Genomic DNA, 112,889 nt, shown 5'->3' with positions numbered 1-112,889 from the left:
TTAACCACCCTTCCAACCTTTGTATCATCTACAAACTTATACATTAATCCTCATATACCTTTATCAATATCATCGATAAATTTAGTAAATAATAACGGGCCCAACACTGAACCCTGGGACTCACTAATAACACTAGTCCACGAAGAGTAATGTCCATTAACAACAACTCTCTGACTTTGCCTACTCGAAAATCCTTTAATCTCTAAGCAATAAGTTGCCTTACTGCCACATTGCTCCAGTTTGTGGAGCAGTCTTTTATGTGCAACAGTATCAAAATCTTTCATGAACGCCAAGTATATGATCTCAAAATTATTTTTTTGAATCTAATTCCATTTCAAAACATCATAGTAACCAATCAGATTGATCATTATCCATTCTTGTACAATGCCCTACATTACTTCTTTAATCAGTGACTCCATTATTTTCCCTCGAACAGACATTAAGCTAACAGGTCTGTAATTACTCATGTCACCCTTTGATTTCCCTTTGTGAATTGGGGATCCATTCACACATCCCCAGTCCATAGGGATCTCTCCTGAATCCAAAGCTGCTCTCATAATTATGGCTAAAGATTTGTTCACCTCCTTACATCCTTAATATAATTGGATAGATCCCAATCACCCTTCCGCGTTTTTTATATTTAACTTCAACAATTCCTCTTCCACTTTCTTCTCAGTTATCACAAAATCATTCAGCTCGCTCACTGTTAGATTTTGATAAACTTCTGACATCCATTTTCCTAAAGAATTTCTCATAAGTAAATGTAGATGCAAAATACCAATTAAGTTTGTCAACAACCTGAACGGGAGAATCGGTAATGAATCCAGCGACATCAAGTGGAACCAGTGTAATTCAAACCCTTTCTTGTACTGTTAATATAAGTAAAGAATTCTTTGCCTGAGACTTCTTCTAATATGCCTTAGCTTGGCTAATCCCCTTTGTGACTTGTTAACAGCCTAATTTATATCTACCATAGCCACCTGTATCACCTAATAATTTATATGCATCCCCATGCATTTTTCTTCTCTGCGACAAGTCCCATGCCCTCGTGGGTAGCACAGTTGGTAGAATTGCAGTAGTACTACCAAAAGGTTTTTTCCGCAGGTGGCTATGGTTAGCCCAAAACCACCTAAGTGGTATGCTCCAGGACTTTATACCACATTTCTGTTGACAGGTCATGGATTCCTTAAAGTTAAATTGCACTTTTTTGGGACTGACCGATGACCCTCACTGTACCTGTGGCGAAAAAAAGCGAGGATTGGGCACACGTTCTATATGACTGTGTAATCTATGAAAATCAACGTAGACAGTTAATCACAAAAATTAGACCCCTTCCTAGGAGCCAAGAACACAAATTCATCCTGGAGGTCTTTTATAAGGCTTTCACCAAGTATGCTCAAAACATTTTTTGAAATCCGCCGAAACTTTCAGAGAAAGGTTCTTCAACTAGTCCCTGTAGCAAATCAATAGACCAAATTTATAAACAGCCGTTTTACCTCCCCATGCCCAGTGAATGACAAAATCTCTACATGACTGAACCTACCTGAACTGACTCAGAAATTACCGGGACTTTACCAGAGCTGACCTTCCACTGGAAACTCCTTTGGCTCATTGCCAGGGGACATAGAGGTGGGGAATTAACCAAATGTGACTGATAGGAATAAAGGAGGCTGGTACTGCCCTCATCATATCATACGTCCAACCGAAACAGACTGAGTTCCCAAACATGACAACATTCACAGAAAGGACTTTAAAGAGATCGGTTTTAAATTGTTGCTTTGTCTTTAAAGCAATGGTTAAACAAGCATTAAATTATTTAAAAGACACTAATTGGACAGGCGGGATTGACTGCTTGGTGTCCCTTTTGCTTCTTTAATAAAACACCCCTCCCTCGTGTAAATGAAAATATTGGATGAATGGGGGGAAAAAATGTAAAAGAAAAAAAAAAGTTTTGTCTGTGAGCAAGTGATATAATTGCATGTTTTATTCCAGCTTCTCCACCAGATGGACGGATGGCCATGAGAACCTTAAGGACCACAAGGTCATCCATGCTGTTGGTTGTTCCTAGCTAGCATGCTGTGGAATGCTGTCCCAGGAGGAAAACAACCGCCATAGCAGCTCAGCTGTTGCCATTAGGCGTTCTTAGCCACGTTCCCTTGCATGTTCCTTTGCCTCCACTCCCTGGACGGGAGGGAGATTGGGGCATGGGCCTGCTCCGCTGATTTGGGGGTCATCTTCTCTATGGACTCCATATCTCTGTCTTTTCCCTCCAGCTTCAGTCTACCCTCCAACTCTAACTTACAACTACTACCGTTCGAATCATTGTTAAATTTCTTGAGCCCTACTCCCAAAAACTTAATGGCATCAAATTGCATAAATAGTACTCCTTTTGGCTGACTCTTATCTATAGCGTTTTTGTTAGGTCCTAGCCACTGAAATCTCAGGAAATTAGATGGCATAACCTGCAGGAGTAAATAACTATAATGCTCGTTACTTGGTCTGCCTCCGTGGGGTGAAGTAGAAGCAAATTGGGTCCCATTAGGGGCCCAGCGGCCAAATTACCAGAGGAACAACGGTACACGACACTACACATATACAAGATCCATACACCATTAAACCTCTGGCATTGACAGTGTTCTGATTCACACCTACAATGTATACTACCGGAGATGGGGGAACCCCTGGTGCCGTTGTACGCTAAACACACATTCTCTCTCTCTCTCTGGAACTATAGGTGGCTCATCACCGTGTTGGTGGATGATTTTTTGCTCTTCAAAAGTTGTTTAAATTTGTGGTATTCTTTGTGCATTATTGGATATAATTTGGTGTCCTGGATTCTTCCTGAGTTGGTGAGTTCGTACATACAATTTTTATTCCAGATTTTTAGGGAACCGCAATGTTATTAACGATTTTCGAAATTTTGCTTTGCTGCTCCAGCTACCACATTGTTCCTAACGAATATGGCTGCTCCTTAGTAGTCTGGTTGTTGTTGTTGTTTACTGATGAACTGCTGTTTGTTTCACTTGGAATTAGTAGTAATTGGCTGATTGTTAGCTATTAAGTTGCATTTTGGAACACTGGGAAGACTTACTGTATACTCAACACATTATTTGCATACTACCATGGTGAGTTACGGACTTTTTGCATAGGGGTACTAGTGCTAACGATAAATTACGAAGCTAGATGGTGGCCATTGCTTCTCCTTAGAAACAAAGGGCTTTGTTCGTAGAGCAGGAGTCATGTGACTGTCGTGGTGGATTTGATTTGATATGGAAATTGGCAGTTCCTCTAGTGGAAACGCTACGAATCAATACTCTGATTAATAACTAAACCACTTGGACAGACCAATCCTGTGTCACCCTGCCTTTCATCCACGCTTTTATTCCCTGACCAGTTGCATACCTACACTCATATACTTCAGTGCATACTTTTCATTCGGAAGTACGGACTGAAATTTCTACCACGAGTATATGCGAGAGCTCCAGTTCTGTCACCAAGGAGGGGCCTGACTCCGGTAGCTCGCCTCAAACCACTGTCCAAACTAAGACTCCACTAAAGAGTGTCTACCTTGAATTGAAGAAGAAAAAGGACAGGAAGAAGATCAAAGAACCCGGCTGGCATTTCCCATGCAGAATACCCCTCCCAAAGTGAGGGTCGTCCACTGTCAGTGGATTCTGGCCATGACCCTGATGAACTGCCATGCTCTCTACCTTGCCAGCCAGCTCAACTGCTACTCACCAACTGGCCACTAAGACTCCTGCACTAATAAGTGCTCCTTCTGCTCTGGCCCTTACCATTGCATTTGGCCTGAAATCCTCTCAAACGCTAGGAGTCCCTCCTACTCCTAGTGCTGCTGCTGTTATTCAGCAGCCACTTCTGATTCAGCCTCTTTGCACTAGAACATATACAAACTCCACCGGATCCTAGTGTAATTCCTGAATAATGACACCAACCATTTCACTAAGACAGCAGGTAATTATGTCCAGGAGCTTTGGTCAATCCTGAAGACCATTACTACTGAGTTGTTAAATGACAACGAAAAGTTGAGAGCTACGATCGAGCACCCTGTGCTGGAGAAGATGACAGACGCGTTTTCCAAGCTCCATGTTGTTGTTGGTCCTGAAAGCAGTTCCTCTGAGAACCACAGATTCTCTGGCCCCTTGACCGGAGTCATCTCCTACGCAAGCATCGTTCGAATAAGACACACGCTGACCGCTATTCAAGAAAAAGGCAAATTACAAAAGACACAGCATGGGTTTGTTAAAGGGAGGGCTTGTCTGACCAATTTGATTGGATACTATGATGTGGTCACAAAGGAACTGAATGCCAAAAATAATTTTAATATAATATGCTTGGATTTCAGGAAAGCTTTTGACAGTGTTGTGCATGGAAGACTACTGGACAAATTGGTGCAGAATAGTATTAAGAAGTATTAGTATTAGTAAGTTGCTACAATGGATAAAGGAATGGTTGGGTGGGAGACGACAGAGGGTGGTAATCAATGGACACTGCTCTTCGCGAACAAATGTTATTAGTGGAGTTTTCCAGGGTTCAGTGTCGGGCCCATTGTTATTTTGCATATTTGTCAATGATATTGATGCGGGTATATCGGATTTAATGTCCAGGTTTGCAAATGATACAAAGGTTGGCAGGGTTGCTAACGACAGTAAAGACAGTATGCTACTCCAGCTGGATCTAGATAAGTTGGGCGAATGGGCTGAGAAGTGTGAACTGGAGTTTAACATTGACAAATACAAAGTGCATATGCATATTAAACTGCATATGGGTAGCAATAACCGAAGAGAAACGCACCAACTGTATGGTACTACACTCAGGGAAGTGGAAAGTGAAAAAGACTTCTGGGTAATTGTGCAGTCAAATATGAAGTTCGCTGATCAGTGCAGACGGACTGCCAGGGCAGGTCATAGAGTATTGTCAGTGATATAGAGGAATGTTGGTAGAGGGGACAGGGAGGCGATTGTCCCATTATACAAGTCAATGGCCAGAACGCATCTAGAGTACTGTGTACAGGTCTGGAGGTCTCATTTTAGGAAGGATGTACAGTTGCTAGAACGAATGCAAAGAACGGCAACGAGATTGGTGAGGGGAACAAAGTGGTGCTCTTACCAAGAAAGGCTAAATTTCTGCAAATTGCAGCTCCTGGGGAGCAGGCACCTGCAAGGTGATCTGATTGGGGTGTATAAGGCCTTGAATGGGTTGAACAAGCTGAATGCTGATGGGATTCTTCCTCTTGCTCAGATTAATAACCTTAGGCGGCACATATTTAAATTGAGAAAAGCCACTTGTAGAATAGATGTGCGGAAATTTGCCTTTAGCCAGCGGGTAGTTGATTGGTGGAACAGACTTCCATCTTTTGTTGTGGAAGTTGATAGCCGAAATATATTTAAGGCTGAGCTGGACAGGCATTTGGAACGAATGGAGGGGTGAAATGGGAGTATTTTTTTTTATTTTGGATGATGCTGTATAAGCTTGCTTTCTTGCATCGTATGCCTGTTAATACTAATGATACTGGAGATCCCAGCACAAAAGGAAACCACAGTCGTTGCCCTTCTTTAGGGCCAACGCGTCTTCAGAGCTCAAAACAAGCAATGATATAAAATAATTATTCACCAAAACACACTCAAGACCGACTACAGAAATATCAAAGTAAGATCCCTGAAATATAACAGAAACCGGGTGTCCTCCTGAAAACAGCTTCACAAAAAAAACTATTATTTTAAAGACCCCCGAATAATTAAATTCATGTGCAGGGCATTGTCTATTATGGCTGTAAATTGCGTGTGTTCTCTATTCGATTTGCCTGTTTTGTTGGACGAAAAACCCGAGTTGCCGGGGTAAAAAACCTTGCTGTCTGTCCCTGAGACCGACTAACTCAGCCATGGTGTGAAAAAAGCATATTAAAGTTCCTCGCGTCATCACCGGGATTCGAATCCGGGACTTTTCCACCCAGTGTGGGGACGACGATGATGATATCACTGTGCTACCCACGCAGAGCTTAACAAGAGGATTTGTCTAGTATCCCCACCTTCAACTCCCTGGCCACTCCAGGTATTGTCATTTCCCCACCCAGGAAATCGAATCCCTCGTTAGTGATTTATAGCACCTCTAAAGACCTATTCAATGAGGCCCTTATTGAAGACCATTTTCACAAGAACATAATTGACTTTGGGTTATCTTGGGAGGAAGTGAAAGCTGAAACCACCGTAAGATTTCCCACTAAGGCTGAATCCAGTTTAACAGAACACCGTGTTGTTAGTCTCTCTCTCTCTCTCTCTCTCTCTCTCTCTCTCTCTCTCTCTCTCTCTCTCTCTCTTTCTCTCTCTCTCTCTCTCTCTCTCCACGCCTCTACAAGTACATACTATCAACTGATAGAATCTTCCTTGGCTGCAATGCACACCCCTCTTGCAGACACTGTGCTCGCAGTGGACACGTCCACACCGAATGTCCCCACCAAAATGAAGAGTCTACTGCGTAAACTGCAAAAGGCGAAGTCGGGAACTGTTCCCGTAATCATCGCACAAGTTGCACACATTGTAAGGCCGCGATTCGTGGGAGAACCTACCCTTCAGTTCTCCATGATCAACAGCACTCCTCTCATTTTGAGCCTGTTGCTCTGCTGCTCTAGTCTGAGGAATAATTTTCGTTAAATTTCTATTTAATTTGAGATTACACTAAAATGATAGATACCTAAATGCAATAAATCAAAAAGGGCCAAAATGTCCAAAAAACTTGGGGTTACCAAGACCTCAAAATTATTCGTCTGCACAATTCATAGGCTTGAACCAAAAAATAAATTATGAAATTCTATCTCCCCATTATAAATAAGAACCTCGAGCTTGGGGACTCTGACTCTGTTACAACATTATCCACTCCATTATTACCCAAACTCATCCCATTTACGTAGTTGTGTATAGCACCTAAATAATCAATGCACATTATTATTTGTGGTACAAGTACATTGTTTATTTATATTCCTCCTAAATAATCGATGTTGTTATATATGGTGATTATAAACCGGTTGTCGATGCTAAAAGTCAACGGTGGCTGACCTGAGTTTTACAAAGTAACAAAAAGGCTGCAGTCGAGCAAATAATGGTGCCTAGCATCCATGTTAACCTTTTATATTTTAAAAATTACAAAATATAATAATAATTATTAAATAATTTAACTAATCCTTTAAAGGCAGAATTAGTTAAATTATTTATTGGCTATAGTAAGTAAATAAATAATCCCAAGTGAATTTCGAATAGTGCAGTACTGAGGCAGCTCGTGGTGAGATACCTCTACGATATGAGATAGGTGCAAGCAGTAAAGTAGTTTTGTTCTCTTTCTGAATACAATGTCCTAATTGTCCTAGCGGACATATTTATGATAATTACTAAACTTAGTCGTCAAGAAATACTACTATTAGTTAATTAATTAATTAAATATTAATTAATTAACGCAAACGTATAAATTAACAAATAAATTGTTCAATAAATATTAATTTTTGATTTATTTTTCAAATCCAAATAAAAGTTTGGCGTTAAGCTTATCTCCCGGTAGATGGCGCCAATTCTTTGTTGATGTTATTCTGTTCACAGAACAAGCAGACGTAATCTTCAGCCTAGCGGACATATTTATGATAATTTAATAATGCAAATTAATGAATATTCATTATAATTTATTATTAAGATACTGTACCATGTAATATATAGATACATAGCATTATTTAATATAAATAAAAAGTACACAAAATGGCAATATGTTTATCATTTATCACGTGACAATCGCGGTGTAACTAAAAGAGTTGGCAAGTTGCCAAGCATAAACAAACTAACACGTATTATGGTAATTTGGAAAGTTGCTTTTACTTGCTTTGGAATTCTAATTATTTGTGCAATTTAATGTATGGGTTATTGCATTCTTTTATTGCATAATAAGTTGCAATTATAAAACTACCAACTAACAGACACAAAAAAGCCAAATGTAGATGTATAATGAAACACGTAGGATTTGAATGGAGCACGTGATCAGATCATGAACACGAAAATATAAATAATTAATCATATTTCTGTTCTAATAATTATATATGTCCAAGATATGCATTTATTTATTTAATTAAAAACATAAGTACAATTTAATTAAATACATAATTTTATGTATTTAATTAAATACATAATTTTATGTATTTAATTAAATACATAAAATTATGGATTTATGTATTCAAGGGAACCCATTAGGGTTCTTTACAGAACCCTGACCCTTGAGAAACTTCCATGTAGAGACCCTGTATTACATTTTTAATAATTGCTTCCATGGTTTTTCCCCTACCATTGAACTCTTACTAACCTGTTTGCAGTTACTCAAATCGTTCTGGGAATTACCTTGATGGACTGGAGATTTTAGCGCTTTTCCAAACCAAGAGAACCTGGGTCTATAGAAGTCCTCATATTCCACAGTTGTTTGCGCAATGGAGTCTTTGATTTTTAAGCAATGGTCAATATTCTAAAAAAAATCGTCTTTAAATTATATTTTCTGTATAACGATATAACGTGGTTCATGGTTAATGATCAGGTCTATGATATTCTTAACTCCAGTATTTTTTCCATCACCCATAAGACCTTCATAAAGTTTCTAAGGTTCTTACCACTGAGGACATTAGACGAACAGGGTAAATGCAGTATTAAGAAATTTGATGGGTGGGGGGGAATATATCTTCAAAGAGATCGATATAGTATTTCTTATAAATTTTCTTTTGCAAGGTCGAAAAGAATCCTGAAATGAGCTGAAAGGGGACACTTAAGTTGTTTAAGTACAAAACACTGATATTTGAAGAGATTTGTTGAAGCCAGCAAATGAAATAAGAAAACACACAAAATGCAACAAAAATCGAAAACTTGTGAACAATAAACCAAAAAAAAAAGGGGGGGGGGGTTAAAGCATTTCTATTAAATTAAAGTGGTAAGTAATCGATATTCAATATTCGTTTATTTCTGGCATTTTCCTTTAAAGACACGAAAACATTGACAACTTCCCACAGCAAGAGTGAGATGTACAATTCGGTTGCTATAGGCAACCAGAAAGGATGGATCTGAAATTCTCACATTTAGCGTTAGCTAGTGGTAAAAGTGATCAATCCGCTTAAAAATATGCAGTGTCGTGTTTTAAAAGAAAAATGAAATTTGATGCTTCGATGACTTCCATTTGAGCGTATACAGTCAAGCTCTTGCCAATGCCTCATCTTTCTGTGTCCTTGGAATGGGTCGCTAAATGTCAAATTCCGATAAAGTTTCCAAAAACTTTTCGGAGTGTTATTTGATGAGCAGTATCTTCTAAATTGTTGAAGAACATTTGATCCACGCTGTAACTCCCAAAGATTGTGCGCGGGGGGGGGATTAACGATAATTATTGTTTGTTCATATTTATAATTAAAAAATTAATGATACTAATTAACTTTGGATGTATTCTTCTGAAATACACTACTCATCCACTTTATTAAGACCACCTACCTAAGTACGCCTCACTGTGGTCTTTAGAACAGCCTGGATTCATTGTGGCAGTGACTCAACAAGATGTGAAAACCGTGCTTCAGCAATGCTAGTCCATTTTAACTCCTTAATTCCCAAACTTGATACAATTTGGACAGTTGAGTATCTTAACTCTGAACAACTCGTTCCACTGGTTCCAGGAACGTGAATTCCATCCGCTCTCATGTTCTTGGAACCAGTTCTGTAAAATTCCTGTTAAAAGATCTCAATCGCAGATGGACACATTGAGGACTCCTGGATGATATCCATAGAGGGCGAAATGATCATTTGGATTTTATCAACGAAATTTTGATTTCTTCCATCGGATAAATATTTTCCATTGTGTCCAGTTTAATAAAAGATAAAATTCTAATCTTTTGAACTAACCTTTTAAATAAATTGAACATTTATGATTGCCTTTGCCTTTTGTGATTTGTGATGTGCGCAAGTTAGCTGTTTCTCTCTCTCTCTCTCTCTCTCTCTCTCTCTCTCTCTCTCTCTCTTTCTTTCTCTGGGGTGTTGAGTGTCATCGTAAACTTTGCCACTTGAATGATGAGTCTAACAGTCCAGCAAACCCGCTCTTCCTCTATTAAGAATTGCTCCAAGCAATTTATGTTGTGTGTGGTCTTCTGTAGTTCTTGTTTCCCCAAGAAAGATCAATTACCTTAGGGAATGCCTCCCGGGTTCGAACCGAATCATGCACTTCTGAAAGCGTGCAGTTCACTTAAACTATGAACGCCTCAGTTGGCTCAAATTTGTTGGTAATAAGAGTTTCAAAACTCTACTTTCTTCAAAATAAACAGACTATTTCATGGTGCAATGAAGCGAATTAATTATAAAAGTCTTTCAAGTGCAACAGACGTTTAGAATAAATAGGATTGGATTAAATGTGTCCGCAGACCCGATAATGACGCCCTCTAGGACCTGTATAAAAATATAGGCATAAGAGGTGGAACAGGGGATATAGTTTGCTGTGAACAACGTGGATATACTTCCAAATATTACTTACTATAACTAGTAATATTAGTTACTATAGCAAAACAGTTGAGCAGTTACAGCAGATAAAGTCAGGACCGGGCAGCTTAATATGTTTCATAGTCTACACGACAACGCAAACGTCCAACCGTTCTTGAACGACACTTTCAGCGAGAGCGGTACAAGTGGAGAGTGCTACAACATTCATCCAACAGCCCTGATCTGTCTTTGTCACTATCTTCACTGTTCATTACAACGAACTTTTCACAAAAACATATGGGTTAACGTATTATTGCAGAGTATTATGAATAAGGAAGCTCAGCGAGACCTAGAAATTATATTGAAATACTGGTTAAATCGGCTTTGTTTCTATTTCACTTAACAGTCAACTTGATTTTCTATATGTTAACAATTTGCACTGATAAAGACTGCAGAATTGAGACTCGAAACGTTTGTGGATATTCGGAGCTCTTATGAATAAATATTTTTTGTTGATTAATTTCCCTGATATATGTGTTAACAATTCGCACTGATAAAGACTGCAGAATTAAGACTCGAAACGTTTGTGGATATTCTTGTTGATTAATTCTCCCGTTGTCCTCTCTGTATATCTGTCCTCTCAACCCAAGAATCCCATAAATCTTAAAGAGTTTGTCGTAATTTTCAGGAAAAGTTGCATTTGTGCTCTTAAAGTGTCAACTTGCCTAATTAATGTGTCCTCGGTCTTCTACGATGCTGCCACTTTGGGATGTTTTCTTGTAAATTTTCTCGACAGCTTTCAGTGACGTGGCATAATCATGTTTTGTTGTTTGCTGAAGGAAATAATGCATTGAAACTCATACTGTTGTCTTAAAGGCTTTTAAGATGCTGGCCAGTGAGGTTCGTGTTAGGAAACCATTGGAACATTCACGACCCCCATTGGCGAATTGGAGAGGGAGGGAAATTGGCCATATCAGCTTGTCTTCGTTAGAGAATATTTTCATAATCTTTCTCTAATTAAAGAGGTAATCTAAGAAAGAGAAAGAAAGTCGTGTTTTTTCGGAGGGGGTGGTGTAGTAATGGGATTTTACTTATATGTTTTGTGTTTTGTTGCTGTTATATGTGCGTTCTTTGCAATTTTTTTTTCTTTTCGTTTAAAATGGGTACCTCAACATCCTGTACGATGCACCTCAAATAATGATGGCATTTTATGGACAGTAATCTCAGAGGATGGACTATATCCTCGTGTAAGCGAAATGACAACGCTGACAAGATAATTCCCTCTTTGTGACATACGCATGCGTGCAGAAATGTTGTCATCTGAAAAACGCAAAGGGGTTATACGCTGACTCGGGGGCAACGCCAGTAAAAATCGAGTTGGAGGAAAGAGAACAGAAGTTTACCTTAAATACACTAAGCACAAGGGGGAGGAAAGAGTGAAAAAATGAGGGGGGGGGAAGAGATAGAGAGAATGAAAACATGAGAAAGACAAAAAATAAGGAGATAGAAAAAAAAAACACGATGTATATATGTACAGAGAGAAACAGAGAATGAAAACATGCGTGTCAGAGTGAGAAAGAGAGAGAGAGAATGACAAAATGAGAGAGGGAAAAATGGAAAAAGAGAGAGAGAGAATAGAATAAAACAATAATTAGGAGAAAGAGAATAAAAGGATGAATTCTATTTTTTGGCCAAAAGGAAAAAAAGAGAGAATTTTAAAAATGACGAAGAGAAAGAAAGAAAAAAGTGAGAATAAAAACATGACCAAAGAGAGAGAGAGAGAGAGAAAGATAATTAAAAAGAAAGAGAAAGAAAAAAAAAGGGAGAAATAAAGAGAGAGAGAAAGTGTGCGAAAAAATTAGAGGGGACAGATGTGTATGAGAGTGAGAAGAGATAGATAAAGGGAGAAAGAATTAGAAAATGAATATAGAGAAAGAAAGAAAGAATGAAAATATGAATATAGATAGAGAGAAATAACGAAAAAATGAATGTATAGAGAGAAAGTGAAAAAAATTAATATATAAGAGAAAGAGAGAATAAAATATGATAAATAATGAAATAGAGAAAGACAATAAAAATGTTTTTTCTCTCTTTCTTTGTCTTTCTTACCTAAAATCTTATTTATAATTTCCAGGATGTCAGTTACCTTTGGTTTTTGCATTGGCTTCTTCTCCTTCAAGACTTTCACTCTCTTTAACTGTGCCTCTTTAAACGTCAATAATTTTTCTCTTTGAAGAGCTTTTATTCCCAAAGTGACTTTATCAGAGGCGTGAATTATCTTCAGACGATTTTTTAGATTTTCGACTGTCATTGAGTTCGTTTGTCTCGAACCTCTCGTGCAAATTGCTGGCTCAATGACACGACGCATTATCGTTTTGGAAGATCCTGTTTCGGTCCGAGAGAAATGCAACACGGCAAGGTGCACATGGGGTCCTAAGAGCTGCGTTAAACCTCATCAGTGAAACCTTGGTCCGTACGCACCAGGGTCCGAGTTCTTGCCAGCAAAACATGCCCACATAAATCAACGACCAACTGGATAGTGGACTCAATGCACGATGGATCCATTGACTCGTTTTGTTTGCAACACGCACACGAAGACATCCGTCGGCGTGTTGCACTAGGTATTTGGACATCCAATCCGCACACTCGTTTCCGGTCCAGTGTTCAACCAGCTTGCCAATCTGATTGGAGTTTTCCGTGGGCTCCCCGGTTGTCCTCGATGAACACCCATGAAAAACGGGCTCACGACCCATGGTGACCTTCCTTTCCTTTTAGCGCCGGGAGTGAGATTGGGCACACCATTCCTAAAGGCCTTGCTTAACTCAATTGTTGCCCTGCAGGACTCAAACTAAACTCAATTGGTCTTCAGGAACAATTGAGTTGGTTTGGATCAAAATTAGTCAGCTGATCACATATAGATTGGCTTGATAATGGTTGTTGGATTGTATGCTGGCTTGATTTGTTACTAGAGATGCCATTGGCTGCACTGCAATATATCCTTGAGAGTAGCTGTAACCAGGATTAGCGTGTTGTTGGGTTGGTTGTTGTGGGACCTAGCATCCAACAACATTGTGCTCATTCATTTGCATTATCATTAAATTAAGTTCAAATATGCCTTGTAACAAGGAAAAAAGTTTCCCAATGGCGAGAGATTAATCCCTGGGGATGGGTGATATCAGATATCACCCAACCCCAATCAGAAAAAACCCTTGCACCACCTTTGTTTAAATGTATCCCGTCGCTACAAAACAGATTCCTTCTATCTACAAGTGCAGGCCAAGCTCATAAAACTTTCTCCCCAAAAGCGTTGCAGATTCCTTCAGGTCTTGAGTTAATCCACAAGGTTTTCAGCATATAATCATTCCTATCATGTCTGACCAGAATTGCAGACAGACATTCTGATCTAACTCGCTGCATTTCTTCAGCATGGTTCTCTAATTGTCTAACAAATCGTCAGATCGTGTGTGCTTAATATCATTAGTCCCCACATGAATAATAATATTCTCTCCACCCTCAACACATACCTAATAGTAATTACGCCTCATTGTAGTCCTCAGAACAGCCTGGATTCGTCGTCATAGGGACTCATCAAAATGTTGAAAGCATGCTTCAGCAATACTAGTTCATTTTAACTCCTTTACTTCCAGCACTTGCTGCAATTTGGACATTTGATTAGCTCAACTCTGAACACCTTTCTCTGGTTCCAGGAACGCGAATTCGCTCTCCTGTTCCTGGAAGCAGTTCTGCTGTGTATCCTGGATGAGATCCATATGGGGTGTATAGATTGTTTTGATTTTATCCGTGAAATTTGATTTGTTAGGCCGCAGAACAGATAATGAAGTCCTCTAGGACCTTTATTCAAATATCAGAGGTGGAACAGCAGTTAGAGTTTTATTGCTGTGCACAACTTGGATACGTCCAAATATGACTTACTACAACAGCCTGTGCTTGATTTGGCACGTCCAGATCAAGAACAGACCATTAATGAAATGCAAGTGACAAATTATTGGACTACCACTACGACTCAGAGATAAAATGCGTTTTTTGTTTGACACAGATCAGTACTAATAACTTGTGCAACAAAACAATTGAACAGTTACAGCAGATAAAGGCAAGGTCGGGCAGCTTAATGTGTTTCATAGTCTCCACGATAACGCTAAACGTCCAACTGCTCTTGAGCGACACTTTCAGCTACAGCAATGCAAGTCGGAAGTGCTGCAACATTCGTCCAACACTCCTGATCTGTTTTTGTCACTACTACTTTTTTTTTTGTTTCCCACTTAATATTGTAGTCAACTTAATATTAACAATTCACACTGAGAAAGACTGCAGAATTAAGACTCTAAACGTTTGTGGATATTCGGAGCTCTTTGAATAAATATTGATTTTGTTCATTAAATTTCGTGATATACAGTATAAATATGATTGCCAGTGGGATTTGCGTTAGGAAACTATTTAAGAACATTTACGACCCCCACAGGCGAATGGGGAAGGGTGGGAAATAGTCTTGAGCTTGTCTTGGTTAGAGAATATTTTTATAATCTTTCTCTGACTAAAGAGGTAATCTAAGAAAGACAAAGAAAGAAACTAGTGTTTGGGGGGGGGGGGGTAATGGCCGGATTTTACTTATTTTTTGGTCTTGTTGCTGTTATATGTGCGTCCGTTTGCTGTTTTTTTTTTCTTCTTTCGTTTAAAATAGGTACCTCAACATCCAGCTGTAATGCATCTCAAATAATGATGACATTTTATGGAGAGGAATCTCAGACATCCTCGTGTAAGCGAAATGACAACGCTGACAAGATAATTCCCTCCTTACAATATACGCATGCGTGCAGAAGTGTTGTCGTCTGAAAAACGCATAGGGAGTTATACGCTCACTCGGGGGCAACGCCAGTAAAAATCGAGTTGGATGAAAGAGAAGAGAAGTTCATCTTAAATACACTAAGCACAAGGGGGAGGAAAGAGTGAAAAAAATGAAGACGGAAGAGTCTATGTGTGTGTATCAGAGAAAGAAAGAAAGAAAGAAAGAGAGAGAATGACAAAAGAGAGGGAAAATGGAAAAAGTAAGGAGAAAGAGATTGAGAGAGAAAGAGAGGTAGAATGAGAATAAAAATGAGAAGGAAAGAGTGCATACGTGCGTGTGAGAGAGCGAGACAGAAAGAAAATGGAAAAATAGGAGAAAGAGAACAAAAAATAACTTCTATGTACTCTTGGCCGAAGAGATAGATGGAAAGTGTGAGAGAGCGAATAAAATAATGAGGAGAGAGAGAGAGAGAGAGAGAAAGGGAAATAAAAGATGACCAAAAAAAGAGAGAACGAGAGGCAGAAGAGAAAAAAAATGCGGAGGAAAAATAGGAGAAACAGAATGAAAAAATGAATTCTGTCTTTTGGCCAAAAAAGAAGACGAGAGAATATTAAAAAGTGGAGAGAAAGAAAGAAAGAGTAAAAGTGAGAATAAAAACATGTCCAGAGAGAGAGAGAGAGAGAGAGAGAGAGAACGAAAAAGTGAGTGGGCAGGAGAGCATGTATGTGTGTGCGTATGTGTTAGGGAGAGAGAGAGAGAGAGAGAGAGAGAAAGAAAAAATGAGATATGGAAGACTAATTAGTAAGAGAAAGAGATAGATAAAGGGAGAAAGAATAAAAATGATGAATGCAGAGAAAGAAAGAAAGAATGAAAAAATGAATACATAGAGAGAAAGAATGAAAAAAAAATGACGACAAAGAGAGAAAGAGAGAACCCAAAAATGATAAATGATATAATAGAGAAAAAGACAAAAATGTTCTTTTCTTTCTTTAAGCCTTTCTTACCTAAAATCTTAATAGAAAACCATTATTTATAATTTCCCGGATGTGTGTTAACTTCCGTTACTCCGACCCCGGAAGTTTCCTGCTTAACTTCCGTAACTTAACATAATATGCGCCGATGTTCGTTTGGTTTTGCCATTAGCTTCTTCTCATTCAAGTGATACTTTCACTCTCTTTAACTGCGCCTTTTTAAACGTCAATATTTTTTTCTCTTTGAAGAGTTTTTATTCCCAAGATACTTTATCAGTGGCGTGAATTATCTTCAGACGATTTTTTAGGTTTTCGACTGTCATTGAGTTCGTTTGTCTCGCTCCTCTAACGAAGCAAAGAGATAAACTTCTTAAAATACAAATGTCTTTAAGCCGAAGAAAAAGCCATAAATTGATGAGGGCAAAATATCTCAATGCCAAGAATTATCTAAGAAACCTTAATGGCAAGCGTGTCATTTCCCATTAATTTTTCTGAATCTGTCGTGTCTTTTTTTCTGCAACAGCAAAAGGAAAAATTATTGTCTACTCTTCCTTTCTTTATTTGTCCTTTACAAATTCTATTTTTATTTTAATATTACATTGTAATGTCGACAAGTCCTTAGTGATATTCCCTAATTAATCCCACAAAGATAAAATCTCTTCACATCTTGGCCGACTTCTTATGTCCTCATCAAGTCTGTTTCCTTGATCATCAGTCAGATGGCGTTTCCAATCCCCAACTTCTCCTTTGCGGAAAAAATTGTGTCCAGCAGCGGTCGCGTGACCTTCTCCAGGAGGATGCATCGGAATATTCTTCATAGAATCGAACGTTGTCATGGCAACGATCTTATCCAACAATGACGGATCCATCTCCAGCGTCTTTCGATGCTGTTCGCCCAGAAAGGACGCTATTTTCATAATCGAAGCACGATGTTCAGTCTTCATCTGCTCGTAGGTAAGAAAGAGGACATTAGCGTCGTTTCTGTGGTCGTACCAGGACAGCACGTGATCATACCAGTGGCCATAAGGAACCATACCTTTGATGAAATACTCGAAGAAGTCACTGAGGGTTCCATCTTCAAATTCCATCTCTGCGGCTCTTCGTTTCATCTGGTAGAAATAAGACACGCAAGTATCTTTGACATTCCGAGCTACGTAGATGTACTTAGCTTCCGGATGATAAGGTACAAGGTCAAAGGGCAGGTGTGTCTTCATGTATCTCGGATGAGGCTGTTTCTCCACAACTTCAGCTTTCATGTCCAGAAAAAGAATGCATTTGGAGTTCATATCGGCGATGGCCTCAATAGCAGGCGATTTATTTACGATGCTCCAGACGATGTATTGAGTCCAGGTGGTCCCACTCTTCGGATAAGTTACGATAACAGTGTCTTTGGCATCACATTTGAAAGACAAAATTCTTTGCCATGATTCAGGGGTGGCAAGGTGCCTTGGAATAGGGATGCCATTGCATAAAGTTATACGCAGCTTGTTTCGTAATTCTTTGGTCATTATCTGAAATAAGAAAGAGGAAATGTGATTTTCAACATCTTTTATAATCCGAAGTTCAGAAGTTGAATATTATAATCAAAAATTCAATGTCTAACCAGGATTCAGTCTTTACATAACCATTTCCCCTTTGCAGAGCATATTTCATTTACTGTATGGAGTTTCCAAGTTTACCATCTCCTGGGTGTTAAATCCTTATTTTTGTTAAGAACTTGTCTACCACCAGAGGCCATAATTCTTAGTAGAAAGGATGAATGCGCTTTAAAAATTACAAATAATTGAACCAACACATCAATTGTTCAATAGCCGAAGTTCAAACTAATTGAGGCAATGTCCAAAGATCAGTGTCCTTAAATAGATGACATGAAGAACAACAAAATCTCAAATTTTCTTTTTATTTATTAAAAATAAAGTTTATTTTCAGAATTGAGTATTGATGACATAACTGCAATCATATACAGTCATTACCAAAAAAATAGTTGTACAATTATACAGAATATATTAATAATATTATTGTAGAAGGGGAGGTACACAATATTTTCCCGCTTGAACAATGCTGAACAAATCTAAAATAAAAATTGATTTTCCTGCTAGACAATTTGGTATTAATGAAAATACTTGTTCCAAAGCCTCAAAACGTCTTTAGAACGGGGTTTGGTCTTTAAGACTTCATCAAGTCGCCTTATTTGTTCTTTGGTGAGATGGTTTTTCCAGTCTCCAACCTGACCTTTCCGAAAAAAATTAATCTTTTTGAAATTATTATCATCACCATCTGGCTGAGTTGCTGGAAATCGCCCATCTTGTTCCGTATCCTGATTGCCTTTTTGTGGCATGAAGAGTACCATCTTTTTCATGTTATCAAAAGATATTGCTTCCAAGATTTTCTTCATAAGATCTGGATTCGTCTCCAGCCTTTCTTTGTAGCTGTCACCAATGAAACCAGCCACTTCCAACACAGCTTTTGCTGGATCGGCTTTGATGTCTTCATAGGTCAAGAACAGTACGTTTTCATCGTTGCGATGGCGGTACCAGGAGAGAACGTGTTCAAACCAGTCACCATAAGGCACTTCTCCAGTAATATAGCACTCAAAGAAGTCCTTGAAAGTACCGTTGGCAAAGTCGTACATGCTATCTATTTGTTGGATGTGTTTATAGTAGGAAACACAAACATCTCTAGGATTGCGGGCAACGTACAGATATTTAGCTTTTGGGTGGTAGGGTTGTAGGTTGTACGGCAAATGGGTCTTTATTGTTCTTGGCCTTGGCAGTTCTTCTAAAACTTCTGGACCACTGTACTCTAAGAAGGGGAAGAATTTATCCATCATCTCATTGACTTCTGGTGCTGGAATCCCTGGATTCATGATGGCCCATATTATGTACTGGCTCCAAGTAGTGCCACTCTTCGGATACGAAACCAGGAAAATGTCATCAGGGCTTGGGCGGTAGGCAATCCCTTTCAGAAACTTCTCACGAGTAAACAGCAAACCAGGAATGATGAATCCATTAACAGTCATTGAAGCTGGTTTTAATCGGGGCATTTTGTCACCTACAGTATCTGCCAAATGAGAAACCTGGAAGACAAATGCAAAAAGAAATTTGCTATTTCAAATTAAACTTCACAATGACAAGGTAGGTTGGGTTGGAGATGACGTATTAAGAAACAAAGCTGGATTTAAGACGGTGCTGGTTTGCTCTGTGTATTTGAAAGGGAAACGGATATAATTGTATCTATAGTCCTCTTGGATAGCACAGTTGGTAGAATCGCCGTCGTCCCCTGGTTGAAAAGACCTCAGTTCGAATCCCGTGAAGGAGTCGAAGAATTTTTATGGTTCTTTTTCACAACGTAGCTGAGAAATGGTTTTTTCTCCCAGAAACTCGAGCTTTTAGGCGCGAGAAAATAGCAAATCGACCACGGAATACTCCCAATTTACAGATATACGCTCAATATTCAATAGGTCCTTAGTTGCTGATGTGCTTAAACCCAAGAAGAGCCGACCAACTTGTATCTTGCGTTCGTTTTATTAAGGCAACTTCAGAATCGATAATATAATTTTTGTCATTTATTCATTGATGATTGAGTTCCGTTGGGTATTGGTACCACTACGAAACTGGTCCCAATGTCCTTTTCTTGGGCTATGAGCAGTTGAAAGCTAGATAATATGCTAAGGAATTCATCCAAATGTTTCAGAAAGGTTAAATATAACAGTGGAGAAACCATTTAATCAAAGACCACGGAATATTTCAGGTTGCAGAGATCGATGTTGCTTAAATAAATTTCCAGAGAGTGCGGTATCCATGGTATTATGCAATATTTTGAAGTACTCGCGATCATAGAAACGTACTCTACTAGAGTTTTTCTATCACTATAGCAACATGAAGTGATTCCGGTTTCTCAGTGAAGTATATTCCAATTGAGTCTTCATAAACAAGAGAAGTTCTGCAAAGTCCAAGTCCATAAAATTAAAATTTATTTACATTATTTATGGTTGGTTACATATTCATGCAATTGGATACAATCCTTGAAGAAATATGACTCATTTGATCCTTAACTTATCTTATAACGTTTCTATCTCTTTGCCTCAAATTTAATATGATATCAGAGACAGCAATTTTTATCCACAGGATATAATTTCCTCCAGAGAATGACGTGAGGTTCAAAGTTGATACTTATGTATACAATGTTCAAATTAAAATCTTCAAATAATTTGCTTGTTGAATCAACTGATTTTAGTAAGGCTCCTCAGAAATTTTGCATTACTGAAGGTAATTTTTCCATAGGGCCAAAACCTCTCCAGATTGAGCTTTGGCCATTAAAGATTCGTCAAGTCTTTTCACTTGTTCTTCGGTGAGATGGTTTTTCCAGTCGCCAACCTGGCCTTTTCGAAAGAAAGTAATTTTTTTGAAACCCCCCTGATCGTCTTCTGTCTTCGGTGTTAGAAACCGGCCATCTTTTTCAGAATCCTGATTGGCTTTTTGGGGCATGAAGAGTACCATCTTTTTCATATTATCGAATGATATTTCTTCCAAGGTTTTCTTCATAAGATCGGGATTCGTTTCCAGTTTTTCCTTATAACTGTCACCGATAAAACCAGCTATTTTCAAAACAGCTTTTGCTGGGGCGGATTTGATTTCTTCGTAGGTCAAGAACAGAACGTTTTCATCATTGCGATGGTCGTACCACGAGAGAACGTGATCGAACCAGTGGCCATAAGGCAGGTCACCCGTAACGTAGCACTCAAAGAAGTCCTCCAAAGTACCGTCTGCAAAGTCGTACATACTGTCGATCTGTTGGGTGTGTTTGAAGTAGGATATGCAGACATCTCTAGGATTCCGCGCTATGTAGATGTATTTAGCCTGTGGGTGGTACGGTTGTAGGTTGAAAGGCAAATGGGTCTTAATTGTTCGTGGTTTAGGCAGTTCTTCTATACCGTCTGGACCACTGAATTCTAACCACGGGAAGCTTTTGTCCATCATCTCGTTGACTTTTGGTGCTGGAGTATCTGGATTCATGATGGCCCACAGGATATACTGGCCCCAGGTAGTTCCGCTTTTGGGATACGAAACCAGGAAAATATCATCAGGAGTAGGAGTGTATTCAATTCCCTTTAGAAACTTCTCTCGGGTGAGTAGCAAACCAGGAACTATCAATCCACTGACAGTCATCGAAGCTGGTTTCAAGTGAGACATTTCTGCAAGAGGGTGGGGTGCCTTAGGAGAAATCTGGAAGACAAACAAAATGAAATTCTTTTTCTTCTTCAAATGAAATTACGGCTTAGAAGCCTAGGGAAGGGGTAATTAGCCAGAGAAACCGATCTTGTACAATATAATACAACTGATCGTATACACCGATGAGCTAAAACATTATGACCAGTGAGTCATTATGCAAATTGAAGCAACTGCAGGCGAACTAAGGCGCATGCGCGGATCGGGACACGATATAAAAAACACCTGATACTGAGCTCCGTTAATCAGCGTTACTCTTGTTCTTCAGATGGGAAAGCAGCAGACTTAAGCGAGTTTCACAAAGGCCGAATTGTAATGGCCAGACAACTAGGACAGAGCATATCCGAAACGGCATGGCTGGTGGGATGCTCAAGGTCAACCGTGGTTAGTACCTACCGAAAATAGTCCGAGGAGGGAAAACCCACGAACTGCCAGCGAGGTGTTGGGCAACCACGGCTCATCGATGCTCAAGGTGAGCGAAGGCTCTCCCGGATGATACGTGGCAACAGAAGGGCGACTGTGGCACAACTCGCCAGTAATTGGAATGCTGGTGACGGGAATAATGCGTCACAACACACAATACACGGAATCCTGCTGATAATGAGGCTACGTAGCCGCAGGCCACTCCGAGTGCGCATGCTAACCACGGTTCACCGGCGACAGCGCCTACAATGCGCACGCGAGCATCGAAACAGGACCTTGAGTGATTGGAAGAAAGTCGTCTGGTATGATGAATCACGTTTCCTGTTGCACCATGTGGACGGCCGGGTACGTGTGCGTCGTTTAACTGGGGAAGTGATGGCACTTGGATGCACCGTGAGACGAAAACAAGCCGGTGGTGGGGGTGTCATACTTTGAGCGATGTTCTGCTTGGATACCCTGCAACCAGTCATCCATATGCCGGGCACTCTGACGTCTACCATCTACCTAAACCTCATTGCTGACCAGGTACACCCTTTCATGGCAACAGTCTTCCCCTCTGGCGGTGCTGTCTTTCAGAAGGATAATGCGCCATGCCACACCGCCCGGATTGTTTGAGACCTGCTCGCAAAAAACATGAGAAAGACTTCCAGGTATTGCCCTGGCCTCCAAATTCCCAAGGCATCAATCCCATTGAGCATCTGTGGTTTGTGTTGGAACAGCAACTCCGATCTGCGCCTTCTCAACCTTACAGGAGTTAAAGGATCTGCTGGTTACGTGTTGGTACCAGATACCATCAGACACATTTAGAAATCTTGTAGTGTCCATGCCTCGCCGGGTACGAGCTCTTTTGGCTGCACGTGAAGGACCAACATCATATTAGGTAGGTGGTCATAATGTTTTGGCTCATCGGTGTAGAAGATGCTAATTAAAATTCAAACAAAATTTGATATGTAAGAATGATAAAACCCTATTGATTCCAATACGTATACGTTGCCCTACTATTAATATCGAATACTTATCTTGATAACTTCCTTCACAAATACGACAGGTAGGACTTAACTATAAATACACTCAGTGACCACTGAATTATGACCACCTACCTAATACCGTGTTGGGCCACCTTTCGCATGGATAACAGCCGTTATTAGGTTAGGCATTTACTCCACTAGGTGTGTGAAGACATCCGAGAGCAATGCAGCCATGCTTCTTGCAAGGCGTTCCAATTGTTTGAAAAGATGATGGATGTGTTCGCATATGCCTCACTACCCGTTACAAAACATTCCAGAGGTTGTTGTTTTATCTGTAGGTTTTTTGGAGCATCAACGACTAAGGCCATATTGCTTCATGTACACTGTCTGTAAATTGCATGTGTTCTTTGGTCGGTTTTCTGTTGACTGGGCGAAAAACTCAGTTTCCTGGGAAGAAAGGCCATGATACCATCGCCTGAGACTGACTAACTCAGTCACGTTGAGAAAAAGGGCCATGAAATTTCCTCACATCATCGACGGGACCCAAACTCAGTTATTTTCCAAGCGTGTGGGGAGGTGGTCATTCTATGAAATGTGCTACCCTCGAGGGCATCCCACAGATGTTCAAATGGATTGCGGTCAGACGAATTTGGAGGCCTATTAAGGTGGATGATGGGTGCAGAAGACCTGACTTCGAGTCCCATAGATGACTGAAATTTTATGGGCCTTTTTCACAACGTAGCTGATTTAATTGGTCTCAGGAGAGAGTATCATGGGTTTTTTGGCCCGCGCAAAGTGGAGTTTTTTGTTCAGCAAATAAGTGTCCTACCAGGAGCACATGAAGGTCCTTTGCCGGTTCCATCCATAGAGAAATCAAAGAAACTGCGCATATCTACATATAATAGTTTTCAAGGGAATGTTTGGAGTTTTATAAGTGACCCATCGTAGAGAGAGTAATAAGTGTTAAGTTTAAGGTCATCAATTCCATAAGAACAGTTAACTTCCTTATCTTTCATATCAATTGAAATTGAAATCAATCAGTTAGGTTTTAAACTAAATAATATTGTTCAAGGTTTAATCCTAAATGGATGTCAGAAGAACTAATGAGACTCGTGGCAGAGAAGAAAAATGAATGGGATGCATATAAATTTATGGGTGACATGGAAGTCCATGATAGATATAAGGTGGTCTGTAACCAAGTCAAAAAGGAGGTTAGGCAATCAATGGCAGATTACGAAAAATCTTTGGCATTTGATGCAAAGAAAAACAGCAAAGAGGTCTTTACTTATATACACTTTAAAAGAAAGAGAATGAATCCGATTGGTCCACTTGATATCAATGGTTCAACTGTTGATGATCCTGCTCAGGTAGCTAACAAACTAAATGAATATATTGCATCTACATTTACACACGAGGCAGAGCACTGGTATTTCTTCACATACATTACACAATCAGAATCTTAGAACTTGCAAGATGAGTCCATTTTAAGTCAGGTAACGGATGAGGTTAGCAATTTCAGTTGCCTCTTGAAATGTCCGGGGGTGTCAAATATCTCAATATTTGCTTTGTTCATTGATCTTGCAGTCCTGTTGTAGAAGTTGTAGTATCCATAATTGGTTCTTGCTTGGGATGGTTTCAGCAGTGGATGGTTTCTTAACGCTCTTGTTGGAGCGTTGAAATTTATTTGTGAGACGAGATGAGGACAATTCAGGGAAACATTTAAACTTGGTTTTTTGCTGGCTGCCTTCACAATGTTAGAGACACGGACATCAAAGGAAAATGATTCTTTAATAAAGATACCTAATTTTTGGCTGTACTAACTTTTTTGATTGCCTTGTTGTTGATACAAAAAGAAAAATTAAGTTTGTTTTTCTTGTGTGCATTAGCAAAGCTCATCAGCTCACACTTGTTTTCATTGACTGCCATTTTGTTCTCCTTCAGCCACTGAATAACTCGTTGAAGAGCTTCGTTTAGGATGATGCAGTCATTGGTACTGCGAATTGCTTTATAGATTTTTATGTCTTCAAATATGTTGATTTTGTTTGGTAGTCTCCAAGGGTGCTTGGCAGGTCGTTGATGTAGATAAGAAATAATAGCGGGCCTAAGGATGAACCCTGTAGGACACCAGTTTCAGGCTTGAAAGGATATGAGGTTTTACCTTTAAATGTCACGGACATTTCTCTACCTTCCAAGTAGTTTCAATCCAGTTTAGTGTCTGTCCTCTGAGATCATAGTGATGCAGTTTGTTGATTAGTCTCTGATGGACTACCTTGTCGAAGGCTTTGCTTAAATCAAGGAAGATGGAGTCGACTTGTTTTCCTTCGTCAAGCGCCTGGGATATATTCGAAACAAACGAGATCATATCTGTGCAGGTGGAACGATCCTTGATAAATCCGTGAGAGTAATCTGACAAATTAAGTTTCATAAAGTTAAATAGCTGCTTCATTACAATGGATTCAATTATCTTTGAGAGCGTATTCAATTGACAAACTGGTCTGTAATTGTTGGGTGAGGATGGTCTCCTTTTTTGTAAAGGGGGGTAACAAAGGCCTTTTTCAGTTGAGCTGGATAGATTCCACTCTCAAACACCAATTTTATTAAGTGAAGTAATGGCTTTACAAGTGTGGTTCCACATTTTTTCCATAAGACAGTGCGGATACCCTCCGGGCCTCGTGTGTGGTCCTTTTTCATACTGTGGATTGTGCTCAACAATTCTGCTTGGTTGTAATTCCCAATTACAGTTTTTAAATGCACAATTCATATCAGGCCATTTCACTTTATTGAAATTGAGCTTCTGTTTTTGTTCTAAATCCGTATCTTTAACTGATCTTTTCTTGATGGAAAAGGCCACGGGAATATGATCTGATTTGAAAAGATTAGTTGGCTTAAAGACCACCAAAGGAAAGTTGGTGAAGACTAAATCCAAGTAGTTTTCATTTCTAGTTGGAAATTCACCGATCTGATTCAGATTTAGAGAGATTAAATTTTTTTGAAATCTACCCTTAAGTGTCCAGACATTAGTTGGATTGGCATTACATCCATTGTAGGCATGTGGCATATTAAAGTCCCCTAAAACAATTAAATGGTCTATTCCCAGATGTTGATCAAGAATTTGGTCGATAGTGTTCTCAAATTCCATCATAAGAGTGTTATCTATAGGTGGTGGAAGGTAGACAAGCATAACATAGCAGATATAAGAGCCCCTGCCCATTTGGAGAAAAATTCCTTCAATGTTAGCCAAGACTTTAATTTTTGAGATGGGAATCTCTTTATGGCAGACGATCATGAGCCCACCGCCTCTCTTATCCGGTCTATCCCTACGAATAACAACAAAGCCCGGTGGGACAGAGAGTGGTAATCAATGGACACTGCTCTTCGTAGACTAATATTATTAGTGGAGTCCCCCAGGGTTCAATGTTCGGTCCAGTGTTGTTTTCTGTATTTATTAATAATATTAATGATGGTATATCAAGCTTAATGTCCAAGTTTGCAGACCATACAAAGGTTGCAGGGTTGTTAAGGACTCTAATGACAGTACGCTGTTGCAACAGGATCTCGAAAGGTTGAGCAGATGGGCTGAGAGGTGGCAAATGAAGTTTAACATTGACAAATGTAAAGTACTACACATGGGAAACAGCAATCCCAGAGCAACGTATCAACTCGGTGGTATTACACTGACAGTGGTAGAGAATGAAAAGGACCTGGGGGTAATTGTGCAGGCAGATATGAAGTTTTCTGAGCAGTGCAGACGGGCTGCAAGAGTAGCTCATGGTGTCTTGTCAATGATATACAGGAATTTTTCTAGCAGGGATAAGGAGGTGATTATTCCCTTGTATAAGGCAATGGTCAGGCCACACCTAGAGTACTGTATACAGGTCTGGAGGCCTCATTTCAAGAAGGATGTAGAGCTGCTGGAACGAGTACAGACAAGGGCAACAAGATTGGTGAGGGGAATGAAGGGATCCTCTTACCAAGAGAGGCTTAAGTTCTGCAAATTGCAGTGGCTGGAGACTAGGCATCTGTGAGGTGATCTGATTGAGGTGTATAAAGCCTTGAATGGTTTGAGCATGCTCAATGCTGATGGGATTCTTCCTCTTGCTCAGAGTAATCACCTGAGAGGGCATAAATTCAAATTGAGGAAAGACAGATGTAGGATAGATGTGCGGAAGTGTGTCTGCGAACAAATTTGGACTATGTATATATTAAGTATATATACACAGCCATAACGAGTTGCCATGATATTGCACTACTTCGAATAAGTAACGCTTCACCTAAGGAGAAGACTAATGTTAAGTAACATTAGTTCGAAGTAGTGCAATATCATGGCAACTCGTTGTGAAGGTATTCACAATATGAGATATAACTTAAAACGATCCGCCTTAAAAATTTTCTGTCTATTCAGAAATGGCTGTGTATTGCACTTAATATAACCGAACTAGGGTTAGTGAGATATCAGCAGAAAACAAACAGCACTTACAGATTGGTTCCTCGGTCCTCAGAAGGATAGCAGCTACAGCGTGACACCCGAAGCACTAGGACTGTTGCAAGATATCAAAGCAATTAGCTGCAATTGCGTAGGGTGACCTTGGAAAAAGGGGTTGCACGTTGACGCCGGTTCGTCTCCGTGTACTGCCCCGTAGCAGCTGGGGAACTTTAAGGAACTGTACGAAGCGGACGACCTTGGTGACATGCTTGTATGGACGACTTTGTGGATGGTTTTTGTCTTAAGAAGGAAATGACGTCTGGAAATATTTCTAGCAGCTTTTTTCTCCTGGTTTATTTCTTTTTAAAACTCACTTCACATTAATTTGTGATTTTCGCAAACATGTTTCACCAGGGGAGGACGGTGATTATAACCACGTGCCACCCTTGAGTGCCGAACTTTAAATACCTACATCGATATCACCGATGCAGTAAATATTAAAAACAGTAAGGGCCCAAGGACGAGCCCTGTGGGACCTCAAAAATTTCAGTAATAAAAATTTTATAGAAATCTGTACAAATGGTGTTAAAGTCATTTCTTGCGTTAGATAAAAGACCTTTAAAAGTATAACTCTAGCATTAATTTTCCCCATTACTGTGTTTAGTGTGCGATAAGTGCCAAAGCAACTAAGGCTGCGAGGCGTCAATACATTGTGTCTATGCCTATATGTATTCTTCGGACAGTTTTCTCTTTGTCTGCCCACGAATGCACCCCTATTTCTAATTTGATTCATCTTTCGTTAACAAGGCTGCTCTGAGAAAATTTTATCCAATGAGTCTGTATAATCTTTCAAGATTCACAAGGCTTGGAACATCAACTGCTTCCTCATGCGTGGATAAAATTCCAGACACTGGGGCTTGGAACTAGACTTCCTAAGATATTTAGTGAAATCCATGTCAAGACGTGTACCTGATTCGAACAACAGGTGGTCCTACTAGATGCTGAATAAAGGTTTCTAATTTTTTGGCCAGTGAGTGTATTTACTTTACCTTTTATTCATTTTATGCCCTATTGTAATAAGAAAGACTCATGATAATCACCCGAAGGCAAAAATTTTAATTAATAAAAGTTGGTTCCTTCCAATAATCTACAACGCCTTCTTAATTTTTTTTTCTTGCAGCAGTTGAGACAGTGATGATCTTGAGACAGTCATAATCATCTATTGGCATGAACATTGAAATTAAGTTCGGGGAGAAGATTTATAGAGTGACTGTTAATAAATAATATTAGCGAGGCAGGTTCCGATGAACTGCAGGGACCTGATGTCATACATGACGCGTGTACTTCCTGATATTAATGACATTGGATCCGGGAGTCGGTGGAAAATCTAATAAGCAATGCATGTTGCCAGAATTAACAGGGCCGGCGTTTCCATCATTTGCTTAAAACGTGACATGAAGTGTACGTAGCTATAAGGAGGAAAATGTCATTCAGATGACGACTAAATTCGGGTCTTCCACCGCTGTATTCCACTGAGTGAAGTATTGTATTATTCACAATATTAGTTGTGTAATTGGACTGGTGGAGACATCTAGTGTACTTTTCTACAAGGGCAATGAAACCAAAACCATATGCATAAAATAATAGAAGGCAGTCCGAATTGAGTTTTTGCTGTTTGTAAAGTAGTGGACCAAAGCTTTTTCGAAATATTTATTTGAAATTCGTTACTTCAAAATCGGGCAGTATTTTTTGCACCCTACTGTATTAGAGAATATGCTTTAATGATTTATTTTTAGATTTTTGAAGTTTTGTTAGACATTACAATTTTTTTTTTAAATAATAATAACGCATTTCAGTAATTCTTAAAAGTAACGTCGAATGTATAGAGGGAGAAAGAAAGTGTTTAAAAATAAGCCTAAATACATTTATTTATTTTGGTTTATTTTTAAAAATAAATGTTTAAAAATAAATAAGCCAAAACAGCTATAAAACGTACCTTTTATCAAATTTCTTTTGATGTATATCCCCAAGAAGTTGTTAGAAACTGTTGGAAGTTTTCCTTTAAGAGCTCTTGTTAAGTGGGTGGTACAAAGGTGAGTACAAAATTACTCGCACTGCGAGCTCATTGTCAGACACGTGATATTTATCTCGATTACAGAATTTCTCTGAGATAACTCATATCTATAGTCACAGAAGTACATTGTGGTTGAATGACAAGCAGGAAAGAGGATTTTATCAGTATTGAGCATAAAAGATAAAAAAAAAAAGCATAAATCATAGTACATATATCTCAGTACGTTCTAATTCCAACATTATTTTGCAAAAAGATAACGGTACGTTTCGGACTGTGTACTCCAGTCCTTCTTCAGCGCAACTTACAGTTAGAAATTTAGAACGTATTTTTTATCGCATGGTTTATTCTAAGAATATAAATAATTAAGAGGATGTATGGCATTCATGATTTAGCTGCTCAGTCCCATGATTTTAAACTCATGGAGCATGAGTTTTCTCATGGGCCTCCAGGAAAGCATCCACTGAAGCAATGACGTCACTGTCCGTGAGAACTGGAATATGAGGAATGGTTTGGGATTTCAAAGGCGCACTCATGCAATGCAGCCATGGCAATGAAAGATTTGTGAGTTGGCGCATTGTCATGGTGGAACAAGACTCCTCTGCTGAGTTTTCTCGGCTTTTGTCTTTGATGTTTTCATGGACTCAGCTCACAAGGTCTGTGTATGTCACTGTGACTTTGCCACTAGTAACGATCCAACGCTCTTAAAAAAAAAACTTTCAAGAAAATAAATTTCAGAATTTTCAAATTTAGAAAAAATAATTTAGAATTTTCAAATTTAGAAAGAAATTTTAATTTTTTTTAGAAAAGAAATTTAAAAACTTGGAAGTCACCATTATTATAATAAACTTAGAAAAAGTTAGAATTCTTAGAATAAACTGAAAATCTTAGAAGAAGTCAGAATTCTTACAAAAGTTGTTATAATGATTTTTTATTCTGAAGAATATACAGAGTAGATATCATTTCTTCAAAGGAACTCATGCAGTAAGAAAAATCCCAGAGGGAAGAAGGGAACAAGGGTGGTTTCTTAGCAGACTATTTGGTATTTGACATTTTGGTCCTTTGCAGCTTTTCAGGGAGCCACTTTGAAGGATGAACACTTATAATTGAATACGGTCTTCATAAAGCAAACCACGTGAATGGAGTAGGGGGGTTATTTCAGCGTCGGAAGAGTCGCTTTTGTCGGCGTGGTCTCGTCCGTCTCTTTCGAACAGAGGATACAAAAAGCACGCCTGAACTCTCTTCGAAACTTTCCTGTAAAATGCAAATGAAATTTATACACATTGAAAAGGAGAAGTGAGCATAGAAATAAATAATTACTGAACATCTTTCTCAATAAACGCGTGGCCGGAAAGCTTCTTGGCACAAAGCCAACTTCGAATTCCACCGGGGATCATTAAATATTCAGAATCTTTCCGTGCCATGAAGTTGTAAATTATCGAATTCGTGTCCTTAAATGACACCTACAATTGGCTGCTGGAAGTCGGTTGTTAACGAGACATTTCGCGTGATCTGGTAAATAACAGCTTTTCGCTCGAAATCTGTAAACAAGTAAGGTTATTAAGAAATCATACGCGACATTTCACGAGCCAGCTTGCGAAGCATGTTTCCTGACCATTGTTGAAATGTGACACACGCATGAAATCCACAATTATGAGCACGCGCGAGCGTGTAATTTTTTTAAAATTTTTTCCGAGTTTTTCGATTTTTGTAGTTCGTGCTTTTGACCATAGAGGGCGCTCGAATCTGTGGGCTAGTGGGGAAAAAAAGGGGCGGTCCAACAATCAATAATATTGCGCGCCAATTTTACCAAGTTTATTTTTATTTTAAAATAGAGTGAATGCTAATCGGGTAATTTAAAATATTTTAAAATTTAAAAGTTTTTTTCAGTACACTCTATCTCTGAATAATTTAATTCAGAATGATTTCTCTGAAAGAAAGTAACTTTTCAAAGAATTTGAAAATTTCTTTCCTTTCAAATTGGAATTCGAACTGGTAGCGCGAAGAATTGTGTAGTGAGCTGCGATTGCCTGATCGGTTCTTGATAGCAACAATGACCTATGTGCCAAACGATTTGAGTGCCTTTTTTTCTCGCCTAACTGAATTTTAAATACTGCGCAAAAAAAAATGTGGCCAAAAGATCTTTACATCACGTGCTTTTCTGTGAATGTATTGCGTGAAACATGTCCGTTTCAATGAACTCGAAAAAAAAATGTGGCCAAAAGATCTTTTTATCATCTGCTTTTTGGTGAACGTATTATGTGAAACACGTCAGTTTCAACAATGAACTCGAAAAAAAAAAAGAAACGCTCCACATGGACACAAACAATCAAGAATGATGAAACTAAACGAAGATGCATTCAAAACATAAAGCAAACGAAAATGCAATCGACAATTAAACCAAACGAAAATGCAATTGACAATTAAACCAAACGAAAATGCAATCGACAATTAAACCAAACGAAAATGCAATCGACAATTAAACCAAACGAAGATGCATTCAAAACATAAGGCAAACGAAAATGCAATCTAACAAAACCAAATGGAGATGCATTTAAAACATAAAGCAAACGAAAATGCGATCTACAAAAAAAAAAAAAAAAACCAAATGAAGGTGCATTTAAAACATAAAGCAAACGAAAATGCAATCTACAAAAAAAGTGAACCAAACGAAGATGCATTCAAAACATAAAGCAAACGAAAATGCAATCGACAATTAAACCAAACGAAGATGCATTGAAAACATAAAGCAAACGAAAATGCAATCAACAATTAAACCAAACGAAAATGCAATCGACAATTAAACCAAACGAAAATGCAATCGACAATTAAACCAAACGAAAATGCAATCGACAATTAAACCAAACGAAGATGCATTCAAAATACAAAGCAAACGAAAATGCAATCGACAATTAAACCAAACGAAAATGCAATCGACAATTAAACCAAACGAAAATGCAATCGACAATTAAACCAAACGAAGATGCATTCAAAATACAAAGCAAACGAAAATGCAATCTACAAATAAACCAAAGGAAGATGCAATCTACAAATAAACCAAACGAATATGCAATCTGCAGATAAACCAAACGAACATACAATCTACAAATAAACCAAACGAGTATGCAATCTAGAAATAAACAAAACGAATATGCAATCTACAATTAAACAAAACGAGTATACCATCTACAACTAAACAAAACGCATATGCCATCTACAAATAAACCAAACGAACATGCAATTTATAAATAAACCAAACGAATATGCAATTTACAAATAAACCAAACGAACTTGTAATCAATCTACAAATAAACCAAGCGAACGTGAAATCTACAAATAAACCAAACGAATATGCAATCTAGAAATAAACAAAACGAATATGCAATCTACAAATAAACTAAACGAATATACAATCTACAAATAAACAGAATGAATATATAAATCTACAAATAAACCAAACGAAGATGCGATCTCATTTCGAATTAAATTTAAACGTTTTACAGTTCACTTTAACACTTAGAAAAAAATAAATGAAATATAGATTAAAATAAACAATAAAATGAAAGAATGCTGAACTGGATTTTAAAAATTGATTTTAGTGTTTTTAATTCTTAAAAAATATATATATATATTTAGCAACAGAAGTTAATAATTTCAAATTTATCTGCAACTTAATACGAATATAAATGTTTTTAAAGTTTGTATTAAGGTTCTGGACAAATTTCGAGCCACACGTGCAAACAGTAAACAAAAGAGCAGTCAGATATTAAGCTGCCCGCGTTGTATTTTACAAATTTAATTTTTGAATTTGAAATTAAGGCAAACGCATGCATCCTTACCATTCATGAAGTTATAGATTACTGGATTAACGGCGCTGTTGGCATAACAAAGCCAATGGGATATGAGAGACGCTACTGTAGTGGCGTGGGTCTGAGGGAGCCCGGTAGTGTACCTATAAAAAGAACGAAGAAGACATTATCATTCACAATCTGCTAGTTTTGTCAAGTATTTTAAATAATCTTAAGTTAGATGTTCCAGACGAAGATAATTAAGTTTCCAATACAGAAAGAAAAATTTCTTGGAAATAACGAAATCAAAAATGCACATTTTAATGACTGATGTACGTCTGCTTGTTGTAGAAGATTGTTAAAGTTCCCCGGATGGAAGAATTTTTTTTTTTTTTTTTTAAACTAATGTTTTAATCGTCCGGGATTCTGATTAATGCCCACACAAGTAGGGTTCGTCCATCATTTTGACAAAATAATCGCTACAAATTCATTTTTATTTCTCTTTTTACTTCTGTCCCTTCCAATATTTTTTCCTCTGAACGTAATTATCCCAAAAAAAAAAGAAAAAAAAGAAGGGGGAAACGAAATCAAATATTTCGTGGCCACGATTGGGTCCATGTTTATTAATGAGTTTGTCTCCAATTCCGCTCTAGGCTACACAATAAGAAAATTAACGATTCCAAACACGCAGAAGAAGGGAGAAACACAGATGGGTTTCGATGGAAAATGCAACTCCAAAGAGGAAACCACATTTTGAAATAACAATCGATGTTATTCTAATCGAACTACAGCAATTGGCAAAACTATTTAATTAACAATCCACTTTTTCCCACCTATTAATTCATTAAACGTATGTTGACCAAAGCGGGGTCCCACGCAACCTTAATTACAATAATAAACAGTTTTAACTTGGTTGCAAAATCTTCTTCCTGCTAACAGAATCTAAAAAGAAAATTTAAAATAAAAATCCAGTTAATTCAACAATTTCCCGATAGATGTCGCCACTGGCACGCACGCGCCATCATTACGTGATCTTCTAGAATTGATAAATAATTGTATTTCAAACTGCAACGAGGTATAATTACTCAAACTGACACTTACCATAAATTACTTTCCATACTTTAAAAGCTTTTAATTAACTTATTTCAAGTTTATTGTAAATTTTTCTTCTTTTCTTTCACTTATGCATTAAAGTGGAAAGTTTTACAATCTAAGTGATAACTTTAAAGAATTGGCGATTACTGTAACTGAAATTTGCATATTGTTGCCTAGATACGATAAATGACGTAAGAATGGGAAAGATTTTTTTTTTTGTAACTTTTAAGACTGCGCCAAATATTGTTATGGAAATTGCCTCATTTACGTAATACCGTTCACTTATATATTTACTAAAAAACGTGAAATGCGTGAAGAGAAAATTACCTGAGGGTGTTGATGAGATGTACTGGAAAGTAGCACAGTCCAAATAATACTACAACCGCTATTAACATCTTTGCGGCTTTTCTCCTTGATCTGATCTGGCCCTCAAAATTTTGGCTGCCTACCGAAGTGAAACGAATCGCTCCATTTCGGCCATTTTTCGCGACTACAAAAACAAAAGATAATTTTCCAATAATTTTTATTTATTCTAAATCTGTATATGCTTAGAATAAAAAATCAATTTAGAATTTTAATCTTGAGATATGTTCCTTTAATTTTCGGCCAATCTCTTTGTAGGATTTTTTTTTAAATTAAATATTTAAATAATTTGAAACTTCGATTTTTATACAAGACAATAATCAAGTATTATTTAAAAAATTATTCCAATATTTCTGAAAATTTTTAAATTAATTTGAATTATTATAATAAAAATTTAATTTTTAAATTAATATTTATGATTTTTTATACATCTTTATAAAGAGATTATATTTTAATAAAACCGCTTATATATTGTTTTTGAATGATATTTTAAAAATGATATTTTAAAAACGATATTTCTTTAAAACTCTATCCCAATATTTATGGAAAAAAACTAAATCAATTTGAATTATTATTTTAAAAATTTTTAAATTCAAATTAATATTTATTAAATTTTTATGAAAATTTTTAAATTCAAATTAATATTTATTAAATTTTTATGAAAATTTTTAAATTCAAATTAATATTTATTAAATTTTTATGAAAATTTTAAAATTAATTTGAATTATTGTAATAAAAATTTAATTTTTAAATTAATATTTATGATTTTTATACTTTATAAATAGATTATATTTTAATAAAACCGCTTATATATTGTTTTTGAATATTTTTAAAATGATATTTACAATATATTTTTAAATGATATTTTTAAAATGATATTTATTTAAAACTCTATCCCAATATTTATAGAAAAAAACTAAATCAATTTGGATTATTATTTTAAAAATTTTAAAATTCAAATTAATATTTATTAATTTTTTAATAAAATTCTTTATCAATACATAATATTTTTAATAAAATTGTTTAGGAATTGTTTAAAAATTATAGTTTTTTTATAAAATGGTTTATGAATTGTTTAAAAATTATAGCTTTTTTATAAAATTATTTATAAAGTGATAATATTTTTTATAATTTTTTATAAATTGTTAATGAAGTGATACTTTTTATAAAATTGTTTATGAAATGGAAAATAGTTTAATAAATTAATTAAAATTAAATAATAATCATAAAAATTAATATTTTAAAAATTAATCATAAATATTGACGTTTGTTATTTAAAATTAGCAGTTAACTTTTATAGGTTATTAATATAAAATTAATTATGAATATTGAAATTCATTTAAAATTATCAATTAACTTTTATAGTTTATTAATATAAAATTAATTATAAATATTTTGGTTATTTTGAAATAAAAAAAATATATAAATTAATCAAGAAATAATTAGATATTAATTATTATTTGTTGTTAAATAGAAATTAAATTTAAAAAAAAACATTGAAATTAAAATTTTAAATCTTACCAGCTCTGGATTGTTCCTGAGAGGTTTCCAATGCTCCAGGAATGTTTTTGTTCCACAGAACTTTAGCGATCTGGTAATAAGCCACAGACATGAGACTGAAAGGGGCCACATATAAAAGAAGAACAATGATCTGTTGATATATCCTGGTGGTTTCATCGTTCCATGTGTATCCACAATCCGTGAAGTAGAGGGTGTCCACCTGAAGATCTGGTTTTGGACGAGTATCCAGGAAGATAGCATCAGGTAGCATCAGAAGAAGTGAGGTGAGCCATATAACAATGATTGAGGTCTTAGCTTTTCCAGCTGTACTTTTGAATCTTAAGGGACGACAGATAGCGTACCACCGATCGATAGAGATGAAGGTCAGGGTCAGCACCGAAACCGACACAGAGACGCTCTGTATGGGAACATTTCAACAGTCATTAAGGGAACTAATAATTAATATATACTACCCCTCCAAAAAAAGAGAGCCACACTGCTAGAAAAATTAATTCCCTTCATTATTCCGCGCTAATTTTATCCCATCAGTGACCTCACGAGTACCACAGAGGCTCGCTATCTCTGCCTCCAAGCGAGGCTGTTTTCGAAGCGCGTGTAATGATGAACAATTAACGCATCCAGCCAACTACATGACTCATCATTCCTCCTATTATGCGATGTGTGGGGTTTTATCTTTCGCTTCCAGAGGGTGATATCCGCCTAATGGGTTACAATTTGTTTCCTATTTATCGCTAATGTACATCTTCGATCAACCAGAACTGAACCCGCAGTGGGAGCTAATGACCACCAACAATTATCCTAATATGTTCCACCGTGTCAATCGAAAATCAGTAGGGAGTTAGTCGATAACGATTGATTCTTAAAATGCAATTTGTCTGGGAAAGACGCTGCTTCGTAAAGAACAAATCTTGGTTCAAAAATGAAGGGCAAAGGTCGTGGTGGCCATTTTACATCACTTGAATTATTTAATAGAAACTGTTCAATAGGAACGGGCCCTTACTTAAAGCGGATTCAATGGGCATCATCATGATCTTTTAATCCAAGCGCCCGAGTGCCACTGGCGACTAATGTGTTGACCATTTGTAGCACTTGGACTAAAAAACTCAATTTCGGATCCTTTTCAATCTAGTGCCCCGGGTCCTTAGGGGTGAATGTATTGTACACATTCACCCCTAAGGACCAGTCCTGGCACTAAATAGTTTTCAAACAGGGACTACACCAGACAAAATCATCCAATAGCTTTTTGAAGCCAATGTCTTTATCATTGCATATTTGAACCTGCTGGAAGTGTAATTCAAAATGGATTTTTATTTATTTTTTCTCCATCATATAGAGGGCGCTTATGGAAACTTGGTATTGAACAGATAAATAAATAATTTATAGTCTTAAAAGTTAAGCAACTCATTTTTCACTCATGACAAAATATTAAATGCTAATGAGATTTTATTACCAAGATTCGGATGGAAAATATGAATTTGAATCTTTACACCCTCTGGGATTAGAAATTTCAATTCCCATAAATATTTATGTGGTGAGGCCCGGAGGAAATGTGTTTAAAATCTTAGATGTAATCCTCTATCTAAATAATTTATACATCTCGACGTACATCAAAGAAAGAATTGCCTGCTGGCATCCAATTGATTTGTTGACAGATCTTATCTACCATTTCTGGTCCTGATTATTACCATGGACCATGGAAGAAATTAATGTGATAAACCACTGAAGAATTTGGAGATACTCATTACACAAGACGATTTGCTTTTCTTCTTCTGTTTGCTGCTATTATCGATCCAAAGTAAACAGTCAGAACGCATGCGCAATTTATGAAAATTAAGGCGTTTGGTCGATTGCTTCAACATACTTCTCTTCGAGCCTGCGCAGAAGTTTAAAATAAAATGCCAAAAATTTATCACTGTTATTTTTTAATGTAGCTATCGGAGTACGGGCTAATGTCTGGGTACTGCACAGATGCAGCAACTCACCATTAGCGTTCATCAGACGCGAGAGTATGGGCCAAACGATAAGCAGTAAGAAGGGGAAAATTTATTTTAGACTTTTAAATCGTCTGCCACGATTTCTTGGTGGGAGTTATTTAGCAAAAGAGAGCCGGTTAAAAAGAACTCCTCCCCCTTCTTTAATGCCTACGTGAAAACTGGCTAAAGAGCATGGAAGACTTTTTTTTTGACCGACTGTACACATATTTTAAAAATATGATCTTACTTAAATTTTTTCTCAAACTTCGTTAAATATTGTGCCAGAGAATCAGCAGTTGAGTAACTTTTTATGATTGGAAATATAATCTTCTACAATTTTGCTTTTAGAGTTCGTTAAAACATTAAGATAGAATTAACGAAAGGGTAGAGATTTTTTTTTATGACCGATAGTACATATCATTTTCTTTCACTATTTTTCGCAAAGTTTGTTTTAAAAAAAGGCAGGATAGTTTGCAGCAGGTAAGTAACTTTTTTTTGCCTATCACTGTACATATTTTTAAAAATATCACCTTTCTCGGGTATTTTTCTCAAAGTCTATTAAGAAATTAATAAACTGAGATAAAAATAGAAACGAAAGGCTTTTCAATGGCATTATCGTGATTTTGAGAAAATCCAAGTTCTTTCATCCATTGATTTTGGAAACTTCGTCATTAAATTTCAGATCAGAGAGGGAAGTTAGCAGGCTAAAAGATACTTCAGAACTTTCTTTCTTATCAAGTCTTTTCATCTTTCTTTTAACTTAGGAAAAGATAAAAAGAAAGAGTACCGTTAGCTACTTAAAAATCCACGTCTGTTTTACACTCTTGGATCAACCAACAAAAGAACTTTTTCGTTTTTATTTTTTGTTTCAACTCGGTTCCGATGCTGGTAATTAAATTGGTAAGATAATAATAGCCACATAGGTTCCACTTTCTGTATTCTCCAACCTCTCGACTATCTTAAGAGTCTGTGTTAATGTAAGAAAAAAAAAAAAAAAAAAAAAAACCTTCTTGGGGGAATAAAGGATCAGAATATTTAATACAAGCAGAAGTTCAGCTAATGTCTTTTGACAAATATAACTTGCATTGTTCGAATGTGTTGATGCCTGAAAAGCCTTGAACACCAACGTCGTTTGGGCACTAGGAAGCATTTTTACCAATCTTGAAGAGTTTTTATTCCATTATTTATAGGCAGCTGTGATGCTGGTGAAGGCTCAAAGTCGGCAACGGCTGATAGAAATTGTTGTATGGGGTTAACGTGCATTATGATATGTCTGTAAACTGTGGTCGATTTGCTGGACGAAAAACCTGAGTTTCTGGGAGAAACATTCATGCTATGAGGCCTACTAACTCAGCCACGTTGTGAAAAAGACCCATGAAACTTCCGGCGTCATTAGCGGGATTTGAACTTTTGCACTTGGGAGGACAGTGATTCTACCAATTGTGCTACCCACGAGGGCCCACCCCCAGACGTGTAGTGTTCAAGGCTATTATTTTGAAAAATATAATTTTCATTTTAACATTTTTTAAATTTATATTAAAGCAATCCTGGAACTTAATAGACCAATCTTGTAAAATAAAAAAATGAAAATCGAAGGTTTTTTCTAAACGCACTCGTGGAGTTTTACATTAATTCAAGGGGATGGACAAAGGGGGTGGAGTAGCAATCTCTCTACCACGCTGCATATGTAGCTGCATTGCCTCGCGTGCCCTTATCAGGATGTAAATTTTCCTTTCGGACTCGCTCGCGCCTGCAACATCCTAACAAGTCAGAGCCGGAAGGATGGGTTGTCATGGCAACCTCCGTCATAAGGGGCATCTGGATTTTATGTTTCTAATTATATTAAAACTAACTGTTGTGCATAATGAAATGCGAACAGATCTACCACCTGTTTAACATTGATTTGTTTAGTATCCTTTTCCCAGGATCAGGATTTTAAGTCCATTTATCGTCCTTAGGAAAAATCCTGTTTAAAAAAAAAAAAAAACAAAAAGGATTTGAATAACTTTTGCCGGTTTGTACATCTCTTGAACAGTCAATAGATTCTTGGCAGAAGTCCAAAAATGTTGTCTCCATCTGGTAATTGACAACATAATTAAAATTAATGACTACCACTCCATTGAGCAAATTGTGGGTTAACACATACTGGATTCTTGTACAGACAAACAGAGACGGCCAGATGCTATTGGACTTGATTCCGATAAGACTGTAAAGTCCCAAGTGCACTTTTACCTTCTGGGAATCTTCTACATTACTCAGATGAAATATTACATTAGGGGGAACATCGTGTTTGGAAATTTGAAGCTCCATTTGTCTGTGGAAATAAATATTAGCTGCCAACAGGACTTGGAGCCAACAAAATCGTAAATTACAGGAGAGTGTTGTTTACTGGAGTTGGAAAGAGCAGACATGGTCCACCGAATTAGCGAACTTCCATTTTATAAGCACGAAGGACAATGGAATTCATAAAGTACGTTTGATACATCGGTAGTTATCTTGGTCCTCGATATTACACCGATTCCTCTGAGATGATCTTTTACCATCACCTCATCTGTTTGGGAAAATAAACAACTGTTTTAAATTGTCTGCTCGCCGGGAAAGTTGCCTTGCATGTAAACAAAGAAGGAAATTGCTTTTCTTTTTGTTGGCACCAAGGAAATTTCGACCCTCTTAATGCAGGTGAGATATTAGGATGCCAAGAAGACTAAACTTCTTTTCTCACGTGCAGGATTATAATTTCTAAGGCGCTCCTAGCAGGCATTCAGCCAACCGGCAAAGAAAAGCAAATTCATGTGACCTGTAGCCATTCTGGCTAGACACACAACAGTTTCTGACTGCTTATTTGAATGATAAATCGGCTCTTTAAGAAGCTCTCAGTTGTATTTAGAGTAACGTGCTGTGTTCTAGTACGATGAGTTGAGGGTTGTGAGGTTGGAAGAAAATTGGAGATAAATATATGGTAAAAACTCCTAATTCGGACTAAATATGATGACAAGAAAATTTTATTAAAATATTTATATTCAAAACAAATTCTAATACTCAGCATTGAGAGTGGCACCCTAGAAGACGGATGCCATGTCTTTCCCAGCCGACTTCTGCAGTGGAAACGTTTTAGGAGGTGGGGGGGGGAGATGGATGTTCCACTCTTTCGATTGTTCTTTTGTTTCAGGATAAGACATTCACCGCAATATCGTGACTCGTTCATGGGAGATGTTGAATGTTGTCTCAATGTGCTTCAACGTTATTCTGCGTGTTTCAGGGATGCATCTTCAACACAGTCTCACCTACGCTTAAATTCTGCAACCCACTTTTTGACCATGGCATATGAAGAACAAGATTCCCCTATTTGATAAGGATAGTAGATTCGTCCATAGTTACTTTTTGTGGTGTTTTTTGTGTTCTTCAGAAATGTGTTTTTTAAGTTGTGCATTTTACTTCATAGTGGATAATATGATGTCCTTCTGATTCTTTAGTTGCTGGTGAGTCTCTTCATACCTTTTTGGGTCAGACTTTTAAGGGACCGCGGTGTTATGAGGGTTTATAAAAGTTTTGCATTGTCTCTTTTAGACTCCCGTACAAGTCTGACTGTATTTTGTTGAAGTTATTCTTTCACAACCTCTCAATTGAGTCGTTGGTACTTGTTAAGATTAGTATTTTGGAACTTTTGGGAGAACTGCTTTGAAGATTCTTCTTCGTGGAGAACAAAGACCTTTGTGTTTGAGGGAACAACCATGTGGGTGTCGCCATATTGGCGATTCCAAATTTGGTTGCAGATTTATCGGACTTGGAACATTTTGTGATTATAGCTCATTTAGATTATGGCCAGTTGTATTGATACATCAATTAATATTCGTAATTAATTTTCAAATTTAGATTGATTTCGTGTTTATTGTTTAAATAGCGATGTTTAAATAGTTTCCCTAGTTCCAACTACACCTGTTGGGTGTAGTTGGAACTAGGGAAAATTCGGTAGGGCATCGATAGACCAGCCCAAATACAGGAAATTTATATAAATTGCGAACTTGTTGTACTTTTAGTTAGCAATGTTTTCCTTCCATCATTGTCGCATACTTGCGTCCACCCAAGAGTAAGAAGACTAAGGAGACGAAAGAACCTAAACACACACCCCATTTCGTGGTGGTTACCATTCTCAAGATGAAGCATACTCCTACTCTGTGGCTTCTGAACTTGGGCTGGTTGACACTCCAGGTGGAGCTGCAAGCCTTTCTGCTTCCACCTCGAGGTTGGACCCCAAAAATGCATCCCCTGTCGTTGTCCCTTCTGCTCTAGACCATACCATTGTTTCTGTCCTAAAATCCTCAGAAAGACTTTGAATTTTGTCATCTTATAAGTTTAGTGAGGGCAAAACTACCCAAGACCAGACCTCCAGTTCACCAGTTCATCTCTAAGCTGCACAGAAGTTTAGTTTTCTTTTTAAATTGTGACGCCAACCGTTTTACTGAAGTGGCAGGTAATTACGTGCAAGAACTTTCGTCTAATTTGGAGTCCATTTTCAACTGAGCTGCTTATAAAGAATGAGAAATCAAAAGTCGTAAATGAAGAATTAAAAGGATAAAACAGCAGTTCTTGAGAAAGTTGTCGACACCTTTTTCAATCTCCCAACAACCCCCGGGCTTGTTTCCAACCCAACTTGATGGTCCCTTCTCATACTGATGCAATACCTTTCTACGCAGGTGCTGTTAAGTCTGGACTCACTCGGACCAGTTGTGATGTGGCGAATTGGCTCCTGCCACCCACTTCTGCAGGCAAAAGCAGTAGCATCTGCTCCTTCGTGTCAACGAAAACTCGGAGCTCAAAACGAGTAGTGAAGTTGGAGTTGGTGACCCATATCCTAAAGACAGACCAGGACTATTAAGGTCAAGTCACTCAGAGAAATCAGACATCGTGCAGTAATATGGAGGCTACTACACAGTTTTCCGCTGGGGGTGTCTGTCGCTCCTCCCAAAAAGGTAAACTCCTCGATACTGATACACACCTAAAGACTACTCAAATGAAGAACTGCTCAGAATCTAAATTTGAATTAGCTATCTTCTAGACAGTCTGGTGGGACAACGTTCTTCAGGGCCTCCGTTCCGCTCGCTGTCCCTACCAACTCTAGACACTTTTCCAAAGTTACTTCACTGATTGTGCAGTCCTAGTCAGGCCAAAATCTCTTGCTGTTACCAGACCTGTCTCTCGAGGGTACTCACAGGGTTCAGTTCTGGGGGCCCCCTCGTTTAAAACATGGTCCTTCACGACTAACGTTCCCCCACTTTTGAAACTATAACATTGTGGCTTCTGGCAACTGTCGGCAGGCTATTGAAAACAATACAAATCCGGTCCTGGCTGACCTCCAATCATGGTCCTTACGCACCAAGCTGCAGATAAAACCAAAATGGTACTATTTAAGAACAAATTGGACCTCAGCAACCTCCTGAAGTCATGGTCTTTGGCATCCAACTTCCTATTGTGGCTCAAGCAACAGTTCTGGGAGTGGTCATCGATCACAAACTAGTTTCTAACTCCACCTTTTGCATCTGAACTGAAAGGTGAAAGGAACTCTATAAATGAGTGGGGACTTTCTAGACCGATGTTCTCTCTATACTGTAACGCAGTATTCCTCCCGATTGTATTCTGTGCGGCGAGGTTTGCTTCCATCGTGTAGGACTAGTCAAAATGAGAGGCAAACTAAAGTCAGTGCAAAGCTCACTGCTTGTCTCCACCCACAGAATCTGCCGAACAGTCTCCACAGCAGCCATCAGGTGATTGTCGGACCCTCCTGCTCGATCTGCATATTTGTAAAGGAGAAGAATATAGTCACAAACCTGAAATTTTCTGTGAACACACAAGAAGAGTCAGAGGGCAGATTGGCAATATTGTCTTTAATGAAAACATTTGCGATCTATTGGGCTAAAAACTTTTCAATCCACCTAGCATATCCACTGTGTTACTTCAAAGATTCTTCACGTACGTGAAGAATCTTTGAGTGTGCAGAAGGTACTGATCCTAAACCTAATCGGATTGTCATATTCCATCGGGTTGGCAGTTTATTCCGGTAGTCCACCACACATTGCCTAATCGTAAACTTCCTTGGTTCTTTCTATTAGTACAACCATACTGTTTGTATTTATGAGCTCTCCCCGGTCATACCATTTGAATGAATCTCATGATGAGCCAATAACTGGTTATCCATGGACCTTTTGGGGATATCTTAACCTTAAACTTTAGGAATCCCTCTCTAGAATTCTGGAGATGGGTGGAAGATGATCTTGACCCGTATTATTGACCAACTGCATATCTGTTTATTGCTTTCCTCTACTCTTTGTTGTAGGGTTTTAGGAGCATCAGCGACTAACGCCACATTACTTCGTGTACACTGTCTGTAAATTGCGTGTTTTCTGTCTGCTGGACTTAAAACCCGAGTTTTCGGGAGAAAAAACCATGCCTCTCTCGCCTGAGACCGACTAACTCAGCCACATTGTGAACAAAGGCCTAAAAATTCCTCACATCATCGACGGGATTCGAACTCGGGTCTTTACCATCCAGGATGGGGAGGACTGCGGTTTTATCAACTGTGCTAGCCACGAGGGACCCTGAACGGATGAAGCTAGCTCAAATGACATCAGCAAGACCCATGCATGGCTTCTATTCAAATATACCATTATGGAAAAATAAGATATAGTAAAAATAATTTAATTTGGTATAATCGATTTTCATCTACCAATCCATCAGCAAGTTTAACAACATAAAAAGTAAATCGCAGTCTTATAGATTTTTAATAAAAGAAAATTCGCCATTTTCAATTAAAGACTATTAAAAAGAATTTTTTTTTAATAATTATTTTCACTGTTCTTTAATTATCAACTATCACCCACACAGTTGCCTTAGACCAGACATTGTAATTCCATTTCAAAGTATAATTCAAACCCAATTAATTTCTGTAGAGAATCAAATCACTGAAAACAAATACCGCGTTGTAAACCAGAAAGAATGAAGAAGAGAAATTATGTCGTAAATCATCCCAACATGCACAAAATAATTGGAAATGGGCAGTAAGAAAAGAAACACAATGAGAAAAGAAATTAAAAGAAATCGAAATAGTGGGCACAGTTCCAGCAATTGCAAATCGAATCAAAGGTTACTCTGATGTTCAATTTAATTAACTGATGTCGAAATACTCAACTCCATTCGTGGAACTTAATTGCGAAACTACACTGCCATACCAAAAGTGTCCGGACACTTACAGAAAAACAACAGTTTAAATGAACAAATAAATGAGTTGTCTGTCCAACTTTAGTACCATTTCCAGTAAGGACCTTACCGCGACTCATTCTGCTTGTTTGCGCCATTTCTGTTATTGCGTGCACACTTTTAATTCTCTTCCATTAGTCTTCTCCGATCACTACGTTGAGACAGGTGACCTAGTACTTTTTGTAGGGCAGTATATTCTTATGAAATGGTAAAAATACTCTTGTTGAAAGGACTCAATTCATATATAGGAACGCCTGTTCTCTGGGCGTCATCAGTTCAGTAACATAAGATAAATCTTAAGGAATATATGAACATTTACATCTGGCAATGACTTGCTCATAAGCCCTGACAGTGAGTGCGCGCATAGAGTCAGTTAAGGTTCGTGTATTGAGTAATAGCTCGCTACACTAACCATCATCTCCAGTTCCAAGAGGAACTCAGTTAGTATGTCTACTGACAAATCAGATAAACCTTTTATAAGATGGAAACGATGAACTGATGGTCCGCGCGGGCCCTTTCTGCCACCTAATTGCAGAAAGATTGTTTCATGTTCAATGCGATTGATGGCTCAGACATTGCCGAGGTTACAGAGATCTTGGGGTTTTGTTTTCAAACAACTAAGTTCGATCGTCATAACAGCAATATAGTTCATCAGCATATTGTAGACCATTGGAATAACTTGCGCGGCAATGGCCAAGGAGGAGAGTTTGGCTAAGTTCAAAGCAGAATGAGATAATCACTTTTTGGGGATTTATTTTATTTTTAATTGTAGGTACACGGTGCCCCATTAACCACTGGGATAAATGTCAGTAAATGTCTTGAATCTTTAAATTGCATGTGATTTAAGCGGCTTGCATGTTTTGCTGGATGAAAAACCAGATTTTCAGAAGACAAAAAGGATGTAATCTATTCAGTCCCGGTGTGAAGAACGTCCATAAATGTTTTCCTGTCTCAGTGGGATGAAAATTAATGTCTTTTTAGCGGTCCTATACACAAATCCATATTGTGCATAGCGTTTGGGGAAGAGGGCGCCACCGGTGATTTCCGACAACTGCACTAGAAGTAAAGTACTCTTGTGAAGTGTACATTACTGTGTAAAAGCCAGACAAAAGTATTGTGTGTGGTACGTGAGGAGTATTATGTTGGGTTCTGTTGTTGTGGTCTGGATTTTGGCCGCAGGACCATTAATGGGACCCCACGTTGCCCATATACACCGCTAGGAAGTAAGCCAGGCTGCCTATTATTCTCTGGCAGGTCCTGCCACCTAATTACCTGAGCTTTTAGTGACAAGACTTATATACGAGTATATATATAAACAGATAAAGATTGGGAATATGAAATTCAAGTGGGGGAACAGTAAGAAATATTGAGGAATAGAGGAAGGCGCCCTGAAATTATTAGTGGAGTGTGAGAAGGGAATGAAGTCAAAAGATAGCAGACAAGAGAGTCTGGTATTGAGCGCTACTTGGTGCACAAGTCATAGTCGAGAGGCAAGGTCCTTTTCTGTGGTTTAGTCAGGTCCAAGGGGTCGAGAGATGAGGTCCTTTTTGTGTGGTTTTTTCACGTCCAAAAGATGTCATAGTTGAAGATGTCCAGGTCACAGTTGGGAGACAAAGTCCCCTCATTGGATTAATCACGTCCAGGTATTGTCTCGATATACTGTATATGGAGACCTACCAAAGTAATTTCTCATCGAAAGGTATGTTCCTAGGATGGATGGTAGGATTGTTTCTTCGTCTTGCAAAGATCCAATGATCAATCAATAGCTGATGCATTCGGATCTCCAGTAAGATGGTCGAGAACATCCCTCTTGTGCAGCACAGTTGGTGGAATCGCCGTCGCTTCCAACACCGGGTGGAAGTGACTGGAGTTCGAGTCCCGTCGATGATGTGAGAAATTTTTATGGGTCTTTTTCACAACGTGGCCGAGTTAATCGGTCTCAGGCGAGGGTAGCATGGTTTTTCTTCCAGCAAACAGAAAATCGCTGATGTTCCTAAAACCCTACAAAAACAACAACCGAGAACATTGCATAAAAAATTAGGAGAATCCGGAAAAAAATCGCACGACCTTCTCCTGAAATACATCCTTGACTCTTGTTTCAAATTTTACTCTCATGCAGTACTTTGAGGATCGGTCCATGCTCAGATCTAATTAACTTCCTTCACTAAGCCGAAATAACATCCCGTTTCTAGGTTACCGCTAATCAGCCAACATTCTACTAATTATACGAGCCAGCATTACCACGGATACATTTAGAAAGAGATGAGAGGTAACAGGAAGGCATGAACTTGTTTAGATAGCCAGCGTTGAGAATAATAATCAGATCGAGCCACGCTTATGAACCATTCCAGACCAAGACTTCGTAACACAATAAGGCTGGGCGTATCAGAAAATTACAATCACCAAAGAGGCGCATCCGGCAACCCATTTGGTAATGACTTAAGGCCATTCTGCGTTTTATTTTCTAAAGTAAACCGTGTAAGCTCTGGTATTACCATCGCACCGGCCCTACTTTAGTTTTAATTCTATTTTTGGCGCTGGGGAGAATTAATTACAAGAATCTTCAATGCGCTGGGTCGGCGAGTAATTATTAACTCCCGAGCGCGGAGTTAACGGTGCATACTGTTTTCCATCTAGCTGTTGTTTGGACTGTCGACAAATAGAAGTCCTCTTTGTTCATTGGAACGTGGTTTGATGAGATGAATACAGATGCCGTTGTCCACGTTGAAATCCTATATTTATTTGCTCATTTGGTTAAAATTTACCATCTTAATTATGTGGCCTTCTATGGACTCCGTAGTTTTAACAATTATCATTGTTAGAATGTGAAGTTTCAACAATTAACTGGTTTTAATTTAACACTTAGATTATGTGGTGTGGTCTTTTACGGATTCCGTATAATAAATTACTTAAATTCTTATGAAGGTTCCCGATTATCCGTGGTGGATAGGAAAATTATTTTGTCCGGATAATCGAGGTTCAAGAGTTCATTAAGGTAATAACCCAATGCAAAACAAATCTCAGACAGAAATTATACATTGCTTATATCATATTTGCGCAATTTCTTCACCATAAAGCCCTCGTGGGTGGCATAGTTGAGAGAACCGCGGTCCTCCCAACACCGGGTGGAAGTGACTTGAGTTCGAGTCCCGTTAATGATGAGAGGAATTTTTATGGGCCTTTTTGAAGCAATATGGTCTTAGTTGCTGATGCTCCTAAAACCCAACAACAACAATTTAGTCTGCAATGAGTTGATTCCAGTGAAGACTCATACAGCGAAACTTCTACTGTCCTTGTGCAGATTCAACCCCTCTTCGATGTCTCTGTTCCGCTCATGGGTGGCATAGTTGAGAGAACCGCGGTCCTCCCAACACCGGGTGGAAGTGACTTGAGTTCGAGTCCCGTCGATGATGTGAGGAATTTTTATGGGCCGTTGAAGCAATATGGTCTTAGTTGCTGATGCTCCTAAAACCCAACAACAACAATTTAGTCTGCAATGAGTTGATTCCAGTGAAGACTCATACAGCGAAACTTCTACTGTCCTTGTGGAGATTCAACCCCCCTTCGATGTCTGCTTTAAAGGAGAATACTGATTCTAAATGAGTTTCCTTGGATGCTTTTAAGGAGCCTTCTGGGGTTGCTCCTGATACGAGACAAAGGCTTCTCTTATTTATAAGCAGATAAACGAATTTCTTACCAATGAATATTAGCAAGGCCACTAAGGCTGCCATAAACTTTGTAAACTAAAAGGTGGTGTGATACTGAAATAATTGTCAACGATCTCATTACTGCTAACGAGGTACTGAAGGCTAAGAATGAGGAGTTACAGAAACTGTCAATGTACGTTCTAATGTGTCCTCTTCACGATTATCTTCTAAAATCGCTGTGGAAACTCTTCTCTGATATTGACCTGATTACCTCTTCATCTTCTTTTAGGGAAAGACGCATGCGAGTACTTTCAGAAACTCCCAATCAACTAAAACCAAGAGTCCTTATATATGATGTCAACAAAGCCTTGACCAAATATGAAATTCTTGAAGACCTCTATTATAAAAACTTTCCGAAGATGGTTTTCTGAGGAGGCCTCGTTCCGTTTCTCTATGGCTTCACTTTCATGTCAGTCACTTGGTGACATACCATAGATCCTCAACTGGATCTGTGATATGTCACCAAGATTATATCATGTTGTCTTAAATCCTCAACGTCTGTTTATCAGTTGGACCTTCCACAGGTGCAAACAATTCATTGTGGTAACTCGATACTATTCATGTTTGGTCTAAGGGTACACGACCCAGTTATGTTCTATCAATTCACCATCCTGTGGCCATTGTGCCCATTCAAGTCATATCTTTAGCGTTCCCTAATTAACAGCTACCACCGGCTTGCTGCAATCGTAAGCGCAAAATGAAGAATTAAAAACACTCAAGAACATGAAGGAAAAATATGAATAACTGGTCTTCAACTCCTCTTAATTCTTCGGCTTCTGCAGATTTTATCAAAATTCTAAAGATAAACGCGACCTAATTAAACAATTTTCTATTGAAGATTCTATTGCTCTTGATCTCATCCAGGATCCATATTTCCTATAAAGAAAAAGTATAGGATGCCTCACCTCTACTAGAATATTTCTTTCTGATCACCAGTCTCCTCATTCTGCAATAATTGTATTTAATCAACAGCTGGACATTTCAATGATTTATTTTCTTTATACATATTACCCGAATCTTTGTTACTGGGTTTTCTTATTTCTTTTCTGTTTTCTTTTCTGTCTCCCACTTTTGGATCGTGCACTCACAGACTCCTAAATATTTCGAAACTTTTCACTAGTGGCGTTTTCGACGCTAAATCTTCTTCCTGGTACAGTCCTTTCACCGATCACTGAAGCTGACTCCTGGATGAATTTATCCTACAACAATCTTATTCCTTCTGACAAATGTCCTGGACCCAATGCAATTTTTTTACCATCACCAGGGAAGTTTTTCGAGGTCGTACCCTAGGGAGCACTTTCAGGACCTTTCCTTTGGATATGGCCATTGGCCAGTGGCTGAATAAAATTTCTGATTGCTATCCATAGCATTCACGAATGACCTAGCACTTTTCTTTTAAGATAATTCACACGTAGCATCGTGGGTAGCACAGGTCTTATAATCCCTCCTTCTACACATGGTGGAAAAGACCCGACTTCGAATCACGTCAATGACTTGTGGAATTTTTATGGGTCTTTTTCACAACGTGGCTGAGTTAGTCGCTCTCAATTGAGGGTAGCATGTTTTTTGATACCGGAAAGTGGGGTTTTTCGTTCAGAAAACAGTAAATTGTCCACAGAACAAGGCAATTCACACTGAATGGACAGAAATCCTGAGATACCTACCTAGTAACGGGTAGGCCCATCTTTGGCCCGGATAATGGCAGTCGCACGACGAAGCATTGAGTCCACTAGTTCACAAAAGTGTTCCACAGGACGTGACTGCTAAATACGATTCACATTTGTATTGATTGATTTATTGTAAATTCCACTGACCTGGTGGTCATGCTGGAGTATTAACAAGACCGGTAATCGGTGAGGCCATTCCATGATGGTAAAACCTGCGGAATGCTTTTCGAACCATGTTCTAGTCACCACGGCTCTGTATAAAGGCGCATTATCCTGCTGGAAGAGTCCATTGCCTTGTAGGTGCACGATGACTAAGATGAGGGATGCAGATAGTCTGCAAGGATGGATACGTACCCTGGACCGTTCAGAGATGCGTCTAGACATACCAGAGGTCACAATATGTGCCAGTCGAACATGCCCGAGACGATTACCGGCTGTCCACCTGCCTGAATAGTTCCTTGTTGACATGACGGGTGCATAGATTCATGCGGTAATTGGAAATGGGACTCATCGGATCAGGAGACCCGTCTCCAATCATCCTAGGTCCAGTGCCGATGTTTTTTCTCCCAGTTGAGGAGCAGATTCTTTCTGAACTCCACATTTGGGCCATAACTCATAAATTGGAAATTCCTCCTCCTAAAAGGTGCGCCCTTTATAAACGAAATGCCCTTTGAAGACCATTTCTCTTCTACTCGGCCCCTTCTTATTAAACTAAATAATTCTTCTGTTCCAGTGGTCAGCTCTAGAAAATTAGGTTTAATTATTGACAGTAAACTTTCTTTTCTTCTACATATTTCCTATTTGGCCGGGAAAATTAAAAAAAAATTCCACTATGTTTATTCGAATTTTGCTGCACCAACCCCCCCCCCCCCAAAAAAAAGAAAATGCTAAACACGAATCTCCCTCCTCACCTAGGTAACTGTCAAGTGACCTTTGAAGTTCCTCAAATCGTCAGATTGAACTACCTGCGAAGGCAACTCGTTCCAGTAATCAACGACTCTTGAAGCCTCTTCAAGTCATCCTGAAGGAACGCTGCTTGGTATCCTCATTAACAACTCTCCCAATCTTTACGTTGTCTTAAAATTTTGACATCGCGCCCTTTATTCCTTCATCGATGTCGTTTATGAAAATCAGAAACAACAGTGGTCGAAGAACCGCCCCTTGTGGGGACCCCACTTCTGATTTAGTCGATCTGAAGAATATCTATTAATCAAAATCCGCTACCTTCTGCCCTGCAGCATCTGATGCAGATGTAATCTATGTTTGAGTCAACGTAACTTTGCCAGCAGCGTTGGAGTTGACCTTAAAGATTGTGCAGGAGTGCGTAGGGTACAGAGATCCCAGAAATTTGAGGATGAAATGACACGAGTTAGCCATTTGTTCGAAGTTGTGGACCTTCTGCTGTTTATTGTGGTTGGTAGCCTTGTCAGATGGTTTGAGTTCTTACCTGTGGATATAAAAGATGTTTATTAAGGAGCCCTCTTAAGTAACCAATACTCCTCGGCACAGACCTGTTTCTTAATTATCGGTATTGTTGACTCCCTAGATTTCTTCTGCATAGATATATTTCTTCCTTGTTCTCATGGTCACTTGCATAAAGAAGGTTTTGTTTGGCACCCCATTCAAGGTTGCGTATTCTTGTTACTAGCGCTTCAATGTACTGATGGACTCTTACGTTTTGGGTAGAAAATAACCCCAAGGTCTTTACGACTTTTCACTTGGGATTCATGGAAAGAGGGTAGCAACAGCTTTAAAGAGAATATCATCATGCCATATTTACTGGAGTTTAGGTGCAGCCAAACCTGTTCATGGTAGAAAGCTAACTCAGCGATATTGTTGTTTATAAAATTGTTAATAATTTTAGGTGGGTCAACTCCTGACAGGATGGTGGTCAGTACCTTGATGTCGTTGACGTACACCAAAATATTTTCAATCCGATCGATGAGAGGTCCGGACAAAACACCTCTTTGTGGCACTCCACTTTTCTAGTGTACACCAATTTGTTGTTCCTGACGTATACAGTTTTACATGTAAGTAAGGATCTTATGAAGGCCATTATGTTTCCCTGAAGATGGGAAAAAGATTCCAGCAGATTATTTTCCCTACATCCAGCTCATGCGTAGCTTACCATCTTAGTTAAACATTTTCCCCTTAAAAAAACACGTTGTTTTTCCTTCAGAATACCATTTCTGTCTGTATGTTCCAGGACAGCAATCTTGATCACTGCCTCCATGGTTTTGCCTACCACCAACGTTAGACTAACCGGTCTGTAGTTACTGACTTCACTCTTAGAACTGCCAACAATTGAATTTGGAGAAGTGCCAACGTACTGGCAATACTTTGGAACTTCTTCAAATCCAAAGGAATCTCTTCCTAATCCAACGATGTCCTCGCACTAATTAACCACACTGTTAATTATGAGAACATAATTAATACTAAATATTAAAATGAAGATCACACAAGTATGAAGTTCGCCACGTCCTCTCTGTCAGTTGCAAAATATATCCAGGAATGTTTTTCCTCTCTCTCTCTCTTGTAATAAAAACAAAATATGTCCCCTGTTGGATCAACACTGAATAAACTTCATTTGCTGCAGAACGAGTCGCTGATGGTTACGAGGAATGTGTCCATTATGAAGGAGGTCACGTCCGATATGAAAGAAGAGTATACAACTTTCTCCTTGCTTCAACAAATGGCTGCTCTCTTTCGCTCTGGAGCATACGCAAGGTTATTTTGTTATCCGAAGAATGATGTTTATGGTGGTAGAAACACAAACACGTTTCTTCTTACAGGAAGGATGCTGCATGAAGAGAGAAATTCGTACTAGGAGATGTGACCTTATACGTGGAACGAACAGTGATCCAATCCACCGTGAATCTTAGTAATGGTTTTAACCCCATTATCTTATTCTGCAGCCATATTTTAATATGGGAACTTTATTTGTGAAAGGACTGTACATTAGGATTAAGGAACTTAGCTATTCATAATTTAAATACAAAATTCGATTTATGAACACCTCTTTAGATCCAGGACATTTCACCCTGAAGATATTGCTGTATTTGAGCTTCCGATTCTACATCTTCTTAACTCCCATTTCTTCAAGAAACTACTGATATAATAAATTTAACAAAATTGATAGCAGTACCAAGAAAGAATGACAAAAAAAAGTATCTTCAGATACAAAAATCTCGAAACCACTTATGTGATTGCAAGAGAAGTCAGAGTGCCTCTGAAGAAGATTCTGTGGTGTCTATAAAGAAATATCACAAAGAGAGTATGAGTTTAGTTGGATATTTTTTAAGTGCACTCGATATTTTCTGATTTTATGTCCACTTAAAAGATAGGGAAGAGGATCTTTCTTGATTGAACAGGATGAGGGAAGATATTGAGGTTGCAGTAAAGCGACAGGCTGTCATAAGCTAAAAGACCCCAAACCGGAAATGGGTTTCAATAGGGTAGAGCGTGTTCGATGTTTTTAATTTAATGAAATGCTTCGGATGAAGTGTGAGAGTTCTTGTCACAGAAGGACGATCTGATTTTCCAGTTTTTTAATTCGTTGCTCACTCCATCTTTCTTGTTTTACGTTAGGTGGCATCTACTGTGAGGTAAATCCCCATGAAGTAATTAGGAATATTCTTTCTAGTACAAAAAGCGTTCTACCCAAAAGAATCTGCAATGCAGGGGTTGAAATATTCCTGCACAAAGACGCGATAAAACAATTCATTGCGTTGCATCCAAAGGGTAATAAGCTCTAAGAATCAAGGTGTGTCGAAAACAGCATGAGTCCATACAACCATCCTAGCAGGTATCTACAATGGAGGCTGATAGTAGCAGTGCAATGGTGTTGGGGTGCTTTTGCAGTGCGCATTTGGTTATTTGATACCAGTGGAACAACGTTTCCGACCATGCGCATCTCATTATGATTATTGCCCAATTACCAGGTCCCAATCTAATTGAACACACGTTGGATAAAGTGGAACGAATTCTTCGTAACAGAGATCTGTAACCATCCAATTAAAAAAAAAAAATGTGGAAAGCAGTTCAATGACTGAACGGAATTCGGGCTGTTCTGAGGGCTATAAGACGTACTCGCTATTAGGCAGCATACCTAATAAAGTGGCCACTCAGTGTGCATGCATCTTGGCTGAAATAACATTCCAAGATAGAATTCTTGTGGTAAAGTTTTAATATAAATACGATCTTTATTGTAAAGTTGACCGGTACACGCAGGTACCACGACTCTACAATACCCTTCAGGGCATCATGGCACGGGTTAACAAGCGGCAGGGTAATCTCGCTGGAAGTATAAAGATTAAATTATACTAAAATAATATAAATTGCGATAACAAAAGATAGTTTCCTTGAGTCCGGGTTTTTGTGAGATTCTTGCCCATCTGTAACGATCTGAAATCATTTGGAAGTTGTGGAGACCACGTGCAGATCTAGGATCAGCCGTCTATACTTTTTATCATCTATGATTTTATACAGGTCAGCATCCAGGGATTGAACTAGATGGAGTTTCTGATAAGGGAAGAACCGATCTTTAAAATGTAGCCTCGAAGGAAGAGAAAGAAGCTTGGAAGTGGAGCGGAGTGCTGGTTGGGGGATCTGCCAGCACATGGTGTCCCAAATGTTGGGCGCTGATACTCTCCCTGCGTTCATTTTTATGGTGAAGATGAATCTTCTCTCGTGCATTAATGCTGAAAACCTGGTTAACTTCAGCTCTTTGGCCATCGGTGTTTTGTACTGCTGTGGTGGGAGATGACACCTCCAGATTGCCCATTTCAGGAACCAGTATTCAGCGGCTTTTAATGGTTTAATTGTGATGTCTGCAGCCGAGCCCCACAACTCTACTCCATACAGTACACCTCCGAAAATCATCACCTGATGTACGTTTTTATCAGGTTTGTGTTCTGAATGGGTAGCAAGTGATGCTTGGCAACCGATCGTTTCCTGTTGAATTTTGCACAGAGTTCTTCTATATGATGATGGAATCTTAATTTTCTGTCGAAGATCACACTCCAATCTCTCTACTTTTCAATGCAGGGGATCAAGACTCTGTCAATTGCAGGTTGAATTATGGTTGGTGTGGGTTGAAGTGGGAACACTGTGATGACAGATTTCTCTGGGTTAACTAGCAGGTCAAATTTCGTGAGGTACTACTGTACTTCGGATAAGGTCCTCTTGATGGTTACTGTGGCGTTTTTTTGCTTCATCGGTTGAATTTATTTTTGTGAAGATCTTCAAATCATCTGCATATGATATCATATCTATTCTATTGTGTATTAACGGATAGATGATAGCTGTGAAAAGAAATCCAGACAGGACTCCTCCTTGTGGAACGCCTGCTTGTATTTGCCTAGTATACCTTTGCTTTCCTATGGACATTTGGAGGGTTCCATTCCGAAGAGGAGATGTCAGAAACTTCAATACTTGGCCTGTGATATGATAATAATTTCGAAGGAGTTTAAGCAAGGCTGGGATGTGGACACTATCCACCCAGGCTTGTAGATCAAGATATGTGATTGCCATTTCTTCTTTCTCCTCAAACGATCCAAGGATGGCATTGGTAGTCTTAATCAGATTACTAACTATTGATCTGTTGTGTAAAGCATAATGGATTTTCTGAGGCCTGTGAGGGAGAATGTGCGTGGTAAATGTTTTCAGTACTTTAGACCCATCTCTCGAGGAACGAGAGATGGGTCTAAAGTGCTTGGCCATAAAACGTGATGTTTTATGGCTTGAGACTTTAGGCGGTTGAAGCTTGCTCGTCCTTTGGAGTATGCAATTCGGTCAGAAACTAGTCCTGTCATTTTCCATTGTTTGTAGAATTTCTGTTTAAGCTTAAAGCTGTTGCTCAGCTCAGGAGTCCACTATCCTCTCGTACTTTCGGAGATCCTTATTTTCTTTGAGGCTGCATAATTAGAAATTGTGACGAGCCAGCGAGTTTAAAGATCTAAGATAAGCTGATTATCACATTGCTCAAGTGCCTTCCAAGGAATTGCAGTGACTGCTTCTAGACATTTACTAATGTTGAGTAATTTTGGGCTCGTTATTACCTTGATGTGGACCTGTGTCGAGACGTTGTAGTTTGGAGTCAGAAAATATAAGTTAATTAAAATTGGCATGTGATCAGATTGAAAAACTATTTCTGTTGTAGAATCAAGTTCACAGTTGCTTGATGACAGCACAAGATCAAGATGGTGGTCACCCCTGGTCGGGAGATTATTAATTAGATGGATTCCTAATGGGTGAAGGTTATTTAGCAATTTGGACTGAAGATGAACAAGTTGAGGGGAAAAGTTGAAGCCTCCACAGATAACATGCCTTGCCAAGTGACGAAGCCCATGAATGAGCCAATTAGCTATCTCATCGAGAGTTTCAGCATCGGATCCTGGATGGCTGTATATAACTGCAATATCAATGCGAGCAGATTTAAATTGGCATGACCCAATTAGCCCTTCGAACTTAGTAGAGTGGCTTTTGTAATTCTTAGTAACAAGTATGTGTGGTATTTTATAGAAGAGTCCCACTCCAGGAATTGTTGTGAATTTGCTTCCATCTATGCTTTCGGTCCTGAGTCAGCTAGTCGGGTTGACTGGACCCTGAATGCAACCGTGGCATGATTGGCTGTGCATCTGAAGTCTGGTAGGAGGTGAGGATTGAAAGTAGGGCCTGATGAGGAGCCCTCGGGGCCAGGTGGATGGCTAACACAAGATTTTGTATTTGTTCTGGTGCAGTCTAATCTGAAAGATGAATAGGAAGGTTATTTTGTGGTTAGTTGGTATACATCAACAGATATGTTAAAATTATCTCTTATGGCATTTTTAACTTGCTCAGAGGTTGTATGTGGAGCCAATCTTGAAATGGATAGGTTTTTGCGAGTGGGTTGTTGGCCGACGTGTGCTGGAGTTGCCACTAGTCTCGAGCCAAGTAGTTAATGACTTTCCCAATCTATACGCCCTTTATTCCTTCATAGATGTGTTTTATGAAAATCAGAAATAACAGTGGTGGAAGAACAGCTCCTCGGGGACCCCACTTCTGATGTTACGTCGATCTCAAGAATATCCATTAATTACAATCTTCTGCTCTGCAGTCACCCTACAGTCCATCTTAGAGTCTTCCCAGTAATCCCAACATGTTCCAGCTTATACAGTAAGCTCTCACGAGTGACTAAGTCAAGTGTCTTACTAAAATCCAAATAAACTAAGTCGAAATTGTTACTTACATCTAACTCATGAGTAACTATGTCAAAATAGCTTACTGGGTCAGTTGAATTTCCCTTAACAAAATGAAGTTGTATGTCCTTCAGAATGCCATTTCTATCTAAATGACCTTGGACTGTACTCTTAATCATGGCCTCTTAGATTTTCTCTACCGCTGAATTCGACTAACCGGTCTGTAGTTACCAACTTTATGTTTTGGTGGTACGTTGGCAATTCTCCAATCCAAAGGAATCCCTCCCGATTCCAAAGATACCATTACAATTAGCCTCAATGGTTCAATATCCTCTCTGGCCGTCTTCCACAAAATCAAAATCCTTCGAAATCATTAATTTCATATGGCTCAGCCTCACTCGCAAGGCCTTTAGCATAAAAGGTCTTTTGTCTTACTGGTCTAATGAAGCATCTTCAAATCAATGGCAATGTTTACTGACGGGGTGTGTTCATTGGAACACTGAGAGTTCCAAGAAAAGAAATCTCATCCCAAGACTACATTATTACAATATTTTAATTCTATAGCGAATTTGTAGTGGATTTAAAATCTCTACAGATTATTGATTCTATAAATCTCAAATCCTCCCAACCATGGGACATTAATCACACATCTGCTGTTATGCCCACAAACTTCATTCAAGCTTCTAGACTCCGTTCAAAAGAAGGCAGCCAATTTAGCCGCTCTCTTACAATGTCTGTCCATTTTGTGTCATGGACATTGTAATACCCCCAGGTCTTTTTCATTTTCCACTACCCTGAGTGTGGAACCACACAGTTGGTATGTTACTCTGGGTTTACTGCTACACATATGCAGTGCTTTGCATACGTGGTGCAGTCTCCTTAGAAGGGGAATTGAACTAGCATTCTGGAGCTGCCCTACATAAGATACAATTAAAAATAACAAAAAAGTACTCATCAGAAGACAATTAAACTTTGGAATGAGCTGTATAATTTGTGAAAGACACGGTGGGATATCAGCCAAACTGGCACGGTTACAAAATATTTCTACCAAAAGATTTTTACTACCAAAAAAATGCAAAAAATTGTTCACTCCTATTTTTAAACTTTTTCTTGAATTCCAAATGCATGTAACTTGGGCTGGATACATGTGATCGTTGTGTTTATGATGACCTGTTTATGATGGAATAAAAGCGACGCTGGTCTTCTTGAAACACTGAATTTCTCTTGAAAGTCTGACCGATATCAGCCAAAATATGAATTTGGAATAAAATCTGCAAACAGTCTGTCTAAATTTGGTTGACTTTATTACGAACCTCTTGAATTGCGAATTGAATCAGGACCATCAAGAAGAACGTAATTTTCTCTTTTTTGGAGTCCGAATGTGCTTCTTCAAGAATCTGATATCTTCACTGTGAACGGGGAGTTTATTTCTCTTGTGGAAATCCTCTCAGTCAAAGGTCCAAGACTTCTCTTGGACCTTTGGGTGCAAAGATTTATGCATCCATCTGCGATCAACATTTTCTCCCACACATTTGCAGACTGGGGATTCTTCCACATTCTGTTACTTGACTAATCTTAGTAAGGAGGCGTAGGACTATAGTCTCTACCTAGGACCGAACATAATTGCATTGTCCATTGCTAATAATCATCTAATAATGATGTCAGAAATAAGATTGGTAAGGAGAGCAAAAGGGCGCTCTTACCAAGACAGAATTCAGTTTTGAAAATTGCAACGTCTAGATATTAGTCACCTGCGAGGAGATCTGATCGAGGTCTTTAAGACCATGAATAGATTGAACAATCCCATTATTGATGGAATCCTTTCTCTTGCTCAGATTACACACAGGAGGGGGATAAATTCAAATTGAGGAAGGATGGTCGCAGGATAAGCTAATTGAGATACTTATATATTTCACTTAGAATATTCGCCAAGGTAATTAAGGAGACATCAGATTATCTTGTTGCCTTATCCTGTGTCACGGGATAAGGCAACAGTACTCTTATCCATACATGGTTGCCCCATACATAATAGTTGGTATTATCCAGGATGAGGTACGTTCGTTGATGCTATGGTCTATCACCTTAACTCAGTTCATTTTTTTATCTTGGTTGGACTCTGGGGTAAGAAGATTAAAGTTGTGATGTGCCGTACATAATTCTGGCGCGAGTTGCATACACCTTTTATCCATACTGGATATGAAGTGTGCAGATTCGCGTCTGGGGACAAAAGTCTTTTGTTTACCATGCATGGATGCATTTTAATCACAAGTGTAATTAACTGTCCTTTCTCTCGCAGTTTATAATTAGCCGCTCAAAGTTTCCGGGCGAAAAACAAAATCGAACAACAAAAGCAGACGGGAAAACTTTTAACGTCATCACAATATGGCGTCTGCTATCTGATGAAGTCGTTTGACAACATTGTTCCAGAAAAGCGATGAGATAATCCACACACACACACACATACATTAGGGCTAAGAAAATGATACGAAACTAATTAAGGTCAATTGTTCTTAAAATTAATACTCTTGAATCAATTTGAATATGTTACCTTATTGGGTGTAAGAATACGCCACCCCATGGCAACCCGTCTAATAATTACCCAATTGTACTTACCTGCAGGTAGAGAACTAGTTTACATAGCATGCTGCCGAAGAACCACGTTTCTGTAACATCCCACAGCACTGAGGGGGGCAAGCAAATTAGAATGACCAAAAAATCTGCCATTGCAAGATTGACAATGAAGTAGTTGGTTACTGTCCTCATGGAGTGGTTGCGATATACTGAAATGCAAACGAGCGCATTCCCTACCAATCCAATAGTAAACACGGTAATGTGCAACGCTATCAACACCCACTCATAAGGGGTAGGGAAGATGTAAGCCTCAATCATCTCAATATAGTCTTCATCTGGGACACAGTACTCGTTTGTACACACCTCTGTCTCATTCGAGCTGTTTGTTGTGACATTTTCCACTTTAGGGACCAACCAGGCGTTGCTGTAATCATCCAGTAAGTACAAGTCATCCATCAGGAGCGGTGTTTCTTCTTCTCCTTTGAAACGTCTACTCAACAAATACTCTCAGATAATGCCAAGAATATAGAGCTGCCCTCTCGGAAGAGGGCGCTATGCTCGTTAATAATTGAGCAGGTGGTTTTAAATATTCATTGGAGAGAACGAAGTCTTTGGCAAAGAGCTGCTTCGAGTATAATGGCCACTTTAGTCTCGCTGGCTTCCTGTAGGGATTTCGAAAAGTCAATGAACCCTTCACCTGGAAAGATAATAATAGAATATGATTACTTGCAAAGTCATCGACTGAGACTTTGGGATTAATATTTTAAGAAGGAATTGAAGATTATGAATGTAATCTCTTCTTTCTCTAATCAAATTTTACTATTAATTAAGAATTTATCAATTAATTGATAAATACTTGATTATTTATAAATTTCTACTATTTAGGATTCTAACAGCACGCAAATTCTAAATTGAATGAATTATGTTTGACTGAAGCTAAAAGAAAAGAAAATGAAGTTAAAAGAAAAGAAAAAATTCTTCAACATCTACCAAAAATGAAACACTGACTCCAAATTAATCTCATATCCAGTGGTCACTTCATTATCTGATCTGAAGTGACCATTCCTCTTGGTTTCTAAAAGATAAGTTGCAGTTATTGAACAATCCAATTGACGAATCAAGTTAAAACAAAACTTCAACTGTCTGATGGTTCATGATGGTTCCACTCCCGTGGAGTGGAACCATCAGACAGTTCCTTATGGCGAAATCTCCATGGGGTTGTTCGTCCAGCAAAAAGAGGCAAATCAATCAGAGAACACACTCAATGGTCCTAATACGACACTTTACTTTTTTACTGTACAGTAATGTCGTGTGTTGATACCCACCCAATTACAGACCACTTGCGTCAAGAATAGAGAGGAGAAACCTCAAAATGGACTGAGGATAGTACAGGGTAGAGTTAACGTTGTGCTGTAGGAATCCCAATTTGGGGATCCAAACTCTCACCCACCAACTGTGGTGAACATATCCTCACAATTGCCAGGTTTCGTTTGGACATTCCAGTCCCAGCTTCTTTGACCCGAGGGAACTTTATTACCCATACTCTTATGGGTAATAAAGGTCGATTATACGATTCATTCTGAACACAGCAAATAATACCACATGATAACTGCTCAAAACTCTCCAATTCATCCCTTACAGCAGTCCAATTAGTTTCCATTGGACTCCCTCAGGATTTTCAATGAGGATTTCAGAATCTATAATTTTAAACGTCCACCACTGTTGGTTGACTTGGAAAATTTGCTGGTCCAAACATTACACGAACTAAATTTCTATATCATGAATAACCTATCAGCTAGAGGACCTAATTGACCATATCGGACTTTGCATCGGTATCTGCTTTCATCCTACTTCCACCAGTCACTGCATTCAAATCTGACCACAACCCATAATCTTTCAGTTCCTCATTCCCAAGAAAAACTAAAATATTCCACGAAAACCAAGGAATAAAGTGGTAACGTCATTGGAAATTCTACATATCTAGTGGGAGATTGCTGTTATAATTTTTGAACGCTCGTTTGGCCAATGAACTGCATATGAGATGGCTTAATTAAGCCATCTGGACTTTGGCATCTAAAGGGATTCATCAAATGTCCTCGTGTGCAACACAGTTGGTAGAATCGCCGTTCTCCCCACTAGGTGTAAAAGACCTGAGAAAAGACCCATCGATGGTGAGGAATTTTTATGGGCCCTTTGCACAACGTGGCTTAGTTAGCCAAGGGTAGCATGGTTTTTTCTCCCGGAAACTCGGTTGGATGGAGAAATAATCCTCCTTCCAAGTTCCATGGAAATGCCAATTATTTTTGATGTTCATTTTTACGTAGGAGATTATCTGATCAGAGAGAACTGGATATGGTCACTCGATTTGCCATGGAAATTGTAATTGACCAATCAGAAAGAATTCGATTCATTTTTAGTCAATTAGATGATTGCATGAGTCTTGTGATCCATCATTGGCATACATTTTAATAAGTGGAACATATTTTAACTTAGGAAATGATAAGCAATGAATAAAACATTAGGGATAAATCCTTGTCACTTTATTGGGCCCCTGATGTCTACATCCTACAGACCAATGAATGCCATGACAGTTTAAAAGACAGCGTTTGCAAAAACCAAATACTTCTGCTGGATTGATAAGTCGATATCTGACCAGGGCCACATATCACGCTTAGGAGACGATTACCTTCAAAGAAATTGAGATATTTATTTGAAAGTGTCTTAAAAATTTAACAGAAGTTATAAGGAATCTTACGAGTAGCTGAAGTCTTGAAATTTTAAGGAGACTGGTTGCGAAATCACATATTCTTAGACTTTTCCTGACATTCAAATGAAGCATTGAATTCATTGTGATCATTTATATCCATCGAGTTCCATATTTCAATCTTATCCATCCATCACTTGAAATCAGCTTGCGTTGACAGTACACTCTTGAGAAGTCTGGAAAGATATCTTATTTCGGTTTTGAAGGATTACCGAAGTTTAAGGGGAAAGTAAACAGATCCATTTTTTCCATCTCATTCATTTCCTGTGAGAAACTATGGAAAACGCGGTATAAATGGAGAAACACGTTGCCAAATGATTTATGTTTAAGGTCATCCTTGAAGAGAACGTTGCAAATGCGAAAGATAATAAATGGGATGGTGGATGGGGCTGATAATGGATACTTCTAATAGAACACCTCTCTGCAAGGCCAAAGACAAAAACCAATAATGTATTCTATTAATCAAATGGAAACTGGAATCAGTTGGTTTGTGAAACGACTCTGATGAAGGATTTTTTATTATTGCCCTTGAAACGTTTACGAATTTTAATCAAGAATTTTTCTCTAATTAGGAGATTAACTTTTTCGTTTTTGTTGTGTACTTATTTTTTTTTGGTCACGTGGTAGTGGCACATTAACGTGCATTTTGAAAGAAGTGAACGATGAATATTTTTAAGGAAAACATTCTCGTACTGGTGACATTTTTCGGATAATTTTTAGTTCAATTACTTAATCAGGGACGAACATTTCGTGTGGCATTTTTCGATATTACTTGGCAGGTTTCTTGGTTTTCGGTTTTTGCTATCGATGTAACTTTCTTTTGGCTCCAACGACCCCCTTTATCGTAATTACTCGCGACTTCCTTTTTTTAAAGGCTCATGAGGCGGTGATGTAGTTAGTAGAGAAGAGGCTCAGTAGCTTGGGGGAAGGGGAGGTTAATCCGTTTTTTGTCTGAAGTAGAAAAGGCTACCATACATTTACGATGGCTGGCCAAAGGGCGTTTTAAGACCCATAAACTTTTGATTTAATCAATTAAAGCTCTGTGGACTTGAAAAATTGTCTGAGAAATGTAAAAAAAAAAAAAGTTCTAGACGAGGTCAGACTAAAGAAAATCGCGTTTAATCTCCCCCGGGGTTTTTTGGTGTATTCTATCAAAAAGACATCTGGCTGCAGGAAATCAAACGACCCGTTTTCTCGGAAGTAATTTCTGTAAAAAAACAAATCTTATTTTAAAAGAGAAACCTCACCACCTCCACGATATTCTCTTTTTCCAGACATCTCTTCGAAGAGAGATATGTCACCATGAAACATTTAAAATCTTATGACGAAATGGAAGTTTCATATCTGTATGAGATCCTATAAATTTCGCATGAATTTCGCTAAGACGAGATCCTTCAAGTTCCACATGAATTTCGCGAGATCCTGTAAGTATTCTATGAGTTTCTCGAGATTTTATGAATTTCACAAGATTCTATAAATTTTCCTGAATTTCAAGACATCCTATAATCTGTCTGCATATTTCGCGAGATTCTATAAGTTTCGCAAGAATCTATAAGTTTTTGTATGGGTTTCGGGAGATCCTATAATCTTCTGTGAGTTTCTCGAGATCCTGTAATTTTTGTGAGCTTCTCGAGATCCTATAATATATCTATGAAGTTTGCAAGACTGTAAGTTTTCTTGTGAGGTTCGAGAGGTTCCGTGAGTTTTGCAAGATTCTATAAGTTTTTGTAGGTTTTGCGAGATCCTATAATCTTCTGTAAGTTTATCGAGATCCTGTAATATTTTTGCGAATTTCTTGAGAACCTATAAGATGGGAGAATCATTATCCTATAAATGGGATAATTTAAATGACAAAAAATAGAGGTCGACTTATACTCCGAAACATACGGTAATTTTTTGTGATTGTACAATAATAACAGGGCTTGTTTGTGATAGCCAATTTCCGATTTTACGTAATGGGGTCGTGGGGAGTTGCGGCTACGGTCGCCATCACTTTCTTTCTCTCTCATCTTATTTCATTTTCTCCCTCTTTCTTTCTTCCAGTGCCATTCTAACAGTTTTCCATTTAATATTTCAGCTCGTGCATCAACTGCTTTTTGATTTCTTTATTAACCGAGTTTTCGGGATTTTGCCTCCGCTGTTAGTTCGCAAGTGGCGACGATGTCGGATATGCTCGTCACGAATCCAATTTAAATTAAACGCCGTAATTGCGCGTTTATTCATCCCACGTGACGCTATTATACTCTCCAAACAGACCGGCAAAAACACGTTTTCCTTTCGAAATGCGTTATCGCGTTTTAATCCCATAAAATGGAACGCAAAAAAATCAGTCGGAGTGATGTTCCGCCCGCGTTAATGGCGGCCGAGTTTGTGCGTTCTGTGTCGAGCGTCGTTTGATCGGTTTCTTGAGTTTTTAATAACGGGGCGTAATAAAAGGGAATTACACACCGAGATGAAGATGGAAGCTTGTTAGGGAGATGTGAATGCCGCGAGGTGCTCTTGGCGCTGACGTAAGAGTAGCCAATCTCTCTCTCTCTCTCTCTCTCTCTCTCTCTCTCTCTCTCTCTCTCTCTCTCTCTCTCATCATAAATATTCACGCCGTTCCTATTGCGAAATGAATTAGTGCGTGCTCGGATATCCCGACCCGTGCATCTCTGCCACACGGACACAAATTATTCATTGCTCAATAACGCGGTAAACATTGTTTCTCTCTCCCCCCCTGACTGCGTGGTAATAGGGAAATGAGAAGGGGGCCCTCCGTTATTTATGGTTGCGTGTCCTTGATGAAGGTTCGCATTAGAGAAGTCGTTCGTTCTCTTAAAGAGGGGCTCAGTCCACGATGTGCTTCTAACACGCCAAACGCTCTCTGATGGCCTCAAGTCTCTTCCTCTTTCTCTCACTCTCTCATATTCATTCTCGCTCTTTCCTCACCACTCTCTACCTCTACTTCTCTCTCTGTTTCATTTTTGCCATTCCTCTTTCCCACTTTCTCATTTTTTTTTCTCTCTCCTCTCTCTCTATTCTCTGTGTTTCTTTCTTTTTCTCTCTATTTTCTGTTTCTGTTTCTGTCTCTCTTTCTGTGCTTCTCTGTTTTCTTGTCTTTGTAATCTATTTATTACTGCAGTCTAGACAAGACTGCAGTAATAATTCAGACACAGCATGGGTTTGTTAAGGGGAGGTCTTGTCTGACCAATCTCATTGGATACTACGATGTGGTCACAAAGGAACTGGATGCTACAAATAATTTTGATATCATATACTTGGATTTCAGGAAAATGGAGAGGTTTGGCATTAAGGGTAAATTGCTGCAATGGATAAAAGGATGGTTAAGTGGGAGAAGACAGAGGGTGGTAATCAATGGGTGCTGCTCTTCTTGGACTAATGTTATTAGTGGAGTCCCACAGGGTTCGGTGTTAGGTCCACTGTTGTTTTGTATATTTATCAATGATATTGATGAAGGTATATCAGGCTTAATGTCGAAGTTTGCAGATTGGTAGGGTTGTTAATGACAGTAATGGCAGTGTGCTACTGCAACAGGATCTAGATAATTTGGGCAGATGGGCTAAGAAGTGGCAACTGAAGTTTAACCTTGACAAATGCAAAGTACTGCATATGGGTAGAAGTAACCCCAACGAACCAACTGTGTGGTACTAAACTTAGGGTGGTGGAGAATGAAAAAGACCTGTGCAGTCAGATTGAAGTTCTCTGAGCAGTGCAGAGAATAGGCCAGAGTAAGTCATGGTGTCTTGTCAATGATATACAGGAATTTTGCTAGCAGGAATCAGGTGGTGATTATTCCCTTGTATAAGGCAATGGTGAGGCCACACTTGAGTACTGTATACAGGTCTGGAGGTGAGTATTGTATACAGGTCTCAAGATTGGTGAGGGGAATGAAGGGATCCTCTTACCAAGAGAGGCTTAGGTTCTGCAAATTGCAGTGGCTGGAGACTAGGCACCTGCGCGGTGATCTGATTGAGGTGTATAAGGCCTTGAATGGGTTCAGCACGCTGAATTCTGATGGGATCCTTCCACTTGTTCAGATTACGAACCTAAGGGGGCATAAATTGAAATTAAGAAAGGACAGATGTAGAATAGATGTGCGGAAATTTGCCTTTAGCCAGCGGGTGGTTAATTGCTGGAACAAACTTCCATCTGTCATTGTGGAAGTTGATAGGTTGAATAAATTTAAGGAGGAACTGGACAGGCATTTGGAGGGAATGGTGTGATTTTTTTTTTTTTTTGCCTGATGCTGCATAAGCTCATACACTTGCTTTCTTGCATCACATGCCACTACTACTACTACTACTACTATTTTCTCTTTATCTCTCTTTCTGTTTCTGTCTCTCTCTCTTTCTTTTTGTTTCTGTCTCTCTCTATTTTTCTGTCTCTATTTTCTGTCCGTCCCTCTCTCTTTCTTTCGCTTTCTTTCCGCTTCTGTCTGTCTGTCTGTCTCTTTCTCTCTCTTTCTATTTTCTGTCTCTTTATGTCTCTTTCTCCCTCTCTATTCTGTCACTACATTTATCTCTCCTTCTTTGCTTCTCTCCCTCCTTTTCTGTCTTTCTTTCTTTCTCTCTCAATTTTAGCTCACGCGCTTAATTCTGTTTTTCTGTCCATCGCCAAGCCCGAACTAAGTGGAGACTGAGCGAGCATCGAATTCCTCCCCGATTGCGTCTTTGCAGAAATGACAAAGCGAGTCACCTGATCCCCCAAGCAGGGGATCATTATTCTTACTGGCAGCTATTACATACACCTCATTACGTATGAGGGAGAGTATCTTTCTTAATGCGCGCCTCCCAGTGGCATGATCGGTCCTCATCTCATCTTAGCAAGTTTTTTATCGAAATTTCTTTCAAGACATCGAAACTTTGGTAACAGAGAAGAATCAGCTGTCAAAAAAAATGGGCCAATCTCAATCACCAAAGTACGCATTTATTAACGAACTCACCAACAATCAAACCTCACTTAAAGTCTTTCATCCCAAAAAACACGAAACGCCAAATGTTCAACCGAATATTACCAACACACTTATTTGTAGAGGAGGAAAATCTTAAATCTCATTAAAGACGCTAATAGCAAAATACGCAGACGATAAGACGAATTTTGAGTGTTTTCGAATTTGCAATCGCTTGACATGTTCAAAATAACGACAGAATGAATAATATTCAGCATCCCCCGATTCTAATTGGCGAAGTTTTGAAATACTCGAATCTCAGTCGGGCGTTCATAACATCACGTGACACTAAGAATAATTAGGAGCGGGCAGAACACAAACAGAAAACCCGGATTAATGTCTTCCTCCATTTCCTCAATCTCCAAGTGTCTTCCCGGGAGGCAAAGACTTTTCTTTCTGGTCCAATAATGACTCGATCGAGACGCGGAGAACCTGGCGGGGTTTCTTCGCTCTTTTAACGACACACCGATGGCAATTGAAGAAAATTAGAAGTCGGTCGAACGCCACCTTCGGGTAGGCGGTCGTGTGACCCACCGAAAGGCGAATGTCGGTGTTCGCCGATCGAGTTTATTACTTCCAGACTATACTTGTCTAACCGCACGCAAACGATTATGTTCGCCAAGATGTCGGAGCAGCTGGGTCCTTATGTCGTCGCCGGTGGGGATGCTACTAGAGTGGGCGGGATCCCGGTCCCATCGTGCGCCAAAACAGCGGACTTCAGATTGACGCTCGTAATGGTGGAAGAGGGAAATTACAGACACACGCGTAATGTTAAACGAACCTCGGGGAATTCGTTAAGGGGGAGGGGAGTGGTTCTCTACCCCTTTTCTATCGTCAGTAGAGTCGTCCCCCTGTTCATTAAACGCATTGATGGGAGGTCGTTTGCTCCCAGGTTTATGACAACTTAAGATATTTTTGGAAGGCAATTACCCGATACAACTTAAACGCCTTCTTACAAAGGAAAGAAAGAAAAAAGTAGTAAGGACTTCAATAAATATCTAAGAAATAAACTCTGAAGATAGCTCTGGTGGCCTTAAGTCAATGTCTGGAAAAATAATCGCTTAAACAGACTATAGAGATACAATACACCAACACCGTGTGACCTTAGATGCCTTAGCACAAAATTCGACAGCTATAGTCTCCCCACTCACAATTTACCGCGGTAGGCAGCGTATCTAATTAGGCCTTCGATTTTATAGAATGAAAAACAAGCGTTTAGAAGGTTTAGGATTCGCAAGCTGAGGCAGCTGGACCTTAAACTTCTTAAGAAAAATAATTTAGAGGTCTGAGTTGAGTTTAACAACCCCTCTGATTAAAAAGCAAGGTCTTATAAGGACATATCAGACAACTGTCTTGACTACAGCGTAGACAGGAAAAATATCAAGGTAAACTGCCTTCGGGGCCCTTATATGAAGGCCCAAAATTTTTAACAAACAATTTCATAGAATTCCATCAATTAGATGTTTTATTTACATCTCACTTTTGTTGTAACTTAACTTTTGCACTTTAGTGTACAAAAGACGAAACTTGTACACTAGTGCAGTTTGAAATTGTACACTGTCACTGGAATGTTAGCGTTTCAAGTTTCAGTGAGTGCGCGCAGGCGCAGAAGCACATGGTTAATGATTAGAAAAATGGATTTCAGAAAGTCGGGTAAAATCTGTTTTTATCCGCTGTACAATTTTTCTCTCTTTCGCCAAGCGACAGAAAAGTTTGACGTATAAAACGTCAAATAAAGATAAATGTGAGAGTATTGACAAACAACACTTCATGAGAAACATTTTTTTTTTTTTTAGTTTGGACTTTTGAAAAAATTTAATGAAAGTTACTTGATGCCTCAAAAAGTAATGCTGTTAAACAAAAAAAAAAACTTAATGGTTATGGTGTTTTTTCTAGAAACGAAAGATAAAAATGACGTCACAATCGTGTATGTTTTGTTTCACGAGTCAATTTTTCTGCACTGTCGTTTGGTAAAAGGAAATGTGTTAATTTCTAATTGTTAGTTTCGAGCTTCTTTCTAGCAAAACGAAAGATAAAAATGACGTCACAATCGGGTATGTTTCATTATCAAAATTTATGCACTGTCGTTTGGTAAAAAGAAACGTGATAATTTCTAATTATTAGTTTCAAGCTTCTTTCTAGCAAAACGAGAGATAAAAATGACGTAACAATGTTTCACGAGTCACAATTTTTCTGCACTGTCGTTTGGTAAAAGGAAACGTGTTAATTTATAATTGTTAGTTTCAAGCTCCTTTCTAGCAAAACGAAAGATAAAAATGACGTCACAATCGTTTATGTTTCATTATCAAAATTTATGCAGTGTCGTTTGGTAAAAGGAAACGTGTTAATTTATAATTGTTAGTTTCAAGCTCCTTTCTAGCAAAACGAAAGATAAAAATGACGTCACAATCGTGTATGTTTCATTATCAAAATTTATGCACTGTCGTTTGGTAAAAGGAAACGTGTTAATTTCTAATTGTTAGTTTCAAGCTTCTTTCTAGCAAAACGAGAGATAAAAATGACGTCACAATCGTGTATGTTTCACGAATCACGATTTTTGTGCATTGTCGTTTGGTGAAAGAAAACGTGCTAATTTCTAATTGTTAATTTCAAGCTCCTATCTAGCAAAACGAAAGATAAAAATGACGTCACTATCGTGTATGTTTCATTATCAAAATTTATGCACTGTCGTTTGGAAAAAGGAAACGTGTTAATTTCTAATTGTTAGTTTCAAGCTTGTTTCTAGCAAAACGAGAGATAAAAATGTCAAAATCGTGTATGTTTCACGAGTCACAATTTTTCTGCACTGTCGTTTGGTAAAAGAAAACGTGTTAATTTCTAATTGTTAGTTTCAAGCTTCTTTCCAGCAAAACGAGAGATAAAAATGACGTCACAATCGTTCACGAGTCAAATTTCTGCCCTGTCGTTTGGTGAAAGAAAACGTGTTAATTTCTAATTTTAGTTTCAAGCTTCTTTCTAGCAATGCTAATTGGTTGTTTAATTCGTCTGCAATCGCTTTGGAAAGCAGTTGAAATCGGCTTTTTAAGCAGACGCTTTAATCTGAAAAATTACAAATTAAAATCGCACTATCCAGGGTTCTCAGAGGTCTCTTTTTAATGTCAGATTAAGTAGTTGCTAACAATAGATTTCGAAGGTGACTTTTCTAATGATTTTACACCAGAACAAAAGATACGCCCCGCAGAAGATGATGCGAAATGATCAAAGATGGCTTTCCCGCTTATTAAAAGATTAAACTCATCAATTATCTACTCTCCCGTGCGAAATTGTATATACTTATTTTTCTTTGTAGTTCCGATCGGGAAACTTGTTTATTTAGAGGCTATCATTAACCTCTTTAGAGTGATTAGCAGACGCGTCCTCTGTAATTAATTGCTACTTCGACTAATGAGATCAGCGCTTTTGCAACGTTAATAGCAACATTGGTGATCGTAAAAAGTAAGGATCCGTCTGTGGGATTGAACAATGTTTTCCAATGAGAGATTATGTATTGTTCTAGAGCATGGATGAGTTGAGGGTTGGGAGATTAAATAAACTTGACATTACCGTTATATAAGTAAATAAAATTAAATAAATAATTTTGGACTTTTGGAATGAGATTTGTTGTCATTCCAAATCTCATTAAAATCGGCAATTTTTTTTTTTTGGTAACATTTTATGAGATTCAAATGTTGGGCCACAAGATAAGACAAGGTTCGCAAGATAACAGCCGATATTAGCCTAGGCATTGACCACTAGATGTCTGAAGACGTCGGTAGGGATCTGCAAGGCTTTCCACAGTTTCGGAATAGATGATGGTTGCGTGTCCATACGCAAAGTATAAAGGAGTCTCTCGAAGATGCAGAACCAGGAAAGAGTACAGATCCAGAGTTTTCAATACTGCAAAACTGCATCTAATCACTCAGGCAGAATTGAATGATTTGGTCTTCTTGAGAGAGAATTGAGAGATTTGGACTTCTCCAAAACCAAGACTCAATTACTAGGATCACGGCCTCAGCAGTGGAATCTTCTTGAAAAGGGTGTCATGGTGTCTTTTTATAGGAAGATGCAATCTAACACAACAACCTATTGCCTCCATGGATGGTGCTTTGGTTTATTGTAACAATGTCCAGGAATTAATTAATTGATTTCATTGCTTCATCCATGGTCAGTTCGAAAGAAGTTTTACTCCATAATGGAAATAAATATCCATCGATACCATGGACCCATGCAGTTCACATGAAGGAAACCTACGAGAACCAACAGGTTCTTTTGCAACTATCAAAACTACAGATGGAATATCTGTGCCGACCTGAAAGTGGTAATTTTGCTGACTGGATCCAAGGTGGATCAGCCAAGTGAAGGATTGCCACTGCATGCTATAAAATGGCAAGACCGTTCAGAGAGCACACCAGGCCAGAAAAATGTGGCACATCCGCCTTTGGTGGATAAGTCAAGAGTCTACCTCCATTGCACATCAAGCTAGTCTTGGTAAAAAATAATTGTGAAAACGATGGGCAAAAAAGAAGATGGATTTTTCTGTTTGAGGCAAAAGTGGTGCTGTGCTTAGTTTTTAATTCAGCAGAATTATGCAATTAGCTCCAACCAGATTAATAAGAAGAGTTCTGCGTGTTCACCAAAGATTTAGTTTTCTCAAAGAAGCCAAGATACGTAAGAAGTGTCAAATTTCTTCAATAGAAGACATTTGAATCTTCTAAAAAAGTGGATTTTTCCATGGATGCGAAAATTTAACTGCGTGCAACGTAAAATACAAAATTCTTTTCTCATTTTAAAAACACATCGACTTAGACTCTACTTGCAATGTCAGCAGGAAAGATGGAGAAATAAAATGCAAGATAATCAAAAAAAGATCTTTGGAAGAAATGGGATGAATTCTTTGAATGTTTGCGCAATTAAACTTAATTAATTCCAGCGCTTATTCTGAGGAATAGGGGGGGGGCTTTCCCCCATCACTTGAACAATCTCCACATTGTGGATTTGGAAAGATGACTCTCTTCCCCAAAAGAAATTAATAGGAATTATTCTTTATGTGCGTCTTCTAAAGGAGTCAGTGTCAGAATTAAAATTGTTATAATTGACTGAGAATTAGATTTTCCATTTGTACACTGCCTATCCAAAGTATTAAATGCACAGCGTTTTATGGTAAAAACCTTCGATGTAGTTTTTGTAGCTAATAAGTGTTCGTTTTCTTTTGGCAGTGCAGTGTATATTAGTATAAATTCGAGGGACCAATTACTTTGGATTTTTTTGTGGGATTTACTTCGTTATTTTTATCCTTTTTTGTGGTCGAAGTTCTTTATTTGGCCGATGGGTAAAATTAATGTCCCATTAAGTTCTGGCCGGGCTGCTCAGGTGAGCGAGGCTATTCGTTGTCAATTGAATAATTATCAGCAATTAACAGGGGCTAATTAAAGAGGGCAGTTATAATTAGCGCTTTCCCATTAATCGTCTGCAACAATTTATAATTCGATTATGAGCAGTTTGAACTTCGTTCGCCCGAAGTATTCTTTGTTGCAATTTTAACGGCGTGTTTAAATACTTTGGTGCATTTCGTGTGTATACTGCTTCCTCAAAATATTAGACGCATCGCAGTATACATTGTTCTCTTAATATTAAACCGACTAATAAGCCAGGGCTCTATATTAGGTGGTGGATAAAGCCATCATTTCAAGATGGATAAACCAAACTAGGCTGAAACAGAAAGAGCATCCGCGCAATCATAAAGATTTCGCACCATGTGGAAAATACTCGAGTCCGAATCCCGTCTATACGAGAGAATGTTTGTCCTGTCCCTCTCAGTCGGTCTGGGACGAGAGTTGTACGATTTTTCTCTAGAAAACTGGGGATTTCCGCAATACAATTTACAGCGAACAAATGCTAACCTCATGGCCTTAGTTGCCTTGGCGCGTAAAACCCACCAACCAGCCTACGCCATTCTTTCTCTGTTTTCTGTTCTCACTTTTCTCTGCGTATTCCAATGTCCCTCTTTCTCTCTTTCTATTTTTCCCCAATCTCTCTCTCTCTATTTCACTCCCCAGTCTCTCTCGCTCACTTTCTTTCTATTTCTCTCTCCAGTTTCTCTCTCTCTCTCTCTCTCTCTCTCTCTTTCTTTCTTTCTATTTCGCTCCCCAGACTCCCTTTCTCTCTCTCTCTCTTTCTTTCTTTCTATTTCTCTCCCAGTCTCCCTTTCTCTCTCTCTTTCTTCCTATTTCGCTCCCCAGTCTCCCTTTCTCTCTCTCTCTCTCTTTCTTTCTTTCTATTTCGTTCCCCAGACTGCCTTTCTCTCTCTCTCTCTCTCTTTCTCTCTCTCTCTCTCTCTTTCTTTCTTTCTATTTCTCTCCCAGGCTCCCTTTCTCTTTCTGTCTCTCTCTCTTTCTTTCTATTTCGCTCCCCAGTCTCCCTTTCTCTCTCTCTCTCTCTCTCTCTCTCTCTCTTTCTTTCTATTTCGCTCCCCAGTGTCTCCCTTTCTCTCTCTCTCTCTCTTTCTATCTATTTCGCTCCCCAGTCTCCCTTTCTCTCTCTCTCTCTCTTTCTTTCTTTCTATTTCGTTCCCCAGACTGCCTTTCTCTCTCTCTCTCTCTCTCTCTCTCTCTCTCTCTCTCTATTTCGCTCCCCAGTTTCCCTTTCTCTCTCTCTCTCTTTCTCTCTCTCTGTCTTTCTATTTCGCTCCCCAGTCTCTCTCTCTCCCTCTCTCTCTCTCTCTCTATCTCTCTCTCTCTCTTTCTATTTCTCTCTCCAGTTTCTCTCTCTCTCTCTCTCTCTTTCACTCCCCAGTCTCTCTCGCTCACTTTCTTTCTATTTCTCTCTCCAGTTTCTCTCTCTCTCTCTCTCTTTCTTTCTTTCTATTTCTCTCCCAGTCTCCCTTTCTCTCTCTCTTTCTTCCTATTTCGCTCCCCAGTCTTCCATTCTCTCTCTCTCTCTCTCTTTCTTTCTTTCTATTTCGTTCCCCAGACTGCCTTTCTCTCTCTCTCTCTCTTTCTCTCTCTCTCTTTCTTTCTTTCTATTTCTCTCCCAGGCTCCCTTTCTCTTTCTGTCTCTCTCTCTTTCTTTCTATTTCGCTCCCCAGTCTCCCTTTCTCTCTCTCTCTCTCTCTTTCTTTCTATTTCGCTCCCCAGTGTCTCCCTTTCTCTCTCTCTCTCTCTCTTTCTTTCTATTTCTCTCCCAGGCTCGATTTCTCTCTCTCTCTCTCTCTCTTTATTTCTATTTCGCTCCCCAGTTTCCCTTTCTCTCTCTCTCTCTTTCTCTCTCTCTCTTTCTTTCTATTTCGCTCCCCAGTTTCCCTTTCTCTCTCTCTCTCTCTTTCTCTCTCTCTCTTTCTCTCTCTCTGTCTTTCTATTTCGCTCCCCAGTCTCTCTCTCTCTCTCTCTCTCTTTCTTTCTATTTCGCTCCCCAGTCTCTCTCTCTCCCTCTCTCTCTCTCTCTATCTCTCTCTCTCTTTCTATTTCTCTCCCCAGTCTCCTCTCTCTCTCTTTTATTTCTTCCAATTTCTCTTATTTCTTCTCACTTTCCATTCCTCTCAACCTCCACTTCTCTCACGTTTTTCTTTTTCTGTTTCTATTTCTCTTTCATTCTTTCCCTCTTCCTATTTCTCTTGTTCCACTTTTCTCCTTTCCCTACTCTTTCTTTCTCCCCATCTCTCTCTCTCTCTCTCTCGCTCTTTTCTGAGTGTCTTCCTTTCATTGTTTTTCCTCTTAATCTGTCTTTCCACTACACTCTCTCTATATGCTTCTTGCTTTATTGTCGCAGTCTTTCACTCCTTCTTTCTTTCTTTTTCTCTCTCTCTCTCCCTTCCTCTGTCATTCTCCCTTTTTCTATCTCTCTCTGTCTTTTCTCAGTGTCGCTCTTTCATTCTTTTTCTCTTATTCTATCTTTCCAGTACTCTTTCTATATACTTCCTGCCTTATTGTCGCATTCTTTCACTCCTTTCTTTCTCTCTTTCTCTCTCTGCCTTCCTCTATCTTTCTCCCTCTCTCTCTCTGCCTTCCTCTATCTTTCTCCCTTTCTCTCTCTCTCTCTTTATTCTGATTTTCTTTTTCCCTCTCTCATCCATATGTCCACCTCTCTCTCTTGCCTCTCTATAATGTTTCTTTCTTTCTCTCTTTCCACGACTATTTTTCTTTTCTCTTCTTTCTAGCACAAATATACCTTCTTCTACATCTTGCCTACAATTCTCGCTGTACCATCTAAACAAGAGAACAGAGCAAGTAATGAAACCCACAGTGACTCATCTGATGGAATTCAAGGCATCTTCCTGGAATGTGCACAGCAGTAGTTATTTACTACAACTCAATCCCATTTATTTAAGCCCTCATACAAAGACAGATATGTCCACAAGACATCTACACTCGATCACCAAATAATCCTTCACAGCTAAGCCGTATTTAAGTAACTTTGTGATAGAATCCCCAACGACCTCCAAAATATCGACTCAATCAATTCCAAAAAATCACCCACCACATCAACTGGAAAAGACCTGAGTTAGAAGCCCATTAAAGATACCATGATTTTCTATGGGCCATTTTCACAAGATGGCTGAGTTAGTCGATCTTAGGAAAGATATCATGATTTTTTCTCCCGGTTTTACATCCAGTAGAACCACACGCAATTTACAGACATTAACGAAGACGCAATATGGCCTAAACTGTTGATGCACCTAAAACCCTACAACAACCAACCATTCACTCCATCTTCCGATTCATGATTAAATAACACCTATTTTCCACTACTCCACACAATCTGTGGAAAACTCTTTTAATCAACTCAATACATTACAGACTATCCATGAAATAAAATCAACTTTAATTATCGATTTCTAATAAACGGAATCCATCTTCATTTTAATGCCATCTAGGATTTTTCATCGCAATTATTAAACTGAAAATAATAATTTAAATAAGAGTTACTAATCATTTTTCAAACATTGAACAAGAAGGGTTGCTTACCTTTTTGGTAGATCGCTAAGCTCATTTCTTCTCCTTTTTCTATATCACATAATGAATGCCGAAAAGTTAGCCCAGAAGACAGTGTCCGATAAGTAAGATAAACTTTGCAATGTCAAAACAAGAAGCCTTCTACTCATACCATGATCCAATATCCTCCTCTAATGGGAATTACTTAATATCTTTAAGAGATCTGTCCCGAAGAAGACAGCAAAAGATACATCATACTATGTGGCTGAAATCAAAGGAAGACTCGATGTACGCTTCGGAGTTGCTGATATCGACGGAACAGAAGATAAGCTTGTGATGCGCGCACTCTCTGCTGACTATGACGTCAGAGGAAAGATAGAGAGAGAGCGTCAGAGAGTGAGGGATAGAGAAGGGAGGCCGTACTCGGAAAAATAGAGATCCTCATAGCGTGGAATGATGTAGACTCCATAATCATCATTATTTGACTTTGGATGCACCCTCCGATTGCGTGCATTTGCTTACCAACCCCTTTATTTATCGATCTACCTCTGGACATTAATCCAGGTCCTGCTGGTACGAAAGCAACATGTACTATTTGCATTGCTGAACATAAATAATGTTTCGTGTCCTTTGAACGCCAATAGAACTTGAAGTTCATCAAAGAAGACAGAGACCAGATAGTAAAATGAACATAAAACCAATTTTATGTTTTGTCTACCACCTTCTCGAGTCATTGGTGCTGACGTTAAAAATTTTAGGAGTTTATTTTTAAAGAGAGATCTTCTGAAGACATCACACTTTAGAACGCGGTAGAGAGAGATTCTGAGACAACGATGGGTTTGTAAGACTTTTATTGAGTATTATAGAAAAGAAGAAATTAATTTTTCAGTCTGTAAACGTCTTCGTGTTGTAAGTGGCCATTATGTATTCTGAGAAACCAGCTGGACTTATTGTCAGTTCTCTTCAGACAAGCGGATTCTTTTCGAAGCATCGATGCTCTAAAATGTTTGCACTAAATCTTGTAGTAGAGATAATGACCATTCTTTTCGAAAGTTGGTGTGACATTGACGCATTGGACACATCTTAAATCTTGTTGGAAGCAAACGTCTTTGCAATACATACAGACGCCAACAGCGATATAAATCTTGAGATGGTGTTATAATTCTCGATTCAATGATTCAGATTTCAACCATTATGCTGAAATTTCCAGTTGGTTGTAAATTGGGATGTTCGATTGGATAGATTGAAAAGCACCAAGGCCATTAACTCTAAGACGCATTAGCGAGCTATGTGGTGTGTCTAAAGAGCCCTTATTCTTCGGTTTGTTTATTTTACTGGGTGAACCCCCCCCCCCATAGGAGCTTCTACCAACCATAAGCATTTTCTATACGCTGTTATTGAATTTGTACGTTTTTCTCCTCCTGAAATATGGGGATTTTCATCCCAAAAAAACTCAACCACGAAATAATATTTATTTTAATTTCCCCCCCTTTCTGTTGCACACCTACATGCACATTTGTAATGCCGGATGTGATGCAGGGGACCCATTATGCGTTCATTTACCAGAAGGAATGGAGCAAACATGGCCCAGACTATTATGTAGATAAGCAGTAATTTATCTTGAAGTTCCTTTACCATTTCGCAGACACTCTTAAGCGATCCATTATTTCGCTAATGCATTCTAAATAGTTGTTGAAATGTTTAAGAAAGCGTGGCTCAATGGAATTTCTCGGGACTTAATTCCTTTATATTTACACTTAGGACAACAATAAACCTGGTTTTGATAACCATCAAGGCTTCGGTGGATTCGTTTTAAACGTGTTTTGAATATTCATGGAGGATCGCGTTTATCATCTCCAATTAGGGTTGTTGTGGCCGCGATGTCTTTAATGGATTCCTCAATTGCAGGATTACTGATTACGTATCACCAGCACGCGTTTTTATTCCGAAAAATTTATCTAAGAGAAATCCAAGGAAATTGAGTAAAGAATTCTTTGGTGGTTGGGTCAGCGAACGCCATTCCAGTAATGTAAGACTGCGGACGAATTATTTACGATGTCCAACGAGTCGTGGATGGGATATTTGACAAAATTATTAGACCTGCAAACTACCACGTAGAGCAGTTTTACGAAGCTGTTTCGGTCTACCAAAAGATAAGGAACTCACTATTAGTCTCCCCAGAGAGGGTTTTGCTACTCCAGGAGGCTGGAAGGTGAATTGTGTGCACAGAAGACTTGAAAGAAAAAATGTATGAAAAGAGAAAATAGAGGTTGAGCAATAAATTGTGAATCATAAATCCCTTTTGCTTTTTTTTGCGTTTTTACATCGAAACGCAAAAAAAAAAACAAAAAAAATCAAAAAATTATCAAAATAATAAAAAAAATCAAAAAAAGCTTAAAAAAGAAAAAATACCAAAAAAAAGAATAATTCTGTCAAAAAGAATAAAATAAAACTCACAAAATAATAAAAAAGAGTAAAATTTTTAAAAAATGAAAAATTCCCGAAAAAACATTTTTAAAAAACTAAAATTTATATAATCAAAAATACCAGAGAAACTAAAACCTAAATAATCAAAACTACCAGAAAAAACTAAAGTCTAAATAACCAAACTACCATAAAACACCTTCAAAATATGCCAGAATACTAAGAAATACTAAACAATCAAAAATACTAGAAAAAATTTAAATCAAAATATTGGAAAAAACTAAACAATCAACATACCAGAAAAAAAAGTAAAATATCAAACTCTAAAACTGAAAAATCAAAATTAAAAAAAAATTAAATGAATTAAAATGGAATAACAAAATACCAGAGAAACTAAAACCTAAATAATCAAAACTACCAGAAAAACTAAAGCCTAAATAACCAAACTACCAGAAAACACTTTTAAAATATGCCAGAATAGTAAGAAATACTAAACAATCAAAAATACTAGAAAATTAAAATCAAAATATCGGAAAAAACTAAACAATCAACATACCAGAAAAAAATGTAAAATATCAAACTCTAAAATTGAAAAATCAGAATAAAAAAATTAAATGATTTAAAATGGTACATCAAAATAAATAATCAAAATAAAATAATCAATATAAAAAAATTAAATGAATTAAAAGGGTATATCAAAATACCATAAAAACTAAAACCTAAATAATCAGAACTACCAGAAAACACTTAAAATATGCTAGAATACTAAGAAATACTAAACAATCAAAAATACTAGAAAAAATTTAAATCAAAATATCGGAAAAACTAAACAATCAACATACCAGAAAATAAAATAAAATAAAATAGCAAACTCTAAAACTGAAAAATCAAAATAAAAAAATTAAATGAATTAAAATCGTACATCAAAATACCAGAAAAACTAAAACCTAAATATTCAAAACTACCAGAAAAACACTTTTAAAATATGCCAGAATACTAAGAAATACTAAACAATCAACATACCAGCAAAAAAAAAAAAAAACAAAACAGTAAAATATCAAACTGTAAAACTCAAAAATCAAAATAAAAAAATTAATTGAATTAAAATGGAACAACGAAATACCAGAAAAACTAAAACCGAAATAATCAAACCTACCAGAAAACACTTTTAAAATATGCCAGAATACTAAGAAATACTAAACAATCAAAAATACTAGAAAAAATTAAAATCAAAATATCGGAAAAAACTAAACAATCAACATACCAGAAAAAAAAAGTAAAATATCAAACTCTAAAACTGAAAAATAAAAATAAAAAAAAATAAATGAATTAAAATGGTATATCAAAATACAAGAAAAACAAAAACCTAAATAATCAAAACTACCAGAAAAACACTTCTAAAATATGCCAGAATACTAAGAAATACTAAACAATCAAAATTAGTAGAAAAATTAAAATCAAAACTACAAGAAAAAACTAAACAATCAACATACTAGAAAAAAAACAAAAAAAGTCAAATATCAAACTCTAAATCTCAAAAATCAAAATGAAAAAAAAATTAAATGAATTAAAATGGAACAACAAAATACCTGAAAAACTAAAACCTAAATAATCAAAACTACCAGAAAAACTGCCAGAATATTAAACAATCAAAAATACTAGAAAAAACTAAAATCAAAACTACAGAAAAATTTAAATAATTAAAAATATCAGAAAAAACTAAACAATAAACAAACCAGAAAAAAAAAGTAAAATATCAAACTCTAAAACTCAAAAATCAAAAAAATGAAATGAATTAAAATGGAACATCAAAATGCAATCAAAATAGCAAATTTAATATAAAGAAAGGCCGAAGATGGATGTTCGATAAGTTGCTGTTCATTAACTCACTTTTTTAAATGTCACTTATCAAAATAATCAAAATACCGAAAAGATAACGCACCTAAATGTAAATAAAAATATAAATGTGAAAGTGGAGATTGAAATTTATTGAAGGAAAATTGCGAAAGTTAACCAACTTATCCATAATATCAAAATAAAAACAAAAGCACAAGATACTAAAATGTGACATAAATAGAAATTTAAATGTAAAAGTAGGAAAAATAACATAATATGAAGAATGCAAAATTAAATGAATTAAAATGGAACATCAAAATGTAATCAAAATGCAATCATTTTTGAAAATAAAAATATTCGATATAGTTTGTATATAAAGTGCTTAGCATCATAATACACAGCCATTTCTGAATAAACAGAAAAATTTTAAGGTGGCATCGTTTTAGGTTATATCTCATATTGTGAATACCTTCACAACTTTAGCCCTAAATGCCCCTTAGTCAAAATTAAAATAATTAAAAAGTCAGACGTGAAAACGAAATATAACCTAAATTTAAAAAGATGGTCTATAGATCACTCTGGTAAAAATAAATCTATGGTATCAAAATAATGTAAAATGAGAAATAATTTTAAAAAGTAAACCATGTGTGGTGTCTGTAAATTTTGTGTTGTCTGGTCGATTTTCTGTTTGCTCGACGAAAATCCCGACTACTCCCTCACCTGAGACCGACTAACTCATCCACGTCGTGAAAAAAGTACCCATAAAAATTCCTCACGTTCATGGACGGGACACGAACTCAGGTCTTTTCCATCTGTTGTGGAGGAGAGCGGCGATTCTACCAACGAGGGCTACACAGCAGGTCTGGATGATATCCGCTGGCATGGTGGTCCATGCTGAGCACATTACATCGATGGAAATTTATCCAGGTAATGGAAAGGTCTGGTATTCCATTGGGCTGATATCGAGCGAGTTTAGGGAGTTGCATTACATCTACCCACGAGGGCTCTCTGAAAGTCTTTAACACCCCAATTCAAACGTTCCCTCCATTCTGGGTCTTGCACGGTATTATTCTGCGAACAAAGAATTTCAAGAAACTCACCTGCTTATGAAGATTTGAAGAAATCTGTCTTTTCAATGCTCTAGACATTACAATTTTAGGACTCTTCAATGGTTAACGAAGGTTAAAAAGAAGTCTACAACCTAATTGGATAAACGAGTGAAATATCGAAATTTTTAAAATTGGGAACAATATTTGCCCATCAGTTAAACTCTTCAGAGACTACAGATGGATTGAAAATTAACTGGATCTTTTTGAAATTTAAATTTCTTGCACATGCTTATTTTAGGTTAAGCGCTAATTAACTCTCATAACTTGAGGTTAGATAAACTAGCAGACAATTATAGACACAAAATATGCCCACAAGCAAACCTGTAATCTTGACAATTAAAAAAACAAACTAAAAAAAAAAAATAGAGCGACTGCCACAGTCTTTATTGGTGTCTGAAAAATGGAGGATTAAATGAAGTTAATTGGCCCTGCTCGAAAATAATGAGCCCAATGGATGAGACACAATTAAAATAGTTATCTGGAGGCTGTATTTAAAACTAAATCATTAGACCACAACTTAAAAACACGAAGATAAGGAGATTAAAATGGCAGATGAAAACTCCGGACATAGTGAGCCAAGTCCATTAATGAGAAGATTTAAAAGCACTTGCCGAAACAAGAAACAAATCCACACGAAGCAGACTTCGTTCAAAGTGACTTACAATGTATATTCTTCAAGGAATCATTTCTTGCATGGGCGAGTAATTTAATTTCGCAGAGTATACCATTCAGAAGTTAACCTCATATTCCTCGATAGATGGAAGAGTGAAGGATAAATACAAATAAACATCGCTCATCTCGTTTGTCCTAATTAAACGTTCTGATATTCCTTGTCTGAGATTTTCTAACTTGGAATCTCTTCTGCCTTAAAACTTCTTTACCATGTTTTATCAAATTCATCTGTTATCTTTATTGATCTCCCAACTCCATAAATCACTCCAAACTTTTGACCTTCTTCGATAGTCGATTAGTATTAATATTAACGCAGTGCAATGAAGCGCCATTAAAAACTATCACGTGTTTCACTCCTCAAGTAGCTATCAATTCAGTTGACCTTTGAATTTTTCAAAGCTCTCAGTTTTGGTATCCGTTATCCACGAAGATTCCAGTCTTAATCTCTTTCTCAGTAATTTAAATTTATGGTCATCAGTTCCAGTGTCATCTATTTTACTTTTTCCTCTCAGAGCTTTACAAGCCTCACTCAGTCTTTCTTTATATGGACGCTTTTTACCATCTTATTAGACGCATTGTTCATCCTTGGACTTTTTCAAGACGTTCAGTGTCTATTTTGTGTGCGGTTGCTGTATTGGACAGAATATACCAAGGGTGATCTTCACCTGTTTTTTAAATTCCACTCCACCAAGTGTATGTTATTTTAGGGTTGCTCTTCCCCGAGTGCATTTTGCTGCATTAAAACATGGCAGCCACTTTTCGGAACATCCCTGAAATCTATCTAAGTCGTCCTGAAGAATGGAAGCTTGGAGCTGATCATTAGCTTCTCTATCTTCATCTGCAAATTTCTACATCACGCCATCTACCCTTCGGCGATATCATTTAAGAAAATCAGAAATAATGGTCATAGAACCGATCCTTGAAGAACCACTCATCCTATGTTAGCCATTCTGAAGAGTAACCATTAATCACAACCCTCATGGATCCATCTTGTGCATTATAGCCATTGTTGCTGATGAACCAACAAACCCAACAACAACAACAACATGGATCCATCTAAGAATCTCACCACTGATCTCAATATGTTCAACTGCTATTCTGAAGAGTAACCATTAATCATAACCCTCATGAATCCATCTAAGGATCTCACCACTAATCTCAATACGGTTAGCTGATACAGTAACCTCGGACTCAGTCAAACTTTTTTCTAAATTCCAAACAAACGATGTCGAAATTATTAACTACATCCAGCTCATGAGTTACTCATTCAAAATAGCTACTCAGGATTGAATAGAAGTTTAAACTATAGATGGATAGATCGATTGAATGGTAGATAGAAAACAGATACAAGAATGAAGGAGAGACAGCCAATTGAATAATAGATAGAAAAATGTAAACTTCAAGGCCAAAGCAAAAATGATATGGCCAGCCGGCAAACGTGGTCTCTGTTATTAAAGTTTGCAAATATCCATTTTATTTTTATCCCAAAGGCATAGCAGCGTTCTTCTATTTATTTGTTTTCTCTCTCTCCCTCTCTCTCTTTCTCTCTCTCTAGATATAAAGGCTGGCAAAATTCCTTCTTTGTTTTCAGTCGACCTTAGAAACCAATGACATTCCTGAGCACATTTCGGGTTTAATACTTACACTGGCGAAAGGATGTGCCTTTAGCTAAAGATTTTATTCATGTTTGCATTGTCTGTTGGGATAGATTCGCTATTTGCATGTTGGCCATCTTCAGCTAATGACAATTTTCTTCTGCTGTCTGCTACTAATTGGATTTTACACTTGCATCTGTCTTAAATAGCCCTTGGTTTAAAGGAAGTCGCCGGAACGTTGCGTTTTTAAGATGAGAATTTCAAGTATGTGCATTCATTATTGTTGGAATGATGCATTCTACGCGTTCATAAACCAACTTATATTTGGAATTTTGGATTCATTACGTGTATCAACATAGTTTTCAAATATTTGATGAAGCAATTACTTATCTCCTCTTTAGAAAGAGATGCGAATACATAACCGGCCACCTCGAAGAATACTCATATCTCTCAGAAGAATAGACAGATGGATGAACATGTTGGAACATGTTGGAACATGTCAGTACACGTCTCTCGATTACTTTTTGGAGTATGGACGAGAAATACATCTCCAGGTTCTTTTCACAATTTTTAATACACTGGTACGCAAACATTAGGGAACAAACACAAGAAAACAATCTCTATTGATGAGGTATTGGGTCTATGGATTGCGTGAATGCTGTGGTTGGTCTGTCCATTTTTCAAGATACAAGAAAATGGTAGCCATTACGGGCTTCAGTCACCTTGAAGAAAAAGTCATTTCATTGTTCCTTAAAGTACCAATTTTTATCTCTGAGGGAGCTCGCATCTGTTCAGAATTGCCATTGAACTTCGAAGACTTCCAAAGTCAGCAGACAAAGAAAACCAAGAAGAGCAGAAGTTATGATAAACTTCAGATACACGCTCCACTTATAAAACAATTTGATAACCCTTCGAAAGTAGTCGAAGTACTTTGTAGTTAACATATTACTGGAGATCTTTGGCCCTTGCAGTGAAAGAGAGAGAGAGAGAAGACTACTTCATTATCCGCTGCCATGGCAACCGATCTCTAGCTGGCCACGTCGTGTTATTGAAGTAGAGTTGAACAAGTAAAATCCTACATTACATTTTATGTTCTTTTTTATTTCCATTGCTAAAAAAGATGTTCTGGATTATTGGAGTATGGGCAACAGATGCTTTTCATTATGTTCTGTATACGGTTGGTAGAATCTAAAATGTATTTTTTCGACTAATGTATTTCGAAGATGGAAACACCTTTGTGGTACGATACAAATAATTGGTTATTTTCCAAGTTCTCGACTACCAACTGAAATTATATTCATGATATAGGAATCCTGTTAGGATATCGCTTCCTGTGTGTGTCTAAGCAGTTTTGCTTCTGCAGGATTCTATTTCCGCTCGTGAGAGATAAAAAAAACCCCGTATTTCTTAGGAGAAAGTTCTTATCCCAAGAAAGAAATCAATTAAAGAGAAGAACAAGACGGAACTCAAGGTAAAAGCCTGTTTTCAGGGCTGATGCATCTAAAGAAATCCTCCTGGAGGCAGCACGCATCCAGAAAAAAAACTGGCTACACATAAATCGATCTGGTATTGTAGCGCTCAGACCTTTACATAGATTATCAGCCATCTGGAATCCAACCTGATTTTCATTTTTATGTCTGCCACTTTGATCTCTGCAAATGCGATTGGTTCTCCAACATCTGGCATCGATCTCTTGATTTATTTGCAGAAATAAATCGTATCAAATTGACCTCGAATCATTATGATTCGCTATTGAAAAGATTGGTAAGGCCAAATCAAATGTGTGTTTTTCTCCTCTTGATTTGTTTGATTGGGCATTAAATCAAAATCTGTGTCACATTTTATCTCACGATACCTTTATTTAACATCAAATCATATTTGTTTACCTTTTCTCTTGATTTGTTGAATTAGAATATATTTATTACGTTGTCAAACTATATTTGGTGATTTAATATGAAATCAAATCATTTTGTACCTCCCATCATGATTTATTCTACGGTTAAATCAAATCATCGCTGATCATTTGATTTGCCATTATATCATTTTGATATTTTCATCGAAAGTTTGTTGATATGATTTAATGATTGAATGATTAATCATTTAATTGATTAATATTTAGTACAGAATCGAAATTTGTTGTTGTTTTGATTTATTCAGAGCCAGAAATTGATTTAATTTTTTTTTTTTCATATTTGTCCATCTACATAAGATATATATTTTAAACTTAAATAGAAAAGTAAATTGAATATCTTCATCTAAAAGTCTCTTAATGTCAAATCAATTAGATATCTTCATTCCTCCTGATTCATCTAACATCTATTAAACATCAAATCAAAATATACTTTGATCTCTTGATTTAATCCCTATTAGAAGCAGCGATGCGATGTTAATTGTATATTAATTTAATTGGAAAGTGTACGCATCATTGGAGATTGTCTCTGATCATGCCAAGTGTGTGATCAAAGAGCTTTCAAGAAACAAATCCATTCTTTTATTGTTGAAGGTATTTTGGCTAAATGAAAGAGAATTTGAACGCCTGATTAGTGCCCACTAATTTACGAAGATGAATGAAGTGTACTTATTCCTTCTTTTCATCCCTACCCATGCATGAAACAACGGTTATCTGAGATCATTATTTTAATTGTCTTCCTGAGAAATCGAAAGACCTGATAAACGGAACTTTTAAGACAAAGGGATATTGCCAAGGAGAGAAGGGTGGGTCTCAGTTGAAATGCATCCCCTTTAGAGTTTAAGAACAAACTGGTAATACGCGTCCCCATAGAATTTCATTTCCTTCCTGTGCCTTTCTGAAGACCACACAGATGATGTCCAAAAAAATCCATTGAATCTTGATTGTTTTTCCCTGGAATCTTTCTTCTAGTTCATGTCAGCATTGAAAAGGCGAGTGTGATTAATCAATCAACTCCTTTAATTTTCCATCTTCCCCTGCAATATTTTATTAATGCAGTAATGAGAAAGCGATATAACTTCTTAAAGAATAACCTCCCATAAATGACTTTCCCTGAAGAAATAATTAATCACTTGGGTAGAAGTTATTGCACGAGGTATTAAAAACTGAGTTGTGAGCACTTAATAAATGGCAGGCGTGTTTCAGATATCTGAATGTAGAAAGGGTAGGAAAATGCGATTTGAATTGATTTAAATATCTATCGATTTGATCTCTATTAACCATCACCTACATTTTGCTTTGATTATCTTAAAAGAATTAAAATTCTGTTGGACATCAAATTCTTTTCGTTTGAATTGGATTTGAATTGATTTCAGATTAGATCGCGAAAGGAAGGAAAGATTTTATTTAACTTGATTTGTTTGATTTATAACAGAAATTAAACAGATAAAGAGAAAAAATTATTTGTTTTTAATAAAGTAAGGATATATAAATGATAAATCAAACGTTGATTTATCAAATCAAATCAAGAGAAGGTGATTTTTTCTTTGATATACAAAATGGATGCAAATATCAAGAGAAAAAAAATTGATTTACCATTAAGAAACGTTTGAATACACATATCTATATGATTTGATGGGATTTGTCTATTGATTTGAACTCTATTAAAGTTTGGGTTACATTTTCTTTGATCATTCTGTACACTTGTAATTCTGTTAGACTTGATGAAAAACTTATTACTTGTAGATCTGATTTTGATCTAGATGTTAAATAAAAATGCCTGATTAAATCAAAAAATAAAAATGAAATGTGAATTCGCATTTAGCAGACATTAAACAAATCAAGAGCAAAATTAATTTATTTTCTAATAATAAACTTTCCGTTGAGGATATATAAATAATAAATCAAATTAATATAGGTTGAGAGTTCGCATAAAATAATTTGACATGATTTGATCAAATCAAGAGAATAAGGTAATTTTTATTTGATACAAAAAGGATGCAAATATCAATAAAACAATTTGATTTAACATTGAGAAACTTTTGAACGCAGATATCGAAATGATTTGAAGGGAATTAAGTGTCTATTGATTTGATCTCTATAAGAGTTTGGATTACACTTTCTTTGATCATTCTGTCGACTTCAAAATTCTGTTAGATTTGATTTAAAAAAACTTATTTTCATTTGAAATTTATAGATCTGATTTCGATTGGATGTTAAATCAAGTGCCTGATTTGATCATAAGATAAAAATGAGATATGATTTCGTTCCCAGCATATATTAAACAAATCAAGTGAAAAATTAATTTCATTTGACATGAAAAAGATTTTGAATTGGAATATTGAAACGATCGATGGCAAATCAAATAATCAAAATAAGTTGATTTGACAGCCTAGTAAATTAGTTATAATACAAATAATGTAGTTCTAAAATTCAGAGAAAGAATTTCCAATTTGGTACCTATAAAGAGAAAATATTGATTTAAGAAACTTTTGAATCTTAAAATGATTTGATAAAGGAATTTAAGCGTCTATTGATTTGTCTCTATTTGAGTTTGGGTTACATTTTCTTCGATCATTCTGTCGACTTGTAATTTTGTTAGACCACAAAAAACTTATTTGATTTTTGTAGATCTGACTTCGACTAGCTGTTAAATCAAAGTGCCTGATTAAATCAAAAAAAAGTAATAATGAAATGTGATTTCGCATCTAACAGACATTAAACAAATGAAGAGAAAAATTAATTTATTTTCCATTAATAAACTTTCCATTGAGGATATATCAATGATAAATCAAATTAATATTTTGGCTTGAGAATTCACATGAAATTATTTGACATGATTTGATGTAATGAAAAAATAAACAAGGTAATTTTCTATTTGATATAAAAAGGATGCAAATATCAAGAGAAAAAAATTGATTGTACATTAAGAAACTTTTGAACGCAGATATCGAAATGATTTGATGGAATTAAGTGTCTATTGAGTTGATCTGTATTAGAGTTTGGGTTACACTTTTGATCATTATTCTGTCGACTTGAAATTCTATTAGATTTGATTAAAAAAACTTATTTTTATTTGAAATTTATAGACCTGGGATTGAATGTTAAATCAAGTGCCTGATTTGATCATAAAATAAAAATGAAATATGATTTCGTTACCAACAGATATTAAACAAATCAAGTGAAAAATTAATTTTATTTGACATGAAAAATATTTTGAATTGGAATATTGAAATGATCGATGGCAAATCAAATAATCAAAATAAGTTGATTTGACAGCTTAGTAAATTATGTATAATACAAATAAAGTAGTTCTAAAATCCAGTGAAAGGATTTGGTACCTATAAAAAAATATTTATTTAAGAAACTTTTGAATGCAGATCTTAAAATGATTTGAACTGATTTAACGAGATCAGAAAAATAAAGTATTTTTACTTAAGATTAAACATACTTCTGAACACATACATTAAAATGATTTGAACTGATCTGGGTGTCTATTAATATATTTTCTACTACACATCGGAAAATCAAATCAAACCAATTTGTTGATTTATTCAGGTTGATTAAAATCGAATAGATATTTAATTTGATGATTATTCCATGCCAAATCAAAAGTTCTTTCTTAATCTGCTCAAAATCATTTTAAATTCACTCCAATGAAATCGGAAAGAAGATTTTAAATTGAATACCATATTAAATCAACTCTAATTCAATCTCTAATTGGATTTGCAAATATTTAGCTTGGCATCCAACCTTCCATCTCTTTCCATGATACATAAATAAGAGTAATGGGCGTATTTTTCAAAAAGACCAGTTTAACTCTCTGGAATTCCAAGATGCCCTTCTTGGATTTTTCTAGACAGTCTCACGGCTCAATGACATTCAAAGATCGATTGATTTGCATGTCCCAGTTGTTTATCTCTGGGTTTGTTGTTTACATCATTGACAGATTAAAGTCAGCTTACATCTACTTTGTATTTAGAATGCAAATCTTTCATGAGCTCATTAGGAATTCTTTTACCTAAGAATTTTCTTCCTGCTTCATAAATAAAAGTAGATAGTAATCTAGCCACTTTTGTGGAATATTCTTTCTTTCTTTCATGTACGCTCCATTTTATATATCAAACCTCCTCCGTTCTTTATATCCTTATAAATATTCTCGCCACCTAATTATTTGAGCCATTCAATATTTAGTGCGCCATCTAGAATTCAAATATTGCTTTAGAAAGCTTTCTGTAATAAAAATGAATTAATAATCTGTTTAAGATGAATTTAAATTTCGGGTGTGTTCTATAACAGGCAAGAAAAAGCTACCATCAATAATGATAATCCACACTAGTGACAAAAAAGTTAAGAAGCACAAGACAGTGTTCTTTAACCAGCATGGCGACTTTTCTTAGCTTTAAATCCGTTTGGAAAGATTGGTCATCATTAATCCTATAGTTTATTGACAACACATCTTGACTGACTAACCTATTGCATAATATTAAGAGCATGTTTTAATAGTTAGTTATCCATTTTTTTATATTACCAATGGGAGTTCCTCGAGGCTCCTCCTTGGGCCCGTTTGAAAAATACGTTCATTTATGACCTGATTTATAACATTTATTCTACTGCAATCAAGCTACCTATGATACGTTCAGGAGCACCTTAAGGCTCATCGTTAGGACCATTATTGTTCAAAACATGTAGGAAGGGCGTTAAGATTTTAAACGCAGTTCAGTTATCAAATAAGAAAGTATTTCTGATCAGCTTAAAATTCGCCAGAAGCACCAAACTTCCCTTAAAGACTTATACAGCCAACACGCATTTTTCTACGTTGATGATGCCATACAAAATTAAGTGGGGCCGGCGTTAGACAATTGGGTAAATGATTAATATTTTCAATAGGGTCCTCAGAGGCACAGAAAACGATCTACGTGTTCAATTAATCAAAATGTATTAAAAACGGGACTCGAAAGCCACCGAAATTGATAGTTCTAAATAAACAGGAGCATTAAAATTTTATATTTAAAGATACAAACCCCTAATTGGCCCATTTCTCTCCACGTCCAATTCCACTAATCACAGCTACCCCACCTTTGAATAAACTAATAAAAGGAAGATAAAGTTGAATTCATCAGACCCTAACAAAGCGCGACTATTATGTAATAGCTCTGTTCAGAGTAAGCAAGTCCATTTAACTCAATCCCCATCTTCAGGTATTTTATGGCCCTTCGTTGTGCAACTCAATTAACATAAATCAAACGTTGGAAGTTTATGGGCTGTTTAAATGTATTTTCTTTACACAAGGCTTTTGTAATTACCCTGCTCATATTTTCCTACAAAATACTCTCAACACTGGACTATTTTACTCTAGAAATCAGACTCATTTAAGCAATAAACAGGATAATTAACGGGTCCTGTCTTGTGAAACAGTAACAAAGTCTAATATTTTGGCAGGATAGTGTAGGAAGTGAATTATTTCTAGACGCGTATGACCTTAAATAATAACTGGCGATTTTTTGCGTATTGTTTACTTTTTCAAAGAAATGGCCATTAGTGAATCTAATATTTTGGTAGGGTAGTGTAGTTAACTGATTTGTTTATAGAAACATACAGCTTTAATTTTTTTTAAAAAAATATTAAAATAATAATTTCACGATTATTTTAGTCTACGTTTTCAAAGCAATGGCCAATACAAACTCTAATATTTTGGCACGGTAGTGTAGTTTTTTCTGCAGACTTAAGGCCATGATTTAAAAGAAATTTAAATAATAATTTGAGGATTTTTTGTGTATAATTTAAGTTTTAAAAGCGATGGTCATTATAAAATCTAATATTTTGGCAGGGTAGTGTAGTAAATGATTTTGTTTCTAGGAGCATACATCCTTAATTTAAAAAACATGAAAATAACGATTTCACTTTTTTTTTTGTGTTGTTCACGTTTTCAAAACAATGGCTATTACAAACTCTAATATTTTGGCACGGTAGTGTAGTTTTTGTTTTAATAGTTAGTTATCCAATTTTTTCATATTACGAACGGGAGTTCCTCGAGGCTCCTCCTTGGGCCCGTTTGAAAAATACGTTCATTTATGACTTGTTTTATAAAATTTATTCTACTGGAATCAAGCTACCTATGATACGTTCAGTAGCACCTTAAGGCTCATTATTAGGACCATTATTATTTAAAACATGTAGGAATGGCCTTAAGATTTTAAACTAGAAGCTTAAGACAATGATTTAAAAAAATTTAAATAATAATTTGGGATTTTTTGTGTATTGTTTACGTTTTCAAAGAAATGGCCATTACAAAATCTAATATTTTGCCACGGTAGTGTAGTAACTGATTTGTTTCTAGAAGCATGCAACCTTAATTTAAAAAACAACATTAAAATAATAAGGTCACGATCGTTTTTCTATTGTTCACGTTTTCAAAGCGATGGCCCATTAGAAACTAATATTTAGGCAAGGTAGTGTAGTTTTTGTTTTAATAGTTAGTTTTCCAATTTTTTCATATTACGAACAGGAGTTCCTCGAGGCTCCTCCTTGGGCCCGTTTGAAAAATACATTCATTTATGACTTGTTTTATAAAATTTATTCTACTGGAATCAAGCTATCTATGATACGTTCAGGAGCACCTTAAGGCTCATTATTAGGACCATTATTGTTCAAAACATGTAGGAATGGCCTTAAGATTTTAAACTAGAAGCGTAAGACAATGATTTAAAAAAACTTTAAATAATAATTTGCAATTTTTTTTTGTGTATTGTTTACGTTTTCAAAGAAATGGCCATTACAAAATCTAATATTTTGCCACGGTAGTGTAGTAACTGATTTGTTTCTAGAAGCATGCAACCTTAATTTAAAAAACAACATTAAAATAATAAGGTCACGATCGTTTTTCTATTGTTCACGTTTTCAAAGCGATGGCCCATTAGAAACTAATATTTAGGCAAGGTAGTGTAGTTTTTGTTTTAATAGTTAGTTTTCCAATTTTTTCATATTACGAACAGGAGTTCCTCGAGGCTCCTCCTTGGGCCCGTTTGAAAAATACATTCATTTATGACTTGTTTTATAAAATTTATTCTACTGGAATCAAGCTATCTATGATACGTTCAGGAGCACCTTAAGGCTCATTATTAGGACCATTATTGTTCAAAACATGTAGGAATGGCCTTAAGATTTTAAACTAGAAGCGTAAGACAATGATTTAAAAAAACTTTAAATAATAATTTGCAATTTTTTTTGTGTATTGTTTACGTTTTCAAAGAAATGGCCATTACAAAATCTAATATTTTGGCACGGTAGTGTAGTAACTGATTTGTTTCTAGAAGCATGCAACCTTAATTTAAAAAACAACATTAAAATAATAAGGTCACAATTTTTTTCTATTATTCACGTTTTCAAAGCGATGGCCCATTAGAAACTAATATTTTGGCAAGGTAGTGTAGTTTTTGTTTCTTGATTTAAAAGACATTGAAACAGTAATTTAGGATATTTTGCGTATATTTAGTAGAAGGTCTAATATTTTGAGAGGGTAGTGTAGTTTTTGTCTTGTCACGGTCATTATACTGATTTGTTCCTAGATGTGTACATCTAGGAACAAATCAGTTGATACAACCTTAATTTAAAAAGACTTGAAATCAAAATCAGACGATCTTTTGTTGATCGTTTACGTTTTCAAACGATAATCATTATAAGGTCTTCTGCAACTGGTTTCTTTTCCAGACGAACATCTTTTTAATGAGAAAGAAAAGGTTAATAAACAACTCTAGTTTCGTATTTCTTTTAATGATGGCTTTACAATTCTTATTTTTCATATCGTCTGCTATTAAATATACCACGTGGTCAGCTCGTGCTGCCAGACGATAATGCACATTTCACTCATTGCAGAGAAGACTTTTTAAAAAGAGGAAAAAAAAAAAAAGTCGTCTGCAGAAATTATTGGACGGATGACATTTTAATGGATTCCGCAACTTACGGGAAAAGAGGTATTCCGTGTTTATTTGGCGTTCTGTGCGCCGTAAAAACACACCTGACATTCGGAAAGATCAAAGTGACACCCACGAACGCTAATTATGTGTGAAATGTCAGAAGAGATGTTGAAAAGTAAGAGCTGTTGGACATTGGCGTTATGGATGACAGAGCTTTTGTTATCGGATGTTGCTTTGATTTATGGGATTGCTGAGATTTGAACAACTGTTTTGCGCTGATGGGAGGGGGGGGGGTTAATACTTGGTGTCACTAAATGGGTCGCTGATGGAGACGCGTCGATTTATACAAAGACAGTTGGTAGGTGGCTTTCGTTTGCTTTTTTGGAGTCCAACAGATGACTTCTGCTAATTTATGACTTCAAAAAATGTCACTTTTATCTTTTGCAAGCTTTGAGTGCTGATGAGTTATGGAAAAGAGATGAAACGTTTTGAAAGAGATAAATTTAAAAATATATTTATTTTACTGCTTGATGTCTTCTGTTTTTCTTGTCTTCCAGGAGGCACAAAAAACAAACTGCCTCCTTTTGATAAACAAAGCTATAAATACTGGTCGAAGTCCCGGATATTTATCCTCAACAGTCCTGAAAAAAAGGAATGACATGATTTTAAAAAAAAACTATTGTTTATGACTCATCTGTCTTCCATCTTTTAGCCACCTCTTGACCCAGCGTAGGATCATATTAGTACACCCAGCTAATTTCTAGGATCCCAGGATCTCTTCAAGATATAAATTTTTTATCTAGATGGTCATAAATCTCATCCTTAACTACAAACTCCATGATTTTCCCTACCAGAGAAATCCAACTTACCGGCTAATAGTTACCCAAATCCTCTTTGGTACCAACTTTATGGATTGAAGCGACATCAGTTGTTATAACCACCGTCCTTCCCACACCGGATAGAATGGGTTCGGGTTCGAATCCCGTCGATGACCCAAGGAACTTTTATGGGCATTTTCACTACGTGGCTGAGTTAGCCGGTGTCAGGCGTGGACAGCAAGGTCTGCCTCTCCCAGAAACTCCGGATTTTTCATCCAACACAGCAGGACACTCGACCAGTGAACACACGCAATGGACATATTACACGTAGAGTAATCGGGAGGGTCTTATAGGACACTTTCTTCTTATGGGAATAAGACCAAGGTCTTACTCCCAAATGATCAGTTAAAATCTTTCCTTTTTTATAGTTGTAATATTAATTATTTTGGTTCTTTATCAGTACCAAGGGCGGTTTCCTTACTTTATTTCACGCACTTTGTAGGACAGTCCTCTGCAAAAGTAATAGGATATGTTTCCACAATTTGTAGAAGAGCTGAGGAGTTGTCCAACCTTTATTCTGGAGACTAAACATGATTTTCATCACTTCAAATCCCCAGTAAGCAAAGTGGTGGCATTACATCAAGGGACGAGAACCATCCAGTTATATGGATTGGCATGGTTAGCAGGATAAACTTGAATTCCAAGTCTGGATTCTTCATCAGTTCAAGACTGATTCAGCGATCAGTGGGATTTTATAATTTTGGAAGAGAATGGAATCCACATTCTTTCAATCTGAGATAGATTTGAAAAGCACGTGAGAGTTTTTCAAATGCTCTGGAGAAGGGACACGTCACAATTGTGTCTAATATCTTCACAGAGAGAATTCTGATTGTCTGCGAACTTGGGGGAGGGGCTGTCTATTTGATTTGCCGCTAAAAGGGAGAATGCAGTGTCTGGCTGCCCTTCTCGAAGGCTTCTTTGTCACTTGACAAAGAAGCGTTCCAGAAAGAACTGGGCAGAATAAGGCCTTTGATAACTGAGGTACCAAAAAACAAATGGACATCTCTCGCTATATTTCTTTTTTCATTTGGATCGTTTGTCGTTGCTGGCGAAAAGGTCAGTGGATGACCTTTGGAAGCAGCTCGTAATTAAAAGAATTCGGAGGAGTGGCAATCATCGGAAAGCAAAAGTGGTCAAGTTGAAATGACAGCGCTGGACCAAAGAGGAAAAAGGGATTTTGATGGAGTTAATTGTGAATAATGAAATTTTACCTTCCTCTCTCACTCTGGAATCCAAAGAATCGATCAGGAAACAATCATCTGATTGACCAAATGACAACTTCTTGTTGGACAATCATTTGGAATTTATTTCATTCTGTATGCAAACATTTCCATGGTTGTTGTTTGTATTGTCGCTCTGGTGGTGAGTTACCCAACTAATTTTTCCTGTCGAATCTCTTCTGCATCCTTTGGGAAACATAAATTGTAAGTTTGAACGCAACACATTCGTGGACAACGTGTGGGAACTTTAATTTTGGACACCGTGTACGTGGAGTGATCTAAAGAAGCTGAGAGAGAGAGAAGGTTGTTATAGTTACGCACGAATGGATTTTCTTTTTCTTTTTTTACTTAAAAGAGGCGTCCGAAGAAGATGCAGAGGGCTGTTCACTCTACCTCAAGTAATGATGGGATTTTTATGGGCCATAATCTCTCAGGATGGACTACATCCTCGTGTAAGCGACATGACAACGCTGACAAGATGATTCTGTCTTTATGAGTCACGCATGCGTGTCGAATTCCTGTCACCGCCAAAAGAAGAGCAAAGACACGCGCTTACTGGAGGGATGCCAATGAAAAATGGATGGAGAAAAGAGAATGGGCATAAAAGACACAGAAAGTACTTTAATAGGAGAGAGAGAGAGAGAGAGAGAATAAATGGTAGAATCAGAGATTAAAAGAAGATAAAGAGAGGGTTAATGAAAATAAGAGAGGGTTGATATGAAAATTAAAGAATATACAAATCATAGATTGATAAAGAATATACAAATCATAGATTGATAAAGAAAGGAAACAAATTTAGAAAGAGTAAAGGAAAGAAAGAGTAGCAAGTTTAGGAAGAAGAGAAGATTTAAAGACAGAGAATGAATGGTAGAATTGGAGACTGTAAGAGAGTTAATGGAAATGAGAGACAGAAAGAGGAAGAGGAGAAAGGAAAGAAAAAGAATGAGTGAATATACAAAGTTTAGAAGTAGATAGATAGATGAACAAATTTAGAGAGAGAGAGAGAGAGAGAGAGAGAAAAGGAAGGAAAGAGAAAAATTTAAAGACAGAGGCGGAGAGAGAGAGAGAGAGAGAGAATGAATGATGGAGTCAGAAACAGGAAGGAGAAAGAGTGGCAATAAAAAAAATAAGAGAGAGAGAGAGTGAGTTAATGAGAAAACGAATGAGTGAATATAGAAAATCAGATTGATGGACAGATGAATAGAGAAAGGAAACAAATTTAGAGAGAGTGAAATAGAAAGAAACAAATTTAAAGGCAGAGAGAGAGAAGAGAGAAAAACGAGAGGAGAAAAAAGAGAGATAGAAAAGGAAAGAAATTTAGAGAAAGAAACGGAAGGAAAGAGGGAGAGAAAGAGTGAGAGAGAGAGAGAGAGAGAGAGAGAGAGAGAGAGAGAGAGAGAGAGAGAGAGAGAGAGAAATTGAAACGGAGAGAATCAGGAAGAGAGGAAGAAACAATGTTTGATAGAGAGAAAAATAAACAGAGAGAGAAAGAGAGGAAGAGGGAGTTGATGAGAAAGCAAAGAAAAAAATGAGTGAATACTGCATACAAAATGAGACAAAGATGAACAAATTTAGAGAGAGAGAGGAGAAGAAAGGGAAAAATTTAAAGACAGTGAGGAATGGAGAGAGAGAGAGAGAGAGAATACATGATGGTATCAGAAATATAAAGAAAAAAGGAGGGGCAGTGAAAAATTAAGAAAGAAAGAGGAATAGAGAGTTAATGAGAAAACGAATGAGTGAATATGCAAAATCATAGATAGATAGATAAAGGACACAAATTTGGAGAGTTAGAAAGAGAAACAAATTTGAATACAGAGAAAGAGAAATGAAGAAAGAAAGAGATAGATAGAAAGGCGGAAAATTTAGAGAGAGACAAAGAAAGTGAGATAGAAAGAGACAGACGGAAGGAGGGAGCGAAAGAAAAGTAGAGAGAAAGAGAGAGAGAGAATTTAGAGAAAGCGAGAAATGGAAACAGAAAGAGAGGGGGAAACAAAGTTGGGGAGAGAGAGAGAGAGAGCGTTTTTATTAGAGGGTGTTTGAGTAGCAGAAGAGAGTCAGTTTTCGTGCGTCGATCGGACAGCGATATTGATTTGCGGACGAGAAATGTGTTGTTCGTCTGCAATTGGGCCTCGTGGGAAATGTAACCCTGTCTTCTGCTCGAGCCGGGCCAACAGATGGCTTCGTGCGACAAAACAAAGTTCGGCCCACAATCTCCGAACCACACTCGTCGCAGCGTTTCGTGGATGCGACGCTCACCGAGAATCTGCCGATGAAGTATTAGTGCGGGACGATGGGGAACCAGCCGACATTGCATCTTCGTCTGCGAAATGGATGTCGACGACGTCCGGATTTCGCCACCGACAAGTTGGACGAACGACACTTCACGGCTGCAAACGGAAGTTCTCCCCCCCCCCTCCGGAGGCCACAAACAACAGTGCAATTGCACATCGCCTCAGAGAGAGAGAGAGAGAGAGAGAGAGAGAGAAAGATTTTAAAGTCGGGAATTATAATTCCGCATTCTCAAATTGGTGAATAAAATCAATTTGGCGCTGCCATCTGGTAGCGTAAACGTGAACTACGCGAGTGAGATTTAACTGGACGTAGAAGGGGGCTTACGCGCTCGTGGCGAGAGAGGTAAGAGACGCTGAGATTTACGGGCGTTTGGTAATACAGTACATTTGATCTGCGAGGAACTGGAGTGCTAAGAAACGCCGTAACAACAATCTGCGCCTTATTTCCCCAACCGCTACCCCTCACCGAACCCCCACCGACCCCCCCACAGGATTCATTTTGCGCGCAGAAGTGCGCTTGTTCGAGCACGTTCCCGTCTCGGGTGTATTTGTTTAAGTCGGCGACTGCCCTGTGGGGAGAGGTCAGCTGGTTTCGCTCGGTCGCCAAATGAAGGCCAGAGGCATTCGCCGGGGACACCCTCTGCGGGCGTACGCTCGTTTCCCGAAAAGCGCCTTCTCTCAAACACGCCTGCAGCTCCGTGTTACGACCGAGTTGACCACCGAAGAATGAGCGAAGAACGCAAATATTCGCCGAAAACTTGAACGACATTACTGGAATTATGGGGAGCATCCATCGAACCAAACGAAACTCTCTCTCTTCCTATTTCTCTTGTTCTTTTTCTCTTTAAATTTCTCTCTCCGTAAATTTCTTTCTCTTTAAATTAGCTTCTCTTTCCCTTTTTCTTTTCTCTTTATATCTTTCTTTAAATTTGCTTCTCTTTATTTCTCTCTCTTTTTATTTTTCTCTTTCTGATTTTTCTCAGTATCTATTTCTCTTTTTATCTTTTCAAATTTATCTCTCTCTTTTACAGCCTCTTTCTCTCTCTCTTTAAATTTGCTTCTCTTTATTTGTTTTTCTCTTTATGTTTAACTCTATTTTCTCTCCCCCTAAATGTCTCTCTAAATTTGTTTCTCGTTCCCTCTCTTCTCTCTTTTTCTCTTTTCTCTTTATATCTATCTTTAAATTAGTTTCTCTTTATGTTTTCTATCTTTTTATTTCTCTCGCTCTCTCTCTCTCTGCTTTTTTTTCTGTCTCTTTCTATTTCTCTTTTTCTTTTTTAATTTCTCTCTCTCTTTCCGTCTCTTTCTTCCTGTTTCTTTTTCTCTCTCAGTAAATATTTCTCTCTCTCACTGTGTTTCTTTGTGTCGTTTTCTCTCTCTCTCTCTTTAAATTTGTTTCCCTTTGTATCTCTCCTTTTCTATTTCTTTCTCTTTCTTTTTCTCTCTCTGTGTTTCTTTGTTTCTCTTTCTTTAAATTTGTTTCTCTTCATTCATCCCTCTCTTTATGTTTCTGTTTATTTGTCTCTCTTTATTTTTCTGTTCGTTTCTCTGTGTCCCTTTTTCTTCCCACTCTTTAAATTTGTTTCTCTTTTTTATCACTCTTCACATATCTCTTTATTTGTCTCTCTCTTTGTTGTTTTCTCTCAGCTTTCTCTGCCTCTCCCTCTCTTTAAATTTGTTTCCCTTTGTATCTCTCCATTTCTATTTCTTTCTCTTTCTTGCTTTTTCCTTTTCTCTCTCCGTAAATTTGTTTCTCTCTTTCTCTCTCTCTCTCTCTCTCTCTCTCTCTCTCTCTCTGTTTCTTTGTGTGTATCTCTTTCTTTCCTTAATCTCCATTTATATTTATTTCTCTTTGTTGCTTTTTCTTTTTCTCTCTCTGTAAATTTGTTTTTCTCTCTCTTTATTTCTTTGTGTGTATATCTTTCTTTCCATAAATTTGTTTCTCTTCATTCATCCCTCTCTTTACATTTCACTTTATTTGTCTCTCTTTATTTCTCTCTCCGCTTCTCTGTGCCTCTTTCTCTCTCTTTAAATTTGTTTCTCTTTCCTCCCACTCTCTCCTTCCCTTTCTCTCTTTAAATTTGCCTTTCTCTCTCTCTCTCTCTGTCTATCTATCTTACTCTTGCAGCTTTCCTTCTACCTATATATGCTATCCTCCAACACGTATCGGGCCATCCTTCCTTTGGGAAGAAATCCTTAATTCTGCAAATCACATGAGACAATGGCAGTACCATTCAAAATAAGATACAAAAGTCATGCGCACTGAGCGAAAATAGATGAAAGCCAAGAGTACCAGTAAAGAACCGAGAATAATGTGGTAAACCTGCCACTTCCAGTCCACAGCCCAGATCTGACACCATCATAGATTGGCGCTGTTCATATACACAAGACAACTCAATGGTTTCTGTGCAAATTTGGTGACGATTCCACTGGAACGTTATCTTGAACAAATCAAAATTTTAAAGTTTGACTTTGTCAAATGAAGAGAATCAGAAACCAGCTATTTTAGCCAACATCTCTTATTGGCAGACGACGACCTAATATTTACAGACCCCTAAGAGCTACTCCACCATCCACTACAACCACATCTATTGATTTATAAAAATCCACTTTTCTGTTCCTTCCATCCTATCTGTAGATTAAATACGAAATTCAATAAAGCAGAAGTCCTCTCTTTTTATACGAATAAAATGCATCTTTTGCCAATCATTTTTTACTCGTCCCTCTGGCGGTTGTAACTGTCATTGTATGTATTTGTTTCCGGCCTTAATATGTCTGCAGTTGTCCACAGCCGAATGACAAATGTTCTCGTCCACTCCTATTCGACATTTGTGCCAAAGCCCTTTGGGAGAGCGAGCCAAGGAAGCGCTGCTCTCACAATGGGTCCGCCCACTGGTGCACGGTGTTTGTCTTAATAACAAAAACGACTTCCTTGAGAGAAGTGCTTTTTGACAGATGGACTTCAGTCAGGTCAAGACTAAACAGATTTCAACTAAAGAAACCCGTCGCCATTTTCCCAATTGTTTTATGCAATCTCCAGCCTCTCGATGACATATTTCGAAACATCTTGCATAAATTATACAAAGTGTAATATTATTAAGGGTCCTACAAGATGATTGGTTGAAGAAACTGTGACGTCACAGAGAAATTTTATAAGACGTTATTGGTGAGAAATTTAGTCATTTAGTTTGGAGTGGTGATGTGATTTCCGTTTTTCGCGTGTCTGTGATGCAGGTGGAGTTTCAGTGATTGTTGTAGTTTTAAAGATTTAATCTTAGAGTGGGTAGGGGGGGAGGGTCAGAGGATGTTCTTCGCTTTTATTACTGATCAATGGCGACTGGAGGAGTTGAAGCAAAATTGCTTTTTGTGCTACCGATAAGACACAATAAGGTGCCTCACTGAAATGCCTTACACTGGCAGCAAAATATTGACTTTCCGCACCAGAAATTCCTCGAGACACAAAAAACAATAAGTTAAAGAAAATATTAAAACTCACGTGCAGGAAGAAGCGAACAGAAAAAAAAAAAGGGAATGTTAGAAAACTGTGTGATTATTCTTGCTTTCCTCAGACAATCTATCGACTCTCACTTCGTTTCACCATTACTAGAGTCACGTGCTTCTTCCCAGACGATCTATGAGAAGGCAGACGAACGCTCGCTATGAACACTTCGTCTCACCGGCACCAACACCAGGCACTACGAGGGCTCCGCAAACTTCTACAACCCATTACTGGCACATCCTTCATCTCTCTGTCCTTCTGTTTGCATCTTCGCTTCTCGCTGGTTCCCTCTCCTCATCTTATAGTCATCATCTCTCTATATTCCATTATCTTCTTCTCTCTCTCCTTTTGTAAAAATATATACTAGCCGGAGGAAACTTTATCCGTCAAAAACGATATCCTTTTTATCTTTTAGCGCTTTAACGAATGAATAATTTCGACGCCTCCTGGCCTTAATTTCCTTAGCGCTCATCTCTACTATTTGTTTGATATTTCGCTGTAGTAGCTCTGGTTTACCTCCCAAAAAATGCCAATAGTGTTCACCTGATAATCTGTGAGACAATTTATGTTCCTTAAGTCATTTCCGATAGCATCAATTAGCCACCCTGTTCTCTATAATGGCACAAAGACAACATCACCATCCCTTCTGTCCATCGATCCAAACACTTGTCCACCACCATCTTCTTTCACCGTATTAAAATCAATACAAAGGTCATTGGAAGCAAAGAAACAAAATCGTCATATTCAATATTAAATAGCTATTCCGAACTGAGAAAGAAAGAAGGAAGAAGTTATTTCAACACCACGATGGAAGTTGGGAGCTGTTTTGTGTTCTCTGCAATAATTTTGATGATTTCACAATTGATTATGAAATTGTTTATTGTTTGGTTTGATATCATTTTCCTAAATTAATAAGGAATTGATAATTCAGAAAAAATTCTTAATTTTTCTTCAAAAAATGCAACAAAAAATGTTAATTTCAAAAGTGAAATATACAATTTTAGACTAAGTTGGCGTCTGTCGTTTTCAACAATGGTTGTAAGCCTTTGATTTATGTCGATTTCTATTTCATCAGTTCGTTTGGTTAAAAATTAATCTTCTGCTTTTGATTTACGTCAATTTCTATTTCATCAGTTCGTTTGGTTAAAAATTAATCTTCTGCGCTGTTTTTTTTTCGGCTGGCTGTAGTCATTTACACTTGATTAATAATTCGAAGCATCTGAAACAAAAATGGCATCGAATAAACAAAGAGCAGATGCCTTTCGGGGTTGCAAATTGGTTGTTTTCTTTTAAAGAGAAAAATAAAGTTCTTTTTCTATTGCCGGTTCCGTTTAGCTGGAATAATTTATGGAAAATTCGATGAAACCCGAATACAAAAACACCTTCATTAAACGATCCTGAAGGACTTAATTAACATTGCAAGAAATCGAGTCATCTTGGCCTCGTACAGAAAAGAGCAACGAGGATCAATTTAAACCCTCTGTCAATGATCATTTATCATTCCTAAACACCACTTTCTTTTATTGATTCGGATGCTGATGGCCCCTACCGGTTAGAGATAACCACGTGACTCGCACCAACAGCAAATTAAAGAAGGTTATAATTTACGCTAATGGAATCAAAAGGTTTTTTAATATTGCCCATTTCTATTACACTTTCCTCTTTTCTTCGTCTCTTCCCTTCCGAGGTTGACCATGTCATTGTCAGAGGATTGATAGAGAGATATATTATTCATTCAACCCAATTGACCTTGACATTATGATTCTGAATATGTTAAATTCTTATGAACGTTCCTAAAGTGATCTTCATCGTCTAGTTCCAACTCGTTGTGCCTGGTGAAAGCATTGAGGACTTACATTACAAAATTACACATGGGTTACTAAAAAATAAGTACCAAATTAACTCGTTTCCAAACATAAATACTTAGAACTCACCTCGTACAAATCCAACTGGTTACAACTCAACTCGTACCAAACTAACTTCCTTAGCTCAACTCGTACCAAACTAACTTCCTTAGCTCAACTCATGCCAGCCTAACTCGTTTACACTCAACTCGTACCAAGTTACCTACCTCGTTTAGACTTAGTCCGTACCTTGTAGCAATCTAACTCGTTTAGACTCAACTCGTACCAAGTTATCTACCTCGTTTCGACTTAGTTCGTACCTTATAGCAATCTAACTCGTTTACACTCAACTCATACTAACCTAATTCGTTGAGACAGTTAGCATTTTGTACCAAATTAACTCGTTTAGACTCAACTTGTACTAACCTAACTCGTTTACAATTAGTTCTCACCTTGTACCAAACTAACTCGCTTAGAATTAGTTCGTTTGTACCAAAGTAACTCGTTTAGACTCAACTCGTACTAACCTAACTCGTTTACAATTAGTTCTCACCTTGTACCAAACTAACTCGCTTAGAATTAGTTCGTACGTTGTACCAAAGTAACTCGTTTAGACTCAACTCGTACTAACCTAATTCGTTTAGACTTAGTTCGCACCTTGTACCAACCTAACTCGTTTAGACTTAGTCCGTAACTTGTACCAACTTAACTCATTTAGAGACATCTCGTACTAACCTAACTCGTTTAGACTTAGTTCGTAACTTGTACTAACGTAACTCGTTTAGATTTAGTTCGTAACTTGTACCAACTTAACTCGTTTAGACTCAACTCGTACTAACCTAACTCGTTGATACTTAGTTCTTACCTTGTACCAATCTAATTCGTTTAGGCTCAACTCGTACCAACTTAACTCGTTGAGACTTAGTTTGTACCTTGTACAAACCTTACTCGTTTAGACTTAGTTCATACCTCGTACCAACCTAAATCGTTTAGACTCAACGAGTACTAACCTAACTCGTTTAGACTCAACTCGCACTAACGTAACTCGTTTAGACTTAGTTCGCACCTTGTACCAGCCTAACTCGTTTAGGCTCAACTCGTACTAACCTAACTCGTTGAGACTTAGTTTATACCTTGTACTAACCTTACTCGTTTAGACTTAGTTCATACCTTGTACCAACCTAACTCGTTTAGACTCAACCTTGTACCAACCTAACTCGTTTAGACTCAACTCGTACTAACCTAATTCATTTAGACTCAACTCATACTGTTTATAAGGCTAAGCTAAGAGAGATAGATAATTAATAATTTTTATATTTTTTTATAATTTTTAAACATTAATTAATCATTTTATTAATAAAAGGTAAACTAATTATTTTAAAGGCATAAATTACTAAATTAAAGTATAATATATTTTAATAAACTCTATTTTTATATTTTGTTAATATTGATGTTATATATATTAATAACTTCATAAATTTAAATAATTTATTAATAAATGATTATTAATTATTATAAATTGTAGATAATAAATTTAATTAAAAATTACTTTATACTTCATTAAATGCATGAATTATTTAGAATCAGTTGGGTCCAATTTCTCAAAAATTTATAAGATATAAAATTCTATAATTCATTATAAAATTTATTATAAAACGAATTTTAATAAGCAATAAAATAACAAAGAAAATAATACATATTATTAAAACAACAATTTAAATTTAAAAAAGGGAAATCCTATACGTTGTTAGAAGCGCCATCTGCGCATAAATTTCAATAATGCGAACATAAATAATAAATTAAAATAATTTAGAAAGTTGTCTTGATTATATATTAACTTTTTAATATAATACTTACAATATTTGCGATTATCCTTGTATTATTCCTAATATTTTTAAAGGTACTGTACTTATCGAATAAATAAATGGCAGCTTCGAAGAACATGTGTTTTTATTTGATTCCAGATACTTTATCTTGATTTGCTGAGGAGATTTAGACTTCTTTGGAGGTCAATCCATCACCAGTGACATCGTTTTGCATTACTAAGCGCAGTGTGTTTTTAAAACCATTTATCTTGGAGTAAGCTAATTATCAGCAATGTCCAAGAATTAGAGGGGAAAAATATCCTACAGGGGATCTATTAATGCGAACATTAACAGGGTTAGAATAATCATTGAGTTGGGGAGAAATTCTCCGTCAGACGAATGAATGATGACCATCATACCACTCGAGTTGTACCCTCTGCCCACAAGAATTTAATTAAAGTTGACTTGAGGAACAATTTTGCCAGTCGCGTGCCACACATAGTTTTCAACCATGGCCATAATAGTAACACGCTTTAATAACAAAGATTCATCACCTGAAATGCATAACTTCGTTGCGGGATCCATCTCCCTTTACAAACCACCAGAGCGAGTGTAGTTATACTGGAATCCTTCTAAGACAAGCAGAGGATACGCCTTTTTCTTGTCACTGACAAGGAGTAAACTTTATCTTTATTTATAAGAAGAAACGCACGTGCACAGTAATAACCCCGATACAATCTATCATTACCAAAGAGGTGACCAATGTCTTCGCTGACACCCGTGACATCTACAAATCTTCATGTATTACAATTAGCTACACGTATCTGCTTTTTGTATCATCACTCCTGGTCTGTTTGTAGCCTAAGGAACAACATTTGACTTATCTAATGACTAGGTGGCGCTGCTTTGACAACTAATTCATCCATTATCCCAGGACCAGCAGAAGTTTTTGAAGTGACGTAGAATAATTGACAAAGTGACTAGTGTCGCCATCTATGGAATTATATTAAAACTAGTTATTAATTTAATTAAATATTTTATAGTGGAATATAAAGTGTTAAATTAATTTTTAAATTTCAAATTTTCTTCTGGAAAAAATCCTTAAAAAACAGCAGACTGTATATAAGGAATAATATTAATTTAAATTAATAATGGAAAAATTTAAATTAATGGAATGGTCCATAATCTGCCACGTTGGTCCAGTGTGGGTTGGCAGATGGACTGTATTTAGCAGTCGGTGGCTTGAACCCCTGTATATTCAAAAAACGTGTATTAATAATGGTTAATTAGTTAATAATTAATAATATATAGTAAATAAATATTTAAAAAATAGATAAACAATAGTAGATAAATATTAAATATTAAAAAATAGATAAATAATAGTAGATAAATATTAAATATTTAAAAAATAAATAAATAATAAATAGTTAATAATTAATAGTGGTATGTATTAAAGACAAGATGTAAAATTTATCCCCCCCCCTTCTATCTCTCTAGAAGATAAAATATTAGTCATCAAATAGCTAAGAAAATTGGGATAGACCATAATTTGTTCTTTGAATTTTTCCACAAATAGCTTTGGGAATAGATGTTCAGAAAGAGACAGAAGAGTGGAGAGAGAGAGAGTGTGTAATCGTGGCTACATTTAAAAGTAAAGCACACTGATAGAATAAAAGTCTCTTGTGAGTACTAGTGCGCAGCTTCATCGAAAATTTCAAGTAAATAAAAGAAATGAAAACATGAAAAAGAAAGAAAGACAGAATTAAAAGATTCTTTTTTAACGAATTCTATGAAACCAGCAAATAGTGAAAGGAAAGCAACTAAATGAATAAACAAAAAAAAAACGCAGGCAGGGGGAGCCACTGTGCTGTAAATTTTTATCCGTTATTCGTGGAGTTTATAAACAGCAATTCCAGTTATTGTAATAGAAGAGAAGTCATTCTGTTACAAGAACATCGTCTTTGTTGGTTGTTTTAAAAGTTAGATGACAAGTATGCTCTCTATATCAAATACAAAGATTGGAAATTTGGCAGCAGCTTGACAAATATTATATTGCCGGCTTGGTTCCATCAGTAAGAGAGTATTTGTGGTCCTCTTTGGGGCCTTAAATCTGTGTAGAGATGAAATCGCTCTGCTCTGCACTGCTTTTTTTATGAAAAAGAGAAGGGAGATCAGAAAAATCAATTTGTTGCATCCTAAAGAAAACAAAACTTATTTATCTGTGGACACCATTTTCTAAATAATAAATGATTCGGAATTCTATTAAAAATAGTTCACGAAATAAAAAAAAATAGTTCGTAGTTCACTTAACTGTCACTATGTGGCGTTTTGAATCGATACAAGTAGGTTCGTATAACAACTACTAGGAGGCGCTTAGTTGTACATTTCTTTTTAGTACATTGCTCGTGTTTATATATTGCCACTAGGTGGCGCTTGCTGTTAATCGAGGAATTAACAGCAAGCGCCACCTAGTGGCAATAAATAATTGCGATTAAAATAAAAATCATTGCGATTAAAATTTATTCGATTAGTGTGCTGTAGTGCTGCCATCTAGTGTGAAACTTTATAAACTGGAGATGATTTTGATTGAAATAATTATTAATATTTTCCATAATTCTTTGATCTGCGCATAAACATGTGATTGTATAAGAATTCATAACATCCTTCTGACTTCGAAATTGTGAATTTTTATCAGCCTTCTTTATTCTGTCACTCCAAAGTGGGAGCGACAGGCTTATACAATTTTTCATAAATCTGACCATGTTTTGGCACTAGGTGCAAATTGCTCTCTAGGTGGCGCTGGACTTTCTCAGTGCTTCTCATAGAAGTAGATTCATATGACAATTACTAGGAGGCGCCTAGTGGTACATTGCTTTTCACGAATTCTATAATGCTTGTGTTTTATACATTGCCACTAGGTGGCGCTTGCTGAAAATCGAGGTTCTATCGATGTACTGAATTTCATTTATATCTCGAGTTATATCTGCATCGAGTGGCCATTTTATTAGGTACACATTACTGGTATGGACACGTGACTGTTTTTGACTTAGTGGTCCATTCATTTAATGTGGTGTGTACCTAATAAACTGTCCACTCGGTGTATATGAGCAGGAAAAGTCGGATTGATGTAAAATTTTCAACGTTACTTCAGCCCCTGGGAAGGATTAGGGCACGGATTGGTAGTAATAAGTTCTACCATTCAACTGACAGCCGACCACGTGATGCCATCTGGCCAATCAGCCTTTACAGCAACTTCCACTGATACTTTCTTTGCATCATTTATAAAGCAGTTGTGGCTATCCTAACCTAAATAAGCAAGAAACTCTTCGGTTGTTGAGTAATACTGACAAGTCAGCCATCCCTGATGATTGCCTTTCCATTTAATTGAAGTTTCGAAACCGCAACTCGGTTTGGTACCAAATCACGTAGTCATGGCAACGTGATATCTAAAACCACGTTCTTGCACCGTTGCCTTCATTAGGATATTTCTTTAAAAAGACAAGAATCCTTTGTGCTCCAACATTAGGGCGTGGTCATTATGGACATTACCTTCTGCTGTTTGGATTATCTTTCTTCGAGCACGCTTTGTGAACGTTTCAAGGCTCATTACTGCTCTTCGTTTGTTTTTGATTAGATATCATATTTCTCGTTACGCTGAGGGTCGAGCTATTACCGCTGAAAGGTCATTTGTGACACGACGGGACTTCACTCGACAATTGTCTTCGAAGAGATGCAGCATCTTCACGAGAGATGTTCAAAAATACAAGAAGATTGGGGAGAAAGAGAGAAAGGGATTGAGGGAACTGTAGAGAGACAGACAGGAAGATAGAATAGAAGAGAGAAACAACCGATGAGAAAGGCAATGTGAGAGAGAGAGAGAGAAAAGGATTGAGGGAATAGTAGAGGGACAGGCGAGAAGACAGAATAGAAGAGAAAGACATCATCATCAATAACACCTACAGCTCAACAGGTCTCAGAAGAGGAAGACAATAAGAGAGAGAGAGGTGGAGAAAGAGATCGATGGTAATAATAGAGAGACAGACAGGCTGGTAGAATGTAAGAGAGGCAATAAAAGGGAGGGGGGAAGGCAGCATAAAAGAAAGAAAGAGAGCGAATGCAGGAACAATAAAGAAAAAGAGAGAATGCGACGAGAAAGAAAGAATAAATGAGGGACAGAGAAAGACGGAATAAAAGAAAGGAAGGAAGAGAAAGGGGAGAAAGATAGAAAGAGAATGGATGGAGAAAGAAAAACAGAATGGTTAGGAGAGACAGAAATAAGGAAATGGAGTGGAGGGGAAAAGAAAAGAGAAAGAATAGACCAGAGGGAGAAAGAGTGTAGGGGTGGGGGAGAGAGAGAGAGAGGGACAGAATAAAATGAAGAAAGAAAGAAAAAAGTATTAACGAGAGAGAGAGGGAAAGACGGGATAAAACAGAGAAAGAGGGAGAGCGAATGCAGGAGGAAGAAAGAAAAACACAGAGTGGAGGGAGGAAGAAAGAATGAACGAGAGACAGAGAAATAATACAAAAAAAGAAAGAAAGGAATAGAAAGGGGTGATGGATATAAAGATGATGGAGGAAGAAAGGAAAACAAAATGGACAGGAGAGACCGAAAGAAAGAAATGGAGTGAAAAGCAAAGAAAAGAATGAAAAATTAGAATAGAGGGAGAAAGAAAGAAAGAGTGAATGAGAGGGGGGAGGGGGGGAGAGAGAGAGACGGACAGACAGAAAAAAAAGAAAGGGCAGAGAAGCATAATAAATGAAGGGAAAGAGAGAGAGAGAGAGACGGAGTTTAAAAGTGAGAAACACGCAGCAAAAAAAAGTGGCGAGGAGAGATAGAATAAAAGAAAAATTAATGGGATAGTAAAAGATAAAGAGACAGATGGAATAAAAGAGGGAGAAAGGTAGCTTAAAATAGAGAAAGGATAGATAAGGACAGCATAAATAATAAACTAGAGAGAGAGAGACAGACAGACAGACAGATAGACAGACAGATAGAGAGAAAAATTAAAAAGAATCAAAGAAAAATAAAGAGAAAGGAAAACGGAAAAGTGATGCAGAATAAAACAGAGAGAGAGAGAGAGAGAAAGAAGAAATACAGAATTAAAGAAAGATAAGACAAAAGAGAGAAAGCGACCGAATGAGAAAGAGAGTTTGTTTGTTATAGTGTTTTAGGCGCATCATCAACTTAGGCCATATTGCGCTGCATATAACATGACTGTGAGTTGCATATGTTCAGCAACTCGTCCAGCAAACAGCATATCAGCTGTTTTTTCTGGACGAAAAACCATGCTACCCTCGCCTGAGACCGGCTAACTCTGCCCCGTTGTGAAAAAGACCCATAAAAATTGCTCGCGTCATTGACAGAATTCGAACTCACGTCTTTTGCACCCGGTGTCAGGAAGATGGTGATTATACCAACTGTGCTACCCACGAGGGCTGAGAGAGAGAGAGTATGAAATGGAATGAGAAACAGAGAGACATAGAGAGAATAAAATAGAAAAATAGAGATAATATGATGACCGTTATTAAGACTGAAAAACAAAAAGGTCCCCTCCATTATTAATTTTCCGAAAAATTAATCTATTAAACTACCGTTATCCAATACTTTTGAAAGTTTGGTATAGATAATCGAAAAACGGGCATAGAGTGAAGCAACTTAGAGCAGACAGATCGACCGAAAGAGAGAGAGTCGAAGGAGAGACAGATAAAGAAAGAGAAAAGACGAAGGCAAAGTCAAAAGAACAATAGTCATAAATAGAGAGAAAGACGCGGCGATGACACATACACAGATGGATAGATAATTGATACAAATCTCTGTCTGTCTGTCTCTCTCTCTCTCTCTCTCTCTCCTTAGTTAATCTGGCTGTTATTGATAGACAACCAAACACATTCTGTAAATGCCTCTTTTATATCTTTTGCTCGCATTTACATATCTCAGTATACAAACCGGACAACGTTAAAAGAGCAAGGAGACGTGTTGTCCTCGTCTGCTTGAGGCCAGGAAAATGTTTTCTTGAGGAATAAACAGCTGCAGAAGCGAGGGATCTATTTGCATAGTAATTCAATTTGCATATCGGCTAGATAGCGTACATCCAATGCCCCCGTGGCTCCCTGAGAAATTACTTGTTACTTTTCCATACTCCGAATGATTCAGAACATCGCGAGCGCTAATCAAAATGAAAAAGACCCATTGAGAATTTGATTGGGCAACATCCAATGAGTTCCCGGGTTCGAAAAGTATCGAGGGAATAATGGATTACGGTACCTCTATTATGGCCAAACTATCGATCGCTTTTATCAATATGGTTTTGTGTCTTCTTATCAGAAAGAAGTAAATGCAAAGACTTGTGGATGGTAATCCCTCCAGCAATACTTTGATCCAAGTGGGAGGAAGAGACTGCATCCGAAATAGCTTTGCGAGCTGCTCCTTTGTAAATTCCCTCTTTTAAATGTAATAATGGAAAGATATTCGTATCTGAAAGAATGTCTGTTTTTAGGAAAGATCTTTCAAACGATTATTCTTGGAAATGATGTTTAAATTCGTCTTATTTATTGTATACACTCGTCGAAGAAATTTAGGGGAAATCTTAAGATGAGATAGTTCGTCGTGTTCTCAAATTACGATGTCCTGTGACTTTTGATTAGAGACGTAGAGGTGTTCTGACATTGATACACACCCCTGACCATGGGGGGTACCCACAAAGTACGTTGTTACTGTTCAAGGAATAAAAAACTGAGTTGAGAAACTCTATTAATGGATCCA

The 112,889-nt window shown here is 37.3% G+C and overlaps 3 protein-coding genes across 4 annotated transcripts; all 3 read right to left on the bottom strand.

Annotated features, from left to right (window-relative positions):
* Nucleotides 1–16,815: 16,815 nt before the first annotated feature.
* On the bottom strand, nt 16,816–27,504 carry LOC150087447 (sulfotransferase 1C4-like). Of its 2 annotated transcripts, none has more exons than XM_090371193.1 (2): nt 27,356–27,504; nt 16,816–17,770 (listed from the first exon to the last, which is right to left on the bottom strand). In XM_090371193.1, the coding sequence occupies exon 2, from the start codon at nt 17,765–17,767 to the stop codon at nt 16,895–16,897; it is 873 nt and encodes a 290-aa protein (XP_090227319.1). In that variant the 5' UTR covers nt 17,768–17,770; nt 27,356–27,504; the 3' UTR covers nt 16,816–16,894. The 2 variants fall into 2 exon arrangements, with proteins under 2 accessions (XP_090227319.1, XP_090227318.1); XM_090371192.1 differs by lacking the exon at nt 16,816–17,770 and adding an exon at nt 20,295–21,484.
* On the bottom strand, nt 18,293–20,125 carry LOC150087448 (sulfotransferase 1C2-like). The gene has a single exon (XM_090371194.1). The coding sequence runs from the start codon at nt 19,300–19,302 to the stop codon at nt 18,370–18,372; it is 933 nt and encodes a 310-aa protein (XP_090227320.1). The 5' UTR covers nt 19,303–20,125; the 3' UTR covers nt 18,293–18,369.
* A 2,893-nt stretch (nt 27,505–30,397) lies between the features above and the next one.
* Nucleotides 30,398–77,290, bottom strand: LOC150087446 (orexin receptor type 2-like). The gene is made up of 6 exons (XM_090372075.1): nt 77,162–77,290; nt 60,529–61,183; nt 36,140–36,536; nt 34,583–34,745; nt 33,212–33,324; nt 30,398–30,626 (listed from the first exon to the last, which is right to left on the bottom strand). The coding sequence occupies exons 2-6, from the start codon at nt 60,940–60,942 to the stop codon at nt 30,526–30,528; spliced, it is 1,188 nt and encodes a 395-aa protein (XP_090228201.1). The 5' UTR covers nt 60,943–61,183; nt 77,162–77,290; the 3' UTR covers nt 30,398–30,525.
* Between the last annotated feature and the right edge of the window lie 35,599 nt (nt 77,291–112,889).

This window comes from Mastigoproctus giganteus, chromosome 4, assembly GCF_048544385.1.
Source record: "Mastigoproctus giganteus isolate SK-2022 chromosome 4, ASM4854438v1, whole genome shotgun sequence".
Lineage (NCBI taxonomy): Eukaryota > Metazoa > Arthropoda > Arachnida > Uropygi > Thelyphonidae > Mastigoproctus > Mastigoproctus giganteus.
Note: the sequence above shows the minus strand (reverse complement) of the source record. Positions and strands in the feature narration are given on the sequence as shown.

Excerpts from the sequence above, each read along its gene's own strand:
- LOC150087448 (XM_090371194.1), bottom strand. The coding sequence starts at position 19,302 with ATGCCCCGATTAAAACCAGCTTCAATGACTGTTAATGGATTCATCATT.
- LOC150087447 (XM_090371192.1), bottom strand. The coding sequence starts at position 21,451 with ATGTCTCACTTGAAACCAGCTTCGATGACTGTCAGTGGATTGATAGTT.
- LOC150087446 (XM_090372075.1), bottom strand. The coding sequence starts at position 60,942 with ATGGATGACTTGTACTTACTGGATGATTACAGCAACGCCTGGTTGGTC. Across the intron at positions 34,746-36,139 it reads TCAGGAACAATCCAGAGCTG|TCGCGAAAAATGGCCGAAAT; the intron begins GTAAGATTTAAA and ends TTGTTTTTGTAG. Across the intron at positions 30,627-33,211 it reads AATCTATAACTTCATGAATG|GAAAGTTTCGAAGAGAGTTC; the intron begins GTAAGGATGCAT and ends TGCATTTTACAG.